At 30.1% G+C, this 121,896-nt stretch overlaps 16 protein-coding genes and 2 long non-coding RNA genes across 51 annotated transcripts; 9 read left to right on the top strand and 9 right to left on the bottom strand.

The window, feature by feature from the left end:
• Positions 1-2,633: 2,633 nt before the first annotated feature.
• Positions 2,634-8,816, bottom strand: LOC105736976 (proton-coupled amino acid transporter-like protein acs). Of its 2 annotated transcripts, XM_086913526.1 has the most exons (10): positions 8,724-8,816; positions 8,588-8,659; positions 8,464-8,517; positions 8,287-8,382; positions 7,691-7,963; positions 6,880-7,231; positions 6,172-6,350; positions 5,856-6,043; positions 4,783-5,023; positions 2,634-4,409 (listed from the first exon to the last, which is right to left on the bottom strand). In XM_086913526.1, exons 1-10 carry the CDS (start codon positions 8,795-8,797, stop codon positions 4,406-4,408), a joined length of 1,533 nt encoding a protein of 510 aa, XP_086769652.1. In that variant the 5' UTR covers positions 8,798-8,816; the 3' UTR covers positions 2,634-4,405. The 2 variants fall into 2 exon arrangements, with proteins under 2 accessions (XP_086769652.1, XP_086769653.1); XM_086913527.1 differs by lacking the exon at positions 2,634-4,409 and having other exon boundaries at positions 4,779-5,023.
• Positions 8,817-37,725: 28,909 nt separating this feature from the next.
• On the top strand, positions 37,726-40,891 carry ncm (pre-mRNA-splicing factor nucampholin). Its single transcript, XM_086913023.1, has 2 exons — positions 37,726-37,967; positions 38,070-40,891. The coding sequence occupies exon 2, from the start codon at positions 38,077-38,079 to the stop codon at positions 40,297-40,299; it is 2,223 nt and encodes a 740-aa protein (XP_086769149.1). The 5' UTR covers positions 37,726-37,967; positions 38,070-38,076; the 3' UTR covers positions 40,300-40,891.
• On the bottom strand, positions 40,627-42,369 carry LOC147656839 (uncharacterized). Its single transcript, XR_015293573.1, has 2 exons — positions 42,023-42,369; positions 40,627-41,410 (listed from the first exon to the last, which is right to left on the bottom strand). It is a non-coding gene; the product is annotated as an uncharacterized LOC147656839 (long non-coding RNA).
• Positions 42,370-42,992: 623 nt separating this feature from the next.
• LOC100867427 (uncharacterized) lies at positions 42,993-45,948 on the top strand. Its single transcript, XM_003690524.4, has 3 exons — positions 42,993-44,303; positions 44,530-44,753; positions 44,853-45,948. Exons 1-3 carry the CDS (start codon positions 43,206-43,208, stop codon positions 45,652-45,654), a joined length of 2,124 nt encoding a protein of 707 aa, XP_003690572.1. The 5' UTR covers positions 42,993-43,205; the 3' UTR covers positions 45,655-45,948.
• Positions 45,949-50,518: 4,570 nt separating this feature from the next.
• LOC100867553 (Dachs ligand with SH3s) lies at positions 50,519-53,691 on the top strand. 7 transcript variants are annotated; one of them, XR_015293567.1, is made up of 7 exons: positions 50,519-50,636; positions 50,725-50,897; positions 51,381-51,616; positions 51,817-52,188; positions 52,453-52,723; positions 52,905-53,304; positions 53,394-53,691. XR_015293567.1 is itself a non-coding variant. In XM_086913024.1 (5 exons), the coding sequence occupies exons 1-5, from the start codon at positions 50,849-50,851 to the stop codon at positions 53,177-53,179; spliced, it is 1,203 nt and encodes a 400-aa protein (XP_086769150.1). In that variant the 5' UTR covers positions 50,573-50,848; the 3' UTR covers positions 53,180-53,691. The 7 variants fall into 7 exon arrangements, 1 of the variants encoding a protein (XP_086769150.1); XR_015293570.1 differs by having other exon boundaries at positions 50,531-50,636; positions 52,905-53,288; XR_015293572.1 differs by having other exon boundaries at positions 50,559-50,651; positions 52,905-53,288.
• LOC100870451 (uncharacterized) lies at positions 53,194-62,949 on the bottom strand. Of its 2 annotated transcripts, XM_012494681.3 has the most exons (10): positions 62,671-62,949; positions 61,578-61,640; positions 61,303-61,440; positions 61,083-61,244; positions 60,618-60,915; positions 60,312-60,475; positions 60,046-60,211; positions 54,325-54,979; positions 53,675-53,897; positions 53,194-53,571 (listed from the first exon to the last, which is right to left on the bottom strand). In XM_012494681.3, exons 1-10 carry the CDS (start codon positions 62,716-62,718, stop codon positions 53,383-53,385), a joined length of 2,106 nt encoding a protein of 701 aa, XP_012350135.3. In that variant the 5' UTR covers positions 62,719-62,949; the 3' UTR covers positions 53,194-53,382. The 2 variants fall into 2 exon arrangements, with proteins under 2 accessions (XP_012350135.3, XP_031776193.2); XM_031920333.2 differs by lacking the exons at positions 60,046-60,211; positions 60,312-60,475; positions 60,618-60,915; ... (2 more) ...; positions 61,578-61,640; positions 62,671-62,949 and adding exons at positions 55,759-56,032; positions 57,357-57,550.
• A 529-nt stretch (positions 62,950-63,478) lies between these two features.
• Positions 63,479-67,439, top strand: LOC100870568 (lymphoid-specific helicase). The gene is made up of 7 exons (XM_012493962.3): positions 63,479-63,891; positions 64,322-64,686; positions 64,774-65,360; positions 65,441-66,099; positions 66,207-66,601; positions 66,853-67,111; positions 67,201-67,439. Exons 1-7 carry the CDS (start codon positions 63,831-63,833, stop codon positions 67,269-67,271), a joined length of 2,397 nt encoding a protein of 798 aa, XP_012349416.3. The 5' UTR covers positions 63,479-63,830; the 3' UTR covers positions 67,272-67,439.
• On the bottom strand, positions 65,362-65,819 carry LOC147656838 (uncharacterized). Its single transcript, XR_015293566.1, has 2 exons — positions 65,680-65,819; positions 65,362-65,613 (listed from the first exon to the last, which is right to left on the bottom strand). It is a non-coding gene; the product is annotated as an uncharacterized LOC147656838 (long non-coding RNA).
• On the bottom strand, positions 67,160-71,675 carry LOC100870686 (uncharacterized). Of its 2 annotated transcripts, none has more exons than XM_086913018.1 (9): positions 71,184-71,336; positions 70,239-70,953; positions 69,754-70,134; positions 69,269-69,535; positions 68,873-69,167; positions 68,523-68,751; positions 68,179-68,452; positions 67,846-68,027; positions 67,160-67,759 (listed from the first exon to the last, which is right to left on the bottom strand). In XM_086913018.1, the coding sequence occupies exons 1-9, from the start codon at positions 71,266-71,268 to the stop codon at positions 67,647-67,649; spliced, it is 2,541 nt and encodes an 846-aa protein (XP_086769144.1). In that variant the 5' UTR covers positions 71,269-71,336; the 3' UTR covers positions 67,160-67,646. The 2 variants fall into 2 exon arrangements, with proteins under 2 accessions (XP_086769144.1, XP_012350134.3); XM_012494680.3 differs by having other exon boundaries at positions 67,634-67,762; positions 71,184-71,675.
• A 289-nt stretch (positions 71,676-71,964) lies between these two features.
• Positions 71,965-80,616, top strand: LOC100867794 (ankyrin repeat and FYVE domain-containing protein 1). Of its 3 annotated transcripts, none has more exons than XM_031920290.2 (13): positions 71,965-72,542; positions 72,604-72,790; positions 72,889-72,998; positions 73,088-73,347; positions 73,438-73,587; positions 76,235-76,638; positions 76,935-77,651; positions 77,942-78,214; positions 78,439-78,880; positions 79,018-79,215; positions 79,364-79,604; positions 79,831-80,086; positions 80,158-80,616. In XM_031920290.2, the coding sequence occupies exons 1-13, from the start codon at positions 72,539-72,541 to the stop codon at positions 80,285-80,287; spliced, it is 3,372 nt and encodes a 1,123-aa protein (XP_031776150.2). In that variant the 5' UTR covers positions 71,965-72,538; the 3' UTR covers positions 80,288-80,616. The 3 variants fall into 3 exon arrangements, with proteins under 3 accessions (XP_031776150.2, XP_086769143.1, XP_003690575.2); XM_086913017.1 differs by having other exon boundaries at positions 72,251-72,542; positions 72,601-72,790; positions 79,837-80,086; XM_003690527.4 differs by having other exon boundaries at positions 72,251-72,542; positions 72,601-72,790.
• LOC100868515 (uncharacterized) lies at positions 73,848-75,993 on the bottom strand. Of its 3 annotated transcripts, none has more exons than XM_086913019.1 (4): positions 75,583-75,993; positions 74,715-74,897; positions 74,413-74,592; positions 73,848-74,337 (listed from the first exon to the last, which is right to left on the bottom strand). In XM_086913019.1, the coding sequence occupies exons 2-4, from the start codon at positions 74,767-74,769 to the stop codon at positions 74,063-74,065; spliced, it is 510 nt and encodes a 169-aa protein (XP_086769145.1). In that variant the 5' UTR covers positions 74,770-74,897; positions 75,583-75,993; the 3' UTR covers positions 73,848-74,062. The 3 variants fall into 3 exon arrangements, with proteins under 3 accessions (XP_086769145.1, XP_086769147.1, XP_086769146.1); XM_086913021.1 differs by having other exon boundaries at positions 74,820-74,897; positions 75,583-75,899; XM_086913020.1 differs by lacking the exon at positions 74,715-74,897 and having other exon boundaries at positions 75,583-75,979.
• UQCR-11 (Ubiquinol-cytochrome c reductase 11 kDa subunit) lies at positions 80,495-81,673 on the bottom strand. Its single transcript, XM_012494690.2, has 2 exons — positions 81,312-81,673; positions 80,495-80,798 (listed from the first exon to the last, which is right to left on the bottom strand). The coding sequence occupies exons 1-2, from the start codon at positions 81,399-81,401 to the stop codon at positions 80,625-80,627; spliced, it is 264 nt and encodes an 87-aa protein (XP_012350144.1). The 5' UTR covers positions 81,402-81,673; the 3' UTR covers positions 80,495-80,624.
• A 1,189-nt stretch (positions 81,674-82,862) lies between these two features.
• On the top strand, positions 82,863-89,549 carry Set1 (SET domain containing 1). The gene is made up of 10 exons (XM_003690526.4): positions 82,863-83,305; positions 83,780-85,534; positions 85,608-85,883; positions 85,999-86,310; positions 86,422-86,700; positions 86,785-87,404; positions 87,509-88,145; positions 88,400-88,621; positions 88,706-88,963; positions 89,064-89,549. The coding sequence occupies exons 2-10, from the start codon at positions 83,810-83,812 to the stop codon at positions 89,235-89,237; spliced, it is 4,503 nt and encodes a 1,500-aa protein (XP_003690574.2). The 5' UTR covers positions 82,863-83,305; positions 83,780-83,809; the 3' UTR covers positions 89,238-89,549.
• Positions 89,550-89,737: 188 nt separating this feature from the next.
• On the top strand, positions 89,738-91,622 carry MED21 (mediator complex subunit 21). 4 transcript variants are annotated; one of them, XM_086913014.1, is made up of 6 exons: positions 89,738-89,796; positions 89,942-90,117; positions 90,469-90,561; positions 90,699-90,775; positions 90,849-90,954; positions 91,038-91,622. In XM_086913014.1, exons 4-6 carry the CDS (start codon positions 90,734-90,736, stop codon positions 91,415-91,417), a joined length of 528 nt encoding a protein of 175 aa, XP_086769140.1. In that variant the 5' UTR covers positions 89,738-89,796; positions 89,942-90,117; positions 90,469-90,561; positions 90,699-90,733; the 3' UTR covers positions 91,418-91,622. The 4 variants fall into 4 exon arrangements, with proteins under 4 accessions (XP_086769140.1, XP_086769139.1, XP_012350038.1 ...); XM_086913013.1 differs by lacking the exon at positions 89,942-90,117 and having other exon boundaries at positions 89,747-89,796; XM_012494584.3 differs by lacking the exon at positions 89,738-89,796 and having other exon boundaries at positions 89,965-90,175.
• On the bottom strand, positions 91,539-94,445 carry waw (Translation factor waclaw). Its single transcript, XM_031920431.2, has 7 exons — positions 94,087-94,445; positions 93,134-93,937; positions 92,819-93,058; positions 92,429-92,694; positions 92,135-92,349; positions 91,832-92,044; positions 91,539-91,762 (listed from the first exon to the last, which is right to left on the bottom strand). Exons 1-7 carry the CDS (start codon positions 94,158-94,160, stop codon positions 91,637-91,639), a joined length of 1,938 nt encoding a protein of 645 aa, XP_031776291.2. The 5' UTR covers positions 94,161-94,445; the 3' UTR covers positions 91,539-91,636.
• Positions 94,446-94,720: 275 nt separating this feature from the next.
• On the bottom strand, positions 94,721-95,980 carry RpS6 (ribosomal protein S6). The gene is made up of 4 exons (XM_012494583.3): positions 95,794-95,980; positions 95,503-95,648; positions 95,049-95,249; positions 94,721-94,966 (listed from the first exon to the last, which is right to left on the bottom strand). Exons 1-4 carry the CDS (start codon positions 95,909-95,911, stop codon positions 94,769-94,771), a joined length of 663 nt encoding a protein of 220 aa, XP_012350037.2. The 5' UTR covers positions 95,912-95,980; the 3' UTR covers positions 94,721-94,768.
• A 979-nt stretch (positions 95,981-96,959) lies between these two features.
• On the top strand, positions 96,960-102,137 carry Impbeta11 (importin beta11). Of its 3 annotated transcripts, none has more exons than XM_012494580.3 (18): positions 96,960-97,134; positions 97,447-97,575; positions 97,785-97,885; positions 97,983-98,096; positions 98,172-98,578; positions 98,659-98,922; positions 98,994-99,149; positions 99,305-99,345; positions 99,459-99,641; positions 99,727-99,838; positions 99,947-100,167; positions 100,233-100,397; positions 100,551-100,743; positions 100,819-101,056; positions 101,126-101,222; positions 101,284-101,561; positions 101,642-101,783; positions 101,862-102,137. In XM_012494580.3, exons 2-18 carry the CDS (start codon positions 97,453-97,455, stop codon positions 101,964-101,966), a joined length of 2,940 nt encoding a protein of 979 aa, XP_012350034.1. In that variant the 5' UTR covers positions 96,960-97,134; positions 97,447-97,452; the 3' UTR covers positions 101,967-102,137. The 3 variants fall into 3 exon arrangements, with proteins under 3 accessions (XP_012350034.1, XP_012350036.1, XP_012350035.1); XM_012494582.3 differs by having other exon boundaries at positions 96,962-97,134; positions 101,657-101,783; XM_012494581.3 differs by having other exon boundaries at positions 96,982-97,241.
• Positions 102,138-102,380: 243 nt separating this feature from the next.
• On the top strand, positions 102,381-120,762 carry EndoA (SH3 domain containing GRB2 like, endophilin-A). Of its 16 annotated transcripts, none has more exons than XM_086913001.1 (13): positions 102,383-102,478; positions 108,381-108,477; positions 115,467-115,535; positions 115,756-115,972; positions 116,323-116,456; positions 116,618-116,684; positions 117,425-117,487; positions 118,110-118,195; positions 118,275-118,378; positions 118,531-118,628; positions 119,405-119,497; positions 120,134-120,249; positions 120,448-120,762. In XM_086913001.1, exons 2-13 carry the CDS (start codon positions 108,433-108,435, stop codon positions 120,565-120,567), a joined length of 1,212 nt encoding a protein of 403 aa, XP_086769127.1. In that variant the 5' UTR covers positions 102,383-102,478; positions 108,381-108,432; the 3' UTR covers positions 120,568-120,762. The 16 variants fall into 16 exon arrangements, with proteins under 16 accessions (XP_086769131.1, XP_086769128.1, XP_086769138.1 ...); XM_086912999.1 differs by having other exon boundaries at positions 118,531-118,649; XM_086913000.1 differs by having other exon boundaries at positions 118,095-118,195.
• Positions 120,763-121,896: the final 1,134 nt, after the last annotated feature.

Genomic DNA, 121,896 nt, shown 5'->3' with positions numbered 1-121,896 from the left:
AAACATCCAATTTTCTCTCCTAATAATTCGTAATAACCACGATAATTCCAATCATTTCGAAATCGATTTCAAACACTGCTGCGTGCACATACCAGTACCACCTATATATATAATATATATATATATATATGGAAATCCAGCGTTTTTCTCAAATCAATCGAGAGGATATTGGTCGGCCTCGCGGAAAATTTCCTTCGGCCAGTCAGTCGATCCTGGAAAAAAACCTTCCACGATATCGAAACTCGCTAATCCACCTCGCGCCTCCTTGATTACGATACACCGCCGAACGGAAGGAAATAAAGGGAGGGAGAGGGAGACAGAGAAAAGAGAGAGAGAGAGAGAGAGAGGAGGAAAAAAAGAGATTTTTCTCATCATCCAGGCTCGCTCTCCCCGCATCTCCCCCGCGTCTATCCCTATCGCCTCCTCCCCTCCCGGGCGGGGGAGTGTGGGTGGATGAATTCCATCGTTATCGAGTCGCACCCCCCATTTTACAAACGGGAAAGCTTCTCTTCCGCCCGCAAAATCCCTCGACTGAACGTGCATATTTCCATTTGACACGCCTCAACGATCGCCTGATTTTATTAAAAACCCCCGTAACCTGGTTCCATCTCTTCCCTCTTCCGCCACTCCAAGGGTTGAAATCTTTCTTCCAGATGCCTTTATTGCGCGACCGACCCTTCCCTTCGCTTCCGACATATTTCGAAAATTCGGTTGATCCTCCAATGAATTTTTCTTTTTACCACCGGGTTTGGATCATTTTGTGGAAGATGAGAAGATATCAAAGCGATTGTGACAGATTCAACTTAATTTAATTCTTCACCGCGTATAATTTAATCGTCGAAACAACGCGAATGATTCGACGTGAACGAGTTTTATAAGATAGTGAACGATCCGGAAGTGAACAGTCAACAATATATCCCGATTGTACTCGTTCTTCATCTTCTCGAAGAAACATCCCCCGCGAGGATTTCTTAATTCTCCTCGTTCTCCAAGCCAACCAACGTCGTTGGCTAGCTCGTTACGAGAGAAAACTCGACAAATACCAATATTAATTCGAAACGTTCGAAGAGAGCAAACCTCCCCTCCCTCCCTCCTTTCTTTCTCTCGACGACAACAGCTCGTTACGCGCCGCCATACTCGAGACGCGCCCTCTTCTCCTAATTTTCTTCAAACTCGGCTTGTCTGTCTGCCTGGCAGGACTACGGCACGGACGAATCCACCGATGGACAGACAGAGAGAGAAGGAGGAGGGAGAAAGATGGAAGTCGTAAACGGGGTCGAGTGTCGAGGCGGCGTATAATTTCGATGACAAGCAAAGGGGTGCATTATACATCTCGCCCGTTTCTCTCCGCTCGCGTGTTCCTCCACGAGTTGGGCTGCGAGTGGCGGCTGCGAGCCACCCCTGCGATCGTATTAATCCAACCGTACCCTCCCCCCCCTCCTCCCCCACCACCATTTACTTCTCAGCCCTCTCCTCGATCTCTTTTCCTCTACCTCACGAGGGGAGGAGGATGGCCCTCCTCTGTCATCCACCCACCGACGCGCGACCCTCTCCTAAAGCACGACTTCCGGAGGCAAACGAAGCGTGCGAGCGTCGTGTATAATGAAGCGCGCTCGTTCGTTTCCTCGCCGTTGTTCCAGGCGTCGTCACCTTCCTCCACCTCCACCTCTGTGTTCTTCGCCTGTGATCTCGTCCCGGGCACGCTCGAATTTAAAGCCGCCGCTCCCGTTATTAGAATTTAATAAGAAATTGGATCGTTTGTCCACCGATTTTTCGAAACGTAAGAATTACAGTTCGATTACACGTTTAAAAGATTCTTTTCTTGGGTTTTGGTGGATATACGATAAGGCGTTTTTTTTAAAAGCAAGTGTTGGGAAACCCTTTAGCCTGGCCTTTTCGTCGGACAATAAAAAACTTAAAAAGTATACATAAATGTGCACAGTGTTGGAATTATCTTCTTTGAATTTTATTGCAAGTTTTATCGTTCGTGTGATCACGTAAAGAGCCATCGGAAAAACCTTAACGAAACTTATAATCGGTCTCGGGAAAAAGTCAAGATGTCGGAGATACGACACGCGATACAAGGATTTCGGGGAAAACGGAGGGGGGGAAACGTAAGAAACGAGGAGGAGAAAGGTGGTATCTGGGCGCGAGGGTAGGAGGAGGGAAGGTACAAGCCGTTTAGCGATATTTCACGGGGCTCTCGTTCGCAAGGGTTTCTAGCCGCGCACGGTATTACCGGAGCCAGTCTTGCAAACTGGAGATAAGGGCGGACTCAGTTTCAACGGTGGCTAAGAGAGGAAGAAGAGGATAGGAGGATCCTCCGGGAAGAAAGCCGCTAAGAAAGCCCCATTCTGGGCCGCCACGCACTGCAACGCGTCGCGTTGAAATGAAATTGGTTAATAATATCCTCTCCTTCATTTTCTTTCATCCGCTTCCTTCCCTGAAAAATTTCCTTCGACCTCTTTTTCCTTCTCTCAAAATATGTATATTCTTTTTTCTCTTTCGGAATACGTATAGCTAGATGGATAGATCGTGACGAGTAATTCTCAACTAGATTTAGTTAGATTTAGTTCTATCTCTCGCTAAGGAAAGGAAAACTTTAAGGGTTAATTGATCGTTGTGATACGTAATATGATAGATCAGTGATTTTAATGTGATTCTTGAAGCGTGTGTGCATACATTTATTCGATCGTTTGAACCGAAGAGATAGTAATTGTTTCACAGGCGAATATATATGCTAATTTTACAAAATATAAAATTACATCGATCGATAAACCGAATAAAATCCATTTATCTTACGCGTCGTCAAATTTTGGTTGAGAATCACCAAAGATGGTGTATTTCTCAATAACGCTCGAATTGTGAATCGTTGTGACGATACACAATACGCCATTTATTCTTCTTTCTTTCTCTCTTTCTTCCTTCCTTTTTTCGTAACGCGCTCCTATTACGAGAGAATCGTTGGAGAGAATCGATTGCGAGTAACCGGTGCTCACGCTCGGTTAATTAGCGACCATTTAAGTGCACGTGCACCTCGAGCCTACAGCTAATCCCTGCAATTTTACCGAAGGGAAGGACCGTCCTTACCAATTAAAAAGAAAAAACCTCAGAGACACCCTTCCCAAAGAACTCGTTATTTACACCGCAAAAGAGGCGCACGTGCTCGTCCAATTCTGCGCCCGTAATCCTCTCTTAATCACTCGGATGTGCGCTAACAGGTGCAAACCACCACCCCTTCTCTTCGCTCGTACCAAGTCACACGGTATCCTTTTTCTTCTCTTCTTCTTTTGCAGGATATTGTTGTTTTAAACAGAATTAAGAATTAATTTCGAATCAATTTTGTAATATATATATATGTAATACGACACTCTTCGATCGGTTTAAATCGAGAGAAAAAAAAGAATTGCGCGCTAAATTTTTAATCAGGATGAATAATCCCTTGGAAGGAAAAGATCGAATTAGAAATATAATTTATATATATAGGTTGGAGAAATATTACTTTAACTCGTCAAACTTACGAAAAGAAGAAACTTAAAGAAAACCGTTTCTTGTATTCTATTTTATTAAACTCGTCGAATCAAAACGCTTAAAAGATTATTAAGATTATTATTAGTTATTCCATGCACTCGTTACATATACGCTGTACAACCCCTTTTTCAAACTTACTTTTCCATCCACAGAAAAAGAAAAAAAAAAAAAAACTTCCAACCTCTCCAAACTCGAACAAGCCTGCTCAAACCGTCACACCCATTCTTCAACCAAGATTCTCCAAACAACAAATCTTCTTTAATCGTGCCTTCTCGAACCTCGCCTTCGAACAGAGGCGAGGGGAAAAAAGAAAAACGAGGTTTTTCGTTTCACTCCACCCGTTATATTCCACCCACAGTAATGAACGCGACCACCTTGAATTGGCAAACGGATGAACGACCAGCCAGAGTCAGTCCGTAAGAGCGAACTCGAGCCGAAGAACACAGAGACAAAGAGACGAGAGTTCCACAACTCCACGCAGAGAGAGAGAGAGAGAGGGAGAGGGAGAGGGTAAGAGGGAGCCGCCAAAAGGGGTTCCTCTCTCTCTATGTCTCCGCTTTTGCCCTCTCCCACTCACGGCCACCCGTTAACTCAGGCATTTGTACGCGTGCACGGTGACACGCGTCCCTGCATTCGAATGCCTTTGCACGCGTGTCCTCGTCCTTCGTGCGTATCTGATAAGCCGGATTGACTGGCTGGATGATCCGACGCGATTATACCCCTCCCCAATTGTATCATCTCCTTTCGTTGTCCCTGCCTTCCTCTTCTCCATTCCCTCCTTCCTTTTTTTTTTTTTTTTCTTTTTTGGAAAGTTTCAAAAGATTGGCGCGGCTATCTTCGACGATCGTCGACGAGGAACGTCTCCTCCTGGTTTCTACCTGTGTGAGGGGCAAGGGACGAGTGTTGGAAATATATATATATATATATAGAGCGCGTTTGTAAGACTGTGTCCAATCTGTGATTCGCAAGAAGAGGAATGAAATGTAGAACGTTATCATTCTAACGTGTATTGAAATTATTGTATCGTATTGTACATTATTTTTGTATGAAGTAGTTGTATGAAAGAGAATGGAAGAGAGAGAGGAGGACCAAGATTGTTTTTAAAGGAATAAGTTTGCGCCCTGGAAATGGGTTGATTCGGAAGAAGAAGAAAAAGAGGAATGAAATATAGAATGGAAAAGCGATGTCGGATCCTGAAACTAAGATATCGTGTGATTGAAATGTATTGAAAAAAAAAAGGGAGAGTTTTACCTGTTTTTGAAAAACTCGATGATCAAGGTTAAATTGACCACGATGACGTAGGAGGTGATAAGGCAGACGGCGATCAACAAGGACAAGCCGAAGATCAATTTCCATTTCAATGTGCCGTAATTGTTGTGATGCACCAGAATGTAGAGAAAGGCTGGAATAATGATTGATAAAGTCGACGTGCCAAGTGCCCCGACCACAGCCATGAATAAATCCAATTTCGGAATTATCGCCGCCAAAATACCTGTAATTTCGGTTTACGTTCCGGTTAATTTTGCACCAACGCCATTCGAAATTATTTGATAAGCTTTTTTTTTTTTTTTTTTAAGAAAGAACTTTGATGAAAAGAAATAATGAAATTTATGATTTAGCTCTTGGTTAGGGTAGCTAATGTCGCCCCGCCTCTCACCAAAGTTCCAAAGTTGAATTATTCATCGAGGTATATTTGCATTTCCAGATTGCATTAATTAACAATTCGACCAATTTTCTTTTTTTCCTCTACGTGCTGAGTAAATATCGATTTTCCTCCTCAATTTTTTTTCTAAACTTTTTATTTTCTTATATATATATATATATATATATTTAAAATTTCAAACAAATTTAAGAAAGAAAAATTGAAGGAAAATATCGAAGCAAGGAAATTATCTCGTTTTATTCGCGAATCGATCGAAAAGAGGAAAAGTTCGAGCCGTCCCTTATTAGAACCGATGAATACTCTCGCGCCAAGAGTTTCTCTGTGGGGGAAACTAGGCTATCCATACTACAAATTTCCCCAAAATAGATTCTCCAACTTTGGTAATATCTAGCTTGCGATGGACTGCGATCGATCGATCCGCAACTCGAGAGATTCAATCCGCGATGCAACCCCCTTCTCGAGTTCTACCTTACGAAAGGGAAAGGAAAAATGGCGAGGAGGAGGAAAGAAAGGGTGCGATGATAACATATCCGAGAGAGAAAAAAATTGCTCGAATCGATTTTGAACGCAAATATCTCCGGATATGTACGAATAATTCAACTTTTCGAGAGGTATTTTTTTTTTTATTCTAAAAAAGAGAGAGAGAGAGAAATATACGTACACGTGATGAGAGTGACGATGAGACGGATCATCACGTTCCAGAAGAAGTAAATTTTACCACGAGGCCGGTTATCGTCGACTTCCGGCATGATGTATTGATCCAATAAAATGATTATCGGCATGTAACATTGTAGGCCGTAGGTGAAATATATGGAGAGGGCTTGCATCACCAGTGCCAATATCGTCGCTCTAAACAACAACGATAAACGTTTTTTTTTTTCTTCTTCTTCTTTTTCCTCGTTCGTCAATCCATCAAAAATATATATATGTATGTATGTATAATTTTGTAGAGAAATGATGTTATCAAGTGTTATTACGGATCGTTGGTGGTGAAGTTTCGAATGAAATTGCCGTTGGAGTCGGGGCCAAATTTCAAATAGCCGATCACACCGACGAAAGTGTGGAAAAGGGTGATGTGCATCATACCGTGGTTCAACACCCCCGTGAATTTCGTGTAATTCCATGGCTTCTTCATGTCGTGCTCCACTTCCAGCATCTGAACAAATTAAGGGGGCGAATTAATTCCTCTCCCAGATCGATCGAAATCTTTTCAAAATTCCCGAATGCTTCGCCAACCACGCGCCAAGGCTCGTAACTTTTCGAGTCTAAACGTATTCCAGAAAACATTTAAAATATATAAACTATTCGACATTATGCGAAATATTTGTACGAACAACTATTTTCCACTTTAAAAGGTAATAAAACCAGGAAGGAAAGATGAAGATTAAGGGGGCGAGCAAGGAATTTAAAAAGTAACTAGAACAAATTCAAGAACAAATTTTGAATTTTATTTAGCTAAATGAGAAACATTGCCAAGTTTTCTTTTTTTTTTTGCTAAAAAAAAATTATTAGCATATTATTTAAACAATTGTTGAATCGAAAGAAAGAAACTTTCCTGCGTGCAATCTATGCGTATTTTTTAATTCTGTTCTATCGATTTGTCCACGACATATGCTCTTTGTTCTCGCGATTTAATCGATGGTGATGGTTCGAAAAGTTTCGAAAAAGTTTTACGACCAACTCACTATTCCAGGGGAGCTTATGCTGAAGAACACGGTCCCGACGAATTTCGGATAAAGGCCGACGTTCTGGTTGATTACAACCCATTTATCGCCTATCCCGTCCTTCAACGCGTACACCACGGCTATCACCGCCGCCACGAACAGGAACAAGTTGCCGATTATCGAGATGATCGCTATGTCGTTCAAGTATCTCATCATGTTCATCACGAAGAAGAACGGGAACAATATCAGCACGATGTATTTGTGATCGATCCCCTCGAAATCGTAGAATTCTTGCACGATCCCCGATATGAATACCACGTAAACCGCGCCCACCCCTATGTAACACATTATTATCGAGCTGTCCACCAGGCATCTGGAACAGAAACGCTTATATTATAAGCTTTAAGAGAACGATCGGATCGAATATTAATATATACGCATTATCTACTACTAATGTTTTTTACAATTCGTTTTCGAAAATTACGTATGTAAAGAAAATTTACTTTGAAATAATAATTTATAAAATATATGCTGTATTAATTTCGATTGTAAAATTTTCAAAGTTGAAATACAATTTTTCTATTGAATTTTTATCATTCATTCGGATGATATCGATATTAAATTATTTAAAGTCAAACAAACTTTTTATCAGCAAGTCATAAAATTATATTGAAAATTGTTATGAAAACCTTCTTCGATTTATAGAATGAAATTATTATATATAAAAGAAGGAAATTTCTGTTATATGAGAGATGCTGATATTTTCTCGAGGATTAAAATCTACGTATATATACACACGTGTATATATATGTATATATGTAAATTTACAAACGTCGCAATTCGGGAGGAGAGCCAAGGCTTTTTGTTGCCTGTCGTCAACGTGGCGACCACCACCTCGTCGTAGTTGAGAATCGGCCTCCTCAAACGGATGCACATCTTTCGATGGATCTTGAGCAAAATGTGAAGGCATCCCGTGATCAGCAATCCGATCAAAATGGTGCCGGCCACTCCGATAACCAAACCGACGCTCGCGAACGCGTTCGGCATCGCGAACAATCCGGTCCCGATCACGCTTTTGATCAATGTCGCCAGAGACTTGAAGTTGCTTGGATCGTGAATTACATCACATTAAATGTAATTGATTAAATAATTATATTTATATATATATAAATATTTTATATATAAAAATACGTCGCTCTTCGTCCGTTCCACAATTATTTTTTATAGTTTTATCTTTCACTTTCAATGTGAATGGGAAACTTTTGTGGAAAACGATCGACTCTGAAAGCAATTGGGAAATTTTCTAATTTAATTCGAATCACATTCGATCGATTTCGATAATTATTTAACAAAAAGGAATGGCGAAAACGAAATTATCGAGAGCAGTAAGTAAAATTTGAAAATTGTGAAAAGAGATATGGTCTTTACGAGACTGGTTTGGCAGGCTTTCGATGGGCGTAAGGATCGTAGGGCTCGTCCTGGATTTGCGAGAACGCTTCCGGTTCGTCTATCTGTGTCGCCGATCTGAATAATTTACGAATAATGATTTAACGCGAATGACGAGAACGAAGGAGATAGGTTTGGTTGAAATGGATAAGTAATTACACGTCGTCCTGATTTTGAAAGAATTCCTCGGATTCGCTTATCTGTGCCCCGGATCTATGCGTACAATGCGAATAATGATAAACAATTTAACACGTAGAGGCAAGAAGGAATAAAATGTATTTACACGTTGTACAGTTCGTACACTTCGAGATTTTCAGAAGGTTTTTCTTGCTCCGTGTTCATCCGTGTCTCGGCCCTATGGCACGGTAAAACGTAATACGTAACGTGACAAGATGTTGTTGAGGATAAAATATATTTACGGCTCTTGCTTCTGCTCCTTCTCCTCCTCCTCCTCCTTCCTGTTCAAGGAAGATCCTTCCGATTCCTCGTTCATCCTCAGATCTAACCGCGCGATAATAACGTATTTGCAGGTTATAAGTAAGTAATCTTTGTTGCTCGAGTCGATGTTTAAATTTGAAAAAAAAAAAAAAAAAGAAACTTTTGAGTCTGTAGTATCAATCGATCGGATAGTAGTTTTCAAACGATATCGTCTTACATTTTGTGCGTGTGTCCAAAGTTAACCAAAAATAACCAATTCGTCCCGAAAGAAATGTACGCGAATATACGTAAATACCTGCGAACTTGTCCACGATGTCTTAATAACACGGATCGATTAGTCGCGATTATAAATTTTCAAAGCTCGATCCGAAAGAGAGAGGAAGAATAGCGTTGAATCAAACGACAAAACACGATCTAAAGATTAATTATGAATTCGAAAGGATCGTTAAAAATTTCCTTCGATCCAAATGGAATTCCATTCCACGATTTAAACGTTCTCGAACGCAATTCTTCTCGGAAAAGAAATTACTTCGTTCGATTCAAAATTCAGATTTCGTCGAACATTCATCATCAAGAATCAAAAATTTCCCCCCAAAAAAATTTCATTCTTTAAACTTATGTAACGACGCGAGAAAAAAATCCTCCTCGAGAAATTACTTCAAATTCAACTCCAAAAAGAGACATTGTTCTCCAAACACTTACGCAACGAAGATTCAAACATCCTCAAACATTTTCGATCGCACGAAAAATCTTGGAAATCTCTTCCAAAAAAAAATCACAAACATTTCATTAATCCTCGATCCCGAAATAAGACACGATTCGACGCAACTTGGTTCGACTCTCGAAATACGGTTTACAAACGAGCGCGTCTCGTCCGCCGGCATACTCATGGTTAAGGCCGATCGCTCGACATTAACGCGAATTTATCGCGCAACTAATTTCCAGGCAGGAGGAGGCAGGGACAAGGTGGAAAGACAGAATAAGGCTGGATACCCTCTCCTCCCCTCCCCTCGACTCCCCGGTATTGTGATCCTCTCGGTCGGGTGGACCGAGCTGACCGACTTAGCGGGAACGCGAGTTCAGTTACGGAGATTTCCTCGGGGGATTTAACGCCTCGCGGCTCCTCACGGATTGGATAAAAGGGATCATCGGCGTGAGCTTGAACCCTGGTGAATCGTGGTTAAAGCTACGGCGACAAACCGCTTTCTTTTCAACCGGGTTAACCGGAGGGAGGAGGGAGGGGGGGAGGAAGGGACGCCGAATCATCCTCATCCTGAATCGAAGGGTGAATCGAAAATTGCCTTGCGATAAATGTCGAGATGTTCTTATTTAATTCGAAATTAATTAGCTATAACGTTTAGTCGTCAGTTATCATCGTTTCGTGGATGAAAGTAGTTGGGGAAGGATAAGATATTTTTTTTTTTTTTTTTGGATTGTTTGGTATTCGATAACAAAGTGTAAGTTTCGCGTATAATGATATTAATTTAAGTAAAATCGATTAGATTATTTCACAATCGAATTTTATTTTATTTTTTATCTTATGTGTATACGGTTAGTTGTTTTTATTAGTCAGTGCGGTAGGATTTTAAAGGGATTAATATTTCGTGTTTCGTCGAAAGGATTAAAATAGTAATGATAATCATCATTGATACCCAATATTTAATCACATCCACATGGCATAAGTAAAAAGACTTACACTCACAACGTCTAATACACATCATTCAGTCTCATAATTCTGATGCGAGAGTTAGTAAATATTCATAATTATACATATGTTTTTAGCAGAAAGTGCACAAGGAGCAAATAGGGATCCTTTGTTCTCCACTTCAGACGCTTCAGACACCAATCTGACACCAATTGTAATAGAAGAGCTACAATTTAAATATTCGAAAAATCGTACAAAATTATTTTCATTACGTTAAGATGATCATCCAAGACCGAACAAATTGTATTTTACTATGTTTTTTAACTCTGGAAAAATTTTACGCATTTATAAATCAAACTATCCTACTATTACGAGAAATAAAGAAATTTTTCTACCACGTCGATGCGTTAAAATTCTCCGACTCCGACGCATCGACCTTTAAATACCAGATCATCGTTCTCGACGCGGTAGATAGCCACCTCTGCGAGACCTTTTTCCACAACAACTCAATAACATTACCAAAATAAATATATACCGTTCTTCCTCCTTTCTGTCCAAATTTCTCGACGGATTTACACAATCTCGTTACACGAAACGAAAATTAAAACTCTTTTTTGCTTGAAAACTTGCACCGTTGTTAAATCGATCGAAAAATACCGTATTACGAAAGTTGTGTAAATACGTTGGAACGAAAGCCGCAAAGAGCGAAAACTCGGCGAGCACGAGTTTCACGACACGAAGGGAGGGGATAGGTTGATCGAAAGGGAGGAGGGACGATAATGTCAGGGGCGACGTCCCGCGGCGCTAGACTGTGACTAAATCCGCGGTGCCCATGCAGTGTTTACACTCGAGATGATGCCTCCTAATGCTAATACGCGTACCGGTCTCCACCTCTCTCCCTCTCTCTCTCTCCCTCCTCTCTTCAGGTTTCTTAATGCTCAATCGCAATCCAATGAAAAGTGTATGAATGGCAAGCGATTATCAAGTCGAACGGGCGGCCTCAATGTGTCCGACGAGGCGTCCGCGGCAACCCCGCTGCGTTAACCGACGTCCAATCCGGACCAAATGCCACGAATTCGCTTTTTCCCTCTTTTTCCCTCCATCCATCTCCTCTCTCGCATCTCGTCTCTTTCCTCTCTCTCTCTCTCTCTCTTCCTTTTTCTCTTCTCGTCTTTTCCATTGTTTTCATCTTTTGCTTCTTATTATTATTATTATTATTATCGTCATTTTGGAATTTTTAAATATGGATCAAGGAGGAATAAGCAAGCGTAGAATTATTATTATCGTTGGTGCGGCGATTTTGAGGAAGTCAAATATTGATTTAATTCGATAATTCAATAATTTTGATCGATTTTTTTCCAGTGGATCAGAGTTTGGGCATTAATCAGTTGAGAAAGGATCGTTTTTTTTTTTTTTTTTTGGTAAATAACTTTATTCGAAGCAACGATTAAATGACGGTTATTATTCGTACGATGATAATTGATCTCGTTCCTGGCCAATTGAAGCACACTACAATTATTTGGTGGATTTCCGTTACCAAAGACAACGAACAATGGAAAACGTTCAGATATACGCGTTCAAATACGTAGAAAATATTTACGATTAAACATCCCTCTGATTGTTTCAACCTTCATCGAGGATATCTCCTTCGCGCAAGAACAATTGTTCCGCCGATTAACAATTAATTAACCGATCGAGAACCACTCCCCTCCTTCCCTCCCCTTTCGAAAACAAAAAACGGAAGAAGAGAAATTGACTCCGTTGCGCTCCTCTCTCGAGAAGGGAAGAAAAAAGAGAAGAGAGAGAAAGGGAGCCAAGTTTGAAAATCCTCATTCGTCAATTATCCTCACTTTTCCATACCGGCGCTCCATGCAAAATGGCCGCAAAAGGCCACCACCTCCCCCCTTCCCCCTCCTCCCCACCATCCCCGCGAGGCAAGTAACATTTTGACACGAGCCGTTTATCGAGGTTTGCTGAAACGGAAAACGAAACGCGCGCGCAGACAGAGAGAGAGAGAGAGAGAGAGAGGAGGGATTTCGAAAAAAAATCGTTGTCCGCGAAAAAGAGTTGTTGCCATTGACGTGCGCGCAACCGATCGATTCGAAAGAAAGAAGGAGAGAAAATAAGGGGGAGGGGGAGGGATGAAAAGACGAAAGGGCCGGAGGCTGGACGCAAAACCAAAACCGTTCCACCGAGCGATTCTGTTTGCCGACACGCACACGTTCAACGAGAAGGATCGTTTTTCGGAGTCAGTGATTCGAATCGGCCGTCCTCGGGGGTAAATTTTGCACGCGCCACGCGAAGAAATCGGGTCGCCGATACTCCGACCACGACGATCCGCGGACTTTTTTTCCTTCTTTCTTTTTCATCGTGGAAAATTGGTGGCCTCGTCGTTTCGCCTCGTCTTTGGAGCGAGGGATTCATTGAAGTTGGTTAACGAAGTACGAGGTGAAAGATTCGTCGATCTCGTCGAATTACGTTGAATTAAACGCGAAATATTATTGGGGAAATTGATCGATCGTTGGAGACACTTCTCGCTTCGAAATTTCTTTTTAAAATCGAGGTTTGAAAAAATTGATGAACAATTAATGAACGGTGTATCGCGATTTAAAAGCAGAAATCTCGCGAGGGTTTGAATTTCGTTACGGTGTGAGCAGGTATGATCTCCCGTTTAATTGTGACGCGTTTAAGCAAATTCGGATCGCGGGAACAAGAGGCGCGTAGAGGGTCGTGTGCCATTAAATTATTCCGGAATGTGAGCCCGGCGGGTGTCCTCGGTGATCGGTTTCTCTGCGTAATTCGACGGAAGAAATAGCTCGGGACATGTGACTCGCGCCACTATTTTGCTTCTTTTACCCCGACGATTATCGATGATACGATTCGCTTTAATCTCGTTCCACCCTCTCTTAGACCAATCATTTCTCGGAGAGAAACAAATTTAACGAAATAATTCATCGATCTCGAGCTTTCGACAACTTTTCTGCGAATTCCATCCAAGCGAATCGAAAGATGACGGATACTCGATTAAAAAAGAAGATGTCGAACGCTTGGAGGATTGCAGCAAAAAATTACCATAAATTTCGTCGAGTTCAAGAAAACCCCCCTCCCTCCCCTCTACAAACTCTTGACAAAAATAAACAGAAACAGAATCGAAGACACCGAAACAATTACACTCGTCGCACCCTCGATTGCTCTCCTTTCCATCCATCCCATCAAAACGTCGTTCGCCGAATCCAGGATATTCCGCTTTGTCTCTCCGCGCCGGCTTTCACGTGGAGCGTCAAAACCGCGGGAATTACGAGGATACAAACGAAACGAGTGCAATGGGGAAAAAAAAAACGAGGGAGAAAACGAGTACAAAGAAAAAAAAAAGAGGGAAAAAAAAAATGTGCAGAGAGGATAACAACGGTAGGATGAGGCGGTAACCAGGAAGCAGAGAGGCAGAGCGAAAAACGGAGGAAGAGAGAGAGAGAGAGAGAGAGAGAGGCGAGCGAACGAGTGCAGCGGTGGTGGCGGTGGCGTCGAAAACCATAAGAGTGTGAAAATGTTTTGCAATTTCGAAATCAGCCGTGGCCGCCAGTTTGCGCCAAAGCGCGTTACCGGAACTGGCAACCAGTGGGCCAGGCCAAACCGCCGCCGCAAAAGCGGATTGCGGTTCCGCCGGGTAACACGCGTTAAAAACGCCTCACGCACATGCTGCCCGCTCCGCATACTCTGTCCTCCTCCGCGCTTTGAAAGGATAAAAAAGAGAGAGAGAGAGAGAAAGAGAGTGTTTCCAATTCTGCTCGTTCCTCTCTCTTTCTCTTGTTTCTTCCCTCTTTCTCTCTCTCTATGCTACAACGGGTACAAAAAAGTATTTGCATGTACACAGCTTGTTTTCCAATGAACAGTTTTCTTTCTTTTTTTTCCTCTCTCTTTTTAACCGTGTTCTGCAGGATTTTTATATATAGTATCGGGAATCGCGCGAAGGTAAATACGTAATTTATTAATCAATTGGTAATTCTGACTACTCTTAAATTCTCGTCGTTTTTATATTAAATTTTTATATCATCAGATATATATATATATATTGTGTGTGTGTGTGTGTGTGTATGGAAATAATTTGTTTGTTCATTCATTGATATCTTTAAATTTCGTATCATTAAGTTGTATACTTTGATGATATATGTTCTCCGATGAAAAGGATGTCGTAAAATGTTTTAGAAACATATTTTATTTTCATATATACTCGGATATTAATAATAATAATAATAATAAACACAATGGTATGCAAATACTTTTTCTATCCACTCTGTGTTTCTCCGTTTCCTTCGCTCTTATTTTTTCTCGTCGTTTCGCACTCAGTCGATCGCGTAGAGTAATTTCTGCATGTTGCGAACGCCGCTTATTCGCGCGCCATCTGCTAGAAAGAACAACGCGAATAGGATTAACGCTACCGGTGTAAACCCGTTCAGTTATGTGTTCTGTTCTGTTCTCCGGTGAAATTTACTTGTGCGGATTAATAGATTTATTTATGGAAACGAAACGAAAGATGGGTCGATGAATGATAACACAAGTTTTTCAAAACTGTTGTTTTGTCTTCCTGTTTCAATGGAATAAAATATGATTATTAAATACGAGTATTACACGAGTAATCTAGATTTCGAGAGTTTAAGAACACTCGTGTTTTGAATATAGAAATATAATAAAAATTAGTTTCGACGCGCGGGAAAAAAATTACTATTATATAAAGAGATATTGCTTTGAAAAAAAAAATCCTACTTTTAGATTCTGTTGTGAAAAATCCTTTCGCAACGTGGAAAATAATTCATTCCCAAATGTGACCATTCACCGGTCGCGAATCAACGAGAAGGAGATGAATAGCGAGAGAGAATATTTTATGGAACCAGCGCACATCCATCTTCGCAAATTCGAGAAAAAGGCGGCGTGCGACGAGACGCGTTGCAAAATGGTAACGCGTAAAAAAAACACTAGATGGAAGTAGTCGGCCCTGCTCTGGATCGTTAAACGGGGGTGTTTAAAAGAGAGAAGGAATTCTCTTTGTTGTGTAGACGGTGGGCCACGGTGGTGGAAGGCAGGTCCGGTAGTGGTGTAAAAAGACGAGGAGACGTATTATTAACCGGACGAGGAGCGGCAATAACACGCGACACATCGGATCGGGGACCAAGGCGAGACGACGGTGACGAGCAGTCGAGTGAAAATCACAGCGGGGGACCAGACACGCGTCGTCCCTTTGACGACGATCCCGTACAGAGGGATGACCCTTTCATCTCGCCGACAACATCTTCGGATCCCGTCCTTATGGCTCGCCTCGCGAATATTTTCACGTGTGTAGCGCATCCACGAATGGGGGAGGATAGTCTGTTTTCGAGTACTGCTCTCTCGTTGCTCACTTTCTGCTGCCCTCCAAGGATAACAGAAATTTCTTCCGCTCTGTTGTCCGGTTTCTAGTTTCATCTTTTTCTTCTTCCTCCTCCTCCTCTTCTTCGTTTTGATTTCTAAGATTAAGATTTTCTACGAATAGTAAAAGTATAATTAATATCGCAGAACTCAACGAAGATGGATTTTATCTGTTTCCTGTTTATTATTCTCTTTGCTATTGCTGTTACACTCTTTTCTTAAGATTAATTTTCTTTGGAACCTACGAATCATCAAATGGATCTCTACGTGTATCTATATCGAATCGTTAAAATTATTACATACTTATTACGAATCGTGTGATACGATAATTGTGGAAGTCGACGAGAACGAGCTGAAACCTTTCTATTAAAAACAACCAAAAAAAAAGAAAAAAAAGATTCGTCTTTTCAACGACGAGATCAATCAAGCAACGCAAACTTATAAATTTTTTTACATCTCGTTCCTCCCTCTTTCCCTCCCATACGATCAAACTAACAACACCCAATAACACCTAACAACACCTAACTGCGCAAAATTAAACTCTAGCCGCCTCGAGCTAGTTCCTCTCTCCTTCTCTCCCTCCCCCCCTTCTCTCTCTCTCTCTCTCTCTCTCTCGAACGAACGAAACTAACAATCGGCGCAAATCGTTTCCCCGGGACTTAACAAAGACGCGATTGCCGGTTCCATGGTCCATAGCAGGAAGCAGGGCGCACGTTCCCTGAGAACGTTTGACTTCTTGGCGGCTGATTGCAGGGTGAATTTCTCGTGAGTTTGCTGCATTGTCGCCGAAGAATAAGGCGGGGAGGCGCTGCGGCCGTGAGGGGTGCCAGCCTTGTTTCCCCTCCCTGCGACGAAGATTTCAAATTACAGGGTCCAGGAGCGGCGCCCCCGTCGTGGCCCCACGATGCCCGTGGGGGGGCATCACGAAAACTTGCACGGGGACACCCCGCCTCGACGCCACTCGGCGCACGTGATTTTTTTTCTCTCTTTTTTTTTTTTTGTTCCACGCTTTTCTCCTGCCATATCTTCCGCTCCACTTGCCGATATTATCGACACGGCCACCCGATCGTGGGTACCACCGTTTCCTTTCGAAAAAAAACTATTCCCCGCCAATAATAATAACCCCGATCTCTCTCTCTCTCTCTCGGAAGTCTGTAAGAAATTCCTCTTTTCCCTTTTGCTTCTTCCTCTTCTTCTTCCTCTCTTCGTTTCGTTTCTCGGGGAATGCGATTTTTTCCAACGCTGTTCGAAATTTAACACTAAACCTATCGACAAATGCGAAGGAACATTTGCATCTTAATATGGAAAGCGATATTAGATAATTGGATTCGTAAAGTAAACAATACAGAAAGTTGTGAATATTGAAGAATAGGTTGTATCTAACTTGTATACAATTGTAACTTTGTATACAAGAAATTCTAAACGAAATTTCAAAAACGACCGCGCGTGGTAGGTTTAGTGTTAAAGAAGCGTGGATTATCATGGATGGTACGAGCCGATCGTCCTGTTGATCGAAAGGATCGTTAATTGAGGGGTAAATTTTCTTTCGAAATCTCTAATCTGACGAATTCGCGAACGAATCTCTTCCTCTCGAATTGAGGAGAGGAGTTTTGTTGCCTGAGAGAGAGAGAGAGAGAGAGTTTTCGAATCGAGTTTCAGCAGGATGGGAGCGGCAGGGAAAATTGATCTCACCGCGATCGGGCGGCGTTTTTCGCCGGCGTGGACGATTTATTTGCAGGGCGCGGTATCGATCGCGGCCACGCCGGTAGCCGCGCAGTAAACCTGGTTATCGCATTATCTCGGAGACCTGCACGAGGGAAATCTATTCTATGGGGAACTTGCATTTCAGGGTCCGATCGCCTCTATTATACCGACCGAGCGTATCGCTTCGTGTATCTACGCGCCCCGCTCTGCGCCTCCTAGGCACCGATAACATTCACGTATACCGATAATTTTGTAATATCGTCCCCCTTCGTGTATCCGACCGTGTACAATGTTTCTGTATTTCGCGAATTTTTTTTAATATCGCGTTGAAATCTTCGCAATGAGAACTTTGTTCCGTCTAGTTGTTGGATCATTTTTGTATCTTTTTTATTTCGATTGTTTCTATCTTATCATCCTGCGATACTTTTGTTGCATGCTGAACAAAAAATGTTATTGTTTCCTCCAAATCGACGCTATTACGAATATTACGAATAACGTGATTTGTTGAAGCGTTGCTTCCTTCGGAAATTTTGTTTCGCGTACACGTTGTGGAAAGCGAAGCAAACGAAATATTTTGGTCTTCGTGCGACGAAGGAACGAAATTAGGAGTGGAGAATTGTAGTAGAGGCGAACGGCGGAAGGAGAGCACTCGAGGATGTTGACGGGCCAACAAAGAGGAAAAGTGGATGCGCGAGGGGGTATGCACACGAGTCGCCATCGTGCGACGATTCATCGTCGAGTGTCGAGGATCCGATAAGGCCGGTTTTTAAAGTCCTTTAAAAAGCAATACGTCGAGGCGATGGAAGGCAGGGGAAGAGAGAGAGAGAGAGAGAGAGAGAGGGATATCCTCTCGATAAATATCCCATGGACCCTGACCCCGCCACGTGACTCCCTTATCCTCTCAATCTTAAATAGTTGGCCGCGCGTGTCGGTCATTCCGATCATCGCGTTAACTCGCACAAATGATCCCCTGTTATAACCACCCTGCCATCCATCCATTTTGAAATTACTACTACATTTTTCCAATATCTCCCCTGAAAAGTTTATATAAATTTTGCGATATAAATATCGTTTCAAATTATCACGATTTTTCCGATAGGTGGTGTGAAATATTTTTGCTTAAAAGTTAGATTAAATTTTTATTCCAAAATTTGTATTATATATTTTCTAAGACGAAGAAGAAATTTTCCGAAATTTGTGACAATAGAGATGAATCGCAAATGCAAAATTTTAGGCGTATACGAAGATTTATACAATACGAGGTATGCTATCCAAAGTTTGTATCGATTACGATCGAAATTTTCCAGAACCTTCAGCCAATTTCTAGAATAGAAATAAATATCCCGTGTTAAAATTTTGGTTCCACTTTTCGTTTCGTTTACTCTTCCATCAAATTTTGTATCGAACGAAAGGAATCGCAATTTCCAAAATAGGAAAATACTAAAAAATTCCAAGAAATATTCCAATATTATCTGCTCCATTTCAACAACGTGACCGCCATTATTCGGTCTGTCGAACAAAAGGATTATCAATTACGCGAGCATGATGCGCGAGAAAGCATAGCCGTAACACTTCCGTTTCCACAAAACGGAAACTCATCCGGCGGGTAAAGGGCGAAACCGCGGCGTGCAACGACAATTTTCCAAGATCCCCGGGGAACACGTTGCCACACTACACGGTTTCAGACGAGCTAACGCCCGTGTTATGGGGTTGTCAAAGCACAGACAGAATGACATCTCTATTATCACACGAACAGGCCATGAAGCAGGAGAGGGACTGGCGTACGAACCAACCAACCAACCAACCAACGAGAGAGAGAGAGAGAGAGAGAGAGAGAGAGAGAGAGAGAGAGATAGATAGGAACGCGTGGCACAGAGATAACGTATCTCCCTGATGACAATCCTCCTTGGTGGCGTCCTAGGGCACATATGGACCAACCCCATGACTGTTAAATAGACGGTAGTCACTCTTGTAAGGCTTTATCTCGAGAGATCCCATCCCGATAATTTCGATTCCCTTCGAATATTATGGGACCAAGCTCGGATGTAACGATATTTCTCTGACAATTTTTTCTTTCCTTTCCTTTTTTTTTTTTTTTTTCTTTACGATGGAACTCGACACAAACAAGTTCGAGATAGTAGACGTTGAGTCACTTGTTGTTTGACAGATCATTTTTCGTATCTTGGGACGAAAAATTGGAAAAGAAGAACACACGTGCGTTCGAATATTGAAACATTCGAAAGGTAACATTTTACCGAAATATTTACAATTCCAGAAAAATTGTTTCTTTCGAAAAGTATAGCACGACAATAATACAAAACACGCACAATTTATGGGCATTTGATGGGCAACGTTTCATTAACGAGATTCAACGAAGTCAAGATTGGACGAGAAAAAGAAGGTAAGGTGAGAATATTCGAATCGTTGAAATATTCGAAAGGTAACAATTCCAGAAAAATTGTTTCTTTCAACGATACAAAACAGACACAATTTAGCATTTGATGGCCAACGTATTATTAACGAGGTTCAACGAAGACAAGATTGAACGAGAAAAACATGATAGAGGGAGCAAGAGTGTTCGAATCGTTGAATATTGAAATATTCGAAAGGTAACAATCCCAGAAAAATTGTTCTTTTCAACGATACAAAACAGACACAATTTAGCATTTGATGGCCAACGTTTTATTAACGAGGTTCAACAAAGACAAGATTGGACGAGAAAAAGAAGGTAAGGTGAGAATATTCGAATCGTTGAAATATTCGAAAGGTAAGAATTCCAGAAAAATTGTTCTTTCCAACGATACAAAACAGACACAATTTAGCATTTGACGGCGAACGACGTGTCATTGACGAGGCGCGACGAAGACAAGATTGTGGAGGAGAAAAAGAAGGGGAGCGATGGTGTTCGAATCGTGGAACGGGAGGAGGAGGAGGAGGAGAGGCAGTGGCGGTCAGAGTAAGCTGTGGCGGGCGCAGCTTCCGGTTCGCTGCCACATAATTTCGTTACTTTGAACGAAATTGGATTAAGGGGTTCGTTAAGGGCGCATTAGCGCGCGTTAGCACGTTAGCACGATGACCCTGGCTCGAATTACATTGTGGCGTTTGGTCAACTTTCAATGGGCCATGCCGGGCGAGCCCGCTGCGCTCCGGAAGTAGCGCACATTTCCCCCCCCCCTCCCCTCCCCGCCTTTCAAACCTCTCTTATTCCAAACGCTTTTTCGCGTCGAAACATCACTTTTCGCCCCTCTCTCGCTATTATTCCCTCCTTTTTCTCCCGTTTTCGAAACGTGGCGATGCGAATTTTCCTTGTACCACCGTATTTTCGAGTCGAGGCGAATATTTGGGAGAAAATTTTTAAAATTTCGGAAAAGGGACGAGCCGAGTGAATTCTATTAAATAAAATACAGATCGAGGAAAGGGTGGTGGTGCCCGTTTTATTCTCTTCGAAGATTAAAGTTCGATCTTATTTTACATTCAACTTGTGAAAAATATTATCGATACTTTTATATCTGTTATATTCCATTCGTTCGAAAATCCTTTCGAACGTTCCATTCGAATTTTACAAATCTCCCCAAACATCAATTCGTCAACTCGATCCAATTCTTCTTTTGAAGATGAAAGAAAAAGAAAGAAAAAGAAAAGAAAGAAAACTGTAGCAGTAACAATGCTCGAACGAGACGCGGCACACAATGTCACAGCACGTAATCGGGAATAGAAGAGAAGCGAGTTAAAAAAGTTCGAGTTGGTTACAGTAACCAGATTCGGGCACCAGAAGACGATCGAAAAGGGGAAAAAGATGGACGACGAGAGTGGATTAATCGACTGGATCGTCGCGGTGGGGCGTCGAAAAGATGGCGGATAGGTGGCCGGCGAGAAAAAAGGGGTTCCTGTTAATTATAAAGGGCACCGGCCACGATAATTGTCGTGTAGTTGGACCAACATTGTGATCGCATGTTTTCCCGCCACGCCCATCCCGGTGTTCGTCCCAGTGGTCGATCCTATTCTTCGTGTTTGCACCTCGCCCCGTGGGACCTTCTTCCACTCTTTATTAACCCGGCCGGAATCCTCAAGATCGATTGCCCGATTTTAAATAATCGATTCTACTCGTTCGCGTCCACCGCTCGTGAGAACTGATTCCTTTTTCCTCGCCAGAATTTAGTATTCGTCTATTCGTAAAATCGAGTCTTTATGAAATAATAATATAATTTTCATTCATAAACCGTCTTTATATCTTAGCAGAATTTAGTTTATTCACAAAAGTATCGAAGCTTATTTTATCAAATAAGTGTAATCTTTTTTTGAAATTGATAATAAAAGCATCGAATACTTTACGAAATATAAGTATAATAATATTCTTTTGAAACGGATAACTCGTAGACTGTCTTTACATCTTTACAAAGTTTCTTGTGGATTTTACGAAAAAGAGTGAAAGATGCTCGAATAAATTTTTATACAATCACGTATTCCAAGAGGTAAAATTTAAAATTCTTGAGTTTCGCGAGTAAAAAATATGAAAAAGAGGGGTGATCGTACGTTTCGATCGGGAACAACAATCTAATCGATATTTTAAGAGGCTTGTTGGAAAAATGTCGGGAAAGGTGACAACAGGTGAGATCCGGCACGCGGGAGATCGCCCACAAAGGATCCCTGCGAAGTCAAAAACTGGATAAAGAGTGATTGGAGAGAGGCGTGTTCTCTCGACGATTATTCATCTCGGATCGATTGTGGACGATTCTAAAAACTACCCCATCGATTTTGCTCCCTCGAAAATAGAAGGAAGGAGGAAGGAGAAGATTAGAAAAAGAGAGAGAGAGAGAGAAATTTATCTCTGTTCGTGGAAACTCGATAGTCAAAATATTGAATTTCCTTCGGGAAGGTTGTTCCTCTTAAATCGAGGGATGCGAGAAGTCGCAAGTAACAAAGAGGGTGACTCTTTTCACCTCGACTTCTCTCCCTCGCGCGCGCGTTTCCCTATTTCCTCTCCTTCTCTTTCTCCGTCCTTTTTTTTCCCTTTCACGAGAGTGAGCCTCGAAGAAGAAGCAGAGAGGTTCCCTTCGAATTACGCAAGAAATCCTGCGGCGAGGCCCCGATTCTAATCGATCCTTTGATTCCGCCACGTTTTAACTCTGCCCCACGGGCATCCTTTTTTTAACGAAGACGTTTCACCTTTCCAGCCTCCCTACGAGGATTATATTTTTTCTCTCTCTTTCTCTCTCTCTCCTTCTTCTTCTTCTTCTTCTTCTCTTCCTCCTCTTTCTATCGAATTTCCCTGTTTTGGACGAGTTTCTTTTCTTTTTTTTTTTTTTTAATGGTCTGGGAATTTCGATAATTTCACGTGTAATTTAATCGTAGAATCGTAGGGGACTGGTTCCTGAAGTTACGAGTTAATAATAATAAATCGAAGTGGATGGATACTCATGGATGGTAAATTAGATTTATATTTCTCTTTTCTTTTCTTTTCTTTTTTTTTTTTTTTAAATTTGTGAATATCGATGATCTTCCCTTAAATTTGATAAATGAAAGCGAGCAATGGCCGACTGGCTGCGAGTTAACAGAGCAGAAAATCGTAAATTACTCCGATGATATCGATTCTCTCTGAGAGGTGGGCATAGATTTTGCCCACTTTCGTGAATGTTATATTCGCTTTTCCACCATAATCGTTGTTGTTGTAAAGGAATTGAAATTTTTCTTATCGCACCTTGTAATTAATTTTTCCAAAAGATATTGCGTGATAAACACGCAAAAATATGCAAAGACATGTTTGAACGGGGTGAAAGAAAGATCACGGATTCTCGCGTCTATTAAGAATTAAGAAATATCAGACAGAGACGTTCACACGAGTCGTTTTCTCCATAATGGCCCCCGTGATAAGCGAATTCATAATGAGACTTTCTATTCCGTCAACGATAATTGCGTCTCTGCTGTCGATCCTCGAAATAAGGTAATGGAGAACTCGCGAAATCGGCTTGAGGGGTTAAATTGAAATTGAAATCACTCGAAATTACTCGCGGCCTCGAGGACTATCGAGAAGGTTGATATCCCCCTCTCTCTCTCTCCCTCTCTCTCCGCCCTTACAATCGAATATTACTCCTCTCGAAACAATCCGTTCCGATCCAACCCCAAAAGGACTCATCTTCCTTCTTTCCACGTCTTACTTGTTTGCGTTTATTTTAATCGGTCGATCGAGCAAAATCATTTAATTAACGTTTAAATAAATAAATAAGTTCGTAACGTGGATCGAAAATTTGAAGAATAAAACTTGAAAGGAGATGTGACACTTTTTGAATTTCGTTCGTGGATAGAATTGATAATTGGATTATTCTACGTTTTAATAATCGGACCAATTGGTTCATAATTAAATCGATGCGACGAAAGATGGTGGGAATTTCATATGTTTAAGAAAGGGATAATTCTTGCATTTTCCATCGATTGGATACCTGCTGCGATCCTCCAACAAACTGTACATCGAAATTAAAATTTCACAAAATCCTTTCTCTCCCTTTACTCCTCTCCCTGCAAACAAAATCGACCAAACAAAGGACAAAATAACAATCGCCGGACGACGATGAATCAAAACCACCCACCCTCGCCATCACCTTTTTCACACTTTTGTCCACGAGAAAAACAAGGTTTGGAAACTGGAATTGAAAGGAAGAGAGGAAGATGGTTGGCATGAAAAACTTCGAATTCGAGAGGTAAAAAGGCGTCGCGGAAGGAAGAGGCGGAGGGTGGATTCAGCCCTGAATTTTCGACGACGAAAACTGAGCCGAGGGGGGTGAGAAACGACAATAACTTCTCGGCTCGGCGTACAATTTGATTTTATGCAACGGTTGGCACGCCTCTTAGCGCAAGATATCACTTATAACGTTTAACTAGATTGTTATGATTGTTGTCCCCCTTCTTGCGCCGTTCCCTACTCCTCCTCCTTATTCGTATTATATACTTGTGTGCACTTATGTGCGAGTAAAACGCGCGGAGAAAGAGGGAGAGAGAGAGAGAGAGGCCGTTGGCAGCGAAATTCCGAGGGAATTTCAACCTTCTCATCCGCCTTTGACCGTGCGCGCGTACAAGGTGTTCCAGAGGTGGGGGACGGTTCGTTTCGATTTCTTTCCTATCCTTTCTGTTTTAAATCTTTCCTAGAATCTGTATTTGTAAACTCGATTTCCAAATTTATCATTTACGTCGTTGAAAGTTAAAAACTTGGAAGAGCACTTTGACCTTTGATCTTTCTCAAAGGCGAGTTTATTCGGAAAGAATGGAGTGGAGAGGAAGAATAGAGGGGATTTCTTTTTTCCAAATTTCAAGCGTTCGTTCTTCTCGTCGCGACATTTGAACAGGTTTGAACGCTGGTGTAACGCTGAAACACGCTGTACACGTAGATATAAATGCATCGCGATTTCTCTCTTTCCCTTTGTATCTACGTTCTTGGTGCCGTTGTGTACAAAGATAGCTGTGCATATATCCGCGCTTCGTTTCTCTCGCGAAATACTGCCGCATTGCAGCTGCTAATACAATAACCTGTTAAACGACTGCTGCGAAATATCTCGAGGCGTTCGCGATTTCGATTCTAACGATTCTAATTGTCGCGTCGAGTTGCGATCGAACAAGAAGGAAAGAATTCGACAAAAATTCAATTTGTCTACTGCCAATTGGAACTAAATTAGGTGAAAATGTGTTGCACGAGTACATCGATCCTCCGAATTCAAATAAATTCATTTCGAATTCTGGGGAATTATTTTTCTCTGATGAGAGCGAAGCTAATAAAAATATTGTCGGGAAATACACTCAACTCTTCCCAGTGATGGGTGAAATTTAAATATAATCGAAGTTTGCTTATCCTAGTTGGAAAAGCAATTATGATATATAACTCGAAATTTCTAACCAGTTACTCTTTCAACAACGTTAATCCCGCCTTCCAATAACAAACCTGCTCTCCCCGTTACTCCCTCCCGCCCGCGAATCGAAACCCGACCGGACTACAAACGCGACGGGCATCCAGCCCAATCAACCAGGTCCAGAAACAACAAAAACAAACCTCCGTCCCACGCGTTTTCCTGATCCAGGACCAGACTAGAGATAGTGCCTAGCCTGATGAAAAGGCGCGAGCCGTGTCGTGGAAAACCGTGCTATATCCCTTCCCAACGCGTGATATTCATATTCTTGGCAGAGAGTCCGCCAAGAGCAGAAGGTTGGGGGGGGGTGGCTCGAGGACGAGGAGAACGGGGGAGGGAGTGGAGGGAGGGATGGGCAGAGGTTGGCGGTGGTTGGCAGAGCGTCGAAGCCAGTGGTGCAGACCAGTGGCCCGATGGAGGCAACTCTGGTATTCTAACCCCCTACACAGCCAAGGGGGTCTGCCGTTGCTGCTGATGCTGCTAGCCTACCGCTCCAGGTACACTGTCTGCGGTGCTGGTTGCGCGCAGCGACAAAGAATGTCGGTAACACGAGCGTAGGAGCGAGGAGGAGGAGGAGGAGGAGGAGGTGGTAGGCCCTTCCGGAGCTGAATACCACACACACACACACACACACTCTCTCTCTCTCTCTCTCTCTAGATATTTCTTATCCCAGCGCACGTAACCCTCTAACAAGCTAGCAAAGTTTACCAATAAATTGTATGACGGCGAGCTCTTGGCTTGGGGATGCTCTAGCGAGGCCGCCATAATCGCTGGTAACGCTTTGCACCAACCAACCTCGTTCTCCGTTTTCTCTGCTTCGAGAAGAGGGGTGGGGTGGGTGGATGGAAAAGGTGGGATGGTCGTCCTCGTTTCGAGAATATTTCGTGTAGGAATATTTTAATGTAATTGACGAAAATTCGATCGAATGTCGGCTACGCTTTTCGAGACGAGAATTTGGGGGTGTTTTGGAAGGGGGTGGTGTAATTGTGAGACGAAGAGATGGATTTGAATTTTTTTTTTTTTTTTTTTTCTTAATTGAACGTTTTAATTGATATTTTTGAAACGTTAAAAATTATATTTCTAGAAAAATTGAAGAAAGTTTCGGAGGAAGCATGGATCGATGCACGGTTCGTATTTCTCTGCGTATTTCCTTTCTTTTTTACTGGTGACGCGTAGCGCGAATTCAATGTCGATGAGCGCCAAATGTCGGGACACGTTGGCTATGAACGAAGGAGAGGGGAGGAGGGGAGGCCGACGATTATATTGAATGGTATTTCGTTGACATAATGCGACACGCGCGAGTACACTTTATAATGGAGTCACATCACGTCAGTTACACAATCACAATACTAATCTGCCATAATGGCTACCTACTTTCTTGCCGATTGCACCAAAAAAAAAAGAAAGAAAGAAAGAAAGAAAGAAAGAAAGAAAGAGAGAAAGAAAGAAAGAAAAAATTGCGAGCCGTAACGATTCCTCGAGAGAAAGGATCGTATGGACGATCGAGAGATTAACGAGAGAAGTGACGTTCCTTTTCGAGACCTAATCCAAATTTCCTCTTCGTCCAAAATTATTCCTAACTAACAACGAACATCGCGTACGACGATTGAATTATTAAAGAATAAAAGATGTGCAAAAATAATAATTTTCAACCTGGAAAAATCTATTACATATATTTTCGACAAAACGTTCTATGATAAATATTCTTTTCAAATTTTTTCATCCGACTTTTTTATTTCTACGTAATAACATAGATGATTAAAAGAAAGAAAGAAAGAAAGAAAGATAAAAAAAATAATAATTTTTACATAATTTTAAATTTTATTTTCGACAAAATTCTTCAAAATAATTAATAAAATATTATTGCACAATAATATGTGTGATACTATATTGTGTAAAGCTTGTTCAGAATAAAGAATTTATCGGATCTGACTTAGCTTTCAAGCGTACGCGTGCTGAGACGGGCACGCGTATCCTCGAATTCCCAACGAGGCGAATTAATTTAAGCGAAAATCAGTGGCCGGTTTCCGTAAATATTGTACGGTTGTAGCCACGGGTGGCCAACGAACATTCGTTCGAAGGGACGCTCCTTCTCCTTCTCTCTAACGCTCTCTAAACACACTCTAACCGGTTGCAGTTGCGGCGTTCACGCGTGCCTTCTTACCCCTTGAAGTGGGTTCGCGCGATATGGCGGAACAATCGATTGCACACGAGGAGAGAAAGAGAGAAAGAGAGAGAGAGAGAGAGGGAAACGTTTAAACTTGTTCCAACTACTTCGCGTTTCCTGTCGAGTTCGCGCAAGGTATTCCTGTCGATCTTTCTTCCGGAAACGAATTTACGTACGAAGGTAAATTTTGTAATTCTTTCTTGGTGGACAGTGGAAACGAAATTGAGATGGTGGCTTGAGTTTGAAGTTACGCTTCGTTAACGTTAACACCCCTTCTTTTCGCAGTGGGAAAGAGAACGCGGTAAATCGTTCGTGGACTTCTTTTTCTTCTTCTTCTGTGGATTATTATTTTGCGATTGTTTTTAAAAAGAATTTTAGAGATGATCTTCGTAACAGTCACAGTATTAACAGTGGTGTTATCGATCAAATGAGTTTCTCTTTTCTTTTTTCTTTTTATATATATATATATATTCGACTAACCACAATGGAAATAGAAAATATCGCTTTATGTAACAGGAACTGCTTTTAACGCTCTCTCCCATCGTCTATAAAATGGGGGAAAAGGAACCTAAAACGAAAGGAAACGAAAGCACTTGACGTTAAAATTCGTATGGGTTCGATCCCAGGATGGTCAGGTTTTTCCTTTCAAGATATTTCACGTAGAAAAATGCGAATGGAAACATATTTGCTTGCGACGGATGCTAAAAAAAAAAAAAAAAAAAAAGAAAAGGATACATATTATTCATAATTCTTTTTTCTTTTCTTTTCTTTACAGCAACGATTTTACAACGCTTACTATGACTACAAAAATATGCAAACGACTATAATCGCTCGTAATCTCAATGGCATCTTATGCAAAGCGAATATAGTCGATCATAATTTAAATCGCATCTTGTGCAAAGCAACTATAGTCGGCCATAATATCTCATCTTATGGAAAGCAAATATAGGTATTATCTTAATGGCATCTTATGCAAAACAACTATAATCGTCCATAGTAGCTCAGCGGCATCTTATGCAGAGCGACTATAATCGCCCATAATCTTAAAGGTATTTTATGCAAAACAACTATAGTCTGGCATTCTAGTCAGCCGTGGTGGCGAAAGTTAAAACTAAAACGTGATCCTGGAAAGAAGGTGTCGAAGTCGAACAAGGCGCGCAAAGGTATTTAATTCGTTTTGCTTTATACTGCTCGTGCGTGAGGGGGGGATGCGGCGGTATTCGAGCATTTTTTTCAGACGCGAGAAAAGGGCTGGTCGGTTGTTGAGAGGCGAATGGTGAATGCGCTCGTATTGGCGGCAACGAGTCAGAAAACCCTCCCGCGGCTCGCGTCGCTACAATATTTATGGGGTTGCTCGTGCGAGCGAGCGATTCCCGTTCGCGCGAGTTCGCCTCGTTGCCCGCTCAAGGTCCGAGCGCGGACTCCTGACTAAAGCGCGCGCTCGCGCCGCGCCCAGCCTCTCATCTCGGGGGGGCGAGGAGACTGGGACGAGCGTGAAAAATTAATGAGCGAGCGCACACGGCCGGCATAGAAAAACTTGGAGGCTTGGAGGGAGAGAGAGAGAGAGAGAGGAGGGAGGGAGGGAGTCGCTTGTGAAGGACTCACGCGTGTCTGTGAGTACGTACGGGCGCGCTGCTGCTCGTCGACCTGTGGACACTTTCTTTGAGCAAAGTGGGCCGACGTTCAAGGACGAATCGATTTTCGGGAGGGGGGATGGGATTAGAAATTTGTTGGGGATATTAAAGATTGAAATTCATTGAAATTTGGATTAATTTTGTGCGAACGAATATTAGAATTTTCGTTTATTAATTACTTTTGTAAGGGGCAATATAGAGAAGAAGATACGTGTGTGCTTGAATGGTTTGGCATGGATTGACTTTCTTTGAAAGTCAAAGTGAGCCGACGTTCAAGGACGTATCGATTTTTGGGGGAGGGGGTGTGGATCATAGATCGGATTGGAAATTTGTTGAGGATGGGGCGATTGAAATTCTTTGAAATGTTTCGTGTGAATGGATAGATTAGAATTTTTTTGCTACTTTTGTGCGAAGATACGTCCGTAAGATCGCGAATCTTTCCTTCTTTGCGCGAAATGGATCTACTTTTAGGTGAAATTGAAATTTTTGACGAAAGGATCGTCGGAAGAGAAGGAGAGAGGAAATACGAGAATTTTTTCAAAATTCTAAAAATTAGATTTCGATTCATCTCCCTAATTCCTCTTACTTATTTGCACAAGGATAGAATCGAATCATCCAGAAGAGAAATCTTCCATTTACGTCGTAAAAATAAACCGCCATACATAGGTACATAGCGAATAAAAGGTCCGCAATCAAAGAACGAAATCTTTTTATCCTATTCTTTCCCGTTGCTTCTCTCTCTCTCTCTCTCTCTCTTTCTCTCCGGAGGAAAGAATTTTTTGGCCGACGTTGGAAACGATGGATGATGGATAAAAGAAGGGAAAAAAATCGGGCAAAGTTTGGACCGACTAATCACAACCGATTTACGCGACATCCTACCTTTTCCATTCTCTCTTCCATTCCGTCTTCGCGACCCTTTTTCTGCATAACTGTCGCGTACAAAATTCGTAAAAAGGACGACATTCGAGTTTTTTTCACCCTCCGTCGCTCGCGATCGTGGCTAAGCGTCGCCCTCGTTCGAGGCGACAAGGCTTCACAAACGCTCGAAATCGACGATCCTTCATAGGATCAAATTATTTCTGATTCCTGTCGATCTTGTTTATGGAAATTTATAGAAATTCTAGAACTACGTAAATCAACCTGTTATTATCCATCATTAAATCCTCTGAAACTATGTATACTATAATTGCTATGATTTTTCTACAAATGTATTACAAATATCGCAACGCTTTCGAATGTCGATTTTAAGCAAGGAAGCAAAAGTCGATCGCGATACGCTCACCGTTAAAAAAAAGAGAAAAAAAAAGGAAAACGACGAAAAAGAAATAAATAAAAACGTGGCGAGGCGAATGAAGAAGAACGAGAGAGGAGGAGGAGAGCGAAACGAAATCGTTCAGCGTAGGGTAAATAAAGTTTTAAATTTCCGCAGTTCCTTTCGCATTTCTCCCCGGTTGGCGCCTCCACTATCTGCATAATATATCTCTAATGTGACGGAGGGAAAAGAGGGTGGCAAAAGTTACCTCCACCCGGTATAATGTAAGGAGAGCGAAGGGGGTTGGGCTCGGTCTGCGGGCAGGAGACGACGACAAGGAAGGAGAGGGAGAGGGAGAGAGATGCCTCGCAGGAGGCACGGTGCTTAAATAACGCGAGTTTGGATTTATAGTAATACTTTTATGAAATAATGTTAGTGGCGGATATTAAGGCAGACACTGGGAGAGCGTCTCTGGCTGAGCGCCATCCCTTTCCTTCGCCCTCGATTCCTTCCACGATCCTCTCCTTATTTTCCTTCTAGCGCGCTCCAGTGAAAAACTTCCGGCGATGATCCCCTCCTCTGTCGGTAAGTTTCATATGAATTTTCTCTGGTTTACGGATGCATTGCCGGGAAACATGGATTGTTGAGAACCGCGAGAAGATTCCTTGTTTAGGAGTTTCGAGTCGAGGGAATTTTGGAGAATTGTGTGTGTGTGTGTGTGTGTAGGTGGAACGAAGGTAAGGAATAAGGATGAACGGGATAATTTCATTTTACAGAAAGTAGTATTTACAGCTCGTTGGATTAAATATCGATGTAAGAATGAATTTACTAAAATCTCGCATACTTTCGTCGATTACTTTTGCGATCCATCGTTTTCAAATTGCTCTTCATCGCTTGCATAACTTCGATTTACAGCAAGTAGAGATGTACAGCTTGTTAGATTAGCTTTAGATTTAGATATGATGTATTTTCGAGAAATAAATAGACGAGGTAAAAGTAGCGAGCAGTAAGGATGGATTTACTAAATATCTCGCATATTTTCATCGATTGTTTTTACGTTCAAATTGCTCTTCGTTAGGATAACTTCAATTTACAGCAAATGTAAACGTACAGCTTGTTGAATTAAATATCGATGATTTTTTTCTTTTTTTTTTTGAGAAATAAATAGGCGAGGTAAAAGATCATCTTATTGTTACGAATAAATAAATTTTCTTTACCTATGAGATATTAATGGAATCTTGATTTCGATGAATCGTCGTGATTCGCGATTAAGATATAATCGAGTTCAAAAATGAGGGAAAGATAAGAGTTTCGATCAGTCTCGACCTCTTCCAGCACGACTCGAAATGTTTTAACTCGTGTCGTTCTGCCCCAGATCCTCGTAATTCGTAACCACCGCGATCTCGCGAGACGAAACACGGCTCGTTGTTCATCATCCAGCGTCTATTTTTCTTCCATCCCGTGCACCGCTCCCTTTACCCTCGATCCACTCATTGAGAATCATTCGCCGATCGCTCTTTCTCCTTCCTACCATTTCTCTCGTCTTTCCCCCTCTATCTCTGTCCCTCATTTCCATTACACGTTTCAGAAAAATCACGCGTCAATCTGCACGTCGAAAAAAAGAAAAATTTCGTTCGTTACTTCCGATTCTCGAATGATCAAAGAAACGTGGTCATTTCGTTATCTATCGATATAGAATCGTGGAATCATCGGCCTGGTAAAAATCTTCCAGTTTCTATATATTATGTTACTTGTTCATTCACCATGTACGTTATAACGTTTCTTCGAAGATTAAGCATGATTTATGATTTTATTGTTTGGGAGTATATCGTTCCAGGTATCTTCACTACTTGAGGATAAAACCGGAACTCTTCCTTTAAATTTTTCTTCATTTTTGGCCTTAATTTATATTAATTTTCTTTTTGACTTTAGTTTATATTAATTTCATTTATTCTCATAACCAATCTTCGACTTCTTCCGCCATCCTCGTCGTAATTTTAATCTTTAGGGGAAATCTTGTCACCAACGAGAACAAACAAATTGGTCGAACGAATATTCCAATATTCACATCCCAACCGACATCGTAACTCGTTAATTCGAAATCTCTATATTAAATATACTCGATAAAGATTAAAAAAGAAATTTTTTAAAAATTGGTCCTCTATTACTTAATCACTTCAACTGTATAAATTCACGATTTGAAATATCGAAACATTATTATATAATTCCGAATCATCTTACGATCTCTCTCCATTTTTTCTTTTTTTTTTTTTTTTTTTTTTCCAACCTCGTCTCCTTCCCGCTACAACGCAAACCGACTCCAACCAATTCCAGCCCCTCGACGATCCGCGAGATCCGTCTCGAGAGAAGCGCGATCGGTCGCGAACGGAAAATGAATCGAGAATAAAATGTGGCACAAGGTCTCGAGGGGAAAAGGGTGGCGAGGCAAACGGGCCGTGCGTAACGAAGCGAGAACCGCGTAAAATTCGTAGGCGAATGCTCTTTAATTAGCACGCCGCGTTAGGCGTCCCGGAGAAGCCGCGCTGCACCGCCAACTTCTAAGGGGAAGGGGGGAGAAGGATGGTTGGAACGGGAGAAGGAAGAAGGCAAGATGTACGCGTGCAGAGGAGGAAGAGACGAGAGCATGGAGGATGGATGGATGCAGAAACTTGCGAGAAAGAGAGAGAGAAGAAACGGAGAAGGAAGAGCCAGGTCCCAATGGTGGGATAGATACGGAAACAGTATTAGATAGAAAGAGAAAATTGGTGAAGGTGCACGAGGAAGAGGAAGAAGCCTATCCAGTAGTTGGGATAGGCGTGGAGAAATGATGGCGAGAGAAAGAAAACGAGCCCTATGTATGGAGCGTGCGAGAGAAAGAGGATTATTGGATGAACGAAGGAAGGAGTGAGAGAGAGAGAGGAAGAGGAGACGAGGGCAGTGGACGAGTGTAGCGGAAGAGAAAGAAGAAAACGACGAGGACGACGACGAGGAGTCGAATGGAAGAGGAAGAGCGTGTGGAGCGTGCAGGAGGAGGAGGAGGAGGAGAAGGATGGAGTTAGGTGGGCCGTGGATGAAGGCGAGGAGAGAGACTTAAATAATTATCGTTTCGAAGGGGTGGCGGGCCGCTTCGCGCGAAACCAGGAGCGAACTGAGGCCGCATCTGTTTCTGATTATTAATTAATATCAACCAACCCGGGGCCGTGTTCGCATGAGCGACCTCGTTGCTCTCTCATACGTAGTCGACACAGCCATGGAAAACCAAACCGCTCTCGGTGTTGTGCGCGTGTGTGCCGGCCTATACATCCGTATTTCGTAACATACAGGCGCGCAGGCCTCATACGCGTACAGATCGTTTCAGAGATGAGGTTCAATTGGCTGAACAAACGAATAATAAATTTTCGTTTCAAGGTGACCACTCTCTCTCTCTCTCTCTCTCTCTCTCTCTCTTATATTTGTATTTTATTGCTTGACGATACTTATAGACGAAGAAACGAAACATTAACGATTTCGTCGAGTACCAAGATGAAAGGTTTAGAAGAAAATTGGATCGATGTTTCTCGATCCCTCGAAATCGATATATTTCCCAAATAAAAACTCATTCTTCGTATTCCTCTTGCCAACCTTCCAATTATATTGACTTAATAATTTTGAAAAATCCAATAGATTTTGCACACCGCAGAATTTCGCGTGTGCTATTCGCTGATAGAGAGAGAGAAAGAGAGAGAGAGTGGAGGATAGAGGTAGGGGAAGAAAGGGAGACAGAGAGAGATAGGCGAATCCCATATTCATATGTTGCGCAGAAATGAACAGAATGCTCGGCGGGCATTAAAATTAATGAAACGAACGGAACACGCGTTTTAACGAAAATGTATGTGGGCGATCAGGCGGAAGTATACCCTCTCGGACATACATATATATATAGCGGGGAACGTACAAACGCCTCCGGGCTTCGAATATACGGTTGATCCCAAAAGTATCCGTTCACATTAGATATTCGATATGTTTTATGCAAAATTGTTCGTATCGATTAAAAAAAAAAAAAAAAAAAAAAAGAAAGAAAAAAGAGCAATTCGATGACAATTTTCGACACGTTCGTGATGATGCATTCGTCGTTTTTTATTCTATTATCGCGTATTTCGCGTGATAGCCAATCGTTTAGAAAATAGAAAACGCGAATAACGTGTGAGGAATCACACGTACGAAAGCTTCATAAGTATGAAATATTAGGATTGGATACTTTTTATAAATACGGTTCAAGTGTTTGTTTAAATGCGATGGCCAGGCACGGCCTCTTTGTATTATTGAATAGTGCAAGAAATGAAATTTCTGATTTAAAATCGTGTAAATAGAATTTAAAATTCAGAAATGATAATAAAATTTTAATATTTATATTAATCTTATTATATTAAATAATCATTTCTCTCTTCAATTTCAAAAATTTCGCTTGCACCCTCTTTATTTTTCCGATAAACATTTTTCAAACAAGATATAAGAACAAATATATTTTTATCGCTCAAAAGAATTTCTTTGAAAAATTATTCCACGATGAAGCGAACAATCGTGGACTAAAGGGAAGATTTCTTTATTAAGAAACTTGACTTGATCGTAAATGAAAACTTCAGATGGATCGGAGCGTGTACACGTTAAGTATAATTTTAGACAGGGTGACATTTTACCAACAGGAACGAGTAGACGCACGAATATAAATTTGTCCATTATCCAATGATTAAATTTGTAGAGGGTTGCTTCCTGAGCCCTTGCTAATCTAACCCCAAAATATTCCGTTGGTACGTAAAAGTCGCTTGATTATTCGAGCATAGCCATTATAACGTATATAACATATAGTTTTAAAATACATGATTATTTAAAGCAAATTATTTTTAATCTATTATTATCTATTGTTCATCCATTGATAAAATATATTAAATTATAGAATTATTAATCAAAAAGAAGAACGAAAACGTAGGGAATAAAATTCTTTTTTGTTATTCATGATTTGATAACGAAAATTATTTTCTAATCTAATAGTTATTTATTTTATTTAATTTAAGCTGTTATAATATTTATTTATATTTATAAAGATTTGTAAAAATCAATGGAAATATAAATGAAAAAAAATTTATTTAATCTACATTGTGATTTATAATTTATACAATTTACTTGTAAAATTGCATTTCTCTTATTGTCGAGTTTTTCGTTTTTTTTTTTTTTTTTTTTTTTTTTACAAAATTAGAATAAACTATACTTGGACGGACCTATGACGGCCCTTCTTGCCCTTACCGCTAGAGGGATAAATACAGAAACGTTTTCTCGCTAGTGCTCGGTTACCTACTTCGTTTCTATAAATAGATTTGGAAAACCTATTTTAGACATCCCAGCGTCTAAGGCAGGGGCCTGTTAGTAAGCCTTACTGATGAGTCCTATGGCAGGCCCCAGGACGAAACGCTTTCCTTCGCTCCTCTTCCCTTTTCCCTTGTATCTATCATCGCTCCTTCTTCTTTCAAGTTACAACTGGGGTACGTACAAGAATACAAGAGAAGGAAGAACATCATCATCAACGGTGAAATGGACATAGACGGCCATATTCGCAGGAATTCGTAATTCCTCTCCTAGGATGGTCACGGATCTAACTAACACAACCCGCCGACACGAGTGTGTCACTACTAACAAACCATCATATGAAATAAGAAAATTGAACCGGACGAGATAGAAGGACGGACCAGGCTAGGACAGTTCGAAGTACGACTGCTTTGCTTGCCGCAAACTGTAGAATCGCGTATCATCTTTATCTACAAGATATCTAATAAAAATGATTATCGCTACAAGTCGGGCATGTTTCGTGCCTTCTGATAATATATGAAATATTCGTCGCATCATTCTACTATGGCTCTTTACTACGCGTCTACAGTAATTAGGCAATTTGATGGCCTCTTTCTTACTATGTCTATCATCATCAGCGAGAAGTAACAATCTCTCTTGAATGCCTCGCGAGAGAGAGAGAGAAAGGAACTAAAGATGGCAACTCCTCCTCTACTTACTGTACTCGCCATCAGGCGGACTTGGAATATAACTTAATGTAAAATATGTCTGTTAATCCCTCTACTCCCTCCATTATTCCGACGTCTAAGGCAAGGGGCCTGTCAAGCAAGCCTTACTGATGAGTCCTATGTGACAGGCCCAGGACGAAACGTTCTTTTTTTTTTTCTTTTCCTAAATCTCAGTATAATAACTTTTGTTTCATACATTTTTCTAATTCCGGTTTTGATTTAACTTTCTATTTAAAAAATAGTGTTTCTATTTAGTATTTGATAAATGTTCGTGTGATTAAATTAATAAATTCATTAAAAAGAAAAAATCATTAAATTGCAAAATTATCATTTGAAGTGTAAATCTGTGGCGAATATATAATGACAATAATGATTTAATTAGATTTTCAAATTTTTTTAATGATAAAATGTTAAGTAAAGTAACTATAAAGTTCAATCTCAAATAAAAATAAAAATATATATATATATGATTTTTTGAAAAATTAAATTAAAATCTAGAATAATTGTACTTTTAACGATATTTTAAATTATTATTAAGAAAAGTTTCAATTTCAAGTTTCAAAACTTACATAAATGAGCAAAACTTAAAGATTTATAAATTTTAGATTCCAATTTATATAATTGTATCCAATTTACTAATAATCCTATATATATATATATATATTCTATAATATACACATATATATATATATATATATATATATATATACATTGTTTGAATTAATCGAAGAAAATAAAATTAATCAGATATATTAAATCTTTAGAATGTCGCAAATGAAATAGGAATATAGAAAGGAACAAATAAGAGAAGATGGAATATAAATTTACCGTTAACGCCATCTTTTGAAAACTATTAATATCTTTTCAAAGCTAGAATAAAGTAGAGCACTCAAGAGATAGCGCTGATTTTCAATTCTTATTTTATCTTATCCTATTTTCAAAAATATATCTAGTATTTAAAAGATAGCGCTGGCTAATCAATTCTTATTCTATCTTTATCCTTCTCCTATTATTTTTTTTCTTATTTATATTTATGTTTAATTTATGGCATTCTAATAATAATAAATTTATTAAACAATTGTTGCATTTATGTGTATATTATATTATATTATCTTTCTTGCGGCGACGAAGTACAAAAAGAATCATTTTCTTGAAAATGAGAAAATGAGATTTTCTTTCATATGTAAAGAATACTGTCATCTTCCATTTTTTTTTTTTTTTGTATTTTCTTTTTAGAATTTTACTTTTTAATGGCACAATTTATGGAATATAGATGTCGCAATAAATTTTATCGTATATTGTAACGCCATCTTTCCTATGATAGGGAATTTCTTTGACAAAACTGACAACACAATTATAGAATAACATTACATTTAGTCGAAAACGAAAGAGTGTTTGATGTGAGAAAATTTGTGAGGTTATTTTTATATAGTAGCTTGAATTATAACCTAAAAACATTAAGATCAATAAGATCATTAAGTAAAGTAAGTATATTTTATTCATGAAATATATTAAATTGTAAAAAAATTAAAAAATTATTCTAATTTTTCTAAAAATGTCTTATTGTTATTATTTCCAAATTTCAGTTACAAAATGAAGAGATCGCGTTCTACTCGAGATAAAGATAATTATGAAAATCATAGACATTCTAGAGAAGATTATAATCGAGATCGAAATAATGAACGCAATCGTGATCGAAGCCGAGATCGAGATCGCAATCGTGATCGTTATTATTATGACGATAGAAGTAATAAAAAGGATCTTTCTTATAAGAGACATCATGATTTTGATGAATCCAATAAAGAAATACAATCACATGATAGACATAAATTAAAGAAAACAAGAGATTACGAAAAGGAAAATAGAAAAAAGACAGAAGAAAGTAAAATTACAAATAAAGAAATGGAAAATAAAAAAGAAACAAATGCTTCTGATGCAGCGATTGAAAGACAAAATAGAACTGTTGAATTATTAACATCAAGAACAGGTGGTGCATATATACCACCTGCAAAATTACGTTTAATGCAGGCAGAAATAACTGATAAATCAGGAGCTGCATATCAGCGTATTGCATGGGAAGCTCTTAAAAAATCTATACATGGTTATATTAATAAAGTTAATGTCAGTAATATTGGACTTATAACTCGAGAACTTTTAAAAGAAAATATTGTTAGAGGTAGAGGATTACTTGCTAGATCTATCATACAAGCACAAGCAGCATCACCTACATTTACATCTGTTTATGCAGCTCTCACAGCAATTATTAATTCTAAATTTCCAAATATTGGAGAATTAATATTGAAACGTCTTATAATACAATTTAAACGTGGTTTTAGAAGAAATGATAAACCTCTTTGCATATCTTCTGGAACATTTATAGCACACTTAGTAAATCAAAGAGTAGCTCATGAGATTGTAGCATTAGAAATTTTAACTTTGTTAGTGGAAACACCAACAGATGATTCTGTAGAAGTTGCAATTGCATTTTTAAAAGAATGTGGAATGAAATTGACAGAAGTTTCAAGAAAAGGTATTGAAGCTATATTTGAAATGTTACGAAATATATTACATGAAGGACAATTAGACAAACGAGTTCAATACATGATTGAAGTAATGTTTCAAGTGAGGAAAGATGGATTTAAAGATCATGAAGCTGTTCCAGAAGAACTTGATCTTGTGGAAGAAGAAAATCAATTTACTCATTTAATAACATTAGATGAAGCAACAGATTCTCAAGATATATTGAATGTTTTTAAATTTGATGGAGAATATATAAATAATGAAGATAAATACAAGCAATTGAGTAAAGAGATATTAGGTTCAGATATTAGTGATTCAGAAAATGAAGAAGAAGATGATGAAGAAGAAAGTTCTGATGAAGATAGTAGTACTGCTGTAACAGAAGGGAAAGAAGGTGTAATTGTAGATAACACTGAAACAAATTTAACAGCTTTAAGACGTACAATATATTTAACTATACATTCCTCACTTGATTTTGAAGAATGTGCACATAAATTAATGAAAATGCAATTAAAACCTGGTCAGGAAACTGAACTTTGTCATATGTTTTTAGATTGTTGTGCAGAAATGAGAACATATGAAAAATTTTTTGGACTGTTAGCTGGTCGTTTTTGTGCAATTAATAAGATATATGTTACACCATTTGAGCAAATTTTTCAAGATTCATATCATACAATACATAGATTAGATACAAATAAATTACGAAATGTGTCAAAATTTTTTGCTCATTTATTATTTACTGACTCTATATCATGGGAAGTATTATCTTGTATAAAATTAACTGAAGAAGATACAACGAGTTCTAACAGAATATTTATTAAAATTTTATTTCAAGAACTTTCTGAATACATGGGATTATCTAAACTTAATCAACGAGTAAAAGATATTACACTACAACATGCATTTGAAGGATTATTTCCTAGAGATGATCCTAAAAATACTCGTTTTGCGATAAATTTTTTCACATCTATTGGTTTGGGTGGTCTTACTGATGACTTAAGAGAGCATTTAAAATCTCATCCAAAACCTGTTATAATACCTACATTAGAACATAAAAGTGAAAGTGCTTCACATTCTTCACAAGATTCTTCTTCTTCTAGTTCAAGTATAACATCATCTTCATCCTCTTCAAGTAGTTCTGATTCTGATGATTCTGATGAGTTATCTTCAGATGAGAAATTAAAAAAAGAAAAGAAAAAGTTGAATAAAGAACGAAAAAAGAAAAAAATGATAAAAGAAAATAAAAAAAAATATAAGAAAAAAGAAAAATCTAAAAAAGTAAAAAAACTCAAATAGAATTTACATGAACAATAATTGTTATTATCTTTCATAGATTCATGTTATTATTCTGAATGACATGCTAGAAACTAACGTGCATTATGTGGTTTATATCTGAAAAAACAGTGTTAATATAAAGAATATAGAGATTAGAAAGATTTATATATAAATAAAAAGTAAGAAAAAAATATAATCATAAAAATGAAATAAAATTCTTAAAAATATTAGAATCTAATTTAAAAAATACATACATATATATATAAATTTATGTATATATATTTTTTCATCTATATTATATAATTTATTTTAGAAAAATTAGTATTTTGAATATTAAAAATAAGTGTGTATAAAAATCTATTATAAGTATATTTAATTTGCTATTTTGATATACAATTTTATTATATTGTAAGTCTACTTTTTATAATACTTAAATATATGAGAAACTTATAAATAAAAAATTGTTTATGTTATATAAATGATCTTAAACATAAATAAATAAAATTTATTGAAATTATAAATAAAAAAATTATTTTTAACATTGTTAATTTAAGGTCAAATAAATATTAATATCTATTTTAAAATAAACAATTATTAGTAAATTTTCATATAATGATTTCTAGAAGTTATTTTCTATAACTATACTTCGTTTCTTAAAATAATTATTTCAAGAATTTCTTCATATATTAACAAAAAATAATATTTATGCCAATATATATTTTATATAAAATATAATTTTATTTTATTTAAATAACTAAATGTTATTACGTTATTTTAATAACGTAATGTATGTAAAATTATTAAATTTGTATTATTAAAAAAATTATAAAGAAACTTTTATTTTCTACACAAAAAATAAACTATTATTGACATAATGAAATCGTAATGTATATATACAACACGTGTTAAGTTTGCCCTGACAATGAACGCGGAATAAAAGCACTTCTGTCCATGTGGGTGTAGTAACATGTAGGCTATTTTGACGGGGGGGATCACGTGATTAAATACTTAGCCGTCGCCACCCCGCCATCACGGCTGTCGTCCGATCAACCGATACTATGCCACAACCCATAGATACGCAGACAGAACCATTTCACATCCTTTGGAAGCGAACGCGATTAACCGAGCTGATCTGTAACGTGCATACATATATACATGTATATATCACACACTGGTTTGATAGATAGGAAAGTACGATAGATACGAAACTGCTAACGTGGTAGGCACACAGCACGGTAGGAGGCCGAGCGTTATGCTGGCTTGGTGGAAGAAGCGGTGTTAGTAAGGAATATAAGTGAACTTCGCTTGACGACATGATACTTGTGAAAGAGTATCAGAATTCGTGTAAAGTTTATGATAATTATACGTAGTTTAAGCAAAAATATGAGTGCTCAAGACAATTATATACACAAGCATACATATATAAAATTGTATGTAATTAAGAGTACAATGCTCTGTATGGTTATAAAAGTATACAATGATACGTGTATACTCCTTTAAGAGTCTTATACTATCTTCTTGTGTTTACATACGCGTACAGTTATAGTGTACGTGTATAGGTGTGTAAAAAAAAAAAGAGAAGCAAGGTGGAGTGTACCATTTGTACCACAAAAAAAGACATACTGTAGGAGGGTGGGAAGGAGAGCGGGAGTGAGGGAGGGATAGAGAATACACGCATGCAATCGACGAGAACGTCTTGTCATGAGAAGTGCGAGTATAAACATTAACATTGAATTGAACTAACGTATCGTCAACGAATGATTGCAGTGCATATAATTAACATTGGTTCAACGTTGTTTGCAATTGACACCGTATAATGCCATGAAAAATAATATCTTTTTGAGTGGTTCTTCATTTCTTACTCCGTGTGCGATCAATATTACACGGTCGTGGTATACTGAGTCGATCCATTGTCTAACAGTGTCACTCATCATGATGATAATATTCATCAATCGAACGTATTATCAATTTTATTACTGTAACAAATAGCATTAATAACATAGTTATTGATTTATTATTGGTGATCGTCATAGTGAACGACGGTAACGACGACAGTGTAGTGACAGTGGCGACGACGGTGGCGGTGACTGTGACGGCGGCGGCAGCGACAGTGGTGGTAGAAATAGCTGTGGCGGTGGCGGTCGAATGGCGGTCGCGGTAGCGATCGTGATAGCGATTGTAGCGACGATAGAAACGATAATATCAAAGACAGTGAGGATAAAAACGAACAATAGTGATAACCAAATTCACGAAACAATGAATATGCATTATTTGAGGAAATATATAACTCGTATTAAAATAACATGAAAGATGAAAAAATATGCAAATGAAATCAGCAAATGCTAGAGAAAGAAAAAGCAATCGCGAATAATCGTGTTTCGTTCAAAGTGTTTGTAAAGAATTTTTAAGAAAGCGAATAAAGTGTGATAAATGGAAAATTGAACAAGAATAATACATTTTAATTATATAAACTCATTTAAAGTGGCATAAACTCGTTTAAGAACGAATTATCATGTACATGGAAGCAACGTTGCAATGGACAATAGATTGCGGATAATAGTCAGATCGTTGAGTAGAATATAATATTACAGCAAGGGGAGTAGACATAGAAAAAGACATATGAACGGGTTAAGCTTGTTCTCGATTTGCGTGCTGAAAGAGAACGCATTGGCTAAAATGAACACTTTATATTTTTCTTTACTTAGTGCTATTTTTCTCTTATAATCAGAAATATGCGCTAAATGAACAATACTTCGAATTAAGTGTGGCAAAGTGAACGCATGTAAGTTTCTTATATTGTGGGTGTAAATACATCTGTATTATGAATTGTATAAAATAGCGTAGTATGTCACAAGTTGTCTCGAAAATTTCATACAACGATAGAATCTGTTTTATTCTCTTGACTCTTTTCATATACCATAAAAATAATGGAGACATTATTACCCGGCAATACGAACAATCAATCGTATAGTCCACAATTGAAAACCGTCTTAAAGACATATCAATTATCAGCTGTGAAAAGTTTACAGGGTCCGAGTTCGGCCCTGCTTGGTATGGACTGCAAAAGTCTATTACAAGAACAAACACCTTGTTACTCTCCTTCAAACCGGTCGAGTAATTGTGCCATTGATTCAGTATCAGAGCAGATTTCAATAAAAGATCCTGAAAAGGATAATAATTCATCTATAACACCCATCAGGCCTTGTAAAATACGCAGAACGGATCAACCGCTGGAAGATTCAGATGAAGATCCACAATTGGAACGATCGAAAAACATTTGCGAAAAGAGAGAATTAGAATTTCAAATACCTATCTTAACAGCACCTGACCAAAGTTGTTCTGAAAGATGTGAGACAATTTTAGAGGGCGAAAGAATATCATGTTTTGTTGTAGGAGGCGAAAGGAGGTTATGTTTACCACAAATATTAAATACGGTCTTGCAAGAATTTTCTCTTCATCAAATTAATCAAGTTTGCGATGAATTACAAATTTATTGCTCACGATGTACACGAGATCAGTTAGAAGAACTTAAGCATTCAGGAATTCTGCCGCGTAATGCTCCTTCCTGTGGCCTTATCACTCAAACAGATGCTGAAAGACTTGTCAGTGCTTTACTTTTACGGACAGAATCATGTGATCCCTCTCAAATTGGTCAAACTCAAGATAATATTGAAAAGAAAGTGTGCACTAAAAATGATAATGATGAAGAATCTATTGTCAAATTTAAAGTGTATCATGAGTGTTTTGGAAAATGTAAAGGCATTTTTGATCCAAGTTTATTTGAATCTGATGATTCGGTATGCATAGAATGCATTGAATGTGGCTGTCAATTCTCACCTCAACGTTTCGTTAGACATGCTCACAGATCTCTTGAAAATCGTACCTGTCATTGGGGCTTTGATTCTGCAAACTGGCGATCATATCTATTACTTTCACGAGATCAAGAACACTATAATAAATCACTTACTTTATTTCGAGAATTGAAAGAAAAACATCTTAGATTGAGTTCCAAGCGAAAATCAGAGGTATTTTCATATTATTTTCATATGAAATTATTAAAAAAATTTTCTATATTTTTTATGGATTATTTATAAATAATTAGAAATTTACAAATAATATAATTGAAAAAAATAAAAATTTTATATATTAAACATAAACTAATATCATGTATAATTCTCTAATATTATTATTATAATATTTATGTATTGAAAATAAAACAAAAGCAAATAAAGAACTTTTTTCTGATTGCAGCATGATTCAGAAAAATTGAAACGAATTAAGAAAGATATAGGAAGAGAAGATTGTCCTGCAATTTATAATGGAAATGGCTTAGGCATATATCATCCTGTATCACAAGTAGCCAATGCAACTGATCCATATCTACAAATGTCATGGGCAGTCTTTGAATTAGCAGCTAGAGGAGCATCAGCTTTTAGACCATGGAATACCACAAATACTTGCAAGCATAAAGATAAGTAAGTAAATAATTATTAAATAAATATATTTAGATTTATAAACAAAATTTTTCTTTATATATTGACATTTTATATATGTCTATTATTTTTTGTAAACAGTTCATCATTAGTGCCTGCATATCTTAGTCGTGGTCCACCTGTACTACAACATCCAGAACATGTGGTTCCTCTCTCTGAATGTAAACGTTTTGAACCACATTTTCAACCAAATGTAGCCTTAGCACCTATACCTGCACCATCTGTGCCTGTAGTACTTCCACCATCTGCTCATCAGCGGCGACATCATCATGAACATAAACGTTATAATCAACATTCATCAAGTTCTAATGAGAAGAAAGAAATTTTATCAGATAATATCAAATCTGAGAAAACATCTCCTAGTTCTGGGTCTATTGGCGTATATTCTGCATTCCCTTCTTATGACTCTGGAAATAATCAAAAAGAACTGCCTCACAAACCTAAACAAGAAATTGGTGAAGAAGAAGAAAGTAGTGCTGCTGTAACATCTTCTACAATAAATATAGAACCACCTTTGGCTGAAATTGGAACTTCTTCGCTAGAAAGTGATTCTGATTCTGAAGGAACAGCAGCAATAGATTTAGAAGAAAGATTGTTAGCCTTGGAAGTACCACAAGATGTTCTGGAGTTAGCACGGCGTATAGTTTCGGAAAATGCACAATTACGACGCCATCGACGTTCAGACGCACGCGAAATATTACGATTACGTAATCAATTGCAAATGCAACAAATACAATCATCTAATGATGGTGATAAAAAAGAGGAACCAGTGAATGCAGCAAGTGCAGCAGATAGCACAGAAGGTAGTGAAGAAACAGAAGCTATATTGCCATCAAATAATAAAGAGTCTGAACCTGTTGTTCTAGCTGTTAGTAAAGAATAAAATTAGTGATTAGAGTTTTTTAAATTATTTAATACAAAACTGCTCAGCAATTTTTTGCAATGCTCATCTTTTATCAGATAAGCATGCATTAAATTTAGTAATAGCTATAATGATAATGATAAATTCTAAATAAATAAAAACTGTTTAGGTTATGTGATAAATAGAAAGCCTTTAACGTTGTAATCATTAATTTGAATTTTTATTGTAACCATATTTCGATTATGACGATTTTAATTAAAATCGAATGTAGATATTGTAATATATAGAAAAATAACATAAGTTAATTAAAATTTATCATGCCATTTAATAACTATACTTAATGGTTTTTAAATAAGTTTTTGTGCATATTAAATATGCACACATCACAGATTTTTATGATCATTTGTTTAATTGCTAAATTAAACAGCGATCAGAAAATAAGAGATTAGATTGCTTTCCATTTACTTTTTTTTATAGTTATGATTGCATAATGTAAATATGATCCAAGTATCATAGATGTATGTTTATATTGATAATATTATCATGCAAAATATTGCTAAAGTACAAAAAATCTTTAGGTGCTATATTATTATATTAGGAATGTTCTAAACAGAAATCTAGGTGTATTTCAGCAGTTCATATTACACCATAATATCAGAAATCTCAATTATATTTTAGTTATGATCTTATAGCGTTAAATAATGAAATTTTATTTTTCGCTAATAAACTTAATTTGAGTGATTAAAAATAAAATACGTTCATTATTTATATATTTCAAAATCATTAAATTATATTTAAGTGATATTATAATAAATCATTGAAATTTAATTTATATGGAAGATTATTAATTTTTTTATACGTTAAATATTTTTCGTTGTCATAATAAAAAATTAATTCTAAATTCTTAAACATAGATTCATTACATTATAAATTGTTGGATAAAAAATATGAAAATGAATATTATTATAAAAAAAAATATATTATGTGATTATGTTCACTTTTTTTTTCTATTTTTTTTTTCTATATATATATATATTTTTTTTTTTTGGTATAAATATTTATTTGTGACATTGTATCTACATATCATTTTAGTTATATATATAAAATTTAAAAATTTTGACCCTATGGGTTTTGGAAAATTAAATGTGATTTATTAAAAATATTTTTACATGATCAAAAATTAATTTGTATGAAGATAATATAATTATAATATTTATAGAAAATTCTGTCTCTAAAATGAAATTATAAGCACAAGTGATTTTTATTAAATGTTATTTTCATTTCTGCTCATTGTAGTGGCATGTATATGCAATGATAGAAGCAACACTTTTTTTCCAAATATCCTTAAAAAAACCAATACTGATTTAGAGATATACCTAGATATATATTAGACATCTAAGCATGAAAGAAGATGAGTATGAAATATAAAGATATAAAAAATATATATATTTATATATGTTTTTAACATATATTTTTTAATCTTATTAATTTTTTCTTAAACATTTGTATATTCCTTTATTTTCTTAAATTTTTTTCATTGTCTTATTTGTTTCACATAATTCAAAATTTAACATTTGCATAATTTGAATATAAATTTCTCAAATTTGAATCGAAATTTAAAAGATTCAAGATATAATTATTCGTATCGTATATAAAATATAAATTTGTTTTTTTAAATTTATAGTTAAATATTTCGAACATATAAAATATTTAAAAAAATTAAATATAGAAAGGTTGTTTTATAAGCTTTAAAAGCTTTTTGTATCAAGTATATATTAGAACAATATAATATAAATCTTAAACATATTTACATATAACGTAGCAAGAAAATATTAATTATACAGTTGTGTATTTAAAATATACGTATACACATATTTCGAGACTGTTTCTAAGATCTCGTATCACATACATTTTTCTAACATAATAAGAGTGCCAGTAATTCTTGTATCATAAAGCACAAGGCGTAAAATATTTCCATTTTCAATTTTATTATTCATATCGCTCGCTTTTTAAATACAAATACAAATAAATCATAAATTTTCAAAGCAATCTGTTAGAGAAAAAATTGATAAAGGTGTATAATATAATTGATTATGTAGGATAAATATATTCATTATTATACTCCATATAATACTTGGTCAATATATATGACATGTATGTTACATCGTATTGTTGTAATAATATAAGCATCCCACCTAAGGTGAACAATGTAATAATTTATGATTTTCATATACTCAATTTATTATGGGTATCTAGAATATGTGGTAAATAGTACACGTATAAATTGCATACAACTTAGTTTTTTTGCATATATTTGAGATCTGCGTATAAAGTTTCGATAAGATCATGTAACTGCCATGACTAAAGATTATTTTAATTTTGAATTGTGTGTGTGTGGGTGATGTATTTTAAGTTAAAATGGGAAATTACAAATAAATACATAATATGCGACGCCTGACTTTATTAACATTTATGCACGATACGCAACGCGTTAATGTGGATTTCGTTCGTTCGAATAAATATTATTCTGCCAATTGGCTCTTAATTGATTAGGGTGATTTATAAAAATGAGATGTTATCAGAGTATTCATAAATAAGAAATATCGTTATTGTTATGATATATTTAGTTCAATTTTAAAAAATGAAACGCGTGCGCGAATAGTAGTTAGAATAATTATTGCATTATTCTACGCATACGCTCAATATTTTATGCGATATTGTATTCAATATGCGTATATTAATGCATTAATATTTTTAAAACTTGTTCGACTTTTATTTCAAATATTAGGCTATAATAGAATTCTGTGCTCACGTTAGACATAGAAATATGAAATATTAATCGAACGAGTTTCAATATCTTGTTTTGTCTTTATCCATGAATCGGAATTCAAGAAAATAAACTATTGAGTGATATAGATAAAGCGTTCATTATGTAAAATATTCAAACGCAATAAAATATTATATTCGCTGCAAATTATTTCATAGAATTAAACAATCTTATACGTGATATTTATAAAATAGAGTATGCGTAAAATATTGCTTCATGGGTGAACTTAATAATAATAACTATTTAGTGTGTTTATTGATCTTGATAAAATATATAAGTAGATGCACACTTTTTCAAATATAATAGAATGTTTTATTTCAAATTGACTTCGATATCACGATAGATTTGTTTCATCAATAAGATAAATAATAACTAAAAATTATTGATTATTTTAATGAATTAATAATAATATGAAAAAATTTTGTATTTATATGGGGACGTGGTATGTATTATGCTAGTAAAATGTGCCGAGATTCGAGTATAAATTATCTCGTGCATGTTCTATCAATAGTTTATTTTCTTAACTTATCCTTACTCTTCAATAGATGACATAATAGATTTAGAATAAATGTGTTTCGTATACTACATAATTAATAAATATTTTTAAGAAATTAAATACATAAAAGAAGTGCAATATGAAAGTACAAAATTTAATGTTTCATTTGAATTTTATATATTTTACAACAAAGGAAAAAATTAAAAAGAAAGAATATATGGATGTCTTTTCCAATATTCTAAATTTTCTTAACTATAAGACTTTCGAAGATGTTTTACTATCAGAATCTTTACTATATGTAAGACCATGTCCCTGATGACGTACTTATATAGCGTTGAACTTTTGAATAATATTATCTACTAATAAAAAAAAGCGATTTAGAACCATTTAATGTTATACAATTTTCTAATCACTTTAACGTTATTCTGAATTTTGTATAATCGAATTTCCGTATTCGAACGACGAATTCCATATTCTTATGAATCGATATTTAATGATGGATATGAAGTAGATCCAGTAGTGATCTGATTTTTGGCATAATTGTAGGGTAAATGTACATATAATTATTTTCCAAAAAAAAAAAAATACTCATTGTTAAATGTATATGAAGCGAAATTGTTATAGATAAGGCTATTATCGTCATTTATATTAATTGAGATAATAAACGACGTTTCGATTAAATAAAATTTTTTCATGTTAATGCTTTGATTTTTTTTTATTTATTTATTATATATATTTTACATAGTATATAAATTTATCCAAAAAATAATAAAACAATTTCTTTTTATAAATATTTTATTTTGATTAGATGATATCATTTATTAATGTTATCATCTATTATAGTTTATTTTAGAAAATGTTTATGCCTATTTAAATTTTGAAAAAATTATTTTTATTCACATAATTATTTTATTTGTTCTTTAATATGAAAAAATGCAATATTAAATATTATCTATTTTATTTAAAAATTTGTTATATATATCTCTATATTTATTAATCAAAAAAAGATAAAAATTAATTTAAATTTTTTACTGTTTTTAAATATTGGTAAAAAAAAATTAAATAACAAATTGTTTAATTTTTAATATAATGTTACAAATATAAATAATATCTAATAAAAATATATTATTAAAATTTTTATTATTTGTACACAAATAAACATTACAATAATTTAATATAAAATTTTACACTAAAAAAAATACACTTTTATTTCATCATATGGCATCATAAATTTAATAATAAATTAGCATATAATAATAAATGCAATTATATATATAACTATATTATATAGATATTAATTTTATATATTACATATATCATATTAATTTTGAATGCATTTATCAAATAATATTTTTATATATTTAATAATCCATAATAATCCATTGAGTATAAACAATAAATTTTATATTTATATGTTCAAATCGTAATTATAAATAATTTGTTAGTATAATAATATAAACCATAATTATAACCATAATTTTCTTCTTTCTAACTTCTTTATAAAAATATATATTTTTAATAATGTATACATGTACATTTATATTATGTTATTAATGTTTTCATTTGACATATAGAATATAGCTGAAGCGCCGTCTACCTGTTGCATTTACGACTACAAATATCTATATTTCAGTTTCATCAAAAATCCTTCAGGAGAACGAAGGACTAATTGGATTTCTGGTTCGAGATTTTACCGTTATGTCTTTATTGTATATATATTCATACTTGTAAATATTAAAATGTTTTAAACATTAATTTTAATTTTAAGGTATGAGAAGATTTCATAATGTTTAATATGCTTCTGCTTGTTATACGTTGCTCCAGTAATATTTCAGCAATCTTAACGATTCATGTTCTGGAAATGTAATTTTGTTAAGCTTTAAAAAATCAGAATGGCTTTTTTGTGTCCAGTTCGTATACGACGAGGAAAGAAAAAGAAACGTAAGTAATAAAATATTGAATTGAATAGAGGAAAAATTTTTTAAATTTAAAAAATTTATATCAAAAATTATATAAATATGTACACATATAATATATTGTATATTATATTTTAAATTATATATAACATAATTGCAATATATTACATTTATAGTTAATCTTTTTTGTATATATTAAATATTATAAATATATTAGATATATTAAATAATAAAAATATATTAGATAAAACTATTAAGAAATAATATTAATAAAATATTAATAAATAATAATTAATTTATAATAATTTTTTAATACATTATTATATTAAAATAATTTTTTTGATAAATAATTTTGCTAAATTTGCTACTTTTTATTTTATAATGATAGATAATATAGTATTAACAATATTTTTTATATATTTTATAATTTCTTTTCTCATCTTTAAAAATAAAATCTTTTTGAACATTTGAAAATTTTAAATTAATTTTTAATTTAATTTTGTTTCAGCCGGAGTACATAATTTCAATTTGGAAAAGGATTGTACTGGAACAGGAGGCACAGGTCTTGGTTTGGGAACAAAAGTACCATTACCTCCTGGTCGTATAACAGGAAGTGCTAGTATTGAAACATTAGTTAGAGTAGGTATAGAAAAAGAAAATGGTTTATCACCAGATAGTAAAATGGTTATTGTTCATGATTTTACACCATGTGTTGATGATGAACTTCAAGTAAAACGGGGCCAGGTTAGCAATTTTTTTCTATTATATATTTTTTAAATAAGATTAAAACATATGTATATAAAGTAATATATATTTATTTTAATTTTATATTCTCATATTTACTTTATGTTCATAAGTTTAACTTTAATTTCCTCTCTTGTATTGAATATATTGTATCTTTATCAGTGTTATTTTGTTTTTTTTTTTTTTTTTACATGTTTTAGGTTGTAAATGTTTTATACAGAGAAAATGATTGGGTGTACGTAATAGCAGCTGATACACGTATGGAAGGTTTTGTTCCACATTCATATTGTGCACCTTATACGTCTCAGCTTGCTGAATTAACACTTGCTACTCTTAACAATGTAAAAAAAAAATTGCCAAGATCTAATGAAACTGATTGTGATTTTACCGGTACAGGTCGTTCACAAACAGTAGATGCACAACAAACTGATACTGGATCAGCATCAGACTGTGAAAGTTATACTCGTAATATTACCACTGCTGATGTAAATGTTAATAGATCTAACATTACACAGTCTCAAAATTCTATTCAAACTATATCCTCTCAGCCAGATGTACATCCTTTTTTTAAGGTACGTATATAAATTTAATTAATATTTTAAATTTAATATTTTAATTTTATATATTTAAATAAAAATAATTATTTATTAATATATAATATACCTATATAGTAATTTTTAAATTAATTACATAATAATATTTTATTATATATATATTATAAATTATATACATATTTATATATATTATATATATATACATATATATTAAATAATAAAAGATAATAACTGGATACTAAAAATATAATAAAATATATATTTGTATCACATACATTATAGGATCCATCAGCTGGAAGGTACATTGTACTTTATACCTTTGTGGCCAGAGATGAAAATGATGTTAGTGTAGAAAGAGGTGAATTTGTAACTGTACTCAATCGAGATGATCCTGATTGGTTTTGGGTACTAAGACATTGTGATGGTAATGAAGGATTTGTACCATCTGGATTTGTCTATCCAGGACATGTTCTCCATTCATATGCAACTACAACTACTACAACCACTACCACTACTACTGTAGCTACTACATCAACAGAAACGCATGCTTTAGGTTGGCTTCATTTTTTTTAGTAGAAATTAAAATTAATAAAACAGAAAAATTTAAATTCAAATTTAATTATATAATATTATTTGATATAATATAAAATTTTAATTTCTATATTTAAATTCGATTAATATTAATATTTATTTAATTATTAATTATTAATTTATATTTGTTATTTCATTTTAAGGAAAAGGAAATAACAATATGTCAGGAAATGAATCATTACAACAAAAAGGTTTACGAGATTTTCGAGATGAGACAAATGGCACGGAATTAGTGGTACTTTACGATTATAAGGCGCAGGCGCCAGATGACTTATCTGTGAGAAGAGCTGACTGGATATATGCGGATTTAGGAAATCAAACTGTAGATGGTTGGTTGTGGGCATACGCGCCTAAAACTCGTAAATATGGATTTATTCCAAAAGCGTATGCTCGACCTCCTGCTATGACGAGTTTATAACATATCAAACATACTTTTCTCTAACATTTATATATATATTCAAATAATAATATACTATTACATAGTATTACACTTCAAACGATACCCAAAATTTGGATATATATCAAAGGTACGATTTTTTTTGTGTAAGTATTATTCCTGCCTTTAATGGGCGTTTTAATTAATATTGAAATTTAATTTAATATATCACATTTGTAATATATTTAATGCACAGTAACATTGACATTGAGTGTAGCACAATCTGATGTAATGTGACTGAGAAGACCTTCATGTAGAACTATGCAATCACCTGTTGAAAAAATGTCTTGAGGACATTGAGCAGTTCTTAATGAATTCACTGGACCTGTATATGTTAGGCAACGTAAGCCTTCATTATCAATCTTGTCTACAGCCTGTTATAAAAGTAGTCAAATATGCATATCATTTATTATGTACATAGATATTAATCATTTGTTTAACTAAATATTTGTTTGTTAGCAAAATTATATAATATACCTGAATACTACATAAAAGTTTGTTTGTTGTATTTCCAATATCCAGTCCAGCAACCCAAGCGATAATTATATCTTTCTCACGAAAATTTTTCTTTTTATTAATCTTGTCATTAGATATACACTGATCTGTACAATGTAGCCGAGCAGCTAATACTGGTAATGGTAAACGATTTCGATATTTTGGGTTGATTTGACTACCATTAAACAATCTCGCAACAGGTTCTCTTAGTGTAAAAATTTAATATTAAATTGATTGCATTTTTAAAATATTATATGTCTTTTTATACATATACTTGATATATCTAAAATCTTTTTATTACCATTAACAATAAAAAAAATTTATTTGAAAAGAATAAAAATTTTAATTAGAAATTAGAAGATTAATTCAAAATTTTTAAATAAATTATACATAAGTCATAGAAAAATAAATACAATAAAATAATATAATTAAAAAATATATTATTCTTCAATTCTCTTCTAAATTATTTTTTTTATATTGTTAATAGTGATAATAATTTTTTTAAATGTACAAATATTTAACATTCATTTTTATTTATTTATTTTATATTTGAATGAAAAAGATTTATTTCTATAATAATAACAGTAAATTTTGAATATTATATTAAATAAAATATATTTGTTTATACTCACGAGAGTTTACCGGAAACTAAAAGGAGAGCCAGACATCTACTAGAATTGGAAGATAGGGCACTAAAACTGACGATGAGTGTACTTTTAATACCTGGCTCTACATTCAGGATAGGTACTTCCGGATGATCAAAAATGAAATGATGAGTTAATGCTGAAAAAGCTACGTTTATGGCACAATCAACTCGTGGACAGCGAATCGGTCTTCGAGAACATTCTGCGCTAATTTGTCCGCTAACTTTTGCTTCGGACATATATGACTCTGTATTTCCTTTTTTAAATAAATTACAATAACTTTGTCGTTTCTGTTTGTCACAATTTTTATTTCGTAGTTCGCGCATGTTATTTTGTTCTTTAATTTGGTCATAATCGGATATCTCTTCAAAGTAATCATTGTAATATCCTAATGTATTTCTTTCGATATTTTGTGTTGTACATGGATAATTTTGATTCCAAGACTTGTTATATGATTGTTCAATGTCAATAGGGATGTATTGCTGTAAATGTTGATGATGCTTGGAATAATATTCCGATTGTTGTCGTGGAATTTGCATTCTCTTTAAATGTGTGTATATTGAATTCAAACTAACATTACTTTCTCGTGATAAATTTATATTTGATTGTTGATACTGTGCATGACAAAGAATACAACCGGGATCTGCAATATATAATTTTTATTTCTATCAACTTTATTTCTTTTTAAATAAAATGATATATTCTGACAAAATGTTTCAAGATGAATGTAATGATTTGTTATTGATGACTGCTCAAAATTATTCAAAGTCAACTAAAATGAGAAATAAGTTATTTTTAAAAATTAATCAAGCATTATTAATAAATCAATCAAATAGATTAATATTGTTTGTTAGGACAAAATCATAAATGAAAATCATATCAACTTCTTTCACTTTCATACTTTCATTTCGCAAGATGAATATTATAAATCCGTACTTTGTTCGATGATACATATATCTTAAAATAATAACAATATTTATGAACAGATATGAATTTTAAGTTATACAATATGAAGTTTAAGTACATATTATTGTATATTATTGTGTAGTACTATTTAATGATTCTTAAGAAAATAATTATAAAAATGATATAACAACGATCAATGAAAATTTTTTTAAATTAATATATTTTTCATTGTAATTGATTTTGAATAACCATTAATTATAATTCATAGTATTCATTTGAAAACATTCATGGAAATACTTTACTGAAAGTTAAAAAAAATTAAAAAAACATTAAAAAAAAAATAAAATTGCTCTTCTATAAAAAAAAGTGATTAATGTCAGATTATGTATTTCTCCAAGTAAAGTTTAATTTATTATTAACAACAAATGAGATATTCATAATCATATTCCCGTTTTAGATGTCTCTGTATATTAATGATAATTATTTTATTAATTTGAAAAGATTATGTTAATTAACCTGATTGAAGCGCAAAGTGTTGAATACAACGTTGACATACAGCATGACCCTTTGAACAAGGAATATATTGACTAAAATTAGAATTTATATTTCCAAGAGCGAGATGACAAATAGCACAGAGTCCAAACATCGTATTCCCATGTGGTATCAGTAATTCTTCATCTTCTTTCATATCTTCTTCGCACTTTATTTCTTTCTCTTTGGTCGTTCCAATTCTAAAATTTTTGTTTTCTTGTATCTTCTTTTCATCACTTTGATCTTTCAGTTCTGCACGCTGAAAAAATTCTTTCATGCTACTATTACATATAATCAAATTGTAAGTTATAATTTTTAATTCAGATTTTATCTGCCTATCACATAATAAAAATATTATTCAAAATATAATCTTTCTATTTAATGGATTCTATTGCGATTTAAGTTAAACTAAGTATACATATCTTAAATTATTTTCAAATATTTCTTTACATAACACATTAATACATAAAAAATCCATATGCTTCAAAGAAATTAGATTTTAATCTAAATGTATTTTCAATTTATTTCCAATTTCTCGATGTTATAGCGTAATTTTATTTAAATAAATTATGAATTGCATTATATAAATAATAAATATTTTTTATAAAAAAAAAAGGTTTTTTTGAAGTCTGTAAAAAAATTTATTGTATATTTCAAATATAAATATACGATAAAATAATTTAAATTATTCCTTAAAATAGAATATTGCTGGTAAAAAATTAAAATGGATCAATCTATTTATTCACAATTTCGAATCTCGTCTCCCTTGAATACTAAATCACGTGCCTCGTTCTGATTCTTTATCGGATTGCAGTTTGCTTTGTTAACTCGATGATTTTCTTTATCCATTTTCTTTTCTTTGGATTCTCGGGTCAGCTCGTATATCACTTTGAATAACTCTCTAAATGTTTGTCTATTGTATGTAATAATGCACTTCTTGTTACTGTAAAATGTAATGAATATTATTATAAATTTTAATTCCGTTTTTTTTATTTTTTTTAAAATATTTTTCTAAAATAGTTTTTATTTTTTTGCAATATCAAAATAGATGTATAAATGTAAATATATTTCATAAATTATATTTTTTTCAATATATGTATATGAAACAATGATAATTTTTAAAATTTTAACAAATATATGACTAAAAAAATTATGATAAAATAATTATTTATAATATAATTATTATTTTTAATTCTATCTTTAAAATACACATATATAATTAATTGAATTACTAAATATGTTATAAGTTCTTCTTTGCCATTTTTTTATTTACATATGAAAAATAAAATAATTTAATATGTGTAATATGTACATAATTTAAAATGATGACAGATTTTTACAATAAAAAATTTAGATAATTACCAGATTAGAAAGTATTGCCAAATATGCCTTCAATATCGTATTCACAATTATTTTTAAATATGAATATTTTTCAATTCTCTTGATTTTAATAAGTTTATAAATAATATAATAGTTTCAATAATATTTTCGAATAAATGGATAACTTGTGTATATAAAATGTCTATTAAAGTCTTTGTGTTTTTAATTCGCTACAATTTATTACTTAAAAACGTTTCACGTACATTGACGAGATAAACTGCGATACGTATGATTTGCTTATTACATTTGAAAAACCATTTTGACATCTATCTTCTTTGTCACTTTTCGATACCTTCAAATATTTGAGAACTAGACTTTGAAAAAAACGTATTTTTTGATATTTAGATTATTATTATTTTTTCTACTTTTATCTATATTTATATTATTATATCATTATATCTATAAAGTTTTATTTAAACCTTTATTTTTAATCTTTTCTTTTCAAAGTTTTGTCAAAAAAATAATTCAACGATTATAAGAAATTTAAATATATTATTTTATTTACATCATTTGCAATTTTATTATGTATTGCAAAAAATTAATGTTATATTTCATGTAATGTTTATGTAATTATCTATATTTAAAAATTCGGCATTAAGATATAAATCTATCTTTGTCCTACTGTTAATTACATTTAATTCAACGATAATTTTTATGTTCACAGCTAATAATCGATTGATCATTAATAACTTGACATATTTATAAATATGATTAAAAGCATAATACAGAACTATATATTATATATAAGCTAATTAATATATCTTATATATAATATATAAAATAAATCTTATTTATTATTTTTATTAATAATTCTTTGTAATCATTTTAAAAAATGAATATAAAATTATTTATTATTAAAGTAATTGTTAATTGTAATAAATATTAAATATATATGTAATAATTTTATATATATTTATTTATTATTATATTTTTGGAAATATAATTAACAAAGATTTTATTTCAATATAAATTTCTTTTGATATATGAAATTGCATAATTCAATTTAGAATATTAATATACAGAATTTTTTAAAGTAAATGATATAAATAGTAATTAGCATAATTAAATAAATTAATATCTGTAAAAATTTTTTCGGATTTTTTTTATAAATATGTTAATAAATTTTTCCAATATTATAATAATATTCCAAATATAATAATATAATAATAATAAAATTAATAATATAAATAAATTAAATAAATTACTTAATACAAAATTTTATTATTATAATGATCGAAAAAGAAATTTCAAAAAAATAATATAATATTTATTATAATGTGAAAATTAATAATATATACAATTGAATAAAAAGAGTATATATAATTAATAACAATTTTAAATATAATGAAACAATAATGAAAAATAATTTAATGCATAATTGAATACAAGTACAAATAATGTATTTGTTACAAAAAAATATTATCATAAATATATAATTTTTCTGACATAACTTCATTTCTTATATGTACATATATAGAAACATATTGTACAATTTTTAAATCAATTGCAGTTAAGATGAGATTCATGTTTTACATTAACATAATATAATTATTTAATTTTTTTTATTTCTCTTTAATAAATAATTTATATTTATACTTACTTTATTGGGTATTCATTTGAATAACTTTCAACATAGATATCTTGAAAATTCAACCCTTTCCCCGAAAATACATGATTTTCGAGATATCGATGTTGGATGTTTCCAAAAGAACATCCTATACACATATAACTTATCAAATAAAATTTATATGATTATTCGATATTATTAATTTTTATATAAATTAAAGTGAAAAATAATATATTTTAATTATGTTTAAACTTATTAGAAAATTATGAAATATTTAATATATCACATTTATTTAATTTGATTATATCTTTAACTTATAAATTTAGAAAATGAACTATCTTTTAAATTTGGTAACATTTCTGAACTTAAATAAAAACTTTTTATATTATTTAAATGTAAATCATCCCATGATACAAAATTCTGTTTTTCACTTAGATTAATCATACTAATACTTTTATTTTTATTATTGATCAATAAATTATCTTTTTTAAATAATGGTAATTCGTTAATAATTAATTGTTTTTCTGATAATTTTGAAACAGAATATTTACTAGAATAAGATAAATTTGTATTTAAAGATTGTTCATTTGATAAATATACAGCTGATTTTATTGGCGATGAACTAATGTTAGAAGGTAAGAATTGTGTAGAATTAGACCTAAACCATTTTTTTTTCGATATCATATCCGTTTTTAATTGTAAATTTACGGTATTAGAATTGATTAATTGTGCATTTTGCAATTTTGTTGCAACATTTAGGCCATTATCATTGACTTCTTTTACTACAAACGATTGTATATACTTTAAATTCGTAACATTATCTTTGAAATTTTCAGTCTTATTATCTATAATATTATCAAAACTTTGATATTTTTCTATAAAACTGGTATGAAGATTCGAAGATAGATTAAGATCGCTATTACTTTGAGATTTATTATTACTAAAACCAAAATTGAAAACATTATTTGGCACATATTTTGCTATTCTCTGATGTATGTTCTTTTCCATGAATTTCGAGCTTAAATTAAATATATTTATTTTCATAGGGCTACTATTTAATGATTTTGATTTACTATCTTTTATATTAGTTTTATGTTTATTTAATTTTGAATCGTTTAATGTATCCTTACTTGGTTCTTCAAAATATGTCATTAAAGACTTATTTACAAATGGATTTTTCAAAGTTTTAAAATCCTTAAACAGATTTTTCGGTTGCTTTAAATTTTGAATAGAATGATCTTTATCTTGAGAAAATTTATAATTTAATTTTTCTAAAAACTTATTTGATTTTGAATTCTCTTCATTATAAAAATGTAAATTGGTACTTTCATTTTTACTATCATGATCAAGTACAGAATTCTTAAGAGATAAATTATTCAAATTTTCTAAATTAGCTTCTAGCTCTAACTCCCATTGAGAAGATATTGCTTCACTTCCATCAACTGATCTTTTTCCAAGATATTCTATATCTTCTTGTAATTGACAAGAATTCTACAACATAACAAATTGATAAATTGATTAATTAATTAAAATTAATATTTTTAAGTACATTATCTTTTATTACAAGAAAGATTACGAAGTTTTTACTAACATCATAATCTTGTATTCTACTATATTTCTTCATTTGATTATTCATAATATCTTTTATTCTATTGCTATTTGATTGATTAAATTCTATGTCATAATTTGAAGTCTTTTGTGGACTAACTAATTCCGCACCAACACCTGGTTCTCGCGGTCCATTAGCTATAAAATCTAAAAGTATAACAAATATAATTATTTAAAAAATATTGATATAATAGATTTTAATTTAAATTAAAGTTGTATACTTTTAATATAAAGTTATAGAGATTTATATGAAATTATTGATTAAAATAATATTAAGCAGTACATGTACCATAATCCTGGCGCTGTTGATGTATTTGATTACTAATTTCTTCTAATCTACGGAGACTTGTGGCATAATTAGATTTTGCATCTTGTATTGCTTTTTGTAAACATTCAACTCGTTCTTTTTGAGTTGCTAACATCTGATCGCATTGTGCTTTAACTTCAAAATATGGTCGTGCTTTTATTATGGAGCGATGATGTTTTTCTTCTAATTGAAGTAGTTTTTTTTCAGCATCATTAAATAATACTGCTCTTCTATAATGTTCTCTACCACATTCTGCTTTTTGATTTTCAGCATCCATAACCTATGATAATCATGATTATATATATTCATAGTATATATCATATACTAATAAAACTAAGTAATTTTTATTTTCTATTTATCATATTCGTTTTATTATATTCATCATCATATCATATTTTATTATATATTTTAATATATAATTTATAAATTAATTTATTAATAACTTACTTTAAGAGTTGCATGATTTAACATATCCTGCCAAGCTTGATCAAAATTCCATTCATGTTGATGGGACATAAATCTACTTTCAGCTAATGCTACAGTTTCTTTTGCTGCTGCATGAATTTCACTTGCTCTTTGAAATAGTTGAGCTTGTTGTTGACATTTTATCTATATAAGATTTAATTAATTATTTTTTAAAATTTAACAAATATTTTCAATATCTCACCTGAGCTTGACGTGCTACTTCAAGTGCTTCATAATAACATCTTGCTTTTTCAACATAACTATTTCCTACCTTATTTAATATTTCTTTTAATCTTTTAGTAGTTTCAGATAATAATTGTCTAAAAGCAGTATGAGCTTCCTATATAATAAATGTTATATTTTATATTAATTTTATAATTTTATAATTTTTTTAATATTTTATATTGAAATATTAATTCATTATGCATTAAATACATATATTGTGTAATATAAAAAAAAATTAATAACATAACTTACATCTAATTCAGTTTCAAGTTTATTTATATCATCTGTTGCATCATTTAAATTTTCCAACTCAATCTAAAAATTTAAAAAAAAAATTTAAAATGATTTATATTAAATAATTTTATAAAATATTTGATATTAATGTAATGATAATAAAAATGATAATAAAAAATATACATAAAAATAATTTATATTTAATATTAATTTTTTGCAATATTTTTCAATATGTATTTTTAAATTTTGATAATTCAAAAATTTTTATGACATATAATTAAAAATATAAATAAAATATAGATATATAAAACTATAATAAGAACATTCATTATATATTTAAATATAATAATGTTATTATGTAATATTATTTAAATATAATTGTATTTCTTTATTATTTAATATTTATTTTAAATAATCTGCATCTGGGAAAAATTATAATTGCCATTACATTTTATAAAATATATTTTAATATTTTAATATTTTAAACCTAATTTTATAAAAATACTTTTAATTATTTAAATTATTTTTTTTTTGTATTTCTTATAATAAATATTTAAAAATAAATAAAATATATTATTTTTATAATTAATAATTTATTTTCCTTTATTATTTTTATTATTAGTTTCTTGCTTAATAGAAAAAATAATTATGGTAAATGAATAAATTTGTATTTTTAATTTTTTTAAATTATTATATAATAATTTTTACTATTTTTTTTTTTACTAATTTCACTATTATTATTATTTTACTAACTATTAATATTAATATACATATATAATATTAATTATTAATATTGAGCATAAAAATGTATACATATAATATATTATTTTCAAAAATAGATAGTATGCAATAAACAATTAAAATATTATTAAAATAATATTATTAAATATTATTAAAATTTATAATTAATTAACAAATTTATAATTTTATACAACGAAAATGAAGTGAAAGTAAAGTGGAACACGGTACCAGCCTGTATTAGACATTACTATTGTATTTAGTAATGGGTTATTTACGTATATAACCTATAATAAGCTTTATCTTATCCGTTTTTTCTTAGCAATATAAGAATGAACACGAAAAAAATGATTTTTCAAATATAATTAATTACCTGTATGCGAGGATCTAAAGATCCATCAGCATTATCCGTAACATCCATTCTTTAATTATTGACATTTAAATAACTTGTCTCATAATTATAAAATTCAATTCATTATGAGTTTTTATGAATATGTATAATTCTTTAAATAATAAATAACTTTTATAATAATTAGCATATAAAATTATCTATTGTCATTCATATTTTAAAAAGAAAACGTTAAACAATTACGCACATTAAGTATAGAATACAGATACTTCTGAATAGTAAGCACTAAATTGTTATAAGTGTATATAGGTGTAGTTGTGTAAATAGTACATAGTAGTGTGTGTGTGTGTATATATATATATATATATATACTAATGAATAAATAACATTATATATATCAATAATAATTTTTTCTTAAGAAAAATATGTATTTAACAAAAAATATTTTTTTGTTTTCGCTATTTTGTTGTTAATATTATAGTTCAATATAATGTTGTAAGTTTAAATAATTTTAAATTTTATTTATAATTTTCATTATGTTTTTAAAAATATTATGATAATATGTTTTAATCCAATATAAAAAATATATATATAATAATATATAAATATTAACATAAAAATTATAATTTAAAAGAAACTTTGATTAAATATTACTTTTTTTTTAACTTTCTTAAATTAAATTTAAAAAACAATATTTTATTGAATTAGTTAAAAATTTATTTTTTGTTAAAGAATTTAAATTTAATAAATTGTTATTAAAATTAATAAATATAACAAACATAATAAACATACAAACATAAGAAGTATATATTTTCTTTTAATAATTTCTCTTGTTTTTAATTTTAAGTATTAATAAACTTTATTATTAATTTCTATGCTATTTTTAGAATCTTTAAATCTATTTTAATAACCGTCATTATTAAAAATAATTACATAATTGATTAAAAAGAAAAAAAATAATGCCATTATGTCATGTTTCATGCGATAAAACTTTTGTAAATAAGATTTTTTCATATTATCTCTAAAACTAACGGTGAATTTAAAATGGTGAATGTTATTGGTCCAAGTCGATCAAGTTAATAATTTAGCGGGATTTGCTATTTACACGTGAAATATTCACATTTGTTTCTGCGAATTTTTTAATTTCAAGTTCCATTATTATTTATTAAATAGTTATTTATCAAATGGAAGATAATAATTGTGATACAAAAAATGATATTTCGAATGGTACGATTTTGGTTACAGGTAAAACTTTCATATTAAAAGTAATAATAAATTAATCAAATAATAATTAATAATAAAACCCATAATAAAATTTTGAAATCAAATTTGTATTAATAAAATGAATTTTAAATATAAAATTAAAATTTATAATATAAATTTAATGTTTCAACTTTATATGAAATATTAAATATCTTTTATTATTCTTTTATATTTTATATTAATGATTTCTATTTTAAAATAATTATATTGAAATACAATATTTAATTATATACAATAATAATACAATAATTAAAAAATATATTTCTTTTTCTAAAAAAAGAATTTGAATGATACATATAATAAACAACTATAAACAATAATAAACAATGATTTATAAATATATATTAATTTTGTATTTAAGAATGTTTTTTATTAATAATTTTTACTAATTTTATTCTTTACATGTAAAAAGACAATTCAAAAATCATTGTGGATAATGTAAAATTTAACAATGAACCCTTAGAAACTTCTATAATAAATGAAAAGAAGAGAAAATTACAGGAAAAAGCTAAAAATAGACAATTAGCAGAAGAGAAATATAATCTTGAAGTTCAAGAACAACAATATAAACGATTAATGCATTTGTTAAGTAGAAGCAAATTTTATGCTTCATATATTGTTAATAAAATTGACAACAGTTTAGAGAAAGATATTAATAAAGCTAATAAAGCCATAAAAAGAGATATAAAAAAAGTAAATTCTATAGATGAAAATAAATTACCTCAGGAAAAAGAAAAGAAAAAAAATCGTAATTTAGGAAATTATATATCCAAAAATGTAAATATTATAATGTAGTATTTCTTATTTTTTTCCATATTATTTTTTGATTTTTTAGTGATTTATAATTTTTATGTAATTTTTCAGGTACAAGAAAAAATAAATATAAATAAAAATAATTTGAATTTAAGTATAGAAGAGATTGAAAATGAATTAATCAATGACTCTGAAGGAATAGAAGATGCTGATAATATTATTCTTGAAACACCAAAATATTTTAATGGAGATTTACGAGATTATCAAAAAGAAGGACTCAGATGGCTGAAAATTCTTTATGAAAATGGTTTAAATGGAATCTTAGCTGATGAAATGGGTCTTGGAAAAACAATTCAAGTTATAGCTTTATTATGTCATCTTATTGAAAAAAAACAAGATGGACCATATTTATTAGTAGCTCCTCTTTCAACTATACCAAATTGGGCATTAGAATTTGAAAGATTTGCACCAAAATTACCTATTGTAATATTTCATGGAACACCAGAAGAAAAAATGATATTAAAGAAAAAAATTAAACAAAAATATAAAATTACAGAAAGTTATAGTATATTACCAATTGTGCTTACTAGTTTTGAAGTGCCATTATTTGAGAATAATTTTATTAAATCTTTAAGTTGGAGATATATAATAGTAGATGAAGGACATAGAATTAAAAATCATGAATGTCAACTCATTAAGTAGGTTAATTAAAATTTAATCATTTATATATATTACAAACATTGAATTATAAATAAGATAATTTATTATGATTTTATAGGCTCTTGAAGTCTTGTAAGTCTATGAACAGACTTTTATTAACAGGCACACCATTACAAAATAATTTAGCAGAATTGTGGTCATTATTAAATTTTTTATTACCAGAAATTTTTGATGACTTAGCTGTGTTTGAATCATGGTTTAATGCAAAAGAACATCAGGGTGACGAAGGTGCTAAAAAATTCTTAAAATTAGAAGAAGAAAAACGTGTATTATCATCATTACGTGAAATATTACAACCATTTATGTTAAGACGTGAAAAAAGTGATGTTTGTTTAGAAGTACCACCAAAAAAGCAATTAGTTGTTTATGCTCCTTTGACAGAATTGCAACACAGTTTATATAAAGCAGTATTAAATCATGATATAGATCAGTTAAGTAAAATTGAAGAAGAACCAATTATATATACAGAAGATGGTAACAGACCTAAAAGAAAATGTGTTTTAAGAAATATGAGCAATATTATGAACTCTAACTTTGAAAGTAAAATATTATCAAATAATTCATTTCAAAGTGATGAAGATATAAACGACGAAGAAAATACAAAATCTTGGAAAGAAATAAGATCTGGAAATAAAAAAGATTTATCAATGTGGAAAAAATATACTGATGTTACAGAACGAAATCGAGATTTTTTAATTAATGTTAAGACTCGCAATCGTAAGTTATTTATTTATGTCAATCATATACAAATCATATATATTTAAAAAAAAACAATTTACAAATAAAAAAATAATTCATTTTTACGTTTTTTTTTATTATTTCAGATTTTTTATATAAAAAAATTGTAAATCATCCATATTTAATACATTGTCCATTAGGCCCAGATGGCTTGCCAAAAATAGATGAAGAGTTAGTTACATCATCTGGTAAGCTTCTGGTCTTAGATGCAATGCTTGCAAGACTTAAAAAACAAGGTCATAAAGTTTTATTATTTTCTACCATGACAATGATATTGGATGTTATTGAAGATTATCTTTCATTACGTGATTTTAAATATGTCAGACTAGATGGCTCTACTAAACTCTCAGTCCGAAAAGAAAATATTCAAAATTTCAATACAAATCCTGAAATATTTTTATTTCTTATATCTACAAGAGCAGGTGGTGTTGGATTAAATCTTATTGGAGCAGATACTGTTATCATATATGATTCTGATTGGGTATATTGGTTTTATATATTTTTTTTTTCATAATAAGGGAAAATAGAAGTTCTGATAAAAAAATATTTCATTGAAATTAAAAAAATATATGACTATTGAGCTATATTTTTAAAGAATTTTATCAAAATGTTTTATATATTATATATTTTTATATATTTTTATTATTTTTCATTATTATTATCCCTATTGATAATTATAAAGACTACTCTTATTGATTAAAAATAATCATTAAAATAAATCTTTTTTATCAGAATCCTCAAATGGATATACAAGCTATGGCACGTTGCCATAGAATAGGACAGACACGTCCAGTAATGATATATAAATTATGTACCAAAGGAACTATTGATGAAGTAATTATTAATCGCGCTGAAGCAAAACGTCTTTTAGAAAAAGTGGTAATTTCTAAATGTGTTCAAGGAATAAATATTAATAGCAAAACAGATTTGTTGAAGTTGCAAAAACTTTTACAATCAAAAGAATGTCAAATAGTTGTATCAAAAAATGAAGGTAAATCATTAATGTTTCTTTACATAATTATAATATGTATATTTCATATGATTTTAGTAATAATTAATTTTTAATATTTTTCAATACAGTTTTTACAGAAAAAGAACTTAACAATCTCTTAGATAGATCCGAATTATATAAGAAACAAACAGAATCCTAAATATATATCTCAATTTTTTTCCTAAAAAATAGTATTATACAAATAATATAAGTATTTCTTCTAGTTTTATATTATTTTAATTACTACATAATATTTATTTTTGTATCATTTATTCTAAGATTTATTTAATTTTGTAACAAAATCTTAAATAAAGATTGAAAAATATTATATATATTTTTATCAATTGTATATCTTAATAATTATTATAGAGATATATATATTTTTAATTAATTTTATAAATAAATTTTAGAAATAAGTTAAATAAATTAATTTTAGAAAAATATATACAAATTTGTTCATTTAGTATAATAAATATTAATTAATAAAAGTCCAACATACAAAACATTTAATAACAATTATACTAGTCTGAAATACTTATGATTTATTTAATTTTGAACGTAGAAAATACTTCCCAGTTATATTTTTATTTTTATAAGACTGATTTAGTTGGTCACGAAGTTCAGTTTCCAATTTTGTATAAATCCCTCCTGCTTTAAATAGTATTATTTATATATATATTTATTTATAATGAAAACTTTATATTTTCTAAAAATATAATATTTAATAAATATACCATTTAATTGTTTTTTTATCCGATTATGTTTATTAGACGATTTAAATAATGAAGAAGAATCTGCAGATATTCTTTTTGTTAGAAGTGCTATCATCTGTAATGCTGCACTTTCTTCAAAATCTCTTTGATTGTCTTGATTATGTCTTACATTTAAATTACCACTCCAAGATCGACCATTATTTCTAAAATTAATTTGATTTTTAAAATTATTTGTATAAATATAATAATAATTATAAAAATATATATTAAATTTAATTTAATAAATATTATAAATAATTTAAATATTTTAAAACAATATTATAATATATATTCTTTCTGTATAAGATATATCACCTCCACATTATTTCATTTCTAAATTTTTTTTTAATTTTATTTTTTGATTTTAATGAAGACCATGCATGAGATTCTTCACTCTGATTTGATTCTTCATCAATACTAGTATTTTCATAAGTTGTAATACCATCATCTATATCGCTATCTGTTATCGAAGATGTAATTGATGAAGTATCAGTTGTAATAGAAACTTGCTGACGAATTTTTTGTAATGATTTTTGTAAATCTTGCATTTGGGATAAACGTCGAAATCCTGATCCGCTCCAAATTTTTCCTAAATATTTGTTATTAGTTTCTTAAATATTTGTTATTTTTTTTTATAAAATTAAAAAGTATTAATTTACCTAAAAGTCCAAGCCTTGGTCGGGGTGGAGCAAGTTCTAAACCAACCCACCACATTACATCTTTACACATTAATTTTCCTGGTTGAAGTGATACATCACGAGCTACCAGTCTAGTAATTTTTTCTGGGAAAAATAATTGTGGTGGTTCCATAACTATTACTTCTCTATGTACTGTGAAAATATTCAATATACTTATATCTCTTTGCGTCCTAATATCTGGGATGTGTTCCTAAAATGAAAAAAAACATGCTATATGGAAATGTAATAAAATAACTTAATTACTACAATTATAAAACTTATATTTTTTAAAGTTTTTAAAATAAAAAGAAATGATACTAACAAATGCTTACCCTATACCTACAACCTTCATGATTTGGTAATACTTCAAATTTATATGCTCTTTGACTACAACAAGGATATCTGCCTAAAGGAAATGGTATAGGTCGCTGTTGTTCATTAATAAAAAATTGTGGAAATTCTGCATGATAGCAGCACCACTCATATTGATGAATTGGAAAATATATATTACATTGTGTACAAAATAAAAAATGACAATCACCCCACAACCTCCAATAAACTTTACGCCAAGAACGTAACTCCGTTCGAAGAGTAATAATGTAATCATTTAAAGTCCATGTTAAATCTCTAAATAACATAGATTTTATTATAATTATCTATATAATTATTTTATATAAATCTTATAATGTTAGCTTTTTATATCAGTATAATAATTAATATAATTATACCTTATGTGTTTACTATGAATATTTCCATAATTATCAATTTTCATTGCACTTGAAATGCAAGGTACATAATTAGAAACTGATTGAATAATATTTTTCCCACATTTGCTACATTTAAATAATGTTGCTAAAGAACTATAATGTCCTTTTTTGTTATCTGGCATTACTTCAACAAGAGACATAATCAATTTGCAAAATAATTTACTTTGAATTTTATCTTTTTTATCTTTCAATGCTTCAACATCTTCATTTGTAAATTGTTCTACTAATCTGAAAAAAATTATTAACTAAAAATGATATATAATTAATCAAAAACAAAATAAAAAAATAAAATTTATAAACTAAATAAACATCTATTATTTTTCATATAAATATATATATATATTATTATTTCATTATTATATATATAATGAAACATTTTTTTGAATAATAAATATTTAAAGTATTTAAAATATAGAGAAATAGAACAAAAAGAAAAAGAAAAATACCTTATTAAAAGATTATCATCTAAACCAGTTAAAACTGTTGATGTTTTTAATATATCAGACATATTATCATGACAATATTGTAAACAACTTTCTAATAATGGTTCCATTTGTAAAAAAGATGCTGACACCATTATTGGAATCACATTATTAATCTCCAAAACTGGCCATTCTGATTTTTTTATAATATCTTTTTTCACCCATCTCATTAACCAATCAAAAATTGTAACGTCACAATGAACTGATATATCTATTTCTTCTAACTTTTGACCTGCTGTCACATCAGCAAAATAACGCATTTTTTGAATAAGAAGTTTTTGAGGGCAACGAAAATTTTTTTTGATATTCTTTTCTTCATCGCAAACATGAATTTCCACTTCATTGCTGTACAAGCGTAGAATAAAAACTGTTATTAATTCTATAAAAAATTATTTTTAATATCAATATTAAATTTAATTCAAGTTAATATTAATTATTAATATACTTACTCAATTGATCTTTTACTTAATTTCTTATCTTTTTCTTTATGTGCAACATTTGTAATCGCTCTTGTTTCAATATTATTACTTAATGAATTACTTTTTTTTATTTCAGTATTTGTAATAGACTTTTTAATAATGGGTTGTGAAATAGTAGGTTTTGGAATCATATATGGCAATACAGAATCTAATAAACCTTCATGTAATACATCACTTAAATTTGTCTTCATTAAGGTAATTAACAAATTTTTAGTTGTATCTACAGATTTTATAATCTTTGCATCTTCTACTTGTAATGAAGTTTCTTCTATTTGATTGCATTTTTCAAAATCAGTTATTAAATTTTGATTATAAATATCTATTGGCTCATTTTTAAACTTTGCATCTGAAGGTACAATGCAATGTACAGAATATTTAATATTGGTATTATTTGTTTCAGATATTTCAGAAATTTCTTTTGTTGCATTAGTACTTTTATGTTTCTGCATGACATCACTATTAATATATTTTTCATCTATGCTATTATAATTTTGTATAGTACAATCAATTTTTGCTAATTTATTCCAATCAATCTTATTTACTGAAGTCAGTATTGTAGTTAAATTTTCACAATTATTAACTTGATATGCAAGTTTCATAAATTCAAAAAACATTCCAAATGTCAACTTTGATTGATTACAATCTTCAAGTTTACAGAATATTTCTGTCAAATCTGCACATATTCCTGTTGCACATATTTATATTGAAAAAATAATATAATAAATTTATAAATGACAATTTTTTTTTAACTTCTTTTAATTGCACATTAAATGTATTCGTTTGAAAAAAAAACTTAGATAAATATTATGTGAGAATTATTATGAAAATTAATTAATAAAGATAAAATGAAAAGTAATAAATATCAAATATGCCATGATCTGAAGTTGTGCAATATATGAATTAATTTATAAATACCTTTGTTAGTTGTTGAAGTACACATTTTTAATAATTTATGTATATTTTCTTTCAATAATAAATTATTAATTTGATTTATTTCCATTTCTTTTAATAAGTTAAAATACTTATTTTTCAATTATTATAATTAATTATCCCGTTATTATAAATATAATTACAATTATTTATGCTAATTTAATTGATTTCAAAATAATTTTTAATTTAATGAAAAATTTCATGTTTCTAATTTGAAAATTAGAAACATTTGTAATAGTATTTTTATATAAATTCATTTACTTTATAAATTTATAACAAATATTTTCGAAAATTTGATTGTAAAACTTACACAATATTATATTTTAAATTATATTTTTGTAATACATTATTATGATAAATTATTTTATTTTATATTATAGAATATAAATATATATAAGTAAATGTAATAAGAATAATAATAAAAAAGTAATAAGAGTAAATATATATATATGTATATATATATATATATATATATATATATATAAGGATAATCTACACAATTATTTAAAATTATAACTTAATACAATTATAGAGAAAATTTTAGAGAAAAATGAAACTTAAAAAATATTAAATTTATAGAAATATCATATAATTGAATAGCACTACGCATTATATTATACTGAATATTATAATTGTTCGGTATATAATCTTGTTTATGTGATTTACCATGACAACAAATATATTGTTAGAAGCAAATATTTTATAAAATTGCGGGAAATTGTAAGAGTTAGAAACTAGTAATTTCTAGTAACTTGACTGAAACTATATCAAGTCTCAAGTCAAGTTTGCATATTGTTGTCGATATTTAGATATCCAAAGTAATTGTGATTGTTCCTTTTTTTCTTTACAAATTATGCTGATAAATTCAAATATGTTTTAAAAAATGAACACAAATATAATATAAAAAATTTAATTATTATAAAATTATTAATAAAATAAATAATATTGCTAAAATTTATAATCTTGTATTTTAATTAGATATAGGAACTTTTTCTGTCTTTTAAAAGTGTGGCTACATTTTCTTTAGAAAAGAAAATATATACATATCCTATGTATGTGAATTACAATGTAATGAATACTGTATGTGGGCGTACGATATGTGTGAATCTTATTAATATATTTTTTTTAGTATCAGTGAAATCGACATTATTTTCGGAAACTTTCTACTGAAATTTCTGATTTTTATTTAATCTATAGTATTATATATTATTATCTAATTTTTCTAATATATGTTTTCATAGAATGGATTATGTGAAACAAATAAATTAGCATAAAAAGCCGAATATGCAATAACTTTTAAATTATATTTTAGAAAAGTGAAAAGAATTATTCGTATAATTATGGGTAAGTATAAAATGTACATTTGCCTTTTACTGATTATTTTATATTTCAAATTCTTCAGAAGATTCTACAGAAGCACAAAAGTGGCAACAGCATTTATCTTTATTGCGAGAACAGTATGTTAATTTATACAATACTAATATAGAACTTCAACGTGAATATGCTATTGTTACTGCAAATAAACAGGATACTGGATTTATTAGTAGACTTTTGATGACTATTGCATCGTTATACAATCAACATCGTTATAGGTTTATAATTATTTATATATAATTATTATCTATTATTTTATATCATAAATCATGATTTATGATACAAATTTGATCATTAATAAATATTTATTTTTTAGTGACATAACTATTAAATTAAGGGATCAGGAAATACCAGCACATAAATTTATATTATCTGCTAGAACAGATTTTTTTAGTGAATCAATATTAACTGAAGTAACTATTTTAGGTAAAACATGAAAAAATATATGAAGAAAAATTATGTAATAAATGTAAATATACATATAAATATAATAAAAAGTACTTGTGTACTTTTAGATTGGACTCATTTGGAATCAAATGTTGGATTAATATTGTTGAAATGGATATATACAGGAAAGGTGTTACAAGAAAATTTAACATTAGATTTAATGAAAGCAGCATCTAATTTTCAGTTATTAGATTTAGTTGATCAATGTGAAAGATATTTAATTGGAATTGTAGGACTCAAAGATTGTGTTCAATTATATGCAGCTGCTGAAGAATTAGGTGCTCAGAGATTAAAAGAGCATTGTAGTTCTTTGATTTCAGCACATTGGGTAAGAAAAGTAGAAATAAATATTAAATTATATAAATTCAATTTTCTTTTAAATGCTAATTACATATTCACCAAAATTTCATGTTGTTAGGAAGATTTAACAGGAGAAGATTTTAAAGAAATGCCTGGCTCTTTGCTATATAAATTATTACAAACTAAAAGTAAATATCCTTTACATGCTGCTGTTCGATTAATGAGGGAAGATGTCGTTTTTTTATATTTAGTAGAAAATAATTCAGGGGTAAGTTATTTTAAATTATATGTATATTTATTTATTTGTAAATAAGTTATAATAGGTTATAAGATTTTGTAATAATAATAACATTTGATATAGTTTTTATTCTATTATTTTTTTTCTATAAGTAGTAAATTAAAAAAAAAATTTTAAAATTAATTAATTAAATATTTTGTTATAATAATTAAATATATTTCACAAATATTAGTAATGTTAATATTAATTAATTTAATCTTATTCACATTCAATAATGATAGATATTCACATTCAATGGAAGAATTATTATGTTGTTTATTTATTGAGATGTTTCTATTAATTTACAATTTAATTATAAGATTTAATATAGTATTATAGAACGAAAATTTATTTTTATTTGTTTTATAACAATTTTTTTTAAATTTTTTTTATACTTTCTTAAAATTATTATGGATACATATTAAAAAAAATGTTTCTTATCACAATAAGTACTTAAAGAAAAATATCATAATAATGTTACAAATAGAAATACTGTTATTAATATAAAAATATGATATATATTGATGGTTTCAATTGATTGTGATGAATTGCACAAATGATGACCACAAAAACAATATTCTGGTGGACCTGCTGGTGCTCCCCTATCTTCACCAATAAAACAACCTTGTTTGTAAGCTGATGTTACAATTTCTTCTTTGTTTTGCCACTTATTATCGCTATAAATTCGTACTGTACGTTTTTGAGGAGCACAGTCCCTTTCTACAGCTGTGACTAGAGATGCTAAAAAAAAAAAAAAAAAAAATCATTAAATATTGTATTTTTTTTTCAATTTATATGTAACAAAAATTTATTTACTTTTAAATTTGGAATAAATTGTTCTTTTTCTACAAAGTGTAGATGAAGGACAATGTACTTGGAATCGAGAACTTCCATCAAATTGAGAACATAATAAATCAGTTTTTTCATGTCCAGGTTGTGATGCAAAACATTTGAAGCATGTAATACCTTCTGTAGTTATTGGCATTATTATCATACCTAAAAATATTAAATAATTTAAAGATATAAAATTTAAATAAATATTCATGAAATAATAGAAACTTTTTTAATATTAAAGTTTTAATTATATAAAATTAAAATATTTTTAAAAATAAACATACATAGAAAAATTATAGCAGTTAGCAAAATTTTGTTTGATTGTATTTGGAAGGTCATTTCATTTATAATTAAATAGAAATCACACAATTAAGATAGCTGATATTTACATCTATTTTGAAATAATTTTCATTTACATTTCTTTATGTTTATGTTAAAGTTCAATTCATCATCATCATTATACAAACCTAAAACAATTTTATTTATTAACAATATAATTACTGAGTATATTTGCAATATATATATATATATATATATATATATATATATATATATTGAATATTAAAAATAAAATGAAATGTTTGAAAATAAAAATAATTCAATACAAATATTTTTAAATGAACTATATATTCTGTATTATTGTAATAATTAGTATATTTATTATGAAAATGTATAAGTAAACTTTCATATTAGAAATAATATTTTGTATTTAAATTTTTATCTTTAACATTAAAAAATAATATTTGTAATAAGAATAATTTACTTGAAAGTATATAATAATATTCTGTATCTTTCTTTTTTAATAACCCTAGATAATTAGATAATTATCAAATATTAAAATAATAAATAATAAAATAAATTACTATAATGATTTTTATAAAAATAATAGTAAGATTATTATTATATAATAATTTTCAATATATTATATTAATACATTATTATAATATTATATTAATATTAATATAATATATTGTAATATAGTGTAATATTATTTTAATATAATAAAAAGTTCATTATACATATTATATAAAAATAAAATAATAATTCATAAATTTTGCATATAAACAAATATTAATTAAAAATATGGGAATAATTTAATAAATTCATACTTAAATATTTAAAAATTAGTATTATGAAAAATTTTGTATTTACGTTTAATTCCATCACATAATAGATTATATTTAATCAAATATTTTTACACATATTTTCTTAAAAATTCTTCATTAATATTCACTAAACATCACATAACGATCACAGGATTTCGATTAACTGTTTTTCGTTGTGCTACAATAAAATATATTCCTTTTAGTAGAAACTGACTATGGTTAGCTGACTCTATCACACGCCACATTATGGTTATTCTATTCTTTATAAACCACTCTTCCTGTTGTATGTTGTATCAGAATCTAATCTTCACATTCTTTTTTATTTAATCTCTTACACTGCTTGTGTATTTCTTAATACTAACTTGTAGGTAGCACAAATATATATGTATGTATATCCATGCGCAAATATTCGTTGGGCGTACGCATACAATATACTTTGGCATAAAATCAAAACAGTGGTTCTCAATCAAACTAATAAAAATTTTAATTTTTAAATGAAACTTGAATATATGAAATTTCATTATTGTAATTTCATCATATATAGTCATAAATTATATAAATTAAATTATCGAAATTATCAATATTATATGTATTTCTTTTGTATATTATTAATCTAAAAAATTCATATACATAATGAATATATGAGATATTTAAAATATATTTATAATAAATTATTTTATTATTTTCATATTTTTTAGTTAACGAAAGCTGTTAATGCTTTGGATCATAAAGGAGAAACGCCTTTAGAAGTTGCTTTAAAATCTCGTCAACCATCGTTAGCGCGTACTTTGGTTGAACATGGAGCTGATTTAAGTACAAAAGATTTGAGAGGTTTTTCTTTACTTCAAGCTGCTATTTTTAAAGGAGATTCTTATGCAGCTGAATTCATAATAGAACAATTGGAAAATAATAAAAATATAAAAGAATTATGCGAAACTATAAAACTTACTGGAAATATGCGGGATATAAAAAATCCTGAAGAACTCGAAGGATGTACTGCTTTACATTTGATAACAAAGCATAATTCAAAAGATATGTTAACAGTTGCATCTCGATTACTTCAAGCTGGTATTGACCCTAATTTACAGAATCATAGAGGATGGTACATATACATTATTTAAATATTTTTATGTATTTTTATGATTAAGTCATTCAAAATCAATAACAATTCATTTTAAAAAGAAATAAATAATGGTAATCGAAAAAAATTAAAATAATAAAAAAAATATATATATAAAAATTAGAATTATCATTGATTTAAAATGAAGTTTATCAAAGACAATTATGAAATAATTTTATGTTATTATTTGAGGATTATTTTATAATAAGATATGAAATAGATTAAACATTTGAATAAAATTATGTTTTTTTTATTAATTTTGCTTTTTATTTTTATAGGACTGCTTTACACAACTGTATTCAAGAGAGAAATGAATTACTTTTTGATATATTATTAGAATGTCAAAGTATAGACTTGGATAAAACTACTAATGAAGATGATACTTCATTGTGTATTGCAATGAAAACAACAGATCCATTCAATGAACTTTTTGCTAAGAAACTTTTAACTAAAGGTGCAACTCCAAATCCTTTATATAAAAATACTGGAGACACTTTACTACATGTTTTAATAAGAGAATATAAAGAAGAAGCAGCATTATTTTTAATTGATTACTGTAAAGATAATTTGATGCAAAAAAATAAAGAAGGATATTCAGTTTTACATGAAGCTTGTAAAGTTGGCTCAAAAAATTTAACGCGAGCTTTATTAAAAACTGGTTTTCCAGTTGATGAAGTTACATTGTCTACTGGTGATGCGCCAATACATATTGCCGTTTTGAATTTATATTTTGATATTGTAATGGAATTATTAGATACACCTAATTCAAATTCCCAATTAAATTTAAAAAATAATGCAAATGAAACACCTTTGAGTTTGGCTATTAAAGCCCCATTTAAAAAAGGCAAAGATATAGTTTTAGCATTAATAAAAGCTGGAGCAAATATCAATCAATGTAATAAAGAAGGTTTAACATTGTTACATCAAGCAATATTAAAAGAAGATTCGGCAACAGCGATTTTTTTATTGGAAAATGGTGCAGATATGAATATTAGGTAAACAGTATTATAACACTTAAAAGAGACAATCATATTTATTATATAATTCATTTAATTTTTAATTTAATATTAAGCATTGCAAGAAAATTCACAAAAATAATATTAAATTAACATAAACAAATAACTACAATAATCTATTCCTTTATTAGTATAAGTGAAATAAAATCTAAAATCTCTAAGTAATTTAGATGACATTATTTTTATGAGTTATGAAAGCCTTTATATAAAAGTTTTATTAATTATAATTCTATAAAAACTTTAATTTAAAATTTTAATAATTTTATTAGGACTGCAAATGGGGAAACTCCACTACAACTTTCTGTACATTGTAGACTTGGTGAAGTTGTAGAATCTCTTTGTAAAAGGGGTGCAGATACTTCTATAGGATGTCCATTATGGGATGCATTAGATTCGGATCAAGAAGATGTAGCATCTATTTTAGTTAAATATGGAGCTGATACTGATTGTTGGAGTTCTGGTCCAGATAATTGTCAACAAACATTATTACACAGAGCAATTGATCATAATAAAGAGGATATTGCACAATTCCTTATAAGGAGGTAAATAGAATATATATATTTTTGTTGACAATAACAAAATAAAAAAATTATAAACAATAAAAATATTTTTAATATTTTAATTAAATAATTTTAAAATGATATATTAATTTTATAAAATTCTTAATTCTGATATTTTTTTAAAGATATTTTTGATATTTATTTGATATATTTTTAATCATTATTATTAAATACCATATTATAAATCTAAACTTATATGTATATAGCGGTTGTGATTTAAACGCACCTAGAAGACCTGGCCCAGATGGTATTGAAGGTGATGAAGCAAGGGATGAATGTACTCCTTTACATTTATGTTGTCAATGGGGTTTAGAACAAGTGATACAAACACTTATTGAACATGATGCTGATGTAAATGCTCGAGATGTTGAGGGAAAAACTCCAATTCATGTAGCCATACAAAATCAACATTCGCAAATTATTTCTTTATTACTTTATCATCCTAATATAGATTTAAATATAAGAGATAAAAAAGGTTTAACACCATTTGCAACAGCTTTAACATTTCGAAATAACAAAGCTGCTCAAGCAATATTGGAACGACTTCCCAAAGCTGCTGAACAATGTGATAATAAAGGCAGAAACTTTTTACATACTGCTATTCAAAAGAATGATATGGAAAGCATATTATTCTTGATGTCTATACAGGTAATCATTTTTATAATTTTATTTAATCATTATTATGTAATAATGTATTTAAATTTATATTTATCAAAATTTGAATAAGTATTTAATAAACTAATCATAAAAAATACACATATAATAAAATGATTTTCATTTTATAGGTAGATGTAAATTCCAGAGTTCATGATGTTACACAAACTCCACCTTTACATCTTGCTGCAATTTCTGGAAATGAAATGTTAGTACGAAGTTTAATATTGGCTGGTGCACGTGTTAATGATACAGATGCAAACAGAAATACTGCATTGCATACTGCTGCAAAAGCAGGTCATGCATCCATTATATCTGCTTTATTACAGGTGATAAAATAATTTGTATATATATATATATATTTATTTAAAAAATATATTTAAAAAATTTTTTTAAATTATATAATATAATATTTAATAATATTAATAATATTTAAACTAATTTAATTTAATAATTATTTTCTTTTTTTTATTTTAGAACAATATTAATTTTGATGCTATAAATGCAGATGGTGACAATGCATTGCATGTAGCTGTAAGAGAAGGCCATGTATCAGTAGTAAGAACACTTTTGACTGAATGTACATTGGATGCAGAGGCTGTAAATCTTAAAGGAAGAAATCCCTTACATGAATTAGCTAGATGTGGAAAAGATAATGCTGCAACTATATGTGAACTTTTTTTGGAATGTATGTCACAATATCCAGTAAATAATGCAGGTAAACACATAAAACTTTTACTTCAAAATATTAGAACTATGTTAGAATATTTATTTAGAGAAAAATAATTTTTTCTTTTATTTATTTAAAATAGAAAAAGAATTATCTTCTGAGTAATCTAATAATAATTTGAGTTATTGATTGTTTTTTAATACAAAAAATCTTAAATATTATTTAAAATAATATTTTATTATAAACTAAATTTAAAAAAAATATTTTGTTCAAGATTTAGATGGCAATACTCCATTACTAATAGCTTATATGAAAGGAAATGGTCAACTTTGTCGTACTTTGGTAAAGGCTGGTGCATGTTTAGGTTCTATGAATAAAGAAGGTATTACAATTTTCAATTATCAAGTGGCAACAAAACAATTATTATACAGATTATTAGATTCCTTGACTCAAGAAGCACCATGGGCTGATAAAGATCTTTGTTTAGAATGTGGTACAAAATTTTCTCTCACAATGCGAAAACATCACTGGTATGAAAATTATGAAATATTTATAATCTATTTAATATTTATATAAAATTAATTATTTGTACAACTTCTAGCCGTCATTGTGGTCGAATTTTGTGCAATAAATGTTCTGATCAAGATGTTCCAATCGTAAAATTTGGATTAAATAAACCTGTTCGTGTTTGTGCAGTATGTTTTGATGTATTGCAATTAGGTGCTGAATGAAAAAAAAAAGCCTAAATAAAAAAATTACATATTCATATTGTAAATAAAATAATCATTCCATATGCATTTGTCATAAAAAAATATACCAAAAATTTGTATTATTTTGAGCAAACCACTATATATACTTTGATGTATTATATGATTATTCTTGTTGAAAGTTTGTTAAAAAAATTTATAGGTATTAAATTTTAAATACAAATGAAAAAGTATTGATAAAAATTACTATTTATTGATATATTATCATTTTATTCCTAACATTACATATTATCTACAATGTATTGAATTAATTTGTAACACGTTTTATAATAAAAATCACATTTTTAATAAAATCATAACCTTATTTAAGCTTAGTGAAAAGTGTTTTTGCTACGCAATGATCTATACATTCTACATAATCAATTAATTCTTCCATACAAGTTTCTTCAGTTTGTTTTCTTGAATTAACACGATCGTTACAAGTGTTTAATTTATCTTGCATGGCACTACATTTAGGTAGTCTTGAACATTTTTCCTAAGAAATAAATAACAATATATTCTGATATCTTTAAGAAATGATTTTTAAAAGATTAATATTTATATTCATAATTTAAATAATATATTATATGCATCAATGTATGATTACATATTAAAATATTATTAATAAATTTAGTTCATAAAAAATTATAAAAATTAAAAATATTATTTTAAGACAAATTTGAATACCAACAAGTTACTTAATTTTTATATTATTTATATATATCTATTGAAAATACAAATGAATCAATATAAAATTTCTTTAGGTTTTTAATTTTTGTAAAAGTTAATTAGAAATTAATAATATTATTAATATAATTTCATATAAAATTTCAAATAAATTATATTTTATATTAGGAATAAATTAATTAGTTATAAATGTATATACGTTTATAATAAAAAAAAATAAAATAGTAATTATAATAATAAATATTAATTATGAATGTAAAACATTGAAAAATAAAATTTTGAATTATTGTAATACGAGTATTATATAACAATTTTTGCTTACACGAAGTAATTTTTGAGGATCAACTATTTCTTCATCTTCAGCCTTTACAGTTGGAATATAACGTTTAAAAATATTTTGTAAGAAAGACATATTTTTATTTAATTTTACACAGATATTATGAATTAATTTTGAACATGCAGTGAATTTCCGGCTTGTAATACGACTGTTAATTGGTAGAAAATCTTAACCTGGGTTGCTTGTCTTACAAATGAACTATATTTGATGGCAGTTGTGTTAGAAAATTTACTCAAAACTTAAGTACGATTTCTATAAATATCGTGATATATGATAATGTAACATAAAAAATACTTAAGAAATTGTATTTTATAACAAAATAAAAAAAAATTATATTTAATGAAAACAGATTATAATAATATATAAATTATTACTTTTTTAATTGCGTAATAAATTAAGAAATATAATCATATTAAATTTAATATATATAAATGAGTAAATTATAAATTAAAAAATAAAAGTATTGATAATTTTGATAATTAATATGGATTTTATTACAATTTAAAAAGTTTCCATGAATTTAATTGTAAAGATACCCGAATAAAATTTCAAAATGATTAATCATAATTTAAGCTATATTTTAGATAAATAAAATTATTAAGATAACAAAGATAATAAACTAGATTAATAAACGAAATCATTATTTTATCATTACTCTATCTAAGTTTTATTTATAAATTATATATTTTATTATTTATTATATATTGCATTTATAAATGTCAAGGCGAGTGCATTTGCAATTTCATTAACGATATTTATTTCGTAAGTAATTAAGTCTTCCATTCTTAAATTTATGTCAATGTTGAAAATATGTGATATTTAAAATTTTATTTCGATATGAAGTATAGTATTCATGTATATTTTCGTGTGCGCATGATAATGCGCAATTTTCTTTAAAAGCAGAAAGTTGATTTGTTAATAGGTTGCCAGAAAATTCTCTTAGATCGCAACTGACCAATACGTGGATTAAATACTACAGATTGTATGGGAAGAAGATTTTCAGCAATTATTTTGCAATACTGTCGTTAAACATTTAATTACCTTTGTAAATTATTGGTAAATATACAGAATGCCAGCGGTAGGCAAAATTTTCAACTATTTTTTCAACTGTACGAAAATTTGTGAATCAAGACAGAGTAGGAAACGAAAAAAAAATGTTGAATATTTGGCTCTGTTATCTACTTGGACTTTCATTTGGGATACTTTAGCGTAACAATTTTTTGGAACAATTCTATAAATATTGTTTTATGGATAACGTAAAATATCTATTCTTATTAAAAATATTAATATGATTTATTTAGTAAAATGATTAAAAGGACCGTCATGTTCTTTGTAACAAGGATGGCGTCATCTGAATCTGTTCGCATAGTTTTATTAAAGCTATAAATTTGTTAAAATACAGTAAACGTATTCTACACATAAAGTTAAAGTGGAATAAGTTTCACTGAATTAGTTAGTTTGCGTACTATTGTTTGTACTACTGATTATTAGTTGTGAAAAATTAGGAAAATCGGGGCGCAGTGCGTTGTGCTTAACAGTCAAACATTGAGGTAGTTTTGCGCTGGTCGGAAAGGTAGTATCAATAAACCTGTACTTTTTTCACGAAGAAAAGGCAACGAAGAATAAAGAAAAGTCAAGTATCAAGGCTGATGTATAAATAACATCCATGTAGTAAATACGACATTATTCGAGCAAGTTGAAAAATTACAAGTTTTTGAAAAAACCGGAACATACTTGTACAAAATTTGAGGACTGTGTTTTTCACAAAAAATCTTCATTTGATTGGAGTTTATACAAAAAAGTAAATTTAAAAGACATAATATAAGAATTCTTTTTACGGAATGATTGTCATAATATTTCTTCGTACTAAAGTCCAACCTAAAAACCTTCGAAATGTTTGAGGTTATGTTTTATTGAAACATGAATTTCTTATATTAACAATCAAAGCAATTCACCAGAAAAACAAAAACAAACTGGAAGTAAGTTAAAATTCAGAATAAATCTTTTTAATATGTATTAAGTTTCATATTAACAAATAATATTCTTTATATTATTGTAAGTTTTTATATTTTATTTTAAGAAGTGCATTTTGATGATTGTGTTTAATTTTATTTTACTTGTTTCATTTATACGTTTATTAATTTTTTTTTTAAATATTGAATATTTTCATAATTTTATTGATTAAAAATGATATATAAGATATTTCAAGTTTTTAATTAATAATATTGTTTTTTAATTAAATTATAATGTAAAATATATGTTAATATTTTTCAAATACATAAATGTTTAATTATAATATTTATATATTTTAAGTTATGTAAAATATTATTTAAATATATAATTATTATGTATATAATGTTATTTAATATTTAAAAAAATTTATATTTTTTTATTATTTTAATATCTAATATCATTCATATAATACAATCATTATTCTTAAATTTAATTTGCAGCAATTTATGAGTGGATAATGCTTGGAGGCAATGAACGGAATGGAGAGACATGGGCATGGACATGGACATTCACATACACACTCGCATCGTCATCGTCATTCACATGGAAATTTACAAAGTGTATCTCAAAATTCAAGTCAATCATCAAAACATAGCCATACCCATGCATTGCACTTACAAAAAGATACACCTGTAGTTCAAACACCTCAGAAACCAAGAAATTATAAGCTATTAGTTGATCCATTCTTGGTAAAAGGTGCAACAAAGTTATATAGATATGATGGCATGGTTCCAGGAGATCCAACTTATCCTGAAGTTCAACCTAGAGATCCAAGATCACAATTAACAAGAATTTGGACTCGTTTAGAACAACTTGACTTACCTGTACCTAGATTTAAAATTGATTCTAATTATTGTGGTGAACCTCCTCCACTTGAAGTGACATTTTGTCATTTAAATGACAATATTGATAAAACTTTTTTATCAGATATGGTTCAAAAATTTGGAGCTGTAGAAGAACTCATTGTTTATTATCACCCTATAACTAATAAACATCTTGGAATTGCAAGAGTAGTATTTGAAACTACAAAAGCTTCAAAAGCTTGTGTTGAAAAATTAAATAATACATCTGTGATGGGTAAAGTTTTAAAAGTGTTTCTTGATGCATTTGGAGAAGAATGTAAAAAAATTTATGATGAATTAACTACAGAAAAAAAGCCAGAAAAGAAAATTGAAAAAGAAATAAAGTCCGAAAATGAACAAGGAAAACAAACTCCAATCGAAAAAATTATTAGTGAAGAAAGAGATGATTTCAGAAGTAGTAAGAAATTGGTATCCACTGTAGAAAAATCAAGAGATACATATATAGAAAATTCAAGATACAATAAATATAGAGATTATCCTACTCCTAGTGGCAGTGCAGGAAGTGATTTAGGCTATGGTACTGCACCTAGTGAACTAAATTATTCTAGTAATTATTCTCAAAATTCTACTCCAGCTACAAATTATGATTTTTATTATAGTAATTATCATCATCAACCTCCAAATAATTATTTAGCAAATATGCCACAGAATGTATCGCAAAATCTTTCAATGCAGCAAAATTCAAATATATGGTGGGGAAATAATACAGGAACAGCAAATTATGCATCATCTTCTATGTGGCCTGTTCAACATGGAACAAATTTAGATAATCCTAATTCTAATACAATTCCAATTTCTAAGGCTTCTAATGTAAAAATACATCATATACCTAAAAAAGAAAAAGAAAATCAAAATGTTACAAAAAATTCATCGCGAGATTCGCCAATAGAAACTCGTAAAACATTAGATTTGGATACTAGAATTGCTATGTTATTGAAAGATAAAGCAGGAGGAATGGCACCACCTTTCTTGCAATTTGGTAGTGATTCTGAAGATGAAAAAAAATCTATCAATGCAGATAATGAAATGCTTTCAGAACCACCAAGCCCTTTTCTATCTCTTGAAACATATAAATCATGTTTTGAAAAAATTAGAGAAAGGAATAAAGAACGATGGAAAGTACATGAAAATAGCATTAATCAATTCTCTGTTGATGAAGATTTAGGTAGTGTTATAAGTTCAAGTGAAGATGAAGCATTATTGGGTAGTTATAGTCCTGCACCAGATGAAATTGAACCAGAACCACCAAAAGATCCACCACCTCCACCTCCACCTGATGATGATAGAATGTCATTAAGTCCATTAAGTTCAGGGGATGAAAAAATTGAAGAGGTAATAATAAAAATATTAAATGAATATAACTATATCTATTTATGTTTATTTATGTTTTATTATTTAAATATAGGTTATAGCTCAAACAGAACCTACGAGTCAGTTATATCCAGGAGCTGGTTATCCTGGACATTTAACTCATTATCCAGCCAATGATATGTATCATTGGCCAAGACCAGCACAATATCCATATCCCTATGGTACAACATATTTACAAAGTCATTATCAACCAAATACAACATCATTTTCTGGAACAGTAGGAAATCATCAAGGAGCAAATTATTATCCATCTTTTCAATCAAGACTTCATGCTATGGCAAATCACAATATTACAAAAGATAATCCACAAGTATATATATATTATCTTTTAAGTAATATATATCTATCTATAATCTAATAATATCTAAATATATATTTATCATTGTCAATTTAAGTATTACATAATTGAATTTTTAAATATTTAGGGTCCTACTATTAATGGGGTATTAAACAGAGTTGTAAATGAACTAAAACAAATTCTAAAAAAAGATTTTAATAAAAAAATGATTGAAAATACGGCATTTAAACTATTTGAAGTATGGTGGGATGAAAAGAAGTCAGAGAAAAGTAGAAATCAAGAAGGAGAAAATACCACTGTTAACAACAGTAATAAAGAAGAAGGTCAAAAACCTCAAGGATTATCACTACTTTTGGAACAAGGAACTCCACTTGGATTTAATTATGATGGATTTGGTTTGGGCATTAGAGCTAGCATGCCAAAGATGCCTTCTTTCAGGGTAGAATTGTTATTTTTATTATATGAGATTTTATTTTTAATAATATAATATATATGAATATTTAGTAATATAATATATAATAACTATAAAATTCATTACTTGTATTATTAGCGCAAAATTAAAGCTCCAAGCCCATTACCACAAGATGAAGATAGTCGTCAATCTGATCACGCTGATACGGAACTCATAGGAAGCGATAGTGATCTTGACTTAGCATCAGTGCAAAAAGTTAAAAGGCCAATTACTTCTCTTCCAAGTGTTTCTTCATCATCTTCCTCATCATCTGCATCAAGTGAAAGTAGTAGTGAGGAAATGAGTTGCAGTGAATCTTCTAATAGTTCAAGTGATAGTTCCGATGAAGAAGTATGTTCTGGAAATTTTGAAGATGAGGTATATAATTTATTAAAGCACAAATAATTTTTGTAAATATTCATCTATTATATTTTTTTTCATAAAAATAATTTTTATTTTCAGCAAGATACAGATAGTCATTTATCAGATCATCAGCCCTTGGCTTGCAACAGTGAAGATCCTGACATTTTAACAGAACTTGCAATTCAAAGATCATTAGACTGTCCAACTCCTACTGGTAGAGAGACACCAGTGCCTAACATTAAAATAAAAGATATAAGTTCAAATGAATTCCCACAATATGATGATGAAGCTAGCCCTGTATTATCTCCATTGGAATATGAAAGTGATAAAGAAAATAATGAAAAAATAGATGATAAATCTGTGGATAAAGAATATCTTGAAAACATTCGAATAGTCAATGAAGATACAGAAACAAAAAATGTGGAAGATGAAAAAATAAAAAATACTACAATAGTATCAGGTAAACAAGAATCATGTGATATGCAAAAAATGGAAAATTCTGCAGCAGAAGCTTTAATAACATTAGCTGGCCAAGATAATATTATAAGACATAGAAGTCCGGGACCTGTACAACCAAATATTATTAGAGCTCTTCAAACTATGTCTGCTAAGTATATTAACGATGAACCTATATTGAAAGAATCAGAAAAAATTGAAATGTTTAGTGAGATACCTACTACCGACTCGGAGGAAGAAAGCTTAGAAATTAGAAGATTACGGTTCGTAAATTTAAATAAAAATAAAAATATATTCATTATATATATTATTTGTAGTACATAAATTAACATAAAACGTGATATTATTCCGTTTTTGCATTAATTAGGTATCAGGCTGAAGCTGATCTTCGACTCAATAGCCAACACAGTCCAAAAAATTCACAAGCTTCACAAGTATTCATGGAACATTCATATTCATTGCCACCAACACAATCAGAAATTGCAAAATCTGTACTTCGTACGCCTTCAGCACCAATAAAACCTGTGAAACTTAAATCTTCAAAAATTGTAAAATTATCTAAGAACAAAGACAAAACACATAAAGTAGAGAAACGAAAATATAATAAATATACTAAAATGCGTGTTCATCAAAATCATGAAGGAGAGAAAGAAAATATCGAAAATGAATATATTTATGAGAAATATCCAAAAAAAGTTGAGGAACCAATAGTTACATACAAAGAACGTGATCTTATGTCAGAAATGGCTATTTTGTATGAATTTTTAACTAGAGGAATAGACGCAGAGGATGTAGAATATCTAAGACGAAGTTACGAAGCTTTATTAGCTGATGATAGTCAAGGTTATTGGTTAAATGATACACATTGGGTTGATCATCCTCCAACTGATATACCAAGTCCTGCAAAACGAAGAAAAAGAGATGAACTTAGATTGCATACAAGCGGAAGTGCAAGAACAGAAGGATATTATAAAGTTGATGTACGTGAAAAAGCTAAGCATAAGGTATATATTTTTTATTTTAATAATTATTTAATCCAATTATTTAACTACAGATTACTAGTATGAAATTTTTTAAAGTTCAGATTTAAAAAAAAATGTTTTTAAAAGTCCATAGTAAAATATATATATCATATTTTCGTATTTAACTTTCATGATTACGAATTAATATAAAAAATAACTGTATTAATTTTAGTATAATATTAATTTTTGTATAATTATTAATTTTTTAATTTATTAAAATTATTTATTCTTTATAGCATCATTATGCGCAAAGTATACAACGAAGCAATGACGTTGAAGATAATAATGGCTCTTATGCCTCTGGTGATGGAACAATGAATGGTCCAAAGAATAATACTAAAGCTTTAACTGGTAAAATGCAAGCTTTATCTCGCGAAGCTCGAAGTAATCAACGTCGGTTATTAACAGCTTTCGGTATTGATACTGATAGCGACCTTCTTAAATTTAATCAGTTGAAAGTAAGAATTTAGTTGCTTCATTTTTGATTATAAACTATATTTAATTATTTCAAAAAATTTAATCTCATTTATTTTATTTTATAGTTTAGAAAAAAACAATTGAAATTTGCTAAATCTGGTATACATGATTGGGGTTTATTTGCTATGGAACCAATTGCAGCTGATGAAATGGTTATCGAATATGTTGGTCAAATGGTTAGACCAGTTGTTGCTGATTTACGAGAGTCTCAATACGAAGCTACCGGTATCGGTAGTTCCTATCTTTTCCGCATTGATTTAGATACAATTATTGATGCAACAAAGTGTGGAAATTTAGCACGATTTATTAATCATAGTTGCAATGTGAGTATTATACTAGTGCTTGTTTCATTTTTATAGAATATATTTTATAAATTTATATAATAATCCGAAAATTATATTATTAATTTTCACTTATTTTCAGCCGAATTGTTATGCAAAAGTAATTACAATTGAGAGCCAGAAGAAAATTGTAATCTACAGTAAACAACCAATAGGAGTTAACGAAGAAATTACATATGATTATAAATTTCCATTGGAGGATGATAAAATCCCTTGCCTATGTGGAGCTCCTCAATGTCGGGGTACTCTCAATTAAATCGTTTATAAAACTATATTGTTCATCCCTTTTCCTATCTTCTACATTTCATCATACCCTACTCATATTTTTGTAAATATTTCCCCATGTAAACATTTTATAAAATGCAATGGAAAAATGCTAAATTAAGTTAATATGAACTCCTTTTCTTTTTTAATTAATCCTTCTCATAATTATAATACGTTAAATATCTAAATGAACTTGGAAATCGTTATAATATTTATAATTTACAATTGTTTTTGTATATACGTGACTTAAGATTTTATTCCTATTATGTTTCTGTTAAAAATAAAATAATAATTTTTAAAAGTCCACATGTCGATCGATATAAGAGAATTTCCATTTTTTAATTCGATAGAAATATAAATATTTTTAAGAAATATATATATAAATATATAAAAAGAGAAATATATATATATATATTTCTATTTTTAAATTATATATATTTAGAGACATTTTTACTTCACTTGTGTGCATTCATGAGCTATGATCATGTGTGCAATGATGTGAAGTATTTACATGAATACATTCAGTACATAATGATTAATATGTTATCCGAGTATGTCGCTTTCATATTTATAATTTCTAATAAGTAATATTTTTCAAATAATTATTTGAATGATATATAATTAATTCAAATATAAAAATAAAATAAAAAGTTTTTTTTATTTTTCATCTTTTATCGATCAAATATATAATTTTAGAAATTGTTACATCTTTTTTCTTTGTGCTGGCCTATTCTGGATGCAACTTATGAGAATAAATTTGGCAACAGTGTACATCGATATAATTAATTTACTACAAATTAGCAATTTCACATTTTATGGATTTACGAAATTTCTTGCAATTTTATCAAATATTTGTTTTTAGTCATTGCATGGTAAACAAGAAGAAAAAATGAAATAATTATAATTCAATATAATAATGTGAACAACAGTGTAATTTTATTTACAAAATAGTTTAAATTTACTTTACTATATAAATTTACTAATATTAATATTTATTTATATTAATGTAAATATTTTAAATATAAATATTTAAAACTACAATCTCATACAAACTTTAAATTTTTACACTTCGCTTCTTTATTTAATTTTTAATATTCTATAACTTTTATTTATTAAATTTAATTATTAAAAAGATTATGTATATTTAGACTAATTTTTTAAAAAATATTATACATTTTTTATTTATTGTATTTTATTTATTGAATATTAAAATTCCGAATTAGAATTTCTGAATACTTATGGTTACGATTCAAATGAAAACGATGTTGCCATATTCAACATCATAAATTATATTTAAAGCTGCGGTAAATTTTAAGGTTAGTTAAAATCAGTTAATTTAAACATAAACGTTAATTTTTTCGAATGAGAAATTTCATGATCATATTTCATAATAAAATTAAATATTGTATTTAAATAAAATGATTTTAGAATAGTGTTATTAATTATATTATAGGAAGAATATAGTTGTAAGGGTTATATTTGAAAAATATGGCAGATCGTTTAACACAATTGCAAGATACTATAAATCAGGTAATTCATTATAAAAATTATTAATATATAATTATAATATATATAATAATCTAATTTATATTTATTGTTCTAGCAAGCAGAACATTTTTGTAACAGTGTGGGTATTTTACAACAATATTCAATACCTAGTAAATTTGTTGATCGTGTTGGAACTCCACAACCACATCAACCTCAAGAAGGTTATATATTTATTTTTATATATAATTCATTTTTGATATTGATAGTTATTGTTATTTTTATATAAATAATATTTATATTTTAGATTATGCAGCCTTGTTTGCAACACTTATAGCAAGATGTGCAAAAGATATTGATACTTTGATAGAAAGTTTGCCAAGTGAAGAATCATCACAAGAATTACAAGTTGCAAGTCTTAGTCGGCTTGAACAAGAAAATCAAGAAGCTGGTGAACAGCTAGAAGAAGTTGTAAAACAAGGGGAAGCTCTTTTACAAAGAATTCAAGCTGCTCTGCAAGATATTGCTCAAAGTCAATTAGATATGCAAGATCCAGCATCCACATCTAATATTAATCTTAATACTAATTCTACTTTCAAACAAGAAAATATAAACTCTGTAAATACTGTATCTTCAAATAACACGCATCAATTACCAGATCCTATGCCTAATTCTGTAAATCAATGATATATTTTTAATATAATATTAAGAAAATTAATTCACTGATGATATATATTATATCAAAATATTAAAATGATAAAACAAATTTCAAAAAATATTTTATATTTGTAGAATAAATAGAAAAATATTAGTTATATGAAAATGTATTTAATAATTTACTTTAACGTAATTATATCTATAATTACATTAAATAGAAAAATTAAAATGATAATTTTTTTATTTCTATTATTTTTTAAAAAGATTTATAAATGTTTCTCTTGGTATACATATTTTTCCGATCATTTTCATCTTTTTTTTTCCTTCTGCTTGTTGAGCTAATAGTTTCATTCTTCTAGTAATATCACCACCATACTAAAATGAAAAAAATTAATAATAAAGATATGTGAAAGTATACAATATTCAATAAAAAAAATTGTTTACCAGTTTTGCAGTTACATCTTTTTTGTATGGTTTTAAAGTTTCTCTTGCAATGATCTTTCCATTAACAATTGCTTGAATTACTATTTCAAATAATTGACGTGGAAGAATATCTACTAATTTTTCACATATTTGTCTGCCCATTATCTGAACCTTGCTAATATGTACAATAGTATTAAGTTCTTCCACTATATTACCATTTAAAGCAATATTTAACTACAAAATATAATTATTAATTATAATAGAAATAAATTATAATTTAAATATAATGTTATTATATGAATATATTAAAATAATTATAATTACCTTTACAATATTTGTAGGTTCATAATCATAGTCTTCATAATCAAAAGTACCATATCCTGAAGTTGTACGTTTCAATGTATCATAAAAATCAATAATAATTTCGTTCAATGGCAGCAAAAATTGAAATAATGTTCTATTATGACCAATATCTTTTGTGAAATGTTGTATTCCTCTTTTTTCAAAACATAAAGTCATTACTGTACCCATATACTCATCTAGAAAATAAAAGATATACAATTTTTTTTTTAACTTAGCTATATAAACTATGTTGTAAAATTTGATAATTAAACATACTTGGTGCTATAATAGTTCCTAATACTATAGGTTCATAAAATTCTTCTACAATTTGAGGATCAGGAAAATTTGCAGGATTATTGAATGAAATCATATCAGTTTTGTACATTTTAATATTCTTTTTACCAATAATTTTTGCTTTATATGTAACACTAGGAGTTGTAACAACTGAAAGTGCACCATATTCTTGCTCTAATCTTTGCATAAATACTTCCATATGTAATAAACCTAAAAATCCAATTCTCCAACCTTGACCAAGAGCTACACTAAAAATTTAAAAAATTTTTAGTAAGACAAAGTAAATATATATAAAATTACTTTATATTCAGTACTTATAAGCCTTTTTTATCTTACTTATTTAATAAATTTGAAAAATATCATTAAAAATACCTAGTTTCTAGTGCAACAGAAACACTACTATCATTTAATGTTAATTTTTCAATAGCAATTTGCATATTATGAAATTCTGATTGATCAATTGGATAGACACCTGAAAAAACCATTGGTTTTGGTGATTTAAATCCTAATAAAGGTTCAGTAATTTGATTTTTTATATGTAATGTATCTCCAATAAATATTTCCTTGGAAGATCTCATATTACATGAAATACATCCAATTTGACCTGCAAATCTTACATCAAAGACAATCATATATTAATATATTAATATAATTATATAATTAATGTATTTTTATAAAAATACTTACAATTTATTTACATATTCTTCAGAGGGTCTCAATAACGAAAGATTTTTAACTTCATAAGATTTTTTAGTATACATTGTAGTAATATGTTCTTTTATAGATAAAGATCCTTCTTTAATATATATCAGTAAAATTGCTCCTTTATATTTATCATACCAACTATCAAATATCAAAGCTCTGAAGGCTTTGTTTCTATATACATTAGGTGGTGGAATTCTTTCAATTATAGCATCTAAAATCTTATGTACTCCAGTGCCTAATTTAGCAGATATTTTTAAAACATCTGACTCTTTTATACCAAATAATATTTCTAATTGATTTATAACTCTATCAGGATTAGCATATTTTAAATCTATTTTATTAATTACAGGTATTATAACTAAATTATGTTTAATGGCTAAATGAAAATTAGCCACAGTTTGTGCTTGTACACCGTCATTTGCATCTATTACTAAAATTACTCCTTGACAAGGAGCTAATGAACGATGTACTTCAGCAGAAAAATCAACATGACCAGGTGTATCTATTAAATTAAGAAGATAATTGATTCCATTGTATGTATAATTAAGGGATGCTGTTTGAGCTTTAACTGTAATTCCACGTTCTTTTTCAACTTGTAGTTTATCTAATATTTGTTTGCCAGAATTTATTTTTATTGCACCTGTTATTTCTAAAAGTCTATCAGCAAGTGTGCTTTTACCATGATCAACATGTGCAACAATACTAAAATTACGAATATTTTCTATTGGTATTTCATATTCATTAGTAACTTGAGAGTTTGTACAATAAGAATTAAAATGATGTTGCCTGTAAATAGATTGTCTATGCTCGAATATATAATTGACATTAAGTATTAAATAATTTTTTATTTTTTTATTTAAAATATTCTCTTCTCGTCTATTTTATATTTAAATATATAATATAAAGATATTTTTAAAAAGCTAATTAATACTAACCTTATGAGTATTTGAGAAAGATTATAATTTCGACAAGAATACGATATATAATAAATAAATTTTTTTATCTTCATAATGAACTAATAATCGTTGTTTATTAAATATTTTTAACATTAAAATTGTATTAAAATGTATAAAAATTTAAATATAATAAATTGTATTTGTTTTTTATTAATATAATTATTATTTTAAATTCTATTTATATATAATAAATAATATGTTTTAAATCCTAATTTAAATTTTAATATATTTACATACTAAAATGATTGTATTTCTGTTACACTACTATCTTATTCTCCATCTTGTTTTATTATACGAACTACTTATAACTTAAATAAGCTTCGACATTTTTGTAAATCAATTTTTATATTTCTTTTGGCTTCTAAAATTGATATTATATAGTTAATTTTATAAATTCTATATATATATTATAAATAATTATTTTTAAAAAATTAGAAGTTAAAAAACATAGATGCTCAATAAATTTAATTCAATACAGTATATAAAAATTTGATGTTCTTGATACGTTTTAATAATTCATTTTTAAATATTTTCATACAATAATATTTTTCTTAAATATTAATAAATAAAAATAAGTCAAGCTTAAAAACTAAAATAAATATAACAATATAAATAAATTAAAGTTTTTTTATTTAATTGCAAATACATCATTATAATCATTTTATTTTTGAGTGGTAGGTGCTGATTGACTGGATGATTTAGAATCCCGCATAGAAGCACTTCGTCTTCGTTTTAACTCTTCTTGGCGTCTATTTTTTGCTTCTTTTTGTCTTTGTGCCAATAATTTTGCATATTCAGCTGCTTGTTGTTTGCGAGCCAAACTACGCCTTCTCTTCAAAGCCAATCGATGTCTTTTTCTCTATAAAAATTTTTTGTGTTATAATTCTAATTTTGTAAAATTAACAAAAAATATAATATAATAAATAATAATATATATATACCTGTAAAGTAAGTGGGGTAATAAGGCGTTGTATTTTGGGAGCTTTAGAACGTGCTGGTTTACCTTCTTTCTGAATTGGTCGTTTTACAACGAATCGACGTACATCATCTTCTTTAGATAAATTGAACAGTTTACGAATTTTACTTGCTCTTTTAGGTCCCAAGCGTCGTGGAACATCTTTGTCAGTTAAATCTGGAATATCCTGTAAAAATTTAATTAAAAAAAATATGAATCAATCATTATATCTATATACTTGTTTATAATTCATATGATTCATTAATATATGTATCATTTGTACACTGAGAAAAAATAAAAATCATATAATATAATTTCTCAAATCAAGAAATGATATTTAATATCCCATGTCTACGATAATATCATAAGATAATAAAGAAATTCTTAGATATACCCTAGGAACATGGTCATTAGATAAAGAATAAGAAAAAATTTAATACTTTTTCTCCCTTCTTGACAATAACAAGTGCAAGTACTGAGAGGTTAGAATCAACAATGCATCCACGAACAGATTTACGTTTACGCTCGCCATCACGTCTAGGTCTGTAGCATGAATGTCCTTTTGAAAGTAATAAACGCACACGTCCTATTCGTAATAATAACATATTAATATTTCTATAACTAATAATTTTATTATAAATTCAATCATTAAACTAATTTACAAAATAAATTATTTAAATTATTTATGGAACTGATATAATAAAAATTGCAATAGAAAATGTTTATCTTACCATTTGTTAAAACACCTTGTTTCATAGGAAATCCTTGTTTATCATTACCACCAGAAATGCGAACAACATATCCTTTCCATTCGTTACCTAAAGCATCAGCTTCAACTTCAGCGCCCATGCGCTTTTCGTAAAAAATTCTAAGTTTATGTTCATCTGAGATTTCAAATAATTTCTGACATCCTGTTGCAGGATAAGATACGTTCAGCTAAAGAAAACAAATACATTAAAACAAAGATTAAATTAGTTTTATCAAATTAGTTCTACAGCTATAATACATTAACAACGAAATTCGTAAATTTATATATTCTATGTAAAGGAAATTTAAGTTATTTTTATTTTTTATTTATATGATTTATTTATTTACTTATTAATAATATTAAAATTAAATAGAATTACTTATTTTATACACTTGGACAATAATGCATATACATAATAGGTATATACATAGATATTTCTACAATTATATATATCTAAAATTGTTCCTAATATTTCAAAATATAAATTTTCTTATTAATTGTTCTTAATATTTATATAGATTCTTAAAATATTTTTGGATACGTACCTTCATTGTGACAAATAATCACAAGCCATGAACAGAAAGAACGTTCCTCACCTCAGTGAACACTAGAGTGCGCATATCGGATATCCGGTTTAAATATAATAAAATTTTAAAATGAAAATAGTAATAAATAAATTTTTAATAAATTTCTAAATATAATCGCATTAATATTTACTTATTTATTGAAATTTTAATTTAAATTTATAGTATTCAATTAATTTATTAATAAATTATATTTATTTTATACATAAATGTAAAATTAACAAGTTTTCTTTAAAGAATTCAAAATCACTAAACACATTATATTATGTAAAAGATAAATAAACACCAAAATTATATTTTTATTCAAAATATATAATTATAAGTAAATGTTAAGATGTATTTTATCAATAATATGTTATATGTTGGTTTAATGAAAATAATTAATTATCTTAATAATACATTTAAAAACTGAATAAGTACTATTTTAATATAAATAAATAATTTATTAATTGAAATAGATTATAATTTGTAAAATAGTATAAAAAAAAAAATATCAAGAAAAGAATCACATCTTACGCGTAATAAGGTGGTTCACACTACACAATAACTGTCACCACCGTATATTATAAAAAAAGAAAAGAACAGGAGGGGGGCAGCGTTCTGAAATGCCGACTTGCGGGCGTGTGTGACATTTTGATGTAGAGTGTCTGATGATTTTCGTTATGTATCGATTTAATACATAGATATTTACGATAAATGGAGTTTACCGAAAATAGTTCTACAACCCCCATATAAGATAGGTAATATCTGGATGTGTATGATTAATATTCTCTTGTAGGTTAGGAACTGTTCACCCGGAATAAGGGAAATGATAATTTATTTGACGAAAATAATATAACAATAGAAGGTATTTGATTTCGCGCAATGATCTCTTTTTTAATATAACTAAATAGAAATAATATTTGTGATTTTTTATAATAAAATTAAACATCAGAAAAGAAGATATCATTAGCACATGTTCATTAAGTTCAGTTGATGATTTTCAAAGGAAAACAAATAACAGTCAGTAATTTAAATTTAATATAAAAATAAAATATAATAATATTTTATAGGAAGATATGGATGCTGCAGTGATAGAAATCCTTCAACAAGCGGGTAGTCAAGATCCTAATATTTTAAAACCAGCTGAACAAACTTTAAAGCAATGGGAAACTGAAAGGGGATTCTATACTGCATTATATGTAAGTTATAAATAAATAATAATAAAAAATCTTATTATATTATAAAGATTTATTTTTACATTTTTATAATAATAAATTATATTATAAAATATTTATATATTTATTTATTTATATAAAATTAATTTAGGTTATGAAAGATTTTATAGTTATAATTAATAGATGTATATATAATAATTTGATATCAAGTAAAATATTAATAATTATTTCAGAATGTATTTTCTAATCATTCCTTGAGTATCAATATTAGATGGATGGCTATTTTATGTTTTAAAAATGGTGTTGACAGATATTGGAGAAAAAATGCTCCAAAGTAAGTATTTTTTAATGAAATTAAGTTATACTACTATGATATTAATATTTTAAAAATATTTAAATATAAATTAACAAAATAATATAAATTATTACAGTGGAATTGCAGATGATGAAAAGGAATTTCTTAGACAACGTTTAATAGCTAACTTTGAAGAACCTGTAAATCAAATAGCTGTTCAATTGGCAGCTCTTATTGCCAAAATTGCAAGGTAATTGATATTAAATAATTTGAATAAATATTTATTTCAATTTCAAAGCAAATTAAATGAAGTAATATTGTACAGATATGATTGTCCTAGAGAGTGGCGTTCGTTAATTCCAACATTATTAGATGTTATAAGAGGACAAAATCCTTTGGCCCAACATCGGGCACTGTTAACATTACATCATGTTGTTAAGTCTTTAGCCTCTAAACGTTTAGCTCCAGATAGACGACTCTTCCAAGAATTAACCATTAATGTGTTCAGTTTTATTCTGAATTTATGGAATACATACACAGAATCTTTTCTTATAATGGCATCAAATGGAGCAGATACAAATCAGATACAAGAAGCTTTAGAAAAAGCATTACTTTTATTAAGAATACTTAGAACACTTATTGTAAATGGATTTAATAAGCTTTCAGAATCTCAGGATGCTATGTCATTTTTAGAAATTGTTTTTGAACGTGCAAGAACCTGTCTTGAATGCCGTTAGTACTTTTTTTTTTTATACAAATTATAATATGTAATATTTTTTTCTTTTAATAACAATGCTTTCATATAATTGTAGGAAAAACATTAATATCAAGAGGTATAGAGATGGAAGTATGTGATAAATTCATAATTCATTTGACTAAAGTATTAATAGGAGTATTAGAAATGCATCCATTTTGCTATGTAGAACTAATACCAACTTCCTTAGAATTTTCTGTTTTTTATTGTTTTACTGAAGCAGGTCAAGCTTTAGCTTTTGAAAGATTTGTTATCCAATGTTTAAATTTAATGAAAGGTATTTTGATATCTTCTTATTACAAACCAGCTAAAGTTCTTGAAGGTATGTATAATGTTTATTATTTTGTAAACTTATGAATGTAATTCATTAAACTTAGAAATTTATTGATATAGATACAAAAGATCCATTAACATTAAGAGCAAATCAGTTGAGACAAGAATTTTTTACACCTGAAACATTAACTGAAATTTGTTCAAGACTTGTAACACATTATTTCCTTCTAACTCCTGCTGAATTGGAATTATGGGATACAGATCCAGAAAATTTTGGTAAATATTTATATATATATATATATATATATATATATATATATATATAAGATATGTATATCACATTTATACAATTATATTACAATTATTTCATATTATATTATATACAAAATATTTATATTCTTTTACATTTTTTGATTACATTATTATTTCAGTTGTTGATGATGGTGGTGAATCATGGAAATATAGTTTAAGGGTGAATATTTCATATTCTACTATTTATAAATATTTATAAATAATATATATTTATAAATTTTATTATAATATAATATTATTATATTTTAATTTATTTTATAATTAATTTTTCAGCCTTGTACCGAATGTTTGTTTGTAGCAATTTTCCATCAATTTGGAGAAGTACTTGTACCAATTTTAGTTGAATTAATGCAAAGACATCATCAACCAGTTGATCCAAATAATCTACATGCTATTTTAGTAAAAGATGCAGTATATAATGCAGTCGGTTTGGCTGCATTTGATTTATATGATGAGGTAAAAATGAAATATTATGATGAAATAACTAAATTATTAATTAGTTATCATTTATACTTATATATTTTATATTTATATATTTTAGGTAAATTTTGACCAATGGTTTTCGACAACTTTAAAAGAAGAACTAAAAATTCGAAGTAATAATTATAGAATTATTAGAAGACGAGTATGTTGGCTTATTGGACGATGGACAAGTAATTAAATTTCAATTTTTTAAATAGATAAAATAGATAAATGAAATTTATTATGTAATAATTCTTATTCTTATTATAATTGACTTAAGTATTTTAATAAAATTGCAGCTGTAAAATTAAGTGCAGAACTGAGACCGGAATTATATGAACTTATGGTTGAAGTTTTGAGTCCTGAAGAAGATTTAGGTGTTCGTTTGGCAGCAAGTGATGCTTTAAAACTCGCAATAGACGATTTCCAATTTAATCCAGAAGAATTTTCACCATATTTAGAACCTGCATTTTCTTTATTGTTATCTCTTTTAAAAGAAGTAAAAGAATGTGATACTAAGGTATATAATTATATAATTTTTAAAATTTTGATTTATAAAAAAAATATATTTTAAATTATTTTTAGATGCATGTGTTATATGTATTATCATTTATGATTGAACGTGCTGGTAGTGAAATAAATCCACATGTTGGAACTCTTAGTTCATATCTACCAGCACTTTGGCAACATTCTGAAGAATATAATATGTTAAGATGCGCTATAATTTCAACACTTGTACATCTAGAAAAGGTATACTCTTGTACTATTTATATATAAAATTAAATTAATTTATATATAAATTAAATAATTAGAATAAATAATTATATTATAATTTTATTAAAATATTAATTATAATTTTGTTTAAGATTTTAAAAAATGGATAATACTTTGATTATTTATTAGGCTTTAGGTCCTGAAAGTATTGTTATAGAACCTTTGGTAGTAGCTGTTATTGCTTTAAGTTGCGACGTGAATCAAGATTGTCATGTTTATTTGTTAGAAGATGGATTGCGATTATGGTTAGCTTTACTGGAAAACGCACCTGCGCCAACACCAGCTATAATGGAATTGGCTAAAAATTTACCTGCTGTTTTAGGTTAGTAAATAGTTTTAAGTGAATTTATTAATGATTTTCATAAATTTGAAAATTTGAAGATTTCTATATTTTCAGAACAATCATTTGAACATTTAAAATTATGTTTGTACATAGTTCAAGCATATGTAATATTAAGTCCTCAAGAATTTTTAAGTCAAAGAGGAGCAGTTATAATTGAAACACTTAGGTCAATCTTAGGAGATTTGAATCCAGAAGGAGCAGTCATGACAATGACAGTGTTTGAACTATGTTTATGTGCTTCACCTCGACAAGGTGCAGAACTCATTAAACCTGTTTTAATAACTATATTTGAGTGAGTATAAATGTTTATATATATATTATAATAAATTATACATGTTAATGTTTATTTTAATTTTAATAGGAATATGTATAGAGAGGAAGAAGTTATGATGACAATGACTATGTATTTATCTATTGTGGCAAGAGTTTTATGGTTTTATAAAGATATTTTTATACAGGTATTAAAATTTTATGCATTGTATATTTATTGATATAATTATAAATATCTAAATTGTTTAGGTAATAAGCGAATTAACCAGAAAAATGGGTAGAAATGAAGCAAGAGAAGATGCTGTATTGGGAGAAATAATACATATATGGGTTAATCGAATGCCATATATTTCTCAGTTAGAAAGACGTAAATTATTAGCTCTTGCACTTTGTTCACTTCTTGGAGCTAATAGCCCTCCTAGTGTTTTTCAACATTTTCCCCTAATAATATCTAATATTGTCGGAACTCTTAATGATATTACTAAGTTTGATGATGTAAGATGTGAACATATTGGATGTGCTATTGAGTACGTATTCTTTGTAAAATATAAATAATTATAATAAAAAATAATGTATTTATAAAAGTTAGCATTTTCACTTAATTTAGGTCTTTGTCAATTAGTGGACAATCTAGTCCATCCCAATACGAGGATGAAGAGTATGGAAATAAACATGAACAGCGGAAAAGAAGACTTGACTTCAGTGATCCTTTATCTAGTATATCTTTGAAAGATACATTACAAAATCAGGTAAAATGTTGGTTTTTTTATTATAGAAAATTTATATTTATATTATATATTAAAATTTCCCTTTTATATTTTTTTCAGTTACTTACTTTACGCAGATTAATTGGAGATAACCAGTTTAATCAATTGATGTTAACCCTTCATCCAGAAATTGATAAAGAACTTAAACTTTATGTATCTTTATGAAAGAGGAGTAAGTCTAATTAAAAAGAAGAAAATAATATTATATTAAACGCGATACTACGTGTAAAAAAAGCTTTATGGCGCTCTATTGTAAAACGGCACTATTTTATTGTATTATATTAGCTGTTTCACTGTACTAATAATGTTGATAATAAAAGACCTGTCATTTCAAAATTATTCGTTATTTACTTATTTATAAAGTATATAATGTAATGTTATTATCTATATTTCATTATATTTAATTTATTAAAATCACGTTCAATATAAAAATCTAAAAATTTGAAATTTATAATTTAAACAATTCAAAAAAATCATTAAATTTTGTGTTGCATGTAAAAATAAATATATAATAATTTTTCCCGCTTTTTGACAGTTATGATTTATATACTGTTAGAAGAGCAATCTAGCGTTACTCCTGGAAACTTCAAACAGCTGTCGTCTGTGTCAAATCATAGCAGGGGGTTTGTCCATTTCCAGTTTTAAACAATTTCCTGTTCTTACTAAATTGATATACAGTGAGTATTTTTAAACAAGTAATACCTATTATTTTTTTTAGAATTATTAATTTTTGTACTTTTTACAAAGAAACGTTTGAATAGATTCGTTTATTTAATACACGAATATATACATTAGATAGGTTGAGTATTCTTGTTTGACATATTTGTTAAGTTTATTTGTTTTTGTGCATTTAATAAACAAAGGCATATGTAATTAAAACATGGTATTATATATTACGTACTTACAAATTACAAAATGAATATAAAGTAAAAACAAACGTTGAGTTGACGCCATATTCATTTCTGGTTACTAACAGCAACATTTTGTGATTGGTGGCGCGATATCATTATTGTTATTTTTAAATTTCAGTAAAATATAATAATATTCATATTTAAAATGCTTAACATTAAAGAAGCTTGTAATAGAAATTAGTGTTTTTTTTTAATTATATATTAATGAAGTCTTTATTTTTATCAAATATTACTATTCGTTACTTTGAAACTTACTTTTATAATTTAATAATAATTCACACATATATACATATATATATTAATAATATTTAATCATAATAATTTGCATTATAACAATAACAATGCATTAATACGAACACTTAATTTTAGGCATATTAATATACATTAAAAGTGTTCTTTTTTTAATTTTTGAGATACTTAATTTTATTTTTTTTTTTTCATGAATTTTATTTATATAATTTATCTATTTTTATTAATATATGTATATATATTTATATGTATATACATATATATAATGCATAAAAAACATAAAAAGGTTAATATAATAATGCAATAATGTAATTAGTAATGTGATATATTTTATGTTAAATTATTATGTCGAAAAAAAAACACAATTGAAATAAATAGCAAATGATTGATATGTTTATTATCTATATATTATATTTTTATAATTATAGATTTATATTTTTTTATAAAATTATAAGTAGATATAGTTTCTTATGAAGTTATAGTATCTATAGATTTATCTTTGTTTGCATAGATTGCTAATAAGTGATTGATATTTATAAGTGATTTAATAAAAACGTGATATTTATTTTTAATTTGTATGTATATTTATTATAATATGATATTGTTTACATAAAAAAATAACAATGAGATTGCAATATAAAAAATGAAACAGTATAGCGAAATATAAGTCACAATAGATAGGTTAGTTTCTTATGTATGTAAAGCCAATATTACTGACAATCAATTTTTACTCTAATTAAATAAGATAAATCTTTAATAAAATAATTTAATTAATTTATATAACTTATTATTAATTAATTTGTATAATTTCTTCGTTTTAAAATTTATATTCTAAAAAATTAAACATCAATTATTGATTGTTTCAATCATCTATTTGTAACTTATTATTTTCATATTAAATTAAATTAATAAAGTTATAATAAAACTCATTATTTATTTATTTATTTGTGATAGGAATGAATTAAATTTTCCTTAAACAATTTAATGTATTTAATAATAAAAATGCTGATAACATATAGAATGAGAATTAATGTTTTTAAAAATTGTTTACACTTTATTGCATTATCATTGTTTCTTTCTTTGCTTCGTAATTATTTTACAATTTATTTTATAATTGACAATGAAAAAGTTCATAACAAAAAATTACGCAAGAAAAATGAAAGTAAAAGTTGGCTTAACTTGGTAGATTAATGTTGTCTCCTGCTGGACTATTATATATTTTTAGAAGTATTTTCACGAAGCTGTGTGGGGGTGGTTTATATAGCGGATGTACACTCAGCTTATGGGGGGCGTACAAAGCGACAGAATGTTATCGAATGATAGCAGTACCATGACCTAATCATAATTCTCTGATAATTATTCACTGACAAATGTACAAAATTCACAGAATTTTAGAATTTTTCTATTTTTGATTGATTTTTTCGCAATAATATCATTTCGATGGTGATTGATTTCTTCATCATTTTGATATATATATTTATATTTAACTTGTTTTCAAATATTTTTTTAATATGATAACTTTATTTATTTTTTAATAAAAATTTATTAAAAATTATCGTGAATTTTTTGGATTTGTAATTATTAAAATAATATTTTATATATAAAATTTTAATTGCAAACAATATAAAATGCAACAATATTAAAATTTAATAATAGTAAATAATAATTAGAAATTTATAAAGATTATATTTTTTAAGGAATAATAATTTTTATAAATAATATTACAAATAATATTTAAATGGGAAAAGTTCCAAACATTTTAAAATGTTTTAAATTTTAATTATTACTCATAAATGAAAAATAAGAAAAAACATGACGTGTCCATTCTATCAAAATTTGAATCTTAAAATTATTATTCTTAATCAATCAGAAAATTAATTCATTTATTGTTCATATATAATTGTATATATAAAAATATTTATATAGAGTATCGTGCCCTTTCTTTGCTAACCGAGGTAATGAGTTTTCAAATAAATACGTTTTTTCGTGCCCCTTTCGTTACATTTAATACCGTGACCTTTTTATGCAAAATCCTTTGAATCTTTGTTCAGGTTGATTCTAGTTAAGAAACAACGATATACATTATTATAATATAGAAAAATTAAAAAAAATTAAAATAAATTAAAAAGATATATGCTATGAGATATAAATATAGTGGGATTTTAAAAAATTTTTTTTATTTTAAGAAACCATTTATGTATTTATAACATTTTGAATTTTGTAAATTTTATAATGTAATGTAATTTTATAATTTTATAAAGAAAAAAATATATAAACAAATGATTTATTTATATAATTATTACTAGATATATTCTGATGCGAATTAATTAAAGTTAAAAATAGAATTTGAAGAGAATGGCAAGAGTCCAAAAAAATGAAGATCAACTTTTTTGTCCTTGCAAACTTCTTATTTAATTTTACTTACAATTGAAAAATTTAATAATATTTTTATACTTTTTCGCATTTATATTAGTTATAGTAAATTCAATAAATAATAAATTTTAAAAATATTCGTTAAAAAAATTATCATTTATATATAATTAGAACAATTTTATCGAGCGAAAACTGCATAGTGCGCAACTTTTTGCCAAGTTTTGCTGTTTCTTCCTTGTTATTGATCGAGTTCTTCGAGATTTAATAATTATTATAAGAAATTTAATATATTTTAAATATCTTCGTTCTTTTTTCAACTAACTGTTTATCACTAGTTTTTATTTTGTCATTCAATAATAAAATATAATAATACATTTACCATACAATGTAACATGTTCATAAAAAAAATAATTTCCTGGGAATTATCATAATAAATATTATAATACAATATCAAATGCAATTATTATATATTAAAATATAAGTAAAAATTTCTCAAATAAGAGAAATTTCTAATCTATTTATATATTCTAAATGTTTGTCTTTTTCTTTCGTCTTATTTTTTTCTAAAACTTAATACTATCAATTTCAGAAAAAAAAAAAAACAAATATTCATCTATTCTGTTATTTAAATCAATATTTTCCCAGATCTAATATAATAATCATACTTCGCGTGTTAGTGGTGGATATCTATATATCTTTAAGCAAAGGATAGAGAAAATAATTATTGAAATAGTTTTGTTGAAATGGAATAATATTCGAATGGTATGATGTTATTTTAAGATCATAGTAATAATTTTTATTTTTTTTATCTTTTTATTTCTCTAATATCCAATACTGTGATAATATAATTGACGCGTGAACATTTCATCATTTGTTTCATCGCTATAGTCGAAGTTTTCAACATCATTAAACATAACGTAGTTTAACCAAAACCCTCCCTGTTATTCCAAGCATTAACTCCGTGGAAATATCGTCTTCTCCTCGGCGATACTTTCCGCTACTTGACTCTCTGGTTGTCCCCCCGAACGTACAAAAAACGCGTGTGGACAAGTTGGCGAGAGGGTTGAGATTAGCCGGCGCGTGGGCGAGGGAAATCCAGTAGCGGCAGAAAAAGAAAGGAAGAAAACGAGAAAGAAACAAGGGAAGGAGGGAGTGGAAGCGAGGAGGTAAAAAAAGTGCGCGGCACACACTTGAAATCCGACCGGGAACCAAGGAAAATTCAGAGTGAGAGAAAACAGAGTGAAGAAAGGAATGAAAAGGGAATAAGGGAAAGTGTAGTGTGAATACAAGAGAGCTTGGGACATTTACGGGCAAAGTGGTGGTAGGGATCGCGAAGGAGAAAAGAGTGCAGCAGGGGTAGGGAGGGAGGGGGATATGATATGAACGATGGAAGCGTTCAGTGGCAAAAAGTTGAACAGAGACTCGGGAAGGGAAGGATGGGAGCGCGAAAGAGAAAGATGATCGAAGGGAAAGGAGAGAGAGAGCGACGCGACGAAGGTAGGGGAAGTTGGCGAGGAAGCGAGAGGGAGAAAGGCAAATGGAGAGAGAGGAAGACTATACTATATTCTACTATGTTGGTCGGAGCGAGCGAGAGGGAATACGGTGGGAGGATAAGGATGGAGTGGATGCCGGGTATCGATCGGTCGGGCTGAAAACTACCCTTCGAGGAAGAGGCGCAGTGTGCAAAACCGACCACGTACGAGTCGGTGGTGCTCGTGGTGCTCGCGGTCCACGCGGATCTCTACGCTCTCTCTAACTCCTAGACTTTTTCCCACTTGCGTGTGCCTCGCACGACCGCGATTGTCGTTCGGTATTCCCACAATTCGGTGGGATTACTGGTGCGCTACGAGGCAACCGATTGCCAGGATTTTAACGAGGGTGCTATAAGGACGTGCCGTTTCGATCACTAACTCTAGAGGTGAGAGATCTGTCCTATCGTTGCATCTGTATCTATTAACGATTCCTCTTCTCTCGATAGTTTGATCTATATTGCCAAATTTATGTGCGTACATCTACTCGATACACGTTTATACTGTTTTTAATATTGCGATATTTGTAAAAAAATACGAATCTTACCGGATACCGGATCGTCAGAATTTTCTTTTCACTTTTCAAACTAGAAGGAAATTAACGTTTTTGCTTGATAAATATGTGGATACGTTCTTTTTTTTTTTTTTTTACGTTTCTAATACTGTCTCGAAGAAAGATGAAAAAGAGAAAATAGGAACGGCGCTGGTATCACCAGATCAATTGGAACAGAATTTCGACATTATTGTGTGCAGCAGTTGTATCGTTCTTTGTTTATCGACGTTACACCATTACCAGTCTTTATTAGCCTGTTATTAAGTACACAGATGAACCATCTTTCCCTCCGTGCAACCTTTGCCCTTATTCGTACGACACTTGTTCTCTTACCGCTCTCTTCTCTTCCCGAAGGAGCCGCGCGGCTTATTAAGAGGGACGGCATTCGTTAATTTCTCTTTATGAACGTGACACTCTATTTTTGGAGCCGAGTCGTCTTTGTTCCGCGATGGAATGAATATACGTAAGAATGTAACGTGCGTATAAGAAGGGAGCGTAGTCAGTCGAGAAAGGAAAAGATGTATGATGTAATTTTCTATGAGTAAGCCGGACTCTTCTCGGTACATCGATATGTACAGCCGTTTTCATCTGTGAAATTGGCAAAATTATCGCAAGTGGGTTGGTTCTGTTCGTCATACATATATATCATATACATATATATATGCGTGTGTGTATATGTGTCACATACGTGCGTAGATACTGAAATATCGGAAAGGATTAAACGTTGACCGTGTGTGTGTACGTGAGTCGACGATTATTACATCAGAAGTAAGTCATGATGCTGGAAAACGTGGTCGATCGATAACATTGAAAATCATCCGTCCGTGGATGGCCGGATCTGGCGAGCAGCCAACCGGCCAGTCATAAATTCAAACCCTTTCTTTGTTTTTTCGAAAATTTGCCCCGATCGTTTCATTACACGCATCGATTATAGTTTTTTTTTCTTCTTTTCTCTTGTTTCCAGATTCTCTCTTCTTCGTGTTTCTGTCCAGAAGAGGCAAGCCAGAAGTGTCACCATGGCGTTCGCGGGTTTGAAGAAACAGATTAACAAAGCTAATCAGGTGAGTTTATTTGTTTTTATCCCTCGTATAAACGAAACGTCACTTATGTATATATATATCCATTACCATTTTATCATAGGATTATCGTACGATAATCAACATTCGTAATCGGCGTTCTCTTATCGTTTATCAATATGTCATTATAAGCGCAGTTTTTTATTTTTTTTTATTTTTCACGACCCCAGAATATCCAACGATCACAAAATTTTACTCCTACAATTCTATTTCAACTTATTCGCAATTGCTCGCATCCATGTTTATGAGAATGAAAGTCGAGGCGGATCGTACCGTTATATCAGTATAATTAGCAGTTTTCGTTTTAATGCGTTTCTTTGGTTGTTCACCGGTGTTCCATTCAGGTGAACAGTGGAGTTTTCTATATCGAGGAGGAAAACGATTCGTATCGGTCGACTCGGTTTATTCGGGCAAAAGAGGGGAGGAGAGGGAGGGAGGGGGTGGTGGTGGTGGTGGTGGTGGAAAAAGATGAAACTGTCAGGAATGTGGCACGATCCACGTTGCCTTTTCCACGATTGAATATCGCGATCCAACTTTTTGACCCGGTTTTAAGACTACCCTCTGGCGGAAATCTCCTACTTCCACCACCACCATCACCACCATCACCATCATAATCAGGAATCGCGTTGTAATTCGCTGCCGGCGACCGCGATTGCCGATAGATCCTCGAAACTCGGCCGGTATTCAACGTTTCTTTTTCATAATGTAATTACGATATGCTACAGGCTACAGAATCGTGTTACACCCACGCACGGTTAACTGACCGAGATTTTCGAGCACAGAGTTTTTCGAGGCCAGATTTTTAAGCTTCCACCTCGCCACAGGGGGAATCACGATTCTCCTCTTTGTAATCGTGGATATTTTGCCGACTTTTACTGGGTCATGCAACGATTTCAACCGATATTCCACCGTTTGATAAATCATTAATGAACACTTGCATCGAAGATACTTTTTCGTTTCTTCTTTTATTGCAAAATTTCCGATTGCATTAATATCATTAAGATAAATTATTAAGGGGGATTATACTCGTGCATGGGATATTTCTCTATTTCTATGACGAAATTTTAATTGGGTTTCGTAATTTGATAAATCGTTAATCGAGGAATCTTGCGCACCGTTTGAAGAGATTCTACTGAAGAAATACTTTCTCTTTCTTGCAAAATTATCGATGAGTTTTTTCGATGATTGATTTTAATGTGTTAATCGATCTACATACGATGATTGCGTAAAATTTTATTGTTTAAAATTTAAAATTCGATGGGAATGGCACAGTTTTAATTTTGAAAATTTGTTAAATTACGAAAGAAATTGATAATGGCTGGATTGATTTAACTCGTACGCTGTACGAGTTAATTACGGTATCGAAGAAAATGTGATATAACAATATTGGAGAAATTTTTCAATTAAAAATGATTTAAAATTTTTACTTAACTTTCTATTGACTTTCTAATTATTTGAATTTAATATTTGACGAAATTATATAATTTATATTTATAATTACAAATAACGTGAATTTTAGTATCGAACGATGTAATAGATTGGTTGGATTTTAGTAAAGATATACGCATGGCTCGTGAGTGATAAGGATTATACAATGCAACAAACTTTCATCTTACGTAATTATTGAACGAAGTGCGAATTGATCGTAATGCGGTAACCAACGTGCAGAGATAGATTTTTAAAATGCACTATTGAGGTTTCAAATGTAGGTTCCAGCGTTATTTTTCGTTTCAAAGTTTAAATATTTATATATATTTATTTTAGAAGCAATTTCTACAATTTAATAAATTCACAAAATACATTAATGCGCAAATCAAATTCATTTCTCAATTTATTTTTGATTCAAAAAAAAAAAAAAAATTCGAATTCGAGCAATGTATACATTGAGAATGGCGCAAATATAGAATGATAAATAGCACAATGAACGAGCATTATAGAACAATCCATATCGTACCTCTAATGATCAATTTACCAGTATCCTAAACTGTTTATCCGTTCTTGTCGATAATTAGTTTTAGATACTGTTACACAGAGTTTTATCGTGAAACAATGCTGTGCTTTCATATTATGCTCACGTTGAAATATTTGTGTGATAAAACATTTTACGAAAGTATTTTAATTAAAAGAAAAAAAAAAAAAAAAGAAATTTTTTTCCTTTCATTTTATATTAACATATTATATATGTACATATACGTTAATAAAATTTGAAATTAGAAAGTAATCTTGGATAAAAATCTATTTTTCTTTATATTATTTTATGTAACGTTATATATTCAAAATTGAGATGATTAGAAAATATTTAAAATTTGAAAAAGAATTAATGTTAAGATTAAGATATATTTTAAATATCAATGTTATTTCCTTGTTATTTTCATATATTATTATCAATCGGTTAAAAATAATTAATAACTCTCAAAATCTTATTCCAAAAGTACAAAAGTTTTTTTTAACTTTTTGATTGAAAGCCAATAGATTGATCTGAAATGAAATATTTGCTTTTCTCGATAAAGCTTAATTTGTCAGGTTTATTATCGATAACGAGTTATGCTCGTCCATTTCTCGATAAAGTTCTTCTCTCTCTCTCTCTCTCTCTCAGTTTTCTCGAGCAATTATAATGTTTCTTTACTTATGCTGATTTTATATTCATTCGAGGATTAAAATTAATATATATTTGAGTTAATTTAATCTTGAATATCGATTTCTTTGTTATTCCATTCGAATATTGCATTCGAATCCAGGTTTATTATACTTATTATATTTATTATACTAATTTTTTTTTTTTTTACATAAGTATACATCATTAATTTAATTCGTTAAGTATTTCGTTTATATGTACATATCTAGCTATTCATACAAAATGAATATCATTTTATATTCAAATGAGATATTCAATATTATTTTCAATAGAATATTTTTTATGTCAATTATATATTTATTATTCATATTACATTGTTGTTTTGGCTCGATACAATTTTTAGATGGAATAGTAGAATCTGTATCATACTACATAGATAATTTTATCAATTGTGAAAGTAATTTGAAAGCAATTTCAAAAATAATTATACTTGCTTATCCAACATAATTATTACCAAAACTTCCTCTATCACATTTAATTAGAAACAATTCCCGATTACGTATCGATTGGCGTTCCAATCATTATTACGGTGTTCTGACCCGAGAACAGAGGTCTCGTTCGCCTCAATGTGCCTTGAGTGGAACAATTAATTCCTATTTCGGCTGACACTTGTTTCAATCCGAGGTGGATTCTTAAAATAGTTTCTGAAAAGTTAAAATAGATAGAAGAAATTGTTAAAATATACACGATTTTAGTGTTAATCCCCCCCCCTTTCCTCCCTTCTCTGACAGATGTTATTTTAAGTCAAAGGCTTGACTTACTAAAATCAATGTATATTTGATTTACTAATTGACCTAAAATAACATCTTATCCGTAAGTTTCTTTTAAAAAAATCTCCTAAGAAATTTGGGGACAGTTTTATATAATTTTACAAATTATTTATTTGTGATATACTCAATTTTCACTTACAGCAGTAATTTTGAATGTTTTTATCCTATTACTATTTTACTAATTACCATTTTATTTTTGATAACTTATGGAAAACTTTGAAGTCGAATAATATTAATCTAATCGCTTGAATACAAATGATTAATGACTGAAGCAGAATTTGTAGAGTTATTCTAACTTGTTTTCAAATTACACAGAGCAAAAATCGAGTGCAAATATAATTTTATCTTATCAAAAACATCAAACCAGGAAATCATTTCTATTATTTCTACTCTTATATACATAGTTACAGGATAGACTTATATAATTTCCGATAATTTTATATCTATTTATCATCCCGAATTAATCATCCTGATTTTCCCTCTGTAAAATTTCTTGTCGTAATTTTCAAAATTACCTAACCATTCCCTACGTTTGATGTATCACAGAAATTATTTTGAGATGCAATACTCAACTACATTGTCTAATATCATTGTTATAAACTTGTTACAAATTAGAAAATCATTCTTGATCAAATTATCATTCCATTGTTTAAAATATTTATCCAAATTACTATTTAATTTCCGCTTAATTTCTAAATTCTAACTATTAATTTATACGTAATCATGTCAACGATTCTAAAGTTTCGATCTGCGTATCGCGAACACGTGAACAAAATTATTCGATTATTCGATCTCTCCTGTTTCGCGATAATAATTGGTTATCGGCAATGGCACAATGGGTTTGACGAGCCATTTCATCCGCGCTTCGTCCATCGTAACGTTACCTACAATCGGTGCATAAATTCGAATGAAACGGCACGTGACGTTGCAAGTAGCGGATGTGGGTCAGATTTACTCTAGGACGACGTGTAATCGGCAACGCTACCTATGTTCCTGCGTGCGGTACCGGCTCTACAAGTGGGTCAATGTTAAATATAGGTCACGGTCGAACAGGAACTTTATCAAATAATCGTGTTGCTTGGCTTTTGCAGTTTTCAAGGATCACGGTATATCGTTGCTCCGTGCTTCGATATCGATGATGCGATTATTACAGAATAATACCGCAATTGGATGTGAATTTTTTTTTCCTTTCTTTTTTTTTTTTTTTTTTTTAAACCAAGTTCTTTTTTAACAAAGTCGCGTTAAAGGATATTGGATATTGTCTCTTCCCCACGATACGAGGGGAAAAAGTTTCTTCTCAGAGGAAGAGATATATGGTGAGATGTATATGGATTCTTCCGACGATGACAATTTCTTTTTTTCTTTTTTTTTTTTTCTTTAATGTTAAATTATTCGACGAATATTTAATAATAAGTTTTAAGTTTTAACCTTAATTTTGGAACGTGTTCGACGAAATTGAACACCTCCGACGAGGACCCCCGTTTTTGCATTATATATTTTTATGAAGAAATCTTTTCTTAGGATTTCTTTTAAGGGTTCGCGACAGAAGAACGGAAGTAATTATGTACGCAATTATTTAAAAGATCCATAATACTAATCCATTGTCTATGGAAGTAAATGAAAATAATGACAATTGAGTCGAACGGGTATAAACAAATATGAAAAGAGAGAAGGATCAGTAGATGATTCACGATACGGAATTTGTTATTATTATGTAAATGAATTGCTTTCGTTTCGCGTTATATTGTTATTGTGGATGATTCATCCTCTTCGGGAGGAGATGTCTACGATATTGCGCTTCGTAATAATTGCGTGGTATAATGCTTGCAATTCTCATTCATACGTCGGATAACGTTTTCATTGAAATTGTTCGCGTGTTTCTCGCAATGAAAAGAATCTCTGAGATTCGTCGTATTTCTCTTATTCGTAAAAATGACGAACACCGAGAAACGTGACAAAACGATTTTATTAAGAGAATCAAAATTTTAACGCTCCTTTAAATAAAGAGATGAGATTCGATACGTTTTTTTTTTTTTTTTTTTTTTTTTCAACTAACTGCCGTTAACATTGTGAAATTTATACTCCAGTTACGCGTAGATGTCGCAAGAAAGAATAAATAAAAATATAAAATTCATGATATCGGAAAATTATAAAAATATCCATTTCTATTATGTGTACTTTATTTTTATTTTAATTTAATTAAAAGAATGAAATTATGTTTAACTGGATTTTTGTTGTTTTTATACAATTCTTTATTTCAAGTTACGTAATATAAAGTACATCTAGGAAGAATTCTCGCGTTATATTCTCTCCGCTCTTTGGCGATTTCACACGATAATTTTATTTTCACTGGATTTGCAAAATTAAATTTATCAACCGCGTATCTCCATTCCCTGTTTATTTCTCCAATCTTCTATTCTATTCTCTTATTCGTATTTAATTTTTTATACGATTTTTTTTTTTTTTTTTTTTTTTTTAGGAATCTATCTCCATCTATTCTTAAAATTCTCGTGCATCAACAATCGCGATCAGGATCATCAAAAGTATCATTGAATGTATATAATTCACAGCTTCTTTTCACATTTATTGGCAAAATTTCAGAGGAGCATTACTTTACATCGAAATTCACTGGGAATATTATCGATCCGGAGAAGGGAGGAGAGGGCATCCTTTCTGCCACTGGCATTTTCTCCCCTTTTCAAACATCTCGTCCGTATCCTTTGCCCTCAACTCTGACCCTCACGGATATTTCTCGACCGTAGGAAATCTCGTTTCGTCTTTCAAGATGATCTCGCTTTACGAGCAATTAACTGACATCGACCAATCGACTACCATCCGTATATATCTATATGTACCTTTGAGATTTTTATGATATCTCCTCTCTTTATAGAGATGCAACTCTGGGACAATTTCCGGTTTATCGATGATATCTAACTATAGAGCGGATATTTTTCTTAATGCCTCGTTAAGTGGGATTTATTATTTTTTTTTTTTTTTAAATTGGAGCTGATAAAATTCGCACAAAGAAGAGTGGTTTCACAAATTGGAAAATCGTATAAAAAGAAAAAAGAGAGAGATTGTTCATTCTGAAATGAATAAATGGGTGAATTGAAGGGAAAGAAAAATATTGACGATATTAATTCGAAGGAGAAAATTATAATATACGCGAAGAATAGTTGATCGAATTGAATGGATATTTAAAATATCATCGTTATAATTTCAGAAATTTATTATCATTCAGGAATCGTGTTGATCCACGTAACTTACAGTTTCCAATTTATGCAATTTATGCAAAATAAATTCTACTTTATTTCATCTTTCGAAGTAACGAGTAATTTAGAAGATAATTATACGTTGAAAGTTTCGAATGGAACACTCTTGTTGTGTATCAATTTGTGTAACGCTATATAACACGGTATATTTAATTTTTAATCCCTCGAAACGACTTTGACCCGAAAGGCGAAAGGCAGGGAAAATGTGGAATACGAAAAATACTTTTTTTTTTAAAATTTCGCTATCATCTATTTCTCTATGTGGATATTATCATTTGATCAACTTTTATTTTTCAGTATATGACTGAGAAGATGGGCGGAGCGGAAGGAACCAAGCTCGACGTCGACTTTATGGATATGGAGAGGGTGAGTATGTGTTTCTACACTTTTAAGGTTTCCACGAAGTGTTCCTGTTTCATTCATTTAACCTTGAATCGATTTTCTGATCGTTTCATGAAATTTTCTTCCTGCTTGAATCCCTTATTACCCGAAACTATGGGCGAGGAAGCTGGAAAGAAATAAAAATAAAAATTGTATTGTCGGATGAGGCTAGCTAATGTACAGGATGATAAAACTTTGATCGTAGAAAACAGACGTCACGTACGAGCTGGTGGAGGAGTTACAAATGAAAACGAAAGAGTTCCTTCAGCCAAATCCTACAGCAAGAGCGAAGATGGCCGCGGTCAAGGGCATCAGCAAGCTCAGCGGTCAGGCGAAAGCCTCGACTTATCCCCAGCCAGAAGGTGTTCTCGGCGATTGTATGCTTACTTATGGAAAGAAACTAGGGGAGGATAGTATTTTCGGTACGTTTAAAATTTACGTACTTTACATTCAAATGCTTCGAGCAATTTTTTTTTTTAAAAAATAAAGCAACGTCGAATTATTTCGAACAATTCTCAGATATAAAAAAAATATTCTTTGAAGAATCACACAAGTAATTCGATATAAATAAATAATTCGAAGGTTTTCGAAGGTTATCAGTAATACCAATCTCTTTACTTTTGCTCTAACTTTAGAAGATTTACGTTGACCGTTACAACTTGCAACTTTTCCTAAGCATCTTGCAAAGCAACCGGCAAAGTAGACGCATAAGTATGTATCTAAATGCCAACAGAGATTCGGCTCATTTATCTTTTCTAATTCCTGTTTACAGCTCAAGCTCTCATTGAAATGGGCGAGGCGATGAAGCAGATGGCGGACGTGAAATATTCGTTGGACGACAACATTAAACAAAACTTCCTGGAGCCGCTGCACCATTTGCAGACTAAAGACCTGAAAGAAGTGATGGTAGGCTGGTGGTGGTGGTTATTGAAAAAGTTCCCTTTCTTCTTCTGCTCCGTCGAGTAGCGCTGTCCCAGTTTAACGCGGCAAGAATACGACGAGACCAGAAGGAAGGAAGGGGAGAGAATATTCGTGAATGGAACTGATATATAACCTTTTGTTTTCAGCATCACCGGAAAAAACTTCAGGGACGAAGGCTGGACTTCGATTGCAAGAGAAGACGTCAAGCGAAAGGTATACTTGGCCGCGAGTTGACTTTATCTCTCCGCGACGTTTATTGATTTATTTAAGCACAACACGTTGGGGCCGTATACGTCGCGTCCTTGCAACGAACACGAAAACTCGACGCGTGCCCGTTTGCAATTATACGTATATATATATATATTTCGTGACTTTCCGTATTACGAAGATAAATCGTCAAATTAGAGAAAGGTATCGCGTAAAAAGAAAGAAATGTTGGTTCCATCCAATGATATTACACGCGTTCTTCCTTTCTTTGTGATTCTCTATTTACGGGTCTCTTTTATTTTACAGGCATTCCATTCGCATGTTCTGCTGCATGTGCACGTTGTCATAGATTAATTATATTATTGATTACGTATAACTAATGGATATCATCGTAATGATGATTTTTCATTTTATCATACGAGATATATATCTTGTCAGATTATAGGTTAGAAATTTTACCATATTGGGTACAATTTGAAGAATATTGAACTTAATCTTTAATCTTTTCAATTTTTCTTTTAAATTAAATAATTGGATTTTGAACAATGTTTTTGTTACGTATAAATTCATATGGAACAGATAAAGTATTTCTCGACATTATATTCAGATTATAATTTTATTCATTGCAGATGATTTTAATGTTGTCTAAAATATTGATTATCAATATTTTTATTTTTTGTTTTGTAAAGCCAAGAAAAACATTTAATTTTTCGTTCATTTATCTGCATATTCTTATTAATCATTAGCCGGAAAAAGATCTAGCAGTCCTCATTTTGGAAGTCCAGCGAAAAGTTCATCACCATATACTGGTGCGTGATTTTTTCACGTACAATAATTAATAAACATTCCGTTTAGTTGCTTTATATAGTAATAGTTATAATTAAATTCATCAACATTTCAATTTCCTTTTAGATTTTTAAAAAATATATATTTTAAATTTTCATTAATAGTAAATGATAATTATGGTAGTTATGATTTTTTTTTTAGAATAAATTATTTTTTCTTTTTTTTAGATTTTGATGTTTACATATATATTTTTTTTAAATAGATACGTGTAGTTTTACATCATAGTAATATACAATTACATTATATTAGAATTTAGAAAATACTAATAATAAGTATATTAAACGTAGTATGTAAGAAGTAATTATGTTCATAAATGCATCAAAAGTATTGCGAATGTTGAATGCATTGTATTCTATATAGTTTATATGAAAATTTAATATTTGTACATGCTTGCGTTTAGAGAAGGAAGGAACTTGTACGACTGAAATTTAAGTTCACACGGTTTAATTTTGCTAGTATTTATTCCTTCTTGTTTGTGCTATTTTTTTTTATTATGTATCGAATTTAGGCATTGAAGCAACCCAGTAGTGCAATTTTTAATATTTTCACCGGCGCAAATTTTGCGAGCAGGTTCTCACGTTTCAGACGACGAGATTCGTCAAGCCGAGGAAAAATTCGCTGAGAGTCTCCACCTAGCACAATTGGGCATGTTCAATCTTTTGGAAAATGACGTAAGTGAAAAATAAATTGACAACATATTATCTTTCATTGAAACGAGATGAATATAAACTTGAATTATTTTATTTTTAGGTAGAACAAGTGGCACAGTTGGCAACATTCAGTGAAGCTCTTCTGGAGTATCATCAACAGTGTACTGAGATTTTGAGAACATTAACAGAGACACTTTTAGAGAAGTATGTGTCAATTAACTAATAAATTGTTAAATTTATGTAATCTAAATTAGATATAGATGTTATATGAATTCTTTTTTTTCAATTTTTAGATTAAGAAATTATTTTTCATTTATTATTCATAATAATTCTAATTATTTTATTTTTAATTATAGAAAAGACGAAGCGGCGAATAAACCAAAACTGGAATTCGTACCGAAAACATTGGCTGATTTGCACGTCGATGGATTACCTACATCGGATGCTATGAACGGTGGGAACTTCTCCCTCCATGGTAAAACACATTTCACACATACATATACAAAATAATGATACTTGCGGGTGGATTGGCTGTCTGTTTCTTGTTCCCTCTGTCATGCAACATCTCTCTACGTGTTCTGCAACTATACACTATTGCCGTATACGTTGTCGTACTCTTTCCTTGATTGAACTTCCCCTGCCATTTTTCTAGTTGTCAGATGGACATTATTAACTTTATTTAATCTTGTGCACTTAAAAAGATATATACACATACATTAATATAATTAGGAACAATGTTTCATATAATGAAAATGACAGTATAAGTATAAAAGTTGATAAAATCATATTTTAACTTCATATTTTAATTATGAAAGTTGATCAAATTATACACGTTAGTAATCTTATAAATATAAAATAACAATGTCTCTAATCTCATATTAAGTTTGATGTTTAATAATAGTTTTAATCTTTTTTTTTATTTTTTTTTTTTTGTTTGAACTGTTTGAAATATAAAAAAGTTATTCAATTTAAAATAAAATCTCTATGCATATTATCTACTCAACTCTTTAAATATATTTTATTTCTCTTAAATAACTTTTACAACGAATAACTTTTTTGTATCTTCAATAATTTTAGAAATAATTGTATATGTACACTTGTGAATTGTATACATGTTGATTTACGAACCGTTTTATTAAGTTCATCTCTAACACTTTCATACACGTTACTCGATTGTTGTGTGTGTATACTTTCGTATACTTGAATGTCTGTCCTTCTGACACGATGTAGGGGCAAGTCGAGCCGGGTCTCCAATTCATGTGGAGGGGAAGCGCTCGCAGCTCGAGCTATTTCCAGCCGGAAACCCGCCACAATCTGCCAATGGTAAATTTTGCATGGGGTTGGTTTTTCCTACCGTAGGATTCGATCGATAAATTAATTATTCAATTTCGATTCTATCGCTTTTCGTGCACCGCAAACAGGGCAAGAAAGTAATTACTGTTTTGCCTTTTGTATATTATTGATGTATTCTAATTTAGCTATTTTAAAACGATCATCTGTTCGCATGCTTTGATCGTACTTTCTTTCTTTCTGTGTGCTATCTTATATATTTTATACAAAAATATTGATAATTAGCGATTGGTGATTCACGATAAAATTTGAATATCACAATCGTGTTATTATTTTACATTATTTTTTAATAATACATGATATTTATTAATTTATTCGGATATACGTTATGTATATATTCAAATATTAATGTGATTCGCTGTAATTGTAACATTGTAATTTTATTTAGATTTTAGTGAGCAGCAGCTGTTTAATTTAAGCGTCAAATATTACATTTAATTTTGCATCACACATCTCATTTCGTTGAAGATAAGATTCAGAATCATCGAGCAGATGTTTAAACACGTAGTGTTTTAATTTAAGCTATTGCAGCAAGCCTCATTTTGTTTTGTTTCATCTGTTGTATCTTTATTATAATTGTAAGATAATTGCAATTCTAATATTTTACAGCTTCTCCCTTACCATCTCCAAGCAAATCGCCAGCCAGGACTCCGATGACAAGACAACCATGTTGCACAGCTTTGTACGATTTCGAAGCAGAAAATCCTGGAGAACTCGGCTTCAAAGTAAATATAACTTATATTCCATTCAAATTTTGTCTATCTATTTCTAATAAAATATTGTTAAGTGACCTGATAAGAAACGATAGCCATTATTAATTAATACATTATTAGTTTCACATATATATATATATATATATATATATAAATATTATAATCTATTTTGAACGATAAAAAACTAATGTATCATGTATTTGCTTTCAGGAGAACGATACGATCACTCTGACCAGGAAAATCGACGAAAATTGGTTCGAGGGTACCTTGAACGGTCGTACGGGTTATTTCCCAGTAACTTATGTGCAAGTCGTAGTGCCATTACCTTAAGGAGACGCAATGCGTCTCGTAACCAAAGACCCTGCATTCGTTCACCAGCGTTTACCATGAGAATTATCTTATGCTCCGAATAGCCTAAAAATCTCTTTCAAGACTACTCTCTATTGAAATTACTTACGTTATGGTTCCCGCTTGTTCGAAACGGATGGATCTTCATGTTTTACTCTATTTACTTGTTTTATTTTATTTTATTTTATTTTTTTTTTTCCTCTTGTCCCCGAGGATAGCTCTATACGCATGTTAATGTACATATATAATGTTATAGTGTCTTTTATCGACGTAAGGACCTTCGCGCGCGCAGATGCATATATTATATATATATATATAGGGTGTTCAAAATATTCGTGAAACACTTTCAGATTCTAAAGGTCAAAGCAAACGAAAAGATTGATGAGCAAAGATGTCGGTTGAGATTTATTTATTTAAGTCAATATAAAACGATATGAAATTTGTTGTTGGATAAAAATAGAGACAGAGCTCGTTTCATCTGATGCAACACATATAAATTATCTATAATTTGATAAATAAACGTGAATCGACATTTTTTTACGTATGAACTTTTTGCTCGTTTTTCGGTCTTTAGATTTTTTTTTGAAAGTGCCCTACGAATATATTAACATCTTAAATATTACACACGACTTACACTATTGCGATTAAGTATGAATTACACGTATACACGTACACGAGAGATATTATACATGTACACACAGATATTATACATCGTAAAGTATCTACATGATGGCAGTCCACTGTCAAGGGCGGCTCTTTTCTCATTTTCTATTATCGTCTCATATGTGAATCATCTCTGAAACATTGTCCATTAGTTTCCACACCAACGTTTGATTGCACAAAGACGTCAGAGCGCCAAGACTGCATTGAAATTTTTGAAAGACGTTCGAAGTACTCTTTAACCTCAAGTGTTTCCCATTTATTCAAACGATCTATTTCAGTAATCATACTTATTCAGTAGTACGTAACAAGTTGTGTCATTTTTATAGGTGATGACGATCGAATCTACTCGGAATCAAGTTTTAAGTTTCTCGTTTAAGAATTCCAAAACGCTCGAAACAATTTTTTTTTTTTTTTTTTTTTAATTTAAAACATTAATCGTTCCTTTATTCGTTTTCTCATGTTTTAGAATTTTCGTTAATTATTCGTCATGTTTTCAAGCGCACTGTTATCGATACAAAAGGAGAGGAAGAGAGAGAGAGAGAGAGAGAGAGAAAGTGATAGAGCGTGTGATAGGGAGAGAGAGAAAGAGAGAGAGAGAGAGAGAGAGAGAAAGAGATTATTCATTGAAATCATATTATCCGTTTTGCG

The sequence above is a fragment of the Apis florea genome, unplaced genomic scaffold (assembly GCF_048593485.1).
Source record: "Apis florea isolate Af1SG1 unplaced genomic scaffold, ASM4859348v1 contig_3496_pilon, whole genome shotgun sequence".
In the NCBI taxonomy this organism is placed as follows: Eukaryota; Metazoa; Arthropoda; class Insecta; order Hymenoptera; family Apidae; genus Apis; species Apis florea.
The sequence above is the reverse complement of the archived record's forward strand: the minus strand, read 5'-3'. Positions and strand labels throughout refer to the sequence as shown.

Bases quoted from the DNA above. Each gene is read 5' to 3' on its own strand.
- waw (XM_031920431.2), bottom strand. From the start codon at position 94,160: ATGAAGATAAAAAAATTTATTTATTATATATCGTATTCTTGTCGAAAT. The intron at 93,938-94,086 runs GTTAGTATTAAT...ATCTATTTACAG, and splicing joins CTTTCTCAAATACTCATAAG to GCAACATCATTTTAATTCTT. The intron at 92,045-92,134 runs GTAATTATAATT...TATATTTTGTAG, and splicing joins AACCTACAAATATTGTAAAG to TTAAATATTGCTTTAAATGG.
- EndoA (XM_086912997.1), top strand. From the start codon at position 108,433: ATGGCGTTCGCGGGTTTGAAGAAACAGATTAACAAAGCTAATCAG. The intron at 116,457-116,617 runs GTAGGCTGGTGG...TTTTGTTTTCAG, and splicing joins AAGACCTGAAAGAAGTGATG to CATCACCGGAAAAAACTTCA. The intron at 119,498-120,133 runs GTAAATTTTGCA...AATATTTTACAG, and splicing joins CCCGCCACAATCTGCCAATG to CTTCTCCCTTACCATCTCCA.
- Impbeta11 (XM_012494580.3), top strand. From the start codon at position 97,453: ATGGATGCTGCAGTGATAGAAATCCTTCAACAAGCGGGTAGTCAAGAT. The intron at 97,886-97,982 runs GTAAGTATTTTT...AAATTATTACAG, and splicing joins TGGAGAAAAAATGCTCCAAA to TGGAATTGCAGATGATGAAA. The intron at 99,642-99,726 runs GTAAAAATGAAA...TATATATTTTAG, and splicing joins CATTTGATTTATATGATGAG to GTAAATTTTGACCAATGGTT.
- LOC100867427 (XM_003690524.4), top strand. From the start codon at position 43,206: ATGGAGACATTATTACCCGGCAATACGAACAATCAATCGTATAGTCCA. The intron at 44,304-44,529 runs GTATTTTCATAT...TTCTGATTGCAG, and splicing joins GTTCCAAGCGAAAATCAGAG to CATGATTCAGAAAAATTGAA. The intron at 44,754-44,852 runs GTAAGTAAATAA...TTTTGTAAACAG, and splicing joins ACTTGCAAGCATAAAGATAA to TTCATCATTAGTGCCTGCAT.
- ncm (XM_086913023.1), top strand. From the start codon at position 38,077: ATGAAGAGATCGCGTTCTACTCGAGATAAAGATAATTATGAAAATCAT.
- LOC100870568 (XM_012493962.3), top strand. From the start codon at position 63,831: ATGGAAGATAATAATTGTGATACAAAAAATGATATTTCGAATGGTACG. The intron at 66,100-66,206 runs GTAAGTTATTTA...TTATTATTTCAG, and splicing joins TAATGTTAAGACTCGCAATC to ATTTTTTATATAAAAAAATT. The intron at 66,602-66,852 runs GTATATTGGTTT...CTTTTTTATCAG, and splicing joins TCATATATGATTCTGATTGG to AATCCTCAAATGGATATACA.
- MED21 (XM_086913014.1), top strand. From the start codon at position 90,734: ATGGCAGATCGTTTAACACAATTGCAAGATACTATAAATCAG. The intron at 90,776-90,848 runs GTAATTCATTAT...TTATTGTTCTAG, and splicing joins TGCAAGATACTATAAATCAG to CAAGCAGAACATTTTTGTAA. The intron at 90,955-91,037 runs GTTATATATTTA...TTTATATTTTAG, and splicing joins ACCACATCAACCTCAAGAAG to ATTATGCAGCCTTGTTTGCA.
- UQCR-11 (XM_012494690.2), bottom strand. From the start codon at position 81,401: ATGTCTTTCTTACAAAATATTTTTAAACGTTATATTCCAACTGTAAAG. The intron at 80,799-81,311 runs GTAAGCAAAAAT...TTTATTTCTTAG, and splicing joins ATCCTCAAAAATTACTTCGT to GAAAAATGTTCAAGACTACC.
- LOC100870451 (XM_012494681.3), bottom strand. From the start codon at position 62,718: ATGGATGTTACGGATAATGCTGATGGATCTTTAGATCCTCGCATACAG. The intron at 61,441-61,577 runs GTAAGTTATGTT...TTTATTATATAG, and splicing joins AACTTGAAACTGAATTAGAT to GAAGCTCATACTGCTTTTAG. The intron at 53,572-53,674 runs GTATATTATATA...CTTTTATAACAG, and splicing joins AACTTTTATGTAGTATTCAG to GCTGTAGACAAGATTGATAA.
- Set1 (XM_003690526.4), top strand. From the start codon at position 83,810: ATGAACGGAATGGAGAGACATGGGCATGGACATGGACATTCACATACA. The intron at 86,311-86,421 runs GTAGAATTGTTA...TTGTATTATTAG, and splicing joins CAAAGATGCCTTCTTTCAGG to CGCAAAATTAAAGCTCCAAG. The intron at 88,146-88,399 runs GTATATATTTTT...TATTCTTTATAG, and splicing joins GTGAAAAAGCTAAGCATAAG to CATCATTATGCGCAAAGTAT.
- RpS6 (XM_012494583.3), bottom strand. From the start codon at position 95,911: ATGGGCGCTGAAGTTGAAGCTGATGCTTTAGGTAACGAATGGAAAGGA. The intron at 95,649-95,793 runs GTAAGATAAACA...TATTACGAATAG, and splicing joins ACAAGGTGTTTTAACAAATG to GACGTGTGCGTTTATTACTT. The intron at 95,250-95,502 runs GTATTAAATTTT...AAATTTTTACAG, and splicing joins TTGTCAAGAAGGGAGAAAAA to GATATTCCAGATTTAACTGA.
- LOC100868515 (XM_086913019.1), bottom strand. From the start codon at position 74,769: ATGACCTTCCAAATACAATCAAACAAAATTTTGCTAACTGCTATAATT. The intron at 74,593-74,714 runs GTATGTTTATTT...TAATATTTTTAG, and splicing joins AACTGCTATAATTTTTCTAT to GTATGATAATAATGCCAATA. The intron at 74,338-74,412 runs GTAAATAAATTT...TTTTTTTTTTAG, and splicing joins AATTTATTCCAAATTTAAAA to CATCTCTAGTCACAGCTGTA.
- LOC100867553 (XM_086913024.1), top strand. From the start codon at position 50,849: ATGGCTTTTTTGTGTCCAGTTCGTATACGACGAGGAAAGAAAAAGAAA. The intron at 52,189-52,452 runs GTACGTATATAA...CATACATTATAG, and splicing joins ATGTACATCCTTTTTTTAAG to GATCCATCAGCTGGAAGGTA. The intron at 52,724-52,904 runs GTTGGCTTCATT...TTTCATTTTAAG, and splicing joins AACAGAAACGCATGCTTTAG to GAAAAGGAAATAACAATATG.
- LOC105736976 (XM_086913526.1), bottom strand. From the start codon at position 8,797: ATGAACGAGGAATCGGAAGGATCTTCCTTGAACAGGAAGGAGGAGGAG. The intron at 8,383-8,463 runs GTAATTACTTAT...TAAATTATTCAG, and splicing joins TTTCAAAATCAGGACGACGT to ATCGGCGACACAGATAGACG. The intron at 7,232-7,690 runs GTTTGTAAATTT...TTTCTGTTCCAG, and splicing joins CTCTCCTCCCGAATTGCGAC to ATGCCTGGTGGACAGCTCGA.
- LOC100870686 (XM_012494680.3), bottom strand. From the start codon at position 71,268: ATGGAAATAAATCAAATTAATAATTTATTATTGAAAGAAAATATACAT. The intron at 70,954-71,183 runs GTATTTATAAAT...TATGTGCAACAG, and splicing joins TACTTCAACAACTAACAAAG to GAATATGTGCAGATTTGACA. The intron at 68,028-68,178 runs GTGATATATCTT...AATTAATTTTAG, and splicing joins AGAAATGAAATAATGTGGAG to AAATAATGGTCGATCTTGGA.
- LOC100867794 (XM_003690527.4), top strand. The intron at 73,588-76,234 runs GTAAGTTATTTT...CATATTTTTTAG, and splicing joins TAGTAGAAAATAATTCAGGG to TTAACGAAAGCTGTTAATGC. The intron at 79,605-79,830 runs GTAAACACATAA...ATTTTGTTCAAG, and splicing joins ATATCCAGTAAATAATGCAG to ATTTAGATGGCAATACTCCA.